The 101,250-nt window shown below is 34.9% G+C and overlaps 3 protein-coding genes across 3 annotated transcripts; 2 read left to right on the top strand and 1 right to left on the bottom strand.

Annotated features, from left to right (window-relative positions):
* Window positions 1–10,390: 10,390 nt before the first annotated feature.
* LOC128988876 (60S ribosomal protein L19-like) lies at window positions 10,391–26,499 on the top strand. The gene is made up of 6 exons (XM_054410616.1): window positions 10,391–10,481; window positions 13,575–13,681; window positions 17,016–17,179; window positions 19,813–19,921; window positions 24,639–24,720; window positions 26,304–26,499. Exons 1-6 carry the CDS (start codon window positions 10,477–10,479, stop codon window positions 26,434–26,436), a joined length of 600 nt encoding a protein of 199 aa, XP_054266591.1. The 5' UTR covers window positions 10,391–10,476; the 3' UTR covers window positions 26,437–26,499.
* An 8,365-nt stretch (window positions 26,500–34,864) lies between these two features.
* On the bottom strand, window positions 34,865–40,064 carry LOC128990389 (cytochrome c-2). Its single transcript, XM_054412738.1, has 4 exons — window positions 39,948–40,064; window positions 37,533–37,597; window positions 36,667–36,808; window positions 34,865–35,388 (listed from the first exon to the last, which is right to left on the bottom strand). The coding sequence occupies exons 2-4, from the start codon at window positions 37,569–37,571 to the stop codon at window positions 35,243–35,245; spliced, it is 327 nt and encodes a 108-aa protein (XP_054268713.1). The 5' UTR covers window positions 37,572–37,597; window positions 39,948–40,064; the 3' UTR covers window positions 34,865–35,242.
* Window positions 40,065–41,469: 1,405 nt separating this feature from the next.
* LOC128988372 (succinate dehydrogenase [ubiquinone] flavoprotein subunit, mitochondrial-like) lies at window positions 41,470–69,821 on the top strand. The gene is made up of 14 exons (XM_054409614.1): window positions 41,470–41,605; window positions 46,471–46,554; window positions 49,094–49,311; window positions 50,498–50,598; window positions 51,799–51,918; window positions 53,366–53,532; window positions 53,854–53,992; window positions 54,405–54,573; window positions 62,707–62,902; window positions 63,806–64,003; window positions 66,176–66,367; window positions 67,272–67,415; window positions 68,362–68,475; window positions 69,416–69,821. Exons 1-14 carry the CDS (start codon window positions 41,546–41,548, stop codon window positions 69,500–69,502), a joined length of 1,989 nt encoding a protein of 662 aa, XP_054265589.1. The 5' UTR covers window positions 41,470–41,545; the 3' UTR covers window positions 69,503–69,821.
* Window positions 69,822–101,250: the final 31,429 nt, after the last annotated feature.

Consider the following 101,250-nt stretch of genomic DNA (forward strand, 5'->3'; position numbering starts at 1 on the left):
AGCTGATGGTGCCACAGTTAAACATCTCCTAAGACATCATCATTATTTGAACTGTCTTGCAACTGGGCAAGATTACTATGAGAATGTGACAAGAATTAAATCTACAAATCATCATCTTCACACCTTAACCATGAACAAGAAAGTACTATCATTTGACGATGACAAGAGGTTTATTCTGGAAGATGGTATCAATACTCTTGCGTTTGGTCATTATAAAATTGATGTTCAAAATGTGTAGATATAAAATAAATACAAATGTTAAAAAACTCCAGTCTTTTATTTATTTACCCATACCATCCTCTTGATAGAATTGGTCAAACATAAATCTATATTTGCCATTATTCTTTGACCTTTCTTTGTCTATTACGAAAAAGCCATATTTAGTTTTATCCCAACATTGGTGGCAGAGATTTTTAAATTGGTCAAATGAAAAGTCATTACCAACATGATTGTGATATACATGTTTTAAATTTAAATCATCTTGTTTGAATAATATCAGCAAATTTACATTATCACGTAAATGTTTGTGTACTTTGCTGTAAGATTGACACAAGTAAAAACAGTTAATATTTTTATGTCGACCCATTGAGAAAAATTGTGTAATATTTGGACTATTTATGTCATCAAATACAACAACTGACTGTGATTTTACATCATTTGGTGTGATTTCACAGTCAGTAAACGTGTGTAATTTCACTTCATCACACAAACTAAATATTTCAATTATTTTTTTATATTTTTCTTGTTCTAAAGATTTAGATATTAAATATAAGTTTGTAAATTTTAATCCTTCCTTTCTTACAATTAAATTGTAAATTACAACCGTCTTCCCACTTCCACTTGGACCGCAAATAACACATCGAATATTGGTAGGAAATAGACCCAACTTCTTTGGTATATTTTCCTTAGTATGTACTATTTTAAATTTTTGTTTTTGTTGAATAAAAGACATTTTTTATATAATAAAAATGGTAAAAAATGTTAATAAGAAAACATGTAAAAAGGGCAAAGGTTTATTCCTAAAGCCTTACAGGGGTCGAGGGTTATTGAATACTCTTATAAATAACCTTCCATTCCCACTTCACATACCATCATATCGGTACTGTGGACCTGGAACGAATATACGTGAGAATCTAGCTAAAAATGTACCTCCAAAAAATAAACTAGACTCTTATTGTAAAGAGCATGACATATTCTACATGAATAATCCCGATACTGCTGCTCGGAACAAAGCAGACATGAGATTAGCAGACTTAGCTTGGACTAGAGTTACAGCCAAGGACGCAAGTCTTGCTGAAAGAGCTGCTGCTTATGCCGTGACAAATTTGATGAAGGCAAAAGCAAAGATGGGAATGGGATTAAAATTTAATAAAAAAGATGGACAACTACCAGCTGTTAGAGGCCGCAAAAGACGTGCCTCACTTCCGGGGAGTGTACCTAAAAAGCGAGCTAAAAAATCTAACACCAAGAGTAAAAGAGTGCGGAATAGTTAATTTAGATAGCTCATCTGGCACACATTGGACAGCATATCGTAAAAATAAAGATATTGTAATTTATTTTGACCCATTTGGAATCCAACCTCCAAAAGAAGTAATTAAATATTTTGAGGGATATAAAATCTACTATACAACCGATCAAATACAAGATTAAAATAGTTCTATTTGTGGAATTTTATGTTTATCATTCATAAAAAATATTTCTTTATAAAAATGGATTCATTTACTATAACATTTTCGGGTACAGAGCCAGAGCTAAAGTCAGTGTTCTTTCCTCCCATAGAATTAAATGATGATTATGTAATTGGATTAGTAGATTTTCAAAGTTATAATTCTATATTTAATGTTAAAAAACCTCTAAATACTTTAACATATTACAAAGTAGAGAAAAAAACATTACCAAAGGGAGAGATCTCAGTTGATGATTTAAACCAGTTATTAAATGGTAAACTTAAAGTTATAATAGATAAAAATGGAGAAGCATTAATTAATACTAAATCCAAACTTTTATTCAAAGGGCTTATTCCAAAATTAAATCAACTTAAAGGCAACAAATTAACCATTGGAGAAGGTGATGATGTTTTCTTTTATGATCACAATGCTCCAGTTACAATAGAAATTTCTGAAGGAACATATGAGGTGGTTGAGCTTGCAAAGGAAATTCAAAAGCAAGTCCCAGACTTTTTCCTTACAGCTAATAATAAAACTATGAAAGCTACACTACTTTCTAGCCATGTGTTTGATTTTACAAAACCATGTTTAGGGTCTGTTTTATTGGGATTTAAAGGCGTTTCTACTCCTGGTATACAGTTTGAATCTACAAATAAAATAAACATTAATAATGTAAATGTGATTAGAGTAAAATGTAATATTGCAAATGGGTCCTATTTAAACGGCAACAAATCACACACCATACATAGCTTTTATCCAGAAGCTCCTCCTGGCTACAAAATTATTGAAGTTCCAAGAAATATTATATATTTTCCTGTAAATAAGAGAAGTTTAGATGTTGTCAGTATTACATTTGCCGATCAGCACGACAAGGCAATTGACTTCAATGGAGAAGAAACTACAATTACTTGTCATATAAAAAAGATATGAGAATTTATAAGAATTTATCTATAAGTGTACAAAATGCTAGGTTCCTAAAGTCAATAGGACTAAAGTTAAAATTTTCTATTAATAAAAATGGAAGATTTTCTAGACGTTACAGGGAAATCCCAATTCGACGATAGTGTGGTTAAAATTACAAATCACTCCTATGTTCCCCACAACACTTTAGCAATAAATAATTCTGATGAAATTCGAATATGTATTAATAATCAAGATTTACTAACTCTCCCATGTAGAAGTTATCTGTATATTAAGGGAGAAATTGAAAATCATGAAAAAGGTCATTTTATAAATAATGCATTTGCGTTCTTATTTGATGAAATTAGATACGAAGTCGCAGGTAAAGAAATAGACATTGTAAGAAACCCAGGAATTTCTAGTCTTATGAAAATATTGAGCTCTTACAATAAAACAACTAAATTGTCAAATGTAGCATTTGATTCTGACACAAATTTAAAAGAGTTCCATAAAGGTGGCAAGTTTAGTACATGTTTGCCATTAGAGCTGTTAATGGGTGTATTTGAGGATTTTAATAAGGTATTAGTAAATGTCAAACAAGAATTGGTATTGAAAAGATCAAAAAATGATTTAAATTGTATATTAACAACCACTAGTGCTCCAGCCAGTGGCACTGCTGATATGATTCCCAAAATTACACTTAACTCAATTCAATGGGTGATGCCACATGTAATACCATCAGATGGGGAGAAGTTACAATTACAAAAGATGTTATTGCAAAATAAAAATTTGCAAATTGCATTTAGAAGTTTAGAGCTGCATGAACTTCCATCATATCCCAATACCACAAGACATACATGGTCAGTAAAGACATCTTCAAGTTTAGAGAAGCCTAGGTATATTATATTTGGTTTCCAAACAGCTAGGGATAATAGTGCACGAAAAAGAACTGATGAATTTGATCACTGTAAATTAAAAAATCTCAAAGTATTTCTAAACTCTGAATATTATCCTTATAGTGATTTAAATCTCGACTTTGAAAATGGAGATGTCTCTAAAGCTTATGAGATGTTTATGAGGTTTAGAGAGACTTACTATAATACTATCCCAGATCCTATGATTAGTAGGGCTGAGTTTATGAAGAAATATCCACTAATTGTAATAGACTGTTCTAGACAGAACGAAACAGTGAAGGAAGGAATTGTTGATATTAAATTAGAGATTGAAACTGCAGAAAATGTACCAGCAAATACATCTGCATATTGTTTGATAATACATGATAAAGTGTTTGAGTACAATCCTTTGTCAAATGAGATAAATAAAATGTAAATAAAAGATGAAAAACATTCAACAAGAATTGGTTGACTCTGCAAATCAAATACGAGAGAAATATAGAGCTTTAAAACATGGCAAGTTTCTAGAGGCTGAAGAGAGGTTCCAAACCTTCCAACCTTTAATAGAGCCATTACAAGAATTAAAAAAAATCACATCAGAGAGACCTCGAATGGAGATACTCCCAATGACTCCATCTAGAATATCAATGATACCAAGATTACAACCATTACAACCATCCACCCCACAGAAATTAGATTTTGGTCTTTTAGCATCAGACTATTTAGGAAATTACCTCAGTAAAAGTAGTATGACAGACACTACATATGGTATTAGACGAGAAGCAAATAAATTTTTTATTGGAAATAAGGAAGTTGATATTGCCAATGATGATGTTACAGTTGCAAATAAAACCTACAAGGGGACAAAAGGTTTGTGGCAGTTGTTAACTTTAAAAGAACCTGAGGATTATACTCAGGTTGATTTGCAAAATTATAAAGAAATTTTGGAAGCTACAAATGGGCATTTAAAGAGTTACAAAGATGGTGCACCAATTTCAAGTAATAGACATACTAAATATCTTAATATAATTAAACCTCTATTTAAATCTGTTGGTGAAGGTTTGAGACAAGTGACTGGTAATAAAATAGACTATATTTATTGGGATGATCCTAATGAGCTTGTAGATAGGTTAAGACTTCTTTGGCTAAGTCGCCAAGCCGGTAACTCAGGAGTGGATAATGAAATAGATTCCATTATTGAGGAATTGAGAGAAAGTGGTATTATTTATTAAATAAAAATATGTTTATAGATAAATTTTATCGTTTATATAATCCATATAATAAGCCTGCAGAACCCAGGGCTAGTAGTGAACCTACTTTGAATTTACAAGACGATAGTTGGAATTGTTTAAACCGTAAAATTGGTAATGTTAAAGATGGAGAGTTTGTAGATGATGTATCAACTTTGGGTCAGACATTAACTAGAAAAGGTGATGTCTTTTTACAAGGTAAAACTAAATATGAGTTTTTAGAATCTAAGAATAAAAATTGGAATGCTAAAAAACAGAAAATTACTAATGTGGAAAAGGGTGAAAGTTTAAATGATGTGCCCACTTTACAACAGACTTTAATACGAAAAGAAGATGGTAAATTTGTACAAGACAATAATAATTATGAATTTTTAGAATCAGAAAATGATGTTTGGAATGCTAAGAAACGGAAAATTACTAATGTGGAAAAGGGTGAAAGTTTAAATGATGTGCCCACTTTACAACAGACTTTAATACGAAAAGAAGATGGTAAATTTATACAAGATGATAATAATTATGAATTTTTAGAATCAGAGAATGGTGTTTGGAATGCTAAGAAACAGAAACTTAGCAATTTGATAGAAGGTACAGATAGTAAGGATGCTGTGAATGTTTCACAAGTTCCAAAAATGGAAGCAGGCTATTGGGATTTTAATAATAAAAGGTTAGTACGTGTAAAACCCGCCGTTGATGACACTGACTGTGTTACAAAAGAACAGACTATAACTTTTGATAAAAAAGAAAAATGTTGGGATGCCAAAAAACAATTTATAAGGAATCTGCCAAAGGGGGAATATTTAGATGATATTTGTTTAATGTCACAAGCTATGTATTATGATGGATCAAAATTTGTATATGCAGGAAGAAAATTTAATTTGATGGAATACAATCCTGATTTATTAGTTGCCGACCCTACATCTTTGAGTGGATTTAAGTATATAGATAATAGACCATATATACCAGAAAACTATGTATTTAAAAGAATGGAAGATAATCTATTGATTGGGGCTAATGGTAATATATTTACAGTACAAGGAAAGAGTGATGTTATAAAAAATGAATGAAATTGCATACGAACTTCATAAGCCTGCAAGAAAGAATTTCATTAGAAGGTCTTTTAAAGTATTAGGTATAAACGAAACTGTACAAATAGATTTAATTGATATGCAAAACTATGCTAGAGAGAATTCTGGCAATAAATATATTTTAACTTTAATAGATACATTTTCTAAAAAAGCTTATGCTGCTCCACTAAAGAATAAGACGGGTTTGGTGGTTACAGAAGCCATTAAAACCATTCTACCAAAGGGGGTTAAAAGCATTCAATCTGACAATGGAAAAGAATTTTTTAATCAATATTTTAGCAAACTAATGAAACAATTAAATATTAATCACTATCACACTTTTTCTACAACTAAGGCTGCAATTGTGGAGAGGTTTCAGAGAACTTTAAAGAATTGGTTATATAGGGAATTTAGTGCTCAGGGAAGTTATAAATGGTTGGATTTACTTCCAAAGTTAATTCGAAAATATAATAATAAGGTGCATAGATCTATAGGTATGAAGCCTAACCAAGTAAATATTAAGAATAGTAAATATGTGCATGAGAGGTTGACTTCTAAAGTAGTGCAAGTTAAAAAACCAAGATTTAAGGTAGGTGATAGTGTGAGGATTTCCAAGTATAAACATGTTTTTAGTAAAGGTTACACTCCGAATTGGACAGGGGAACTATTTACAATAGCAGAAGTTAAGAATACAAAGCCTGTGACTTATATCTTGAAAGATGAAAATGGCAATATAATCAGGGGAGGCTTCTATACAGAGGAGTTGTTAAAGACCAAATATAAAGACATGTATTTGATAGAAAAGGTAATTAGGAGGAAGGGTGATTTATTGTATGTCAAATGGCTTGGATTCCCAAGTAGCCAGAACTCATGGATTTCCACTAAGGATGTCCAAGGGAGCGCGCCGTGAGCCGTGAGCACGCCCGAGTTCACGTACAAACCTCGCTCGATTTTGAGAATATACATGTGAATGGGTGTTGGACATGGATTTGAAATTATACAATATAGATATGGAGTTGTACATTTATATAGGCTTGTATAGGCCCCAAGAGCAAGTTTAAGAGGTATATCACAAAATACAAAGAAATGAAAATATTAAACAACTCATACAACTAATATATATAGATAAGACAGAAATATAGACAACAATATATCAACATATCAACTAGAAAGGGGAATGGTAGATGTACTAGCAATTAGGCATGGGCGGAGAGTTGGCCCAAAAACCTCGCGCCCCAAAAAACGGCAGCGACAAACTATACTACTATACACCGCTGGAGATGAGAAGCATGGGCCGGGAGCGCGCTTGAGTTCTGCTGCAAATCTCACATGATTTGAAAATATATGTTGATTTGTAATGTTAATGAAGTTGTACAGTAGTATAGGGGATGTATAGGCAAAGATCAGGATTTTTGGTTTTGGTGGCCAAAAAATGATCCCCATGTTATTCTTATGGGGAAAAACGCCCCAAGTGCCTTAATATTCTTCTATTGCCACTACTAAATTAGTATACCATTGATTATATACTACTGATTATAAACTTTATTTACCCAAATGTTTATTTTAGTATTGAAAAATAACTCAACGGATAATTATGTTTTGGCACTCAGTCTTAAGTGGTTTCTATATTATTAACACGTTCAGCGTCGCATATATGTGACGCCACGGTCATTGCCACCATAGATAAAACATACTCCCTTAGTAGATTTCTCATCCTTATGGAACAGCTGAAGACAATTTTATTGTTAGTTCTGTACGGTTTTCTGTAGAGGTCGGAACCTAACCAACACAAGTAGACTTCTCATCCCATTGTAAATTTTGAAGCACGTTTTTCGTGTCTAGTTCATGTACGTGACACTGGGCGCTAGTGTTGACGAAACTTTGTTTCTATTATTTTAGGGTTAATTTCTTGATTTGTGCTTTACTGTTTGGTTATATAACTAGGGGACAAGTTATTGTTTATGATTAGATCGTATTATTTGGTTAAACGAGGTTTTAAATGGCTGTAATAACGGGAAACAAATTGTAAACAAAACACGACATCTGCAGAAAACCGTACAGAACTAACAATAAAATTGTCTTCAGCTGTTCCATAAGGATGAGAAATCTACTAAGGGAGTATGGTTTATCTATGTTGCCACACACCACGAATACTAGAGAAAAGAGAAATATTTCTAGTATTCGTGCCACAGACCGAGGTATACATTACATTTGAATCTTACACATAGACCGGCGGTCATTTGGTTAACAGTACCATAGATTGTCTTATACTCCTTTTATCTATGACAGTACACACAAGAACACGGGCGAAAACCTGTAAAACTTAAATCATTTACATTGTGGTAATACGCTGCAATCGTGTTTGTAAATGATTTATTCTTGTTTTTTGATAACCTTTTGTAATGTCGCATATTTGCGACGCCCGGTCTACAGCGAAGACAATAGTGAATATTATCATATAGTTTTCTTGAAATAGCCCAAACGCCTTATATATGCGACAGTTCATTTTTGTTTGTGTTTTGAGGTGAAAGTAAGTAAAAAACAGATTATTCAAGAACAGTTTATAACTGAACAAATATAAAAGCTACATAGGAATGCAGCATACACTGCTGAACTGCAAGCATACATACGATACATACTGTACATAAAGTGATGCAGAAAAGTAAAGACCAGTTTTTCCAACTATCATATGACGTCATCAATCATCATATCCACAGACCATAAGCGACGCAGTTGTGCGTCAGACATATCCGTAGACCACTGCAGGGAATTCAGTGTCTTCAAATAGACCGTTACAAAGATATATAAGCATTTTAATAACATTAGAACCCCGACGCAAATATGCGACGGCAGTCTATAGGTGGAAACAAGGCTCCACTATAAAAACTTTTTTCTAATGATTTTCCAGCGAGGCCTTGGTAGAAACCGGCCGTCGCATATGTGCGTCGCTGTTCCATGTGAAAGAAAAATGTCGTACTATTGCAGCAGCGAACGTGAATAGCATTAAATAAGTTATAAGGTTTACCAACAGGGTACAGCACTATTATCCAACAGCACAAGATCCAAAAAAGTTCAGAACAGGTCTAAATTCTATAGATTCTGACCTGTTAAGATTAAAAGGTAGAACGGTAGAACGTACTCTAGACAGAGCTAAAATGTGGTTTAGCTCAAACAGCCTTCTCTTGAACATTGATAAGACTCAGAATCTCCTCTGTACACTTAAAACTAGTCATCAAAACACAAAAATAACATTAAAATCCTTGGTATTGTAGTTGACAGTTCGCTATCATGGGAGGCTCACGTTGAATCTGTTTGTGTAAGATTGTCTAGAGTAATTTTCCTGCTTAAGTCCTTGATGAACATTGTACCTGATTCGTGTAAGAATAGCTTATTTCGCATTTTTCCAGTCTGTGATAAATTATGGCCTAATTCTCTGGGGAAATAGTTGTCATGTTAGTGAAGTCTTATTAATCCAAAAAAAGGCTCTCAGAATAATCAATAAGGCATATTTTACCGATCATTGTAAACCCTTGTTTAGTAATAGTAAAATTTTGACTGTGATAAATCTGTATATATTTGTTTGTTTAGTACATGTAAAAAAAGATTATAGCATAGGTTCTTTAGTTTTTAGATCAGACTTACATGAGCACTATACCAGAGGTTTACTTGAATTACCATACAGTAGGTTAAGTAAATGTCAAAGTAGCTTTAATATTGTTAGCCTTAAGTTGTTTAATAAGCTAGATGAAAGCAGCAAATCCCTGGACCAAAAAGTATTCAAAGTAAGGTTATATGACTAGCTGTGTAAAAACCCCTTTTATGGCCTTAGTGAGTTTTATGATGTTAAAACTGTTAAAATTTAAACATTGACTCTGATTGTATAGCCTAATTTTGTTATGTATCAAATTTTTGACTTTGTCTATTGCACGATTGTAATGCTGAAGGACAATAAAAACATTCTGATTCTGATTCTAAAGTCCATGTTGTTAGATAGATCATTTTACAGCGTCCGTGAATTTCTACTTTAGTGGTCATTCACAAAGTCATGTGCGCATGTTTAGTTATTTAGTTATAGAATTTTTTACAGTAAGGAATTTTGTTATTAAGATGTAATAAATTTATTTTTCTTGTACTGACTTGGCTAATGCAAGTATTGTCAATTTGGCCCAATAAATGACTTATTGACTTATATTATTTTTTTGCATTTATGACTACAGCCTTTGACTAATTAATAATAGTCAATGCTACAGCTAATTCTATGTTTTATCTATGTTCTAACCAACTAGCAACAAAGAGCTGTGGTACACAAGAGTAACCTAAATTTGTGTAAACATTTAAACGTTATACGGGAATGCTACGGAATGCTACTAAACATTTTAATAGTGTAGTTAAATTTGTCCTAGGTGTCAAAACATGTTTGTTACTATCATTGATTATAAATCTTCAAAGAGTCATGAGATTAATAATACATGTGATTGATTATACAAATAAATCCTTTTAATCATAGGAGTTCATCATCTATTGTATAAGATAGGAGATCACCTTAGTGGAAGGGGAGATCACATACAAAACAGTTCTTACATACATACACTATACGTGTACATACCAAAACGTGAAATACTGTTGCCACACCTGTATATTTCATGTTGAACGGTGAACAGCCTGTGTTCAATTTCCTTTATGCTCCCGAAGTAGTGTAGCCATGAGGTAAGACCACGTTGTTTTCTAATAAATTTACTTATTTTTATAAAATATGAATCTTATAATGAAACGTTAACATCGACGACAAAACATATTAACTCTTATGCTAAGCCTCAGCAAGTTACGAACATTTTGTACCCTCCAAAAGTGAAACTTCTCGTTAAATGTCCAGTCTCTCAACCAGGTGTCGACGTAGCCGTACGGCCTGCCAAATGTTTTCACTTTAAAAATTGGGAAACAGGCAGTCAATTTGCTAGAATATCGAGCTGAATTACTACATATTGTTAAAAACAATATTTTGAAAGAGTAAAGGGTTTCTTCAAGATTTAAGGGGGGGGGGGGTGCAGAGCCTAGCCTGAGAGAGAACAATTAACTGGGCTAGATTCATCCCGAACCTTTATTTTGTCCAGTATGAAGTAGGCCTATATTTATTGATCATAATGTACATTCCCACCCCATGTAACTGAGTCAAGTCTAGTAACTTAAGTTTGGGCCTTGGCTTCATCAACTTAGCCTTAAATGTCAGGTTTACTTATTGTCCCTACCAAACTATCCTAAGGCCTAGGCTATTTACAGATTCCAAATCACTGAACTTCGAAACACTCTTGAGAATTTTTATATGTTAGACCCAGACAGCATTAACCTTCCAGAGCTCGCATCACGCATCACGGAAGTAACCTCCAGGGATGTTTTATTTTTCGTGATTATGATTTTGGTAATTGTGTCAACCTCCAGTCAACGCTCTAAAAATTAATTTTTTTAAATCTGTTCGTTTATTAGTGCTGATTCCAAAAATGATATTAATTTTTTACGGAAACGTCCCGTTTTCCCGGAAAATGGGAAAAACGGGAAAAATTATTTCTTGCCCAAAACCCATGTTGTGGGTACTCAAATTGTGCGGAATTTCCTCCTGAACAAGAATATGAAATTTGTATTACGATCGGACCACTACTAAGTAAAATATCACCGGAAAAGCGGCCGCTGGCTACATATGTACTGCCGCATGGCGCTAGCATTGCGGGTGAACTCTTAAGCCATTGTAGAATGTGGGCTTTATTTTGGGTTAGGATTGGTTAGGTTAGGTTAGTAGTTAGTAACACCTAAACATAGATTTGAGTTGTCTAAACCTACCCCAGTGGCATTTATAACTTTATTGAGGTCCAAGTTTGTTCAAACGCTTTTTACTTGAAGGAAAGCGGTCCAAACCCATTTCAGTTTTGTTCATGTGCCGGGAATTTCAACCTGACCCCCCAGCACCGAAATCCAAAACGTTAATTAGGCTAACTAGGCTAGCAACACAAAGATTTTCTCTTTATGTAGGTGTCAGGCACTTTTATAGTGATATAGCCTAAGTTATAGTGTGATACTAACTTAGGGCTGCGCCCTGAGGTCCATAGTCCGCTTTTAAAATATTGTGTATCACAAGGTAGGCCTATAAGTTGAGCCTAGCTCGATTTTATAGCTACGGTATCAAATTTAGCGGTTTTATCGAATTTTCCTATTGGGAACAGGAAGTAGCTATTAGGTAAGTCACAGGCACGGGACCGATTTACTTTTTTAATTTTGATGTCCCCAGAGGCCCAATACCATTTGTTCAAATTTGTATAGGTACTTTTCTGTTAAAGGGAACATTCATTATTATCGATGATTTCTTTTTATATAGTGATATTAACAAATTGAAACTTATCAGCTGACAACTACGATAAATAAATATTGTTCTTAACAAATTAAACTTGCTGAAACAATTCAAAATTCTGTTTGATAGCCTATTCCCCATATGCACTTAACTTATTAATTTTAAATTCTGGTTATGTAAAGGTAGGTAGGCCTTGAATGTTCTTAAACTTAAGAATAGATTTTTAAAGAAATTGTGGATTGTTTTTATAAAATATTTTCATAGGTAACTTAACTTCTGATTGTTAGAAGTTAGGCGTAAAGTAGTCCTGGTTTGTTTTTAGCCTTTGTAAGTTAGTTGTAAGTTAGGTTACCTTTATAGTTAATGACTAGCTGGCCCGACAGACGTCGTCCTGTCATAATGTGGTTTTAAGTTTATGTCAAATGCTCGTTCATTTTCAAGATAAGCTCGTTCACATGTCTCAATCACGTCCTGGTTGAAGTTCTTTCGCTATGCTCACTCACCTTTAGGTTAGAGTTTGTTCGCTGCGCTCACTTGCCTTCAGGTTAGCTTTGCTACGCTAACTCGCCTCCAGGTAGAAGTTTGTTCTTTACGCTCACTCACCTTTTCGTTGCAAATTAGCTGTTGTAATAATAGTGCTGCACCCTGTTGGTAAATCTATTAACTTTTTAATGCTATTGAACATCACAGAATCAAATTGTTTAGTTGAACCAGCTGTTAAGATTCTTTAATTTAATTTAAATATGAGTAGCCTACTCATAACGTTAACATAAAAAAACTCCAGAGCCACTGGGGCGGGGCCCTTTTGACGGATCTGTACCAAACTTCTCACAAACCATCCTTGAATAATGCTTGATAATGCCTGACAGTTTCATTACAATCTGTCAAGCGGATTCAGAGTCCATAAAGGACAAACAAACAACTAACATACATACATTAGATTTTATATGGTATAGAAGATAACATCAATGACAAGAGTTTTAAAAAGCAACATTGTTTCTGAAATACACTGCTTGACCTTTTAAGCAAATTTCCCATATTAGCGAAAAAGCTATTAACTTACTGTACCATCTAGGTCTTCTACTTGCCATAGATTTTCTCAAGACCTGGACCCAGGTCCAATTTACTTTTTTGTTTCATGAGGTCCCTAGAGAAAACAACCTCCATTCAAATTCATAGTAGACTCCCTCTTATCGGGACCGAGGCCAGTCCGAATAGGTAACGGGTTTTCCAGTTAAACCGACGTAGAAACTAACAAAAACTCAGTAAAATTAATGTTACACAGTTAAGTTGAAAATAGGCCTACTTTCGGTGACGTGGGGCTCCTGCCTTTTCACCAAACTTACAAGTAACTTAATGCAGAAGACTCCTGGTTAATACACAAAGTGTCACATAACTCGCATGTCTCAAATTTATGTGCTATCCACATTTACTCACTACTGATCCTATTTTCTATGTTCCAGTACGTTAAAGCTGCAGAAGAGGCTCGCCGCCTCTGTTATGGGATGTGGGAAAAAAAAGGTGTGGCTTGATCCCAATGAAATCAACGAAATTGCCAACACAAACTCCCGTAAGTGCTTCTTCGTAATGACATAGTTTATAAAATCATTTGACTTATTTTGGGGTTAGGTTTGCAGGAATTTCACTGGGTCGAGGTTTGACCTTGTTAAAACACAATATTTAAGTTAATATAGGGGCAATATTTAAGTTAATATTGGCACAATATTTAAGTTGACGGTATATAGGTATTGTAGATGTTTTAAACAATCTTAGGTAGCCTACAGTACTCATTAAACCTAAATTTAAAAAATAGATGACATGGATGAAAATAAAATCAGGCAAATGGAAATTCGCTTCAGCAGGTTTGCTGCGGTGGGTGTATTTTTTGTTTAGTGTACATGTAAGTTATTGTTCAGTAGTAGGCTATTTATAAAACCACAACTTCTTGGTGCGTGCTTCCAGCTTTAAGTGATGATGACCACACGGTGTCTCTCATGTACATGGCTTGCTAATCTCCAACAGTTAGGCTCAGTCAGGAATCTTTTGAGAGAACAGTCAGGTTGGAGTTTTCCCTTCAGCTCATCTCTCCCATCTGACTTTCTGGGACAATGCAGGAGGATGTGTTCTAGAGTCTCTTCTTCCAATTGACAAACGAGACTCAGGAGTGACTCTGTTTGGTTAAATTGAAAGAAATAGGATTGTGTAACTGTCCTGTTCTTGCTCTTGAAGCAAACGATGCTACTGATCTGGGAAGGTTTTTGTGGATTTTGATGTTGTTGTGTTCCTTGAGAAGGCCATTTAACTTGAAATAAATAAGTTTGTTAGAGTGCTTCCCTCTTTGGTTTTAATAAAATCGCAACTATTATGCATACTGTAATGGTAAAGTAAATTACAGAAGTACAGCATCACCTTAAAATAAAAAGAAGTGTTCCAACAAACACTGTAATATTTTTGAATACCCTCAACTCCCAATTTTTAACCGTAGTCAAGACTTAATCTGGTAGTCCAATTTGTCAGCATTGTAAATATTTTGGTTCATATCCAGTCTAATTAGAGCCATGAAAAGCTTTTCTTTCCTCATGGAACAAACACCACTATCAACTTTTGAACTTTCACCACAATATTTTTGGGAGTATCGTAATGTAATTTTTCTTTTTGAGTTTCACAACCATCCGCTGCTAACTCGGAATTGTTCATGTCCCAGCTCAGTAGCTAATTGCTTGGACTTTTCTTGAAGAATTGGGCCGCTTATTGCAATACTTTTGTCTGGTTGTTGCTTTGGCCATCTAAGCACACACTCCTCTAGGCTGCATCCTTTAGCTCACACTTCAACCTTTTAATTTCTGAACACAGTAAACTTCAGTCGTAAAGCTTATCTTAACTTAGTTTGTAAAAATTATTAGTGCTAAGCTAAGTGATACGTGAAACTCTTTCTCAATTCGTTTTTTTTTTTCTTGATTGTTTTAACTCACTTAATTTTACACAAAGTATCCATGCCAAATGTTCATTGTTTCCTCTTATTTTTCTCATCCGTAATCTCTGAATCTCAACCATTGCACAATCCACTGCCACTGACTTGCACAATGAACTGAAATGAGACAAGAAAATAGAATCTGACTGAGCGTTAATATCTAGCGACGATTGGCATTTATTTTGTTTCTTTTCGTTCAAGGGAAAGATGCAAACAATTTGTTAAGTAGAGGTTAAATGTCAAAAATTCTTCCTAAATCAAGGTAGCTCATACAGTTTGTTCGAAATGTAGAGGTGAGATTTTTATTGTGTCTTAGGGCGAGTTCTAGTGGATTTAGTACAATTTGTTATATCATGGAATTAGAAGAATCCAGGTTTTTTTTTAAGACGGCCAAGGCTATAAGTAACAGGGTTATTTAAAACAAATGGTGCTAAACTAAATGGTTGGTATGTCTGTTTCCGTCATTTCAAACAGCTGATTGTTACACGAATAGAAAGGGTGTGTTTGTAAATTTTTTTTATCAATGTTATTTTATATCTTAGCTGCTTAGTTGAATAGGGCTACCACGATGCCTTCCAACAAATGGCTTCTACAAAACAAGAAAAAACATTTCATGTTCAATAATTTGCTCTTACTAAATGCTTTTGATAGAGTTCAGCGAAACCTTTGTGAAACTTTGGACCAAATTTAAAAAGGCAGCTCCTCGTTGAAAATGCACAGCTTGTTGGATGAGGCAATTCGACAACTGGATGCTTGTGTGTGCCAGGAAGAGTTTGAGCCGTCCTCCCGCCAGACGCTGTGAATAGTATCAAAGCTAGATTACGCACCTTGACAGTCAAAGCTTGTAGGGAACTAACTACCTGTTCACTTAACGCAGTCAATGAATTTACACAAGCGTTTGAGACAAAACCCTTACAAAGTGCAGTTATGACAAGCATTGAAGCTTACTAACAAGCCAAAACTCACCAATCTTTGCCATGATAGCTTCGATTCTTGTTGATATTCTTCGATTTCGTTAACAGGCTTCGTGGTACTCAGCTGAGACAAAACATAACCTCGTCTAGACAAACTTATAAACACACCCTTTCCATTGTTGTGACAATTGGCTGTTTGAAATCACGGAAACAGATGTACCAACCGTTTAGTTTTGTACCATTCTATTTTAATTACCCTATACAGGGTGAGTCTCCTAAGCTGTCCTTAAACAGCTTACAGACAAACGGCTTGACATGTACAAAGATGAAACAAAACTTTTCCCCACTAATTCATACCCAAGGAACAACATATAAATATTTTTACCATTTTTAAAATACAGGGTGTTCGAGAAACTGGGGGTCATTGGTTCGAATCTCAGAGTTTTCAAATGTATAAACATATTGCCATGTTATGCATCATTTTAAAGCTCTAGATTAGACGAACAATGTAGTGAAAACAGAACTCCTTCATCTTTGTCGGTTTCAAAATGGCGGGGGAAAATATTGAGTTTTACAAAATACCTTGTATCTTGGAAAGCACTTAACTTATTTTCATTCTGTTTGAAAATTCTTAATCCTCGCGAGTTCAGCTTTAATTTGATATACGACATGTCAATGATTTAAAAACTAAAAAAAAATCTAAAATCTAAAAAGTTTATTTTTGCAGTCAAAGGCGAGTATAAGTCGTCGGGTACCATTTTCCCGACTACTGGAATGGCAAACTACTCGCTGAAAAATGGGGGAAAAATTCGATCTCAAAGGGTTAACCAATTTTGTTATTGTAAGTTTCAAGGGTTCGGTGTTCTATGTCTGCCTAGTTACAGTCACTAAATGTCTATATACCTAAAGTATGGACAAAGAATTCATAAATTACATGCTAATCTTTCATAATAAATGCTATTGTTCCATTGGAATCACTGCAATTAACTCTAATACTAAATTTTATCTATGAATTCCAGGCCAAAACATTCGTAAATTAATCAAAGATGGGTTGATCATCAAGAAGCCAGTTGCAGTCCATTCCAGAGCCAGAGTCAGGAAAAACACTGAGGCCAGAAGAAAGGGTCGTCATTGTGGCTTTGGTAAGAGGAAGGGTACTGCCAACGCTCGTATGCCACAAAAGGTAAGGGAAGTTGTCTAATGACATAATAATGTTCTCATATTTAAGTGGAGTCTTATAAATTATTACACCAATCTTTAAAATCTTGTTCAGTTATATCCTTAAATATGATTAATATTCATAAGTTAACGTTTTTATTCCAAGGGTTTGTTAACATCTTAAATATTCCTACATGGCAGTTTTTTATTCCCAATTAAATTATTGGAGGGTTATTCATTGTCACTATGTCTGAGGTTGAAACATAATTCTCTACTTCTCGCTCATTTTAAAACTAGAGTTGTAAAATGGAATGGATCAATTGTTTTAATCCCGTGTAGTTTTACCTCATTACTACGGAATGTAATTTTTTAACCGGAGTGGCCTCTGGTACCCTAAGAGGTATTTGGCCTCGCTCACGCAAGCTGCCTCCAGGTGTCTCTCTCTTGCAAGCATCATTTTCACTCCTTCACAAACCCAGTCTACTTAATATCCCTCCATTTTAGCTTAGACCGTCCTCGCTAAGCTAAGCGCTAGGCTGGTGGTCTTCTGCCTTCGGGGTTTCTATCAAATCAGGGTGTAGTGGAGGAATGGGAAAGTTGGGAATTAGTATTGAATTTTAAAATGGTCTTGAAAAGTCAGGATTTAGTCTTTTTTTTGTTATCACAGTCAGAAGTTTTATGGACCATGTAAAATGTAATAAAATGCTCAAACTTTTACCGCAATTGTGTGACGATGGTGTTTTTGTGACCAAGTCAATCATGATGTCTACACTTTCTGAGATGATCAGAATTTTTCAGCGATCACGTATGACTACGATAAAACGTCCACACGACCGTGTTCATAAATTCTTCGCTAACACGGGATGATGCTGATATCTAGGCTACATGACCGTGAATGATAATGATAATGATGTCTACACGTTCGAGGGATATGATCAAAATTTTATCACGGTAGCGGAAGATGGTGATAATGTCCACATAACCGTGACAGATAGTCATGATTTTGACCACGATCGTGCAAGACCTCTATGAAATTTCCGTGACCGTGGGAGTCGATGATGTCTATACGACAGCGGGAGATAATAAGAATTTTGGCGCTAATGCAGGAAAGACGATGATAATGCCCACATGACCGTGGGAGATATCCGTAATTTTGCCATGATTGTGGGAGTTGTTGATAACATTTCCGTGACTGCTGGAGACGATGATGGTGATTTTTTTGATATTTATGATTTTGATGCCACCACGAAAGACAGTGATGATCTTTCCATGTCTGAGGAGGATATTCAGGATTTTTTCACTAATCTTAAAAGTCGACGATGATGTCCCTACAACCGCAGGAGATGATCAAGGTTTGAGGATGGCTCACCTCTAGTAGGCCTAATAATAAAATTGTCTTTATTGATTTTTTTTGTTAGATCTTCATTTACCTTTGATCTTAATGTGTTAGGTACTGTAAATGGTTAAAAATAGGGCCTAGGTTCTTGTACCTTCAAACCTAGTTGTCCAGTAGCCTAAGCCCAAGTCATGGGATTAGGCTATGTTAAGTTATGACAACAAGTTTTATTTTAGGCATACCTTTTTTAAAGTTTATGTTCTAAAACATAAACTTAGGGCTGACAGTAAGTTGTAGGCCTAAATCCCTACTTAGTAAAAGAAAACAATGTGCGTTTTTATGTGGTTATGATGATTATCACTACCCAATTGGTTGAATGTGTTTTACAAAATTTGTTATTGGTAGTACTTTATAATTTTGACTAATAAAACTTGGTTCAGGTTCGTACCTTTACTTATTATCTAAGTTCAGTTACCTATTGAATTAAACTAGGCCTAAATTAAATAAACAAAAGATGCATTTACAATCTACACTTATTCTGAAAAAAATATACCAACAGTTTTAGTAATTAAGTTATTGAGAGTTGACTTGACATTGATTTCAAGTTTTCATTATTTGAGGGTTAGTATTCGGTTAAAAAATTGTCACTATTCAAATACTGTTCGAGGGAAGGTATTCGATTCGGAAAAATTCGAATTCGATTCAAAATTCTCTCTATTCGATTCGTATTCGAAAGTAGTATTCGCACACCCCCAGTTTTAACCCAAATTGGCTAGAAGAAGAATTTTTCATTGCTGCATTAATGTTTTCTTTACTCTCAAAAACTCCCCACTATCTCAAATATACTTAATGATATAAAGATGGGGGTTGGTGTATTATAAACAATTCATTAAATTTGGTAAACTATAAAAAAATGGTATTCTTTAGGTATCGGTATTGAGAATCAATAAATTTTTGTATCGACAAATCACTAAATTGTTGAAAACACTAGTCTTGAAAAGTCTGGAATTGGTCTTGATTTTAAAAATGGAAATAAATTAGACACCCTGCAAGTCTGTTCTTCCTGGTGGGGTTTTGCTTTCTCCTCATGTGTCCAAACCATCTCAACCACCTACTTTTGACTTCCACTATGATGTCTGGATCTATGTAGCACTCTCTAATCTCAATATTATGCCATTTCCTCCATCCACGAGCGTCGGGCCTAAAAATCCTCCTAAGAATTTGTTTTCAAACCTCACGATTCTGCTAAACTTTGCTAAAGTTTCTTCTTTAAAAATTGTATTCTGAAACTTTAATTCCAATATTCATTTGCTGTGTTTTAGACCCTGTGGGTGAACCGAATGAGGGTATTAAGAAGGCTACTAAAGAAGTACAGGGAAGCCAAGAAGATAGACCGTCACCTCTATCACCAACTGTATATGAAAGCAAAAGGTTTGTTACTATTAAATAAATAAGTGATATTGCATTCAAATATGTTGCACTTATTTTGTTTAAGTAGTTTCTTTAACTGTAATCTATTAAACTCTGGAGAATCTATATATATAATTCCGTAAGTCAAATTTTTGTAAAGAAATTGTGAGTGACTGGATGGCCGTAGAAGGATGGGAGGGGTCTTATTTTAAAGGTCTTGACGTGAATTTTGAGGGAAAACTATTCATTTTTCTTATTTTTTTACCATAAATTCGCAACAGAATAAAACTTTTCCCATTAAAACAACATGGGGTTTAATTTGTTTACATCTTTTGAAATTAAAACAGAAGTCATTTACTGCTGATTTCTGTTTACTTCAATACAGCTGATCGTGCTATATCTTGAAAACAGTGATCAATACACGCATTTGGTTTACTTTTAGCCAGTCAACTATGAAATGTATACTATAATAAAACTGAAATCTTGAAGATTAATCGGAAAAACGTCTCCATTCTTTGTTTATATTTAAATCATATACTCAAGTTTCATTTTTTCATGCTTTTACGTTATTGTCGTGTTAAAGGAATAAACGACATAGAATAAATATTCTGTATAAATAATCAAAGAGTCGAAATTAAATCTAACTTCTGTTTTGTTTTTATTTTTAAATCATATGTTCAAGTTTATTTTAAATGATGTTGTTTTCTTTATATTTCTACACATTTTAAGGTTAAGGTTGTGTTAATAGGCTATATACAACTAAAATAACCTACAAATGTTATTGGTTCTAAAATGGTGTATTTGCATTCCTTCGTAAGTAAATATTTTTTTAGTGTAGTGAATATACAACGTAGAGTAATCATATTCGATCATACTTTTATAAAATCACCAGGGATTCAAGATGTTTTGGTATGTAGGCTGCTGGATATATATTATTTTCATTATAAGCACTGTAATTAATATGAACGCCAGGGGAAGGCACAAAGGCAAGCTGTTCATAGGAATGACAGTGCGCGTAGAAGAGCAAGAGTAGATAATGACGAACTTAATCAAGATATGTTACAACCCCTTTTTAGGAGACCCATGGTAAACGAGAGAAATGTAAATATCCATGATGCAGGATTACTGGACCAAGAGTGCATTCAATGTAGTGCTCTTCATTTTAGAGAAGAACTAACGAATAATCATTTTATGACATGTTGCCATAACGGACTTATTAACCTTCCTCAGCCAAAAACTAATGTAGAACTTAAAAATTTGTTTGAAGAGAGCCCACAACTGTATAAATTCATTCGACAATACAACAGTGCGATGGCTTTTGCTTATTTTTCAGCCAGTAAGAAAGATATTCCAGGAAAAGGACCATACTGTTTCAAAATTCAAGGACAGATTTATCGTTCAATCTCAGATTTGCTGCCTCAACATGATGAAGACCCCGTGTATGGCCAATTGTACATTATTGACACATCAACAGCAACAGAAATTCGTGAAAGGCGTCGAGAAAATAGTGACTTAAAACCTGAAATATTGTCAAAACTAGCTGAAATTCTATTAGAAAATCCATTTGCACAAATTTACAAAAGAGCTTAGGAAGAAATGGTTGTACAATGTGACAGTGAATTAGAACTTAGGTTTGTAGACAGGATAAATATGGATCGTCATAGGTATAATAAGCCTACTGCAGATGAAATTGCAGGCGTCTTCAATTCATCTGAAGGCGAACCTCCAATTAGTTTTTAAAATTCCAAACAGAGAAGCTTTTATTTATCCTCATTAACCACAAGACCAAAGCTACCTTAGCAAACCAGTATTTATTCACAAACAATGATATGTTTGCTGCCTTTTCATGTTAAACCACTGGAGTGATTCAAATTATTTATTGAAAATGACATCAACTAAAGCAAACAAAGAAGAACAACAAACTGGTTTTTACACAAAAGATATGGTGTAGGGATGCCTATTCTAACACATAGATAATGTTATTCTGAGTTTGTTAGTTTGTTTAAATACCGGAATTGCAATATGTTGTTTTACATTTCAGCTTTTTGGGGACTTATGTCCCTACAAGCCACTAGTGGTTTTTAGTTTTTATAATAGTCAAAACTTGATCAATCGGTACTAATAAACTATAGGCCTACCACTTAAAAAAAGAACCTGTGCAGAACCACGGCTGTCTCGCGCACATAGGGGTTATGGCAGGAAAGGGCCTGGAGCGGTGGTGGGGATAAGTTGTTGGAGAGGGGTGGTCTTTCCCCACCACTCTTACTCTCCTACCTGCGCGAACAGGTGCGTGGTTTTTTTCTAAGTGGAAGGACTATAGTCATCATTCTACAGGCTGTGCATTTATATATTTTTCAACGTTGTTTACCGAATTCAGTTACATAATTTTTTATTTCTCTTTCATATCTCTAGCACACAATCCTTTAAATGTTCTGGTCATAAAAGAAAGATTTAGCATTACCGTGAAATAATAAATTGTGGATATTGTGGGTATGCCCTGTGGATGTGATACTCCCTGGTGTGGATTAACGTCCGCACCAGTGAGTACTACGCCTATCCGCAGTACTATCCTGATAATTGGACAAATTCGTTAATACCCAGGCTAAAATGTGGTTTGGATTCCATTATAAACTGTAGGTCCCTTAGTTGCCATTAGCCATGGTGGAAGTAAATAAGGTGTGCTATTCAGCCGGACAAGTTTGAGACTAGTCGACGTGACGTCACCTTAGAGGGAAAACCGCCTTGCGCGCGTATATAGCTCAGTGTGACGCTGCTCGGATAACATCTCGAAAACATTTTGAACAGTTAGAATTGAGAAAAAAATATAAAATTTTCATTGAAATAAAAAAATTACAAGTGGACAATGCGTGTTGTGAAAAATTTGTTAATAATTATAACAAATATAACCGTGAAATTACTCTTTATACTTGGCCTTTCTTTAAACTAAACATGAAAAAGTTAGTCAGCTACCAAATCACATACTACTATTTGGTTAGACTAATTTTACCAGCGGGACAGTTTTAGATTATGATTGAAATTTAACTTAATTTAACTATATACCGTTAGAGGCATTATTTCCTGAGACATGCGTAGTTATATGAGCGCTGGTAGTAGTGATATTTTTATTCCTGTATTGCATTTTATGTGTGTAAATTGTAGTTCTGTTGACTTCAGTATGGGTTTTCCAGTTTAAATACAGATTATTTTGTAATAGTTCACAGAGAAGATATAATTTCTGTGTTAATTATATCTTATATCTTAATTACACTTAATTTTAACTGTATTGCAAACCATTATTGGTGAACTAAAATCAAAGTTTGCTTGAAATGGTTTGATAATAAATTCTTTTTAACGCAAAGTCAAGTATAACAAAGTATATAAAATTTATTCCGTTTAAAATAAGTGGGTGACATTGTAAACATTGTATTTATAATCAGCAAGCATTCAGTTATTAAAATATCAAATTGTTTCACTATTGTATTACTATAATAAATAAAAAAAACTGTCATGTCGCAACTTTGGCTCAGATGCGGGGGTGGTGAGCGAGAGACGGTCACGTGTGTTGTTTTCGTTTCGCTGTTTACTACGAGTTGCAGTAGATATCAGTTCTGCAAAGGTTAGGAACCTATATCAAAATAAAGCAAAGAAACAGAAAGCTATGAAAATGAAATCTTGCTAGTGGAGAAAAAAGAAAGAAGAAACTTAAAAAGTTTATAAAAATCCAGAGCTGATATATGTTTTACATAATTACTTCCAGGTTGAAAATTTATCTATAACTATAAGATTGTAGAATAGAATAAACTAAGTAAATAAATGATATTCATTTAGGTTCCTACAAATCTCTTGGTAAAAACTGTTATAAAAGAGTGTTAATTTGTAAAAAAAAATTAAATGTTGCAACGCATTTTAATGTAAAACTTTATCATATCTTTCACATGTTAATATTACATATTTGATTGAAAATGTAGAATACAAAGTGTCCTTTTAATATACAGCTACGGCGTGACCTTTTTATCCAATAAACGATAGCCTCGGCTGAGAGCACGCTCCGTTGCCGCTTGACATAAATAATTCTTCGTAGCTAAGAAAGTAGGCCTACTAATTATTTAAAATTACGATGTTATTAGAGCAGTGTTACTGCTCGATTATGGCTGCGAGGCTGTTTGCCCCCAAGGTGACGTCCCTATACCCCGCCCCGCACCACCATCACCCGTACACGATGCACAGTAGCACACCTTATTTACTTCCACCATGGCCATTAGCTGTATGGGTTATTAATTAACAGCTGTGTCTAAGGAATATGTTGGCATTAGCCACTAACAAGACTACAAAGATCGCGCCACTCATCCTACACTCTTCCTTCACTCATATTTGGGTTAAAATACGCACATAGTGGTGTCCCCATCTTAAATAATTGATCGATTCAAATTTCAACTGCCATTTTGCCATTTCTCCAATCTCCAGTGAAAATTTCTACTTTTACTTTTGTGATGTTTTGTGTGCCTCTATGGACTTATTCATTGTATGTTTAAATGTTTACAATGCTCCATGGACTCAACATCTCTATCATATGAGAATCAACTGAAATAAATAAAAATATGGTAAACAGTAGTTGAATTGTATGATAAGTTTATTACTATATTTGCTGCACAATTTTTGTGATCTTTCGCTCAGTTATGGTGCTAGACTGGCGATAAATATTTCTATACCAATTTATGATTTCAAAGGATTTTTTCAGGTAACGTCTTCAAGAACAAGCGTGTACTCATGGAGTTCATTCACAAGAAGAAGGCAGAGAAGGCTAGGACAAAGATGTTGAAGTAAGTAATGTTCAGCTATAACAATTGTTTTGTCTCATTTAATTGTCTCGTCAAGTTAAACTACTGGACACCTACTTTAATGAGGAATTTGTCTTCAAGTATTAAAACACCTTTAGAATTTTTAGATTCCAGTTCATTATTTCACCACTCAGAATAACCTCACAATTTAGAGTGTATCCAGAATTCAACACTTTTTTATCTGCCTCACCTTCAGAAAAGGTGTCCACTGACCTGGAAATCCGGAAATTATGCGTGATTTTCATATTTTACCGGGAATTTTCAATTTGCCTTGATTGCGTATGAAAATGACGCTTCCATGGCCGCGGGAGACGACTATGACGTTTCCATGGCCGCGGGAGATGATGATGTTTCCGTAACCGCGGGAGACGATGATGATGTCCAAACTCTTTACGGCCACGGGATGTTTTAGTGATTTTGTCGCGATCGCGCATGATGGCGATGATGTTTTCATGACTGCGGGAAACGACGAACCTGGGTTGGGGTTTCATGCCCAGGGTAAAAAATTAGTTTTCTCATTTTTGATCATCAAAACATAAAATTTAACAATTAATTTCTCTCGGGACCATTTTGAAGAGCTTAAAAAATATTTGGTTTATTGAAGTGTTCTTGTACGGTTATTGGTTACTGAGAAAAATTAAAAAATAATAAACATACAATAATAAACAGTTGTAGTTTGCCTGTTTATGGATATATTTTGAATTAAAGTGGTTTAAATACCTGTAATGTTGATAATCCAATCGGTTGTGAAACAACTAGTTTCAGCTCTCAATGGAGCCTTCTTTAGGGTTGTCACTTCTTCTGAAGGTCGTCAAAGTTCACAAATATTTACATAACATAAAAAACATTTAAAACACATAACACGCATGCCTAGGCCTAGCTTTAACGACGTGACCGGCGGGAGTTTACGTCTAGACTGCCGGGCACTATAAATATTTGTGAACGAAGTTGCGTAGGGTTAATACTCCTACGTGATGTATCTTGATAATCCGGAAGCTACCCTTTAAAAAAAAATGATATATTTGACCAAACGGTACAAATTTATTTCCAAGCTGTAGCAGCAAAACCTAGGTACTCGTTAAACCTAATCTTTTTAGATTTAAAAAACTAAATCAAATCAGGCAAAGGAAAACTTGTTTAGGAAGCCCGGTGGGAAGAGGGTATTTGTTAATACAATGCAAAATGAAAAATCACTTTCTAAATACTTGGTTCCACACAAAACAAAAAATTGGTTATAATCACTATGTCTGCGGTAACTTCTAATGACAACAAACTGGTACCAAAATCATCACTTTAACATTTTAAAATGAGGTTGTAAGAGTATTTTTATTCTTGAATATGAGTTAATTTTTGTTCTTTGAACAATTTATAATGCACAAGTACAACTTTTTTTAGATGTGAGTTTTGGCCTGAACACCTGGAATTGCCCTTAAATGTTATTTTCACGTTATTCATCCTGATAAGGCTCCCTTAAAATAGGCCAATGGTTCATTTAATGTTACAAGTTTTCAAGAGAATTTGTATGTTGTTAAGTAACACTCACTAATTGTTGTATCTGATTACAGTGACCAGGCAGAGGCTCGAAGACAGAAGGTGAAGGAAGCCAAGAAGCGACGTGCCGAGCGATTAACACAGAAGAAGCAAGAACTTTTGCAGTCCTACCAGAAGGAAGATGAGGCGGCAGCGGCGAAGAAGTAAATTTTAACTCATCTGATTTTTTAAGAATATTTTGTTGGGAAAATACAAAAATCCTTAAAAGAATCGTATAATTTTTGGCACCTGCTCTCTTACTATTACAAGCTGTACTACTGACTCTATTTAAGAGGACACTGACTCTCAAATTTGAAGTTAGTTATGAGATCCAATATTAATTAGTTATAGTTTTTCTTCAAGGTTGTGTTGCAGGGGGAAAATCCCGCTTTGAATATCAGGATATAAAATGTTATCTTGTTCTGAAGTTAAAGTTCAATACTGTTCATCCATAGAAATCACTCTCCTTTAACACTCCTACAGGGCTAGTAACATTTGACTACTTTTTCAGATCAGGGAGGCATGAATATTAATTTGTTGGCTTAACCCATTTGCATCGGATGACGTACCAGTACGTTATGTCCGGTATCACGGCTGACTTACTGGTACGCCAACTCAATGTTTTACTCTTATTTAAGGGAAGATTTTACAATTGTATGCACTCTTTATAGTTTACAAAATTTGTTGTGTATTCAGAAAAATTTCCATAATAATTTAAATTGAAATCCCACTGAAACTTAAATAATAAAAGCCAAAATAAGTTGTACATAAAACGCAAGTTTCTTTAAAAATCTTTTTACAATCGAAATCAACTTTTTTTTAAGAGATTGGCGGCCTCTTTTAACCTTGCCCGTCCACATAGACTAACTGCTCGTGTAACTTATCTAGCAAAGCAAGGGTTTAGCCGGTACAGTACGAAGGTGAACTCTACTGATAAAATGTCTGCGACAGTGACCATTATACAAACCCACAACATCGCTGCCTTGGGCCCGAAGTCCGTAACGCTAACGACTGAGCCCCTGACTTACCGAAATAAACTATACCGAGCCATGGCTCGGTCCCCCGGTACTACATATAAAATACATAATTGTATACAATATATTCATTTTATTATTATTTTCAGCTATAAAACATAAAAAAATAGTCTAATATATATTTTTTCCTTTTTAATGTTTAATTGATACTGGGATTTTTGGTAAATAAACAACATGACGCAAATGGGTTAAAATTGTAAGGACAAAACTGTTTTGGAGATTTCATTTTTACACAGTTGAGTCCAATTGCAAATTTCTCTTAATACAGGGAAAAATTTTATGAATAGTAAATTCCAACTCATTACTAAGAGAGAATGAATTTTTCATCTCATGAAATTTTCTATATAACGTGTTAATGTGTCAATCACTGAAATTTAGTTTGATCAACTGGTAGACACCTTGTAAGATCATTTCCTTTAGTTGCATAGATGGGTTTCCACTTTTGAACAAGTGGTCAAATTTTACATAAAATATCCTCAGTTCATCGATAAAAAAAATTTGTACAAGTAACAATACAGCTGCAACATGTTGTAAAGATAGTTCTGGAAAGTCCCGTTTTTTTAATACACTAGCCTGCTTGTTTAAGTGCCTCTAAAGTGTAGACGTATACCCTGATTTTGGGGGCTGGGGCAAAGTTGTAACTGTGATGAAAAAGTGCAATTTCTCATGCTGTAATACTGTTAATACTATTCGATGAAATGGCGACCATACATAGTAGGTATTTTAAGCCAAGTATGAATGGAGATGAGTGTAGGATGAGTGGCGCGATCTTGTAGTCTTGTTAGTGACTAAGGCCGACATTCCTTAGACACAGCTGGTTAATAGCCCATACAGCTAATGGCAACTAAGGGACCTACAGTTTATAGTGGAATCCGAACCACATTTTTTCCTTGGTATATACAAATTGGTCTAATTATCAGGATAGTACTGCGGAAAGTCGTAGTACTCACTCGTGCAGACGTTAATCCACACCAGGGAGTATCACATCCACAGTGCATGCCTATAAATATCCACAATTCGTGACCTCCTAGTAGCTGGATTACAGGACGACGCCACCCGTCCCACATGTGCCGAGTTTGGTTTTCGTACTGCAACGGGTTAAATAGTTAACGGGGGGGTTCCAGACTTTTGCCTAACCGTGTATGGATGCAGTATCATAGCAAACTCCTGATTGATTTATCACTTAACCCTTCCAGGGCTAAATTAAATGAAAGGCTGGAGCTTAATTATTTTTTGACAAAAATTAAAAACTAAAGTGGTTGTGTTTTGTATTTCACTTGAAATAATTCATGGATCATAAAAAGATTTTCCTTAGGGCTGAACTAATTTTTGTACAAAAGTTATGAAGAAAATAAAATTTGATTTGACGGATATATCCGTCTTTGGCCCACAAAAAACATAAGGTGGACGGAGCGATAATCACAAAATAAGAACACTGCCAATAATCTTGAATATTCTTGTGGGCGGCAGACGGATATATCCGTCAATCTTAGGCTATTCCTTCCCTTGCTTTATTTTTATCCATAAAAATGTATCTATAATTCTGAAGAAAATCTAAACCACACAGTTAATCCCATTCCCCGCCAAGACTTCTACTACGTAAAGACTTCAGGTTTATCATATCCATCACATTCCATACTATTATTTTCACTGCAAACTAAAAACCCCCCTCAGACATACTTTTTTATTAAGCATCTCAATAAGATCTTCCAATTTCATACAGTTTGCATTAGTAACTTTAGCTCAATAACATAAAAATAAAGTACAAAACACAAAATGTAAACATCACTCACTAACAACCCATGTGTGAAGTGACAGCAATATTTACTTACGCACACTCTATGGTGCAAAATAGCCGAAACAGCTGCGGCAATTATTATTGCCAACCACAAAACAAAAAAACCCATTTATAATGCAGTGTAATGTTTATTACCGTATTATAAGCATTGTATATCAATTCGTTTTTCGGACGGAGACATCCATCTTTGGCCCAGAAAAGAAATTTCTCGGGACGGATATATCCGTTTTCAGCCTGGAAAGTAAACAAAGATTGACGGATATATCCGTCCATAGCCATGGAAGGGTTAACACAGAATATTGTCATTAGTTGGTAGACCATCTCAAAAGATTGCACCACTTTTTTTTCAAATTTTTACATTACATGGGAAGTCTATTCTGTGTATAGTCATTGCTTCTATTGGGTTAAAAATTAACATGACGAACTCAAAGGATACAAGTTGCAAAGGGTTTTAATTAGTTTAATTTCAGGTTGTTATTGTGAAGTATAACAGAGAGTATAAAGTAAGCACTAGTGTCTCGGGGACCTGGTCAAAAACCGATGAGAACTTCTTTTGCGAAGGAGTGGGGGGCGTGATGTCACTCTCCTCTCTTGTAGCTGGGGGGCCGTTCGGTGAGGGTTAGATGATGGGGTAATGGGTGGTTAATGGTATGGAGGAGGGAATTCGGGTAATCAGGAGGGAATAAACAGGGTAAGGCTAATAGGTTAGGAATAGGTGTGTCTGGACCAAACTTAATTTAAGCCTGCTGAATCTGCTACCAATAAAATTAGGAAGATTGCTGGGGACCAGAGGGACGGAGACCTTTTACCCAGATCAGAACACCTGCCTAGCCAGCTTTGATTTGAACTATGGAACTAACTATTTACATATTAATCTATCCTTCCCACTAAGAACCGAACTTGGATAACTGGAAATAATTGCTAAGTTACATTCTGGGAACATGTGGTTTAATATTTCATGTTCGATAAGGATGGGTGCTGAAGGCAGCCATCTCAGCTAAAAGTTAATTGACCTCATTTCAATAGTCGGGTGAGCCAGAAGGGCTCCCCGCTTGTTTCCTGAACTAGCCAGACATTATTGCTATTAATTTTAGTCCTAAGCTAAGGTAAAAAACTTATCCGTAACATGAGAGTCCGGTTCGGCGAATTTTTGGCTTCCTTTCCGTCTGACGGTTGGTTGAGCAAGAAGGAGGAGAGGACAAGAGTCTAGGAGGGTGGGGATAGCGCGTTTATGCAGTCGCGGCAGGCAACGAGATAGTCATGCAGCCCGGCTTCGCGAACGGCACACACTATGTAAAATATAGCGTGTCGCTATGCGTCACACTCTTGGGGGAACACCATTACCGCAACGATACGAAGTACAGCCATCTGCGTGCGTGGTGTAGTGTTTAGAGTACTTGGTTGATGTCCAAGAGGTAACCAGATCGAATCCCAACAGTGACACTAACTTTTTGTCAACGATGCTTAAAATGTGATTACATCTTAAGTAGGCCTACATCTTTTGTTAGAATTTGAGGCATTTATAATTTTATTTTATGAACAGAATGAACTATTTTTTTTTGGATTAGTAAGCCTTCATTCGTTTTTTAATTTTATAACTTAAAAAATTATTTTACAGTTTTCCTTAAATTGACGTGAGGGCCTCTCCCACAATCCCCCCCTCCTTCACAGAAGAGGTTCTCATTGGTTTTTGACCAGTCCCCCCTGAATGAATCCTCAGTATCCGGTGTATCAGTGAACAGTGATGAGTCAAACCACCTGAAAACTATTAGAGGACTTACATGTTGAACTTTGACAGGCTGTTTAACTTTTAAGACCCCCAGAGTTTGTCGATTGCTTAAAATCGAACATATTGTATTATCTATGATCCCATTACTTGCAAAAGTTTTGCTAGAATATCAGATGATGAGGAAAAAACTGATACCCAAAAATAGAATAAAAAAAAATAGAATATTTTTTCTACTTGTTCTATGGCCTACCCACACTTTCAAGGTAAGCTAGCTGCTATCCTCCTTTTTCTACCATTTAAAATCCTGGCCTAGAGCCTTTCCTTAAACAAAACTGATACCCAAAAATAGTTATTTGTGCAACTAGCGAGCAAAGTGAGAAATTGACTCACTCGAGTGAGGCAATTGCACTTTGCACTCGAGTTCCACATTATATTTTTCCTACAGTTACCATAAAACAAATAAATTGGTAAAGAAACGTAACATATTTTTACACAGAAGTGAACTTTTAACATGACATTTAATGATACAGCAGTACAATAGCTGACCAGCTGATTGTAGACCAGCTGATTGACGTTGGCAGCACTGGCTGCCAACGTGTTTCGAGCGCATACGACTTTGTCTTCATGTTACGCGCTCCCTTTTTCGTGCCTTCACGTTGCAAATCTGGAGTGAGACAATGTTAACATTGTCTCACTGGTGAGCGAATTGGCCACTTTGCTTTCTCAAATCAGTGAGAGAACATGTACATTGTTAGGTAACTGTAGGAAAAATATTAAATAGTTTGTACCAATATTGTCTGTTGTCTAAGTGAACTGCCCCCACATTACACTATTACAAAAAAATCAGTGGTAGTGTTGATAAGAAATGTTAACATACTATCAAATTGATCGAGTACCGTAATGGAACGTTACATGTGAAATGTTTGTGTAACAGCATTAGAGGCTGTAAGGTTTTGACTTGTTCTTCAAGTAAGCCTAAGCAACGAACTCTGATACCCAAATTAAATTCAAATCTATTAGACTAAGTGCTGCCATTCTAAATTCAAAGAACTCAATGTTTGGTAATTTCAGCTTTAGCTATGGCACTAATACTCAAGGCCAGTTCATAGCTAAGGTATAATATTACCAGCTGGATATTACCTTTCCTGCATTTTTACATGGGCAACTCCATGTGGCTGCAAGTCCGGAAATTTCTTTGGAGAACTTTAACTACTTTTTAAAACACTAATGTATAAGATCAGCTCCCGAAAAGTTATAAAATACTTAAAATAGCCTAAATATTGTTTTAAAAGAGCTTTTGTTTGTAAGATGTCCAGAAGATAGGTAGGCCCTACTTAATATTAATACGTCGAATCTTATAAATTAACATAAAATAATTAATTTAGAGAGTTATTTATTTTCTATTCTATTACAACAGTTGGGCTACGTGTATAATGGTTTATCCTGCATATTTGGAAAGAAATTTTTAACTTGATTTGCTAACCAACTGTTATAAATTAAATTAAGGTTTCGCCTGAGTACACCCATAGAACGGGCAGATTGCTAGTTCAAAATAAGATTGCTCCGTCCATAATTTTTAGTTTTAGGCCGGACGCACACAGATCAAGCATTTCACCTGAAGCAAGTGTTGCAAGGCAAAATGTTTCGCTGGGTACGAGCGCCCCATGTATTTCAATGGGACGCCGCACACTGATCAAGCAAACGTTGCGAGGCGCCTCGCAACACCTTGAAACATTTGAGCAGTTGCTCGACGAATGGATCCCATACAGCACGATGTTTGATGTTTCAAGGAGCAAAATGTTCTGCGCATGCGCCAAATCCTTTCTAGCTAGTAAAGCTTAGTGGCTTTCAAAATTCAATCGACCTTTTGTTGTTTACAAAATTACTCTTGACAAATGCATTTTAAAGTTTCATTACAACTTAAAAATTATATTTTTTGAATTTCCCACATTGTTGTTTAATTTTTCTTGCTACCACTTTGACAACCATACAGTCACTAGATAATTAAGAAACAACCCATGTTATTTAGTTCATTATTTATAACCATCACGACATTATCAAATAATAATTTCTAACGATATCACTTACATTATTAAAAACCCTTCCAATAAAATAGTGTAGCAAGTATTCGACAATAATAATTGTACAATTTCTCTGGATCTGATTTAATTTCTGAGAGCATTAATGTCTATCATCTGATTGTTTGAGTGAACCCCATGTTTTCTTTCTTAGTCTAGCATTTGCAAAAACTGACATACAGCAATAGCTACGTTGACTTCCTCGTCACACATGTTAAAACAATACCGTAGAGTACCAGTACAAATAATATTTATTTTTGCTTGAAACCAAATGCTGCATCATGCTTGAACCTCTCGCACACTGGAGAAGCAAAGAAACAAAACGCTTAAAGCAAATCGTTGTGCAACATTTTGCTTCAGGTGAAATGCTGGATCAGTGTGCGTCCAGCCTTACGTAGTCCTAGAGTCAACAGACTGGTATGGACTGATCACATGACTGACACTGCAGCTTGGGCCCTTATTACACGAGGTAGCTGGGCAATGTCTCCAGCTACCGAACTGGCTACTCAGCTTGTCATGGGACATTAATTCTTATGGATGTTATTACATGAAGGTAGCCACACTTTGACTACTAAGCCCCATCACAATGGTCGCCACTGGCTATAAAACTAGACAAATTCTGGCTACTAGGTATGGTAGCAAGTGCGTTGCCAGCTACTGTCACTGGCGACATCGCCAGACTACCTCGTGTAATACAACATGTTTGTAAATAAATATCTTCACTACATATCATTTAGCTTTTACAGTACTTATATGTGGAAACTTGATTGTTGATTGGCTTAAACAAATATTCCTTACTGATAAGAAATTAGATACAAGTGAAAAATGAAGTTGGGTGTGTAGCAACATTTCAATCAATGTGTAAAATGCCAAGCTCAAGGACTTATAGGTCAAGGTATAACTAGTTGGCAAATATTTATCTCTATGAAATAAATATGTCTGTTAATTATTTTTGATAAGTTTTTTCAGGAAAATAAACAAAAGGATTAAATTAACACAACACACAAAACATGGCCCAATTGACTTAAAATAGGTTCCTGGTCTCGCTTTGAGTGACCCAGTTTGAGGAGTGCATTCCCAAAATAATTCAAACTGTTGGCCGCTTGCCTCACTGTGTTATGGTACTCAATTGTGAAGAGTAGATCATGTACAAACAAAATGTTGACACATACATTTTTAAATGTGGTAATTTAATTTTTTACCTTAGCCAGGATGTGTAAATAAATATTTTTCAACACAATACAAGTTTGGAATTCATTTAACATTTGATTTAGGCTACAAAACAGTTTCTGCAAAAATAAATTAATGGTTCTGAAAAGTTCAGTGTGCTGTTCCATTGAGATGAAAATATTTTTAATGGACTATTCAAATTACAGTCTTCATGTGACCCCAGACTCTATATAAGTAGATGAGTGTCAAAACCTGCTTCTGTATTAGTAGAGACAGAGACCAATAATGACAGACTATTACGATTATGCAACTTATTTCACTAACCTTGGCTTATGTAACTCAACAATCTCTTAATATTCCTATTGTTATAAATAGGGTATTTCCATTTTCTTACACAAAGACTTGTATAAGTTGCAACAATTTAATCAGCTTATTAGTTACCCAATAAAAGCAATTAAGTTGTAAACGATTTAGTAAAATGAAACAACAAACTTATCACAGTGTTCATTTAAAGAAGAAAATGTAAAAATGTTCGGCATTAATAAAAAACAGTTTGAAATGTATTTATTATTGGTAATTTAGCAAATATTGTCATAGCCTAATCATCACTGGCAAGTGTGTAAAAACTAGGCTATATTGTCATTAGATATGGGGTAAACACTGTAAACTTAAAACGATTGGGAATTCAAAATAAGATAGAATATTAGGGCTTCAATTCTAAAGTTTATATCTCATATTACAAAGAGGATCAGACTCAATTGAAAAGACAGGACTAAATGAGACTCAGTTTTGTTTGACAATAACAGAGTAACATTTTATTAACACATAATTTTCATAGAAAATCATAATGTCATAATGTGGCAGTTATTTAATAACAGAGAATTAATAGTTTCATTGCCTCTACTTCTATGTCAAAAACTTGTTTAAATTTTTACTTGGAACATTAATAGAATGTATGTAGGAATACTGCATTCCTATTTCTTTGGAATAGTTTTACATTTAAACACACCTTAGATAAAAGAATAATTTACTATACAGAAAATAAATATATATAATACAGCAAAATGATAAGATCCTAATACAGTTTCATCAATATTAGCCCTGCTGGTTGTGGTTGACACGAATGTCTGTAAACTTTTCCTACACATGTTCAATTATTATTCTTCTACTTTGTAGCCTGCTCTAAGTAGGCGATAAGATCAGCTCGCTCTTGTGGCTTCTTGATTCCAGCAAACACCATCTTGGTCCCGGGGATGTACTTCTTGGGGTTCTCCAAGTAAATGAATAATGTGTCCTTATTCCAGGTGATACCTGCACCGAACATCAAATTTATTGGTAACAAAGACAACAAACTCTTAAAAATACCCCCGCCGCAGCAAACCTGCAGACTAAGCGAATTTCCATTTGCTTGATTGGATTTACACAAAAATGTCTCCTTAAAAATATCACATTTATTCCCTATTTAAATAACATTAATTTAACAAGTACTTAGGTTTGCTGCAACAGGGAGGGTAAAATGTGTTTTTTTTTTTTTGTAAAATGTTAATAGTTTAGAATGAAATGAATGCATTTTCCAAATTTGATCAAAATATGTTCATAAACAAGCAAACTACAACAGTTTACTTATTCTCCATAAGAATAACATGGGAATAATAAATTTACAGTTTTTTGGAATTTTCTCCGTAACCATTCGGCGCATAATAACGCTTCAATATACTAAATTATTTGTTTTTTTAAGCTCTACAAAATGGTTAGGAAAGAAAATGTTAAATTTTAAGTTTTAGGGTTAAAAATGGGAAAAACCAATTTTTACCCTATAAAACCCCCCATAAACACCTGTTCCCATAGTCCGATCATGCTGGTTCGCAAACTCGTTCGAATAAACGTGGGTTTACATGTTTGTACCTAATTTCATCAAAATCGGGTGAGTTTTGCTCGAGTTATCGCGCTAACGGACACATATATAAATATATATATATATATGAATTTGAACGGATGGTGTTTTTGGCCTCTAGGGACCTCAAAACGAAAAAGTAAATCGGTCCTGGGTCCAGGTCTTACCATGAGTACTACGGTAATAGCTTATTCCCTATATGGGAAATTCGCTAAAACATTTTGTATTGCTGTAAAAGTGTTCAATTACTCAAATGTATTAATTTAATTTTTTAAATAGAATCTGAAGAATTATTTACCACTTCAAAATATTTTTTTAAATACCAAAGTGATTGTTATTTAAATATCTAGTATACTGTGGGATTAGCAATTTGCTTGGTAATTTTTAATTGTTTTATGAGTTAGAACGTCTAGGCTCCAAGGACTCTTAAAACTCTAACAGCACTGTATAGGCATGAGTCATCACAGTTAAAGATCTTCAAGAAGAACTGGTAATATTGGGTTGAATCAAATTTAAAATAAAAACATTAATATGCAATGAATTTTTAATTTCATGAGGCCTTTAAACAGCATCATCAGACACATCACAAAACTCTTGGTATTCATAAAATATTTGTGATGTTGTTATTTTTAACAGTTTAAGATATTTTATGGTAATTCTAAGATGATTATATGAGTAGCGGAGAATGATCAGACCTTTGCTGATGTTGGCGTCCGTGTAGGAGAACCCAGCGGCTTGACCTGTCTTTCTGCCGATGAGGCCATTCAGGTTAGGTCCAACCTTGTGCTTTCCTCCCTTCTCGACTGTGTGACATTGTGCACACTTTTGCACAAACACCTACACACCAGGACATCAAAACTAGCAGTAACAAACCAATATCATTCACAATGTCCCTTCACTAAAAATAACAATAAATAGAATGTACAAAAGTTGTATACTGTACACAAGCAATATTGTGTATTTTCATTTACTGTAGCCTAGATGCTTAGAGGCATAACAATAATTATTGTACAATAGTGAATTGTGCCAATGTTAAAAAGAATGATAACAATAATAGGTCAATAGCTATGAGAAACAGTCAATTGGCAGATAGGCCTAAATCATTTGATAAAAACAAATCGACTGCCATCTGCAATAAATTGATAACTTGGACCTTCACACAAGATTTCTATCATATACATGTCAATAAATAACATTACAAGGGCAAACGTCATTGTCAACCCATTTCAATAGGTTGATAAAAAAGAATAAAGGCGATGAAATAAAGATCATTAAGCAGTTAAATGCTTGTTCAATTGTGGATGGTAAAATGTTTTTTACTTTTAAATAATGCTAAGAATAATCCGTAAAATATCATCATTATTTTCTATTACACTTACTTAGGCAAGCTAATTTTCATTAGAGACCATTATTTTTTATAAAATTTTGACAAGATAAAATTTGCCATAGGCCTAACTTCTCGATGAAAAAATTTATTTTTGTTATCTCATTTAATTGAATTATAAATTGAATCTTTACTTAATTTAATAACTAGATTAGTTATTTTGAATTATTAAGTTACCTTCTTTCCCTTCTCAGCATCTCCAGCCGGTACACTCATTTTGTTTCAAGTGCGAGGAAACTTGGCTGTAAAATAATTTTACTTTAGTTTATAATCAGGGCTTGCTCACTGTACAACCATGAACATGAATCATTGTGAATCATTAATGCATGAACAGTGCAGAGCTTCATGAACTGTGATTAAAGATATGCGTTAGGAGTGGCTGGCAAATTCTGGTTTATAGTTCGACCGCTTAGAAAGCGGCCTCCTCCAGCATTGGTTTACCATTAGCGCGCAGGTCGTTTTCTATGCGGCCGAACTATAGTCAGTTAATAATCACAGTTAATGAAATAATCTGATGCTTTGATTAACGCAACTCATTTCATTCACCACTGGGTCAATCATGGTACTATAGGTGATATGGCAACGCTATCAAACCAGGGCTAGGAACAAATAAGTTTACGTTGATTTATAACAAAGCTAATCTCCATTTTAAACATGTGATTAGGGGGCCTACTAACTTAGTACAAACCAGTAAATAAAGTATTAACTTTGGTATGCAAGTAATTTTAACTAGGTAGGCCTATTAATATCTTAGTCTTCATGGGCCAAAATATTATAAGCTATGCTTAACTGTGATCTAACTTATTTTTTATACTCACGTTTATAATGCATATAGACTATTATTGAGTAAGCCTGCCTGTATTATTTATTAAGCAATGTAACTTATTTTAAACATCTTGAATGTAAACCTTTTATAGCTGTAAGTTAGCTTGATTATTGACATGATCTATTGCATGATTGTATGATGTTTAGGCCTAATGATCGAATAAATTTATCTTTCTAATGAATTTAGTGGAACAAGTATAATAGATGGTACCTAAGCAGGATTGGCAAGGCTTTTTAAGTTATATAAGCCCTAATCTTAAATAAGGCATAAGGCCTACAGTTACAAATAAAATAGGTATGCAAATACAATAGAATGAAATATTGGTTAGATATAAGCTACTTAAATATCGATAAAATTTTCATTGATATAAAAATTGAATTTATGTTATCGGTTTTTCACAAAAAGAGTTGTCTGCCACTCTTTAACAGAGCGCTGTGACGTTTACGTTTGGTTAAGTTAAATTTCATTCAGTTTAGGCCCAGTTTAACTTATGATAATCACAAACAAGGTACTAGAGTACTGTACCATTTAAAAAATAAAACTTTCAGCCTATCTAAAATCATAAAAAAGTAAACACAAAAAGAATTAAACTGACATCTTTAAGTTATAAATTTTTCTCTTTGAAATTATAAATGGTTTTTCTCGCTTGTTATTAACTTATGAACTAAGTTAATAAACCAGGCTAAATTCAAATAAACCAAAATAACGTAACCACCGTGAAGAGTCTTCTTGAAAAGACCCTGTTGAGTTAGAGGCTTATTCTTATGGCTGAAAATATACAAACATGACTGAATAACCAGTAAGTTATTCAATAGATACCGTTAAGTCTTTAATTAGCCTACATCTTATAAAAAGTATATGGGGTAGGTCTACACTTCCATATCTGATGGCACTGGCACAAACAACCGAATGGAAATATCGATCGATTATTCGATATATCGTTTGGTTAGTTAGTTAGGTAAGGTCAATACCTAACTACTAATTAACTGCAAGATGTATGGTATGTATTTTTTGTGTTTTTGTTTTTTGGCTCACTAACCTAACTAACCAAACAATATATCGAATTAAACAATCGAATAATCAATATTACTCATTCGGTTTTTAGATCCAACAGATATGAAAGTGTACCGGTACCCAGTATAATGCAATATGATAAGTTATTTATATCAAACTAATACTTCATCAGATAATATGTCGTAGTTTTTCTGCGAAACTGTACCCAAAAAAGTAAGTTCTTAAAGACTAAGTTAACCTTGAAATCCCTCTTAAAACAAGATAGGCCTGTTATTCTTAGTTTGCTCGTTGATTATGCAACTAAGTTACAATACAAGGTATTAGCCTGAGATCGCAATATCCAATAAATTAATAATTAATTAATTATTTATTATATTTTGGAGGTAAAATAGGGCAAAAATGTGTCAAGGTTAAACATGTGAACTTGTGACCCCAATTTCATCATTTGACCTTGGCAAATAATTAACTTTGCGTATAACTATTTTGCAGGTTTATCATAACGAAACAACAAAATATAAGACCATGAACTAATGTTAAACTTTACACCAAATTTGTTTAGTCTTTCTAAAAAAATCAATAGGGTTAAATTGCATGTAGGCCCACCTACCTACCTCAAGACATAGAAAATTACGTGGAAATGGATTGGATTGCGTAATAAAAATTCTATTAACTAAAATGTTAATGTTAACTCCTTTTATAGAATTATTATAAAGTGATTTTAACATAATCGATGGTAATGGGAGGCAACTTACCTTGTCAAAAAGATTGACCTTAGCGATTACGACCGAACCGCAAGCGAGCACAGCAGAAAGCTCAAAAGACCTCTTCCGGAACAAAAAACTATGATTTGCACGCGCAGACCAAATTACAGGCAAATCTGACGCAACTTTCAGTTTAGACAACTTAACAGAAAACAGTTGATTGTGGTGTATCGTCACCATATGAAATCCCCATAACCTCATCTTCTTTGCTGAGTTTAATATTCTAAAATCCAATGTATGTTTGTATGTTTGTATATTTGTATGTTTGTTATTTGTATGTTTGTCCTTTATGGACTCCAAAACCGCTCGACAGATTGTAATGAAACCTTTAAAATTACAAATAATGTCCAAAAACACAACGATGTGTGATTTTTGTCACATTTCCTTCTAATGTTGATAGACATTGAAAAGAAAACCTCAGAACTTCCCAATTCATACTACGGACTCAGCTTTGACAGTTTCAAGCTGTATTTGTAATTATGCACGATTACTAGAAAAATACCGGTATGGATCATACATAAACAAATGACGTTTATGCCCCCAAAATAAACATTATTTAACATTGCTTAAATGGAACTGCAAAAACATATGTTCAATGCTATTAGTATAGGATTCGGGCCAACAACGTCATTTGTTTATGTTTATGATCCAAACCAGTATTTTTCTAGGATTCGTGTAATTATGTATTACGAGCCATAAAATATACACTACTAGCTGGCCCGACAGACGTCGTCCTGTCCTAATGTGGTTTTATGTCAAAAGCTCATTCATTTTCAAAGATGAGCTCGTTCGCATGGCTCAATCACGTCCTGGTAGAAGTTCGATCGCTACGCTCACTCACCTTTAGGTTGGAGCTCGTTTGCTGCGCTCACTTGCCTTCAGCTTAGCTCGTTCGCTACGCTAACTCGCCTCCAGGTTGAAGTTCGTTCGCTACGCTCACTCACCTTTTAGTTGCAAATTAGTTGTTGTAGACCGTCAGCTGTGCTGCGGTTACCATAGGTTCTGGCGCACACCGCTTGGAGCATCACGGTAGTTACGGCGTACGCGCTACGTAAACTACAGCGGTGTCCACCGGAACCTATGGTAACCATGGCAACCGCAGCACGGCTGACAGTTCTTTTTGTCTATGGTTGAACCAGCTAATAAGATTCTTTGATTCCCTTTAAATATGAGTACTCATAAGGTTAACATGGGAAACTCCAGAGCCACTCCACTGGGGCGGAGCCCTTTTGACGGATCTGCACCAAACTTCACACAAACCATCCTTGAATAATGCTTAATAATGCCTGAAAGTTTCATTACAATCTGTCAAGCGGTTTTGGAGTCCATAAAGGACAAACAAACAAACAAACATACATTGGATTATATATATATAGAGTTGATTGTATTGTCAATTTGGTTGAATACATTTTATTTTGTTGGTATCCTGAAGCACGTGAAGCACAACAAAAACAATCTAAATGTCAATCAGCTGTTCCTGTCGGCTGTCGTCTTTCTAGTTCACTTTCCCTTCCCTACCAAACCAATTCGCCATCAGGAGGAGAGGAGCGATTAGGCGACTGACTGACCTTAGTGTTAGTACTCTTACCATGGCAGGAATTTTGAAATTGTGCAGTGTCCTGGGGAAGAATTCTGCTTTTGCTAGCGTGGTAAATATCTAAGCTATATATTCTAAGAAAAAATAATAATTATAGGTAGAAATTTGGTTTCTTGTTTTATAACTGTCCTTGTTATTTTATTTCACCGATTATGTAATGTCGGTTATTAAGGCACCTGGTCAGCTTAAGCTTTTCTGTTCCTTGAATTTCACAAGGTTATATAAGTTTTTTCTATAAATATTTAGATTGGTTTCAAGTATTTGTTTAGTGTATTTAATGTTTATAATGAGTCAATAACATTATTAGTCAATCAACTGCATTCTGTTATTTTATTTAGCCTAACCCGTAGGAATTCCTCTTGTAGGCCTATTATAAGCTAAATTCATCCATGATAGGAATTTATAAAAGTCTTTTAAAGTGATTGTGAAAACCCTTAATAGACCAGTTATCACGGATATCCATCTATGATTATGGAAATTCATTATTTGAAGTTAGCCTCTGAAGAGCCAATATATCTTACGTTACGTTTCACAAGACAACCTTCTCGTTTCTTCTGAATTCAATTAGGATGTTCTTGTATTTTAAGGCTACTTTAGCCTTAATAATAAACAACGATCATTTAAATTGTATTTTAATGTTCTATTAGGAATGTTGATCTGCACAGCAATAAGTTTAGGCCTATTTACACTTTAAAATTAAAGTTACCGGTAATAGCCTAAGTCACATTTATTGATTGATTGGCAATTATTTAGTGTGTCTGCATTGGGATGTGATATAATTTTTATATGTCTAACTTAATTTACTTAGCCTACAGTTTTTTTCACGCTGAATCCAAAAATGCAATCGGTTTTTGTTGGAGAGATTCCTAAGTTAAGTGGCTATAAAACGTAGGTTAAAATTACGAATCTAAGGTTCATTTAGCGGTACTGATGGTATTATGGCGTAGTCTGGTGACGGTTGGCTGGGCCCGTATGTGGGCTGAGGACTGAGTAAGGAGAGCCTCAACAGGTTCAGTACCGGCCGTCACACTCCTCTGTATGTAGAGTCACGAGACACCCAGGAGTGAGTGTGTTAATGCGGAATACAATCAATTAGTTTTTAAACTAAATAATAGGCTCTTATAGGCATGTGGGGAAGGTAGGTCGGTTTTTATGTGGATTCGTGACTGTATTTAGTGTTTTTAGTGAAGTTATTTTAGATTAGGAAAGTAGGTAAAGTTTAGGTTATATGAACCGACTCATTAATTTATGTGCTACCTCCAGACTGTTTTTGTACAATTGAAATTAGTTGGTGAAATGCAATGAAATAAACAATATCAAAATTGCTTGCAGTGCTATTTAAGTTATTTTGTTTCACCCACTTAAACAGACTGCACGTAACGTAAATTAATGAGTCGGTTCATTATAACCTAAACTTTAACTTACCTAATCTAACCTATCTTTAAAGAACTTAATACAGTCATGAACCCACATAAAGTCTAACCTATCTTCCTCACATGTCTTTTCTGTTATCAAATGCAATTTTGAAAATTAAGAGTGAGGTTGGGTTAAACTTAGGTTAGGTTCCTGGATTAGATTAGATTAGATTAGCTGAGCTTAATGTAATATAAAAGGGTTTCAATGATTACTACTTTACTGCAGTATTAGGGCTAAAGAAAATATTGTTAGTCTACAACCATGGAATCTCTCATTTTTAGGGTTTCCTTAATTGCACATATTATTTATTAGTTGCTTATAGTCTACATGAAATTATGCACTGTGGCACGCTTTCACTTTTATGCTCTGTGGGATTATGCAATGTCGGATTATGTACCTTGGCAACATTAACTTAATTAGTTAACAGACGTTGAGGGTTGAAATGAAGACAATCATGTTGTTATTGAAGTGGCAGTGGCATAGCCTCTATTACTTGTATTTTACGAGAATAAATTAAATTTTTTTTAATAGTTGTTTAGCCTCCGGATTAGGCCTACTGTAGGCCTATTATACTTACAAATACCTTCTCACATGTTTAAACAACACCTGCAATAGCAATCCTTTGTTGCTGATTTAGGCAACTAGTTTCGGTTCTTATTTTGAACCATCTTCAGGCCTCAAGGTGTCAAGTGATCACTTCATTCGAAGGTCGTTAACAAACAGAGTTCAATAAATAAAACATATACCTACAAAACACGAGACACGGAACGGGCACACATTACAAAAAACACGATAAACATGAAGGGACATTGACAATTGATCGTGACTGGGCTGAGGTAAAGTCTAGACCCCTGTCCCCCCACATGACGCAATGCAAATGAAGATTTTTTTTTGTTAAATGTGACAAGACTATAGTTTAGTGTACCACTACGCACCTGACGATGGAGTTATCTCCGAAACGGCCATAGTGGAATATCACCCCTGATTGCGTTGACGGTAAGAACCATATAAGTTAGGCCTATATTATTGTAATATTTTCACGCAATCTGCCATACTCAAGAATATCGTAGTTTAAGTATTCAGTTTTTGTATTTCTTTCCCTAAAAATATCAACATATTGTGAGTATAGTCCATCCATTGTGTATTTTCTTGGTATTATTTTTAACTTACTTTTTGTTTGTTTTTTTAAGGTCAGGACTAAACAATTTTTTCATTTGGTAGGCTAATTTAATCTTAAATCTTAAGATTTTTTTGATAACAATATAAGTAAAGTTAAATTAAATTTGGATGTCAGTAGGCCTACCACCGTTGAAAATACTATCCCGTATCTTGATACTGTTGAACTAAACTTAAACTTCAAAATATTTTGATTTGAAGAACTGACAATGAAACTCATAGAAGCACAGAAGTTATCGGATACCGGCAATGAAAACTTTTTTTTGATGTTTTTTTTCCCATAATGACTTTTTTCATGAAAATTAACCCACTTAGAGGTTATCTGTCTGTAGATTTGTTTAGTCTTGCATTGCAGGGTTATGTAATCAATGAACTTTGATTATGCTTCTGGGGTCAAACTTATATCATTGTAAGTGCATACCGTGTAAAGTTGTAATTTTAAGTTGTGTAATCAAACGGTACCGTACGGGTAGTTGATTTGTGAAAACACAAATTAAACTTCCACATTATTGATCAAAATTATGGTACCAATTATTTATACCAATTCATTTATAAAATTATACTCTAGTAACTGCAAAGTTTAACTTTAATTATTTCTTAATATTCAGGTTCCCAAATCCTATAATCTAAAATAAGCGCTTGTACGGACAAACTTTTATTTTTGTCCAAGGGTTTTTAATTTTTTGTTTATTATGAGGTAGTTGGCCACGAGAAATCGATTGGAATTGGTCATAAGGCTAGGGAAAATCCAGTTTCTGCCCTACAGCCCTTTAAAATACCCATGTTATCGTCAATGCCTTTTTGTAGCTTTAGTTAATAAAACAGCTGATAATGGTATCTTTTATAGCAATCTGTGTATTTAAAAGTGTATTTTAAAATGTTTTCTTTTTATCATCAAAATTTGTTCACCTTGATTAACGTGCATAACACATATTTTTAATTTAGCTAAATAGTATAGCCTACCTAATAAATTTAATGTTTAATACAATACTCCTGGTACTGTTCTGTAAAACTTGGAATTTCAGTCCTGGAAATCTGAAAAAGCCTGTGAACTTGGCTCTCTGTCCTTTCATTCTGGAATTTTATAATTTCTTTTGGAATTGTGATTTCATTTCTTTCTTACCTCACAGTGTTTTTGTGGTAAATGCTTAGGCCTTTATAAATTATTTCTTTGTCAAATTTAAGATGCAGAAGTTTATATAAAATCCATGCCTACAGTCTAGATAAATGATAGTTTTTTTTTGTTCCTCATATTCAATCCAAATCAGTTTTTGTAAGAATTTTAGACCTGTATGTTAATTGATCGCCGAGTGATCTAAGATGTTATCTGCCCAATTAGGAAATAGTATTATGGACCAAGGATTTGAATCTTGTCTAGGTAAGGTCTGGTGTGTAATTAATGAAGAGTTCCCCTGTCTGTGGTAAAACTTGGTTATAGAGGTCCTCCTTAAGCCCCCCATACAAGGGCAAACATGTTCGCGAGCATGTTCGTGACGGTGTTGGCGGCGAACATGCTCGCCCGTGTGTGGGGTCTGCGAGCCTTCATACTGGCGAGCATGTTTGGCTCGGCGCACGGCTCTTTGGACTGTCACAGCACGAGAGAAGTGAGTACTGTGCGGCAAGCAAGTTCGCGAGCATGCTCGACCATCTGTTGGAAACGCCGAACATGTTCACGAGCGTGTCCGCCAACATGTCCGCAAACATGGGGTCTTTAAATAAACTGTGGAGGGCCTGGAGGTTTTTAGGATAGGGGTGATTCTTTGTTTGTTGAACATTTGATCTAGCATTTCAGTACTTTTACCCTTTATGACGTTTTTTGATGAAAGTCTGTTTTATACAGGCTTGTTTTTTTACCCTCATTTACCATGTGAAAGTTAAATTACTTTTGCCTACCCCTCTTTCCTTCTCCCAATCAACTCTCGTAAATCTTTGCTAATAATTCAGTTAGAATTAAGGACAGGGTTTTCTCAAGGAACATGATTTCTGTTTTTTTTTTTCGTTAGTGATCTTAATAAGTTTGTGATAAGAAGTGAGTAACAGGCTCGCCAACTATTCTGATAGCTTGGTATTACATCGAATTAAAAGGCTATTACATACAGTAACCTATTTAAACTTAAATATCTATAAGTTTAATTTAATATCTATAAAATAACTTTCAAACATTATTATCACCAGCAAACTTAAGTTAATAGCCTACACTTTTTTCATTAGTTTTAATACTTAGACTGATGGAGTGTCCTTTAACATTGTGATTTCTCCTGATTTTTTCCCCTTTGAAAGCCCTGATTATTGTTAAGCTATTAAACCTGTATGGATGTGTTGCAGAGTGCAGTGGGAAGACCTGTGCTCACCACCAGGAAGATCCATTTCACTGTCGATGGCCAAAACTCTGCTAAACCTGGAGAGAATGTGAGTAACATCTAACATTACATAGTTTTATTGTTAACACATCAGTAAATTAATTGTCACAGTCACCATTACTCTCTGATTACCATGTTTTAGCCGAGAATGGTTGGTAAGTGCATGTGTTAATTTTCATGATTTCAAGTATTTCTGTATAAACAAGCTATGGGCATTTCAATATGCTACTCATACAATACAGAGCCTAGTTTGAAGTTGATTTATTTATTTATTTTTGGTTTAACAATACATTTTTGTCAAAGTCTAGATTGACTAAGTTGAAAAAAATGTTAATTAACTATTGGCTTTAGAAAGCATTTTATTACAAAGAAGAATTCCATTTCCTTGATTTGAAACAAAATAGTATCATAAACATTTTTCTATTGACTATATATACCACTGATATAGAAATTATAAATAGGCCCTACAAATGTTTTGATTTAAACATCTTCAAATTTAATATCTAGCATCTTGGCTGCTGTAACATTGACCTGTTATAAAGCATCATTAATCCATGGATAGTCTGCATTCCTATTGTGTTTAAACAAGCTTTGTCACATTAGGCATGCAAAACAGCTTTTGCTGCAGTTTCACTGTTGTCTTTCTTTATATTAGTAAAGCTTGATGTCAGTAGCACAACTCATCATTATCAGGTATTCTTTTGTATCAATTATCAATCAAAGTACTTTTACTTAATCTTGCTGAATTGCTGTTATTAAGACATGATATAGATAAGTGAGCAATTTGAAACAATAAGTCATGTACCTCAATTAATTCAAATAGTTTGTTTTTTATCAGCTTTATTATCTTGAAACGTTTGAAGTTTTAAGAAAGAAAATCTTAACAATTGAATAGTTTCAAGTCTGGTCGCCATTGACTTAACTATAGTCATATACTGAAAAAATAGATTTTTATGATAGGTTACAAACATTTCTCTGTTCAGTCTTATAGTAGTCTAGGGATTACTTGTTTCAGTTTTTAAGACCAATTCTCAAACAACATCAAATTATGGTCTGTGAAATCCAATAGACGTCTTTATAAATAAATAAACACTAACACATAAAGTTAACATTAAAAAAAAATACCCACGCCGCAGTAAACCTGCCGTCTAAGCGAATTTTCATTTGCCTGTATTGATTTTCAATTAGGCCTAACCTATTTAAACAACATTAGGTTTAACGAGTACCTAGGTTTGCTGCTCAAAGGAAACTAATAAAGTATGTTTTAAGTAAAATAATAATAGCTTAGTATAAAATCAATAAATTTGCCAAGTTTGATCAAAATATACCCTTAAACAAGCGAACTAAGACATTTTACAATATTCTCCAGAAGAATAACATGGGAATTTTAAATTTACAATTTTTCAAGTTTTCTCTGTATCAAAAACTGTACAAAAACACTTTGATATACTGAATTATTTGTTTTTTAAGCTCTTTAAGAATGTTTAGAGAGAAATTGGAAAATTTTATGTTTTGAGGGTCAAAAATGAGAAAAACCAATTTTTACCCCATAAAACTATGGTCCGATCATGCTGATTCGCGAACTCATTCAAGTTTTATCCCGCCTTACACTTTCAAACCAAATTTTATCAAAATAGGACAAAAATTAGTCAAGTTATCGTGTTCACAGACACACATACACACACATATATATACCATTTTTAATATGCCTCTGGGGACATCAAAATAAAAAAGTAAATTGGTCCCGGGACTAGGTCTTACCGCGCCATCTACGGTAATAGCTACTTCCCTATAGGGAAATTCGCTAAAAAAAATTTAAAAACCTTCCAAATAAATGCTAGGCAGACCAGCAGACCACACTTAATTACAGGATAATCTGACGCAAGCTGCATGGTGCGCACAACAAAGTAAATGTTTTAAACGTGAGCTTATTGATGAATACCTCTGTGAGATTTAATAGACTATAATTTGATGTTGGCTTTGAGAATGGGTCTTACGACAGGAAACTAGTAATCCCAAAAACTACTAGGCCTACAGTATTTTTGTAAGACTGACTGAAGTACACAACCTAACCTATAATATATTTGTACAATCAGTCTTGATTGCAAGAATGTTTACATTTAAGATGTGTTTCTCAAAGAGTTTTCAGTTTATGTGTGACCTAGAAACTAAAATGAACATTGTGGACTAAACAGTTGACATGTTTAAACTGCCCTCGAATCTCCCCTATTAATTTAAGACACTTTGTAATTAACAACGTGACAAAGAGGATTTTTTTATGCCTATTGTTTACTTTTAGTTCTGTTAATCACTTTCAAATTGATATGGATACACTTTTGCAAAAAAACTTTCTCAAACTTAATGGAAAGCAGGATTCTATTGATGTTTTTATTATACAAAATTCTATTTGGCTTACAAATTACTGCAATTTTAACAAGAAATTTGATGTCTATGTCAGGGTAGTGTATCTTTTTCAATGCTATTACAGAACAGACATAGCTAATGGCATTCAAAACACTTAACGTTTGAACTTTTCTTAATTCTTAAATTGTAAGGTTTTTTTGCATCTCACAATTGCTGTGTTATAGATCTCCCGGGACTACCCTGTGATCGACCACACGTATGATGCGGTGGTGGTTGGTGCCGGAGGTGCAGGGCTGCGTGCTGCGTTTGGTCTAGTAGCCGAGGGTTTCAAGACAGCTGTCATCACCAAGCTGTTCCCCACAAGGTCTCACACTGTCGCTGCTCAGGGAGGCATCAATGCAGCCCTGGGCAACATGGAGGAGGACAACTGGCAGTGGCACATGTTAGTAACTAGACAATACCTAGTCATTCCTTCACATCATAGGACGTCAAGGTTTAAACACATCAGACTAAACCGAGAGGGTTGCGGCATTATCAAGTAATTAGTGATTGGTGGGATTTGAACCCAGAACCTCAGGGACTGAAGCCCATTACACCAGCTTGCGACAATACTAGACGTTTGGCCGATGTAAAATTTCACATGCTTCACATGGTTAATGTTATTGAAATGCTACAATTTTTTACAGAAAGCTTATAGGCTAATAGAAAAAAATGCTAACAAGGCTTCTTTTGGTGAAGAGTTCATAATGTTTTTTTCAAATGATATAACAGCTTGTACAGGTTGGATTTTTATTTCATTTTATTACCTAAGATTATGGGTTTATGGCCTATTCTCAATCATTATAATTACTAGACATTTTCTATACGATCTTAGCTGTGATCTTGATTAAAATAATTTAACAAAGGAACCCAAAATTAAGGAATCAAGCCTTGAACCATCTATATCAAGTGGTCCAGAAATAAATTAATCGGTTGCTTCAAGTTAATTTTTGGATCATATTTTGATTCTTGAGAGTAGGATACTGCATACTCATATCACTACATCATTAGAAGTACAAAAATACAATTATTTTATTTTTCTACTGTATGGCGGCCATTTTTTGTTGCTTGAATGCCGGTTCTCAGCGATTTTAGAGCTCTGTGTACTATATCTGAGCCAAATTTTTATTATTTTTGTTAAGATTTTTAAACCCATATAGTCAAAAATTGCTTTATGTAAACAAAATATTCTTAAATATCAGTTTTTGTAACATGATTGCATCAAACTTTAAACAGGTATTTAGACCTATAAATATAATTTAATGCAGAGCTCTGAAAATAGTTGATAACGGGCATTCTAGCAACAAAAAATGATCGCCATACAGAAGAAAAATAAAATAAAAATAAAACAATTGTATTTTTTGTACTTCTGATGATATGTAGCCTAATTTCAAGGACAAAAATTTGAAACAAAATTAAAATCTTGAAACAACCACCTTTGGACTACCTACTTGAAATGGATTGTCTTAGTGTAGGTTACCCAATTTTATTTTCAAAACATACATAGTTTGTTATAGTTTTAATTTTTTATTATTGTACCATCTTTATGTTTAGTTATACCTCATACCTCATGAGTATGTGTGTTGCAGGTATGACACTATCAAGGGTTCTGATTGGCTGGGGGACCAGGACGCTATCCACTACATGACCAGGGAAGCCCCTAAAGCTGTCATCGAGCTTGAAAACTACGGTAAGTCTCTCTCGTGTAACAAAAGTGTCAAATAAATCAAATCAAAATCTGTTTTATTGTAAAATTGTACGAGGTAAGTTCGGGAAGTAAGTTTTATTTTGAAATAAAGGAATAATGAGTAGGCTACTGTTACTGTATACAGGAAAGACATTTATTTTAAAAATATCTACAACACTTGTGATTTTTGAGGCATTTGTCATAGCGCGGTAGAGGTTTGAGTATACCCTCCTCGTAGAATGTTGCCACCTGTGTAGTTATCCATGAGGTAACACGTTCTTTCAGCTCTTCACCGCAGATTAACTTCTGACAGCCAAGAAAAGACTTAAGATTGCAAAACAAATGAAAATCGCTTAGAGTGAGGTAAGTGATGTACGGAGGATGGCCAAATACATCCCAGCCAAAGCCCTGAAGAAGTGTCTTCATTACACATTTGGCGGATTTGTCCCTTTCAGAAAGGGTTTTAGGTACCCAACGTGCTCAAAGTTGACAAAAGTCAACTTTTCAGTAGCGTTCTCGTAAATTACTGTTCGTGAAACTTGTGGAAATTCACGTGTAAGAGCACTTATTGTAAACTTACAGTTTTCTTTAATCTTCTCACTGTCTGCACTAATCAGTTCATCGTTTACCACAGGTAGACGTGTACTTCGTTCCTCATGATGCACTGTATCTCGCCCTTCATTGAACTGACGAACTCATCTTCTAACCATTGAATCACTCATTACATTGTCCCCATAAACCTCACAGATTTGCCAGTGAATGTCAATTGCTTTAAAGTTTTTTGGATTAAGAAAACAAATCACCCATGGAATTTCACATTTGGTAGATTCTGAATTAATGCAGCCATTACGAACAAGCGCTACAAAGTGTACAACAACAATAGCGAGTTCAAAATGGCGTAATTTCCTTCCGGTTGACACAGAGTAACTACTGTGTATGCGCTAAACTGCGATCGCAGCGCTACCCCGGAGAGTAGGGGAAACGAAACTTACTTTCCAAACGTACCTCGTATATACATTATAAATACGAACAAATAGTCCCTCATAGGTCGCATATTTGAATAATGACAGGATTATACACAAAACATTGTTGATGTTAAATCTCAGTTCCTCCAGTGATTTCAATGCTTGTAATTACAAGCTGTAAAATTTGTAAATACATTGGCTATAAATGTTTTAGTGGAAATTATGTACATTTTTACAGGTATGCCGTTCTCACGAACAAACGATGGTAAGATCTACCAACGAGCTTTTGGAGGTCAGAGTCTTAAGTTTGGCAAGGGTGGCCAAGCCCATAGGTGCTGCTGTGTGGCAGATAGGACAGGTACGTGTCATGATTACATTGATGTATTTTTATTTATGATTTGTAAATCTCATATGTATCCCATTTATCTGGCTACATTGAGCGGGTCAAATTAATATTTGATTGGGTCTCAAGCAGCAAAATATTTTCAATTTGAAGCAACGATTTGATTCAAAAGATTTTCGATTTGAATCGATGCAACTCGATTCAAAGCAATACAGCATTTTTCTATTAATACTTGTCAATGGAGTGAAAAAACAATAGGCTAATTAAAATTTACCACATTTGTGTAACCCACATTTTTGTTGATGTGGTATGAGGCCTATTTATACATATGACATGTATGAATTTTAGGTGAAAAAAATATTTATTTTCAACCATATATTAGAAGAACCTGTATAGCTGGAAATGTCAGTGAGCTGCTTTACTTGCCTATTTCATAGTTTTTACTTGCATAATCATATTTTTAAGCATGTTACCTGTTTCATAATATTAATTTTACAAATAATGATATGTTTTGGTGTAAGCAAATAAAAACATTTTCAAGATTTATACTGAAACTTTCAGTTGGTTTACATTGATAAAATTAGAGGATAGAATCAGACCTACAAACTACAAGGTATACATTGAAGACCTACAAAAATACCAAATTTATCAGTCTAAAACATCAATCTTACTAATTTAGTATCACGTAACAATTTTTCAGACTTTATTTCAGTGTTATTTTTAGAATGATTTTGGAGTGACTTGTTTTGGCTATGTTTACAGTAGTAAAACATGTCTCACACTGCTTACACTTAACAAAACCTCTCATCATTTGGAATGTCAAAACAAAAATTATAAAAAAATTAAAGCAATATTTACAAGCAAAGAATTAATTAAATAAGAACGCCTTTGCAAAGGAAACGCAACAACGCGCCCCTGTATTGCGGTTATTGCATTGACTTTCTGCAGTGAGTTTTTTGTGTATGGATACTGACTCCCTCATGAATCGAATAGTTTTTTGATCCCCACTGAATCGAATCGCGATTTGATGCATAAATTTGAATCGGAATTTCAATGCATTTTCGATGCATCGAATACCCCTAAATTTGTATAAGAAGGCCTACTGTAAATAAGATAAGATGGTCAAAACATGGTCAAGTTGTTTATTTGATTTTTATTTTTATAACTAATAAAGAGTGTGTGACTGCTTTCTTCAGCAGATTAAAATAAACTTGGATTTTTTTTATTCTTGGGTTTTGCAACCTTATTCCAGTTATGACAAGTAAACTTAATTTAGCTCCAGTTATGACAAGTAAACTTAATTTAGCTATCGTGAACATTCATTTCAACACCTCAAAAGTTGTTAATTGTGTAAACATGTTATCTAACAACGCTTTTCCAAATTGATTACAAAGATGTCGCTCTACGCCCTACCGATGGTGGTTAGCTGTTTAGTTCATGACGGTGTTTGTTTGAACACTAGGCCACTCTCTGTTGCACACCCTATATGGCCAGTCACTTCGCTATGATTGCAACTACTTCATTGAGTACTTCGCTCTCGACTTGATCATGGAGGGAGGCGAGTGTCGGGGAGTCACTGCTCTCTGCCTTGAAGATGGATCCATCCATCGGTTCCGTGCTAAGAACACGGTATGAAAAGAGTTTGCTGTTATTTTAGGATTACTCGTACAGTTATTATTGATAGAACCACAGATTCTATCCCTCAGTTTTAGAATTAACACAGCTGAATTGAGCCGCTGACAGAGTGTGCTGGGGAACTACTGATTTCTGTTGAATACGCTAACTTTTTAACCAAGTCAAACTGATAAGATCAAAGGACAAGTACAGGTTCAGGAGCGGAATAAACGACAAGTTTAGACACATTTTATGCCTGGTAATTTCTTAAGCGTGGTCACTACTTAAGCTTTCTTGTGTCAGTTTGTAAACAATATAGGCCTATGTTTGTCTCAGGTGCTAGCTACTGGAGGCTATGGTAGAGCATATTTCTCCTGCACCTCCGCACACACTTGCACTGGTGACGGTACAGCTATGGTGTCTCGTGCTGGCCTCTACAACGAGGACTTGGAGTTTGTCCAGTTCCACCCTACTGGTTAGTACAGATAGCCTACTCGTTACTGTTTCCATCGTGTTAGCCAGTGGTAATATTTGCGTTTAATATGCTTTGCCAGCTTTGTTCAGGTAATCACAACTTAAATTAATTTATTGATGAGTTACATTTGGAAAGGATGAATTCAGCCGTTTTAGAATTAGTAATATGACTACATCTGGAATAATTTGGACAGTTAAAGGACTGGCCATCACTGTATTTGAATGAATCACATCCTAATTAATCTATGTAGTTTTGTGTTTATTTTCAGAAATTTAATCATTGTTGTTCCCTCTAAAAATAATAACTGATATTGAATTATGTATAATTTAAACAATATATAGTACACAAATCTAAATAGCCTAATTTGTTGCGAGACTATAAATGGTTTTACACGGACTATACTTGGTTGCAGGTATCTATGGTGCCGGATGTCTGATGACCGAGGGTTGCCGAGGAGAGGGAGGTTACCTCATCAACTCCCAGGGAGAGAGGTTCATGGAGCGTTACGCCCCTGTGGCCAAGGATCTCGCCTCACGAGACGTCGTATCCAGGTCAATGACCATTGAGATCAAGGAGGGCAGGTAACTCACATTCACAGTGTACATTTTATAAAAATATGGATATTGTTAAATATGGTATTAAGAGGTAAAATTGTGAGAAATACCTTTAGATCCTAAAACTGAAGATCCATTAGGGTTTTGGTAGAACAGGAACAAGATGAGCAGAGAAGCGATGGCTCTGGCCAGAGTGACGAGAATCGAAGGACCACAGATGAAAGATGATGTTGAGAAATGACTATTGTTGTGTAGTATGTAATTCTTCACTGATTTAAATTAAAACTCTTCTTCATTAATAAAAAGAAAGCAATTCACTACTCATGAATATTCTGGACTGTACACGAAAATTTACAACACATTTACTTTAAATAAAAATATCTTCTTGGATCCTAGCTTGACACTTGGTACTATAAATTTGGAATCCATATTTAAATGAGAAATGATGAAATAATGCACTTGGAGCGGTAAGAGAGAAAGAGAGATTAAAATATTTAATATGAACTAAACCAAAAGGTAAGCACTGTGTACTGTGAGAGAGGTGAGTCTAAACTGAACTGACTAGTACGAAGTGCTGTAGTGAACTTTGGACAGTGATGTCATCATATCAGCTGTTGTATCCTTTCAATAACTGAACTAAAAACTTGACTTGAATGTTAATACTACTTGATTAATTGTTTATATTTGACTGTATATAGTTCATATGTTATTAAATAAATATTTTATTAAATGTCCTTAGTTGAATTACTAAATATTTAACATACCGGCCCCCCCTGAACCCCTGGGTTCTGAAAACAACACAAAAAATGAGAAAATCAATAAAAAAGGGGGGTGGTAACTCCTCTTCACTATTCCATAGGAAGGACAGACACCTTTGTCACAGGACGAGAGAGGTGTCCACTTGCGGTCTTCAGGTGCACGACCCGTACTATTCCATCAGTACCAGGTGAAACGGAGAGAACTCGTCCAAGCTTCCAGGAGAGTGGAGGCAAGTTGTCTTCATGAATGACAACCAAGTCATTGACTTCAATATTCTTCTTGGGGTTGACCCATTTATTTCTCTCTTGAAGAGTGTACAGATACTCTTTCTGCCAGCGAGCCCAGATATGTTGACTGAACTGTTGGACTACCTGCCAGCGTTTTAATCGGTTGATAGGAATGCTACGCAAGTCAGGTTCAAGAGGTGTCATAAGAGGACCACCTACTAAAAAATGACCTGGCGTCAAAGCTTCTAGGTCCGAGGGATCAGAAGAAAGAGGAGTTATAGGCCTAGAGTTCATCATTCCTTCAATACGGGTGATTAAAGTCGAAAACTCTTCCAGTGACAGGGTCTGTTGTCCAATGACTCTTATTAGGTGAAATTTCACACTTTTGACGGCCCTCTCCCAAAGGCCTCCCTGATGAGGTGCATGTGGAGGTAAGAAGTGAAATCTAATATTGAAATTCTCAGCGTAGCATTGTACTGTGGAATCCTTGATTAAATTTTCAAAGTTGCGTCTGAGTTTTTCGGATGCACCTGTGAAATTTGTAGCATTGTCACAGTGAATATCTGAAACGATTCCTCGTCTGGAGACAAATCTGGTAAGAGCGGCTAAATAGGCATCCGCTGTTAGGTCGGTTACTACTTCTATGTGTACCGCCTTAGTAGAGAAGCAAATAAATATACAAATATAAACCTTGATAGGTTGAACTCGTCTTAGTAGATGTTGCTTCACAAAGAAGTGTCCTGCATAATCTACACCAGATATGGAAAATGGCCTTGAAGGTGTAACTCGATTCATAGGTAATTCCCCCATGAGTGGAGAAGAATGAGGAGGTTTACATCTGAAACATTTTATGCATTTAAAGATCCTAGATCTTATTAAGCTTCTAGCACTGAGAATCCAGTACTTGTTTGCCAGCATAGCCTGAGTTAGAGTTGGACCAGAGTGCAAATATAAGACATGATGGTGGTCAATCAAAATATCAACTAACCTATGACCTTTAGGTAGCAAGACGGGGTGTTTGTGATCTTCAGAGATATCAGCCTTGTTTATTCTTCCCCCTACTCGAATGAGGCCATCTTTATCCAGATAAGGAGCTAGGCGTCTAATGCGTACAGAGCAAGGTTTATTGGATTTCAAACATGAGATTTCTTCAGAAAAATATTCTCGTTGAACCAATTTACAAATCAGGTTATGAGCCTCTTTTATCTCCTGAGAAGTTAAATTCCCAATTTGTTTAACTTTATTTCTGGTGTTATGAATGAAGCGCAGCAGGTATGCGGAAACATGAAGTAGTGTTGTCCAAGATGAGAAGCGAGTGAGGAGAGAAAATGGTTCATCCGGAACAGCAGAGAGAGTGTTAACTGTGAGAATCTTAGTTTCAGGGATAGACTCTTCAGGTAAAGATTTACAGACAGACTTTGGCCAATTTTCTTCAGAGTTACACAACCAGACAGGTCCATTCCACCAAAGTGTGTGGTTAATCAAATCTTGTGGGGCGGTACCCCTTGACCCAACATCCGCTGGATTTTCTAGTGATGAAATATGTTGCCAAAATGAAGGTGGGATGTTTTCCTGTATTTCTGCAACTCGATTTGACACATAAACCTTGAGTCGATAAGAGGGCATGCCAATCCATGAAAGCACGATTGTGGAATCGCACCAAGCTGTGTATGAACTAATCTTGCAGTGAGGTGAGAGAAGTTGTATACAGTAATTTAGGAGCTTAGACATCAGGTGTGCTCCGCAGAGCTCCAAGCGAGGTATGGAAATACGCTTCAGAGGTGCGACTCTTGACTTCGCTATCAGAAGATAAGTCGATATAATTCCTTGTGAATTTACAACTCTCAGGTAAACACAACTACAATATCCTGCTTCACTTGCATCAGAAAAAGCATGTAGCTGAATATCTTTAGCTGAAGAAAGTCCCACGTAGCGAGGTATCTTGAGCATTTCAATATATGGAAGTTCATTGGCGAACTTGTTCCAAACTGATATAACGCTGTCGTCTAGGGGTTCATCCCAATCGAGACCAAGTGTCCATAAGTATTGCATGAAGGATTTGGACCAGAAGGTTACAGGAGTTAACCATCCTGACGGGTCATAGATCTGTGATATCACACTTAAAACAATTCTTTTTGTAGGAGTTTCCTTAATATTTTGAGTTCCTACAGAATAAGAAAAAACATCTTCATTAGGAATCCATTTAAGTCCTAAAACACTATGAACTGGTTGTTCGGGAGCTCGAAAACCAATAGGTTTTTCTTTGTGATCTTCAGGGATTGACTGTAAGAGTAATGGATTATTCGAAGACCATTTTCTTAACTCGAAACCTCCTTTTTTGAGTAACTGAACCACATCATTTTTCAACAAAAGAGCGTTTTCTACGCAATTACTACCCAATAGGGCGTCATCGACATAAATCTGATCCTTTAGAGCAGTTGCGGCTAGAGGATGATTTTTTCCTTCATCAATAATGAGTTGTTGAATGACACGATTTGCCAAGTAGGGCGATGATGTGAGCCCATAAGTGACAGTCGCTAGCTGATAGATTTGAAGAGGCATTTTATCATTCTCTCTCCAGAAAATAAGTTGAAATATCTGATCAGATTCCTTTACAAGGACTTGTCGAAACATCTGCTTGATGTCGCATGAAAAAACAACCGCATGTCGGCGAAAGTTGAGAATGATGTCACATATGTTGCTGTGGAGTTTTGGTCCTTGATGAAGAATACTGTTGAGAGACAGAGATGTTGATGTAGGTGCTGATGCGTTGAATACTACCCTTAATTTTCCATCTTTAAAAATTCCATGATGTGGAAGGTAGTAATGAGGATTATTTTTAAGACGTGGTGACTGACAGAGTGTCATATGTCCCGAAGACAAGTAATCTCTCATAAAATCAACATAAGTTTCCTTGAAATCAGGATTAGAATGAAATTTATTCTCCAGAGACCAGAATAGGGATTTTGCCATTTTGCTCGAGTTGCCTAATGTTGACGGATCGTCTGAGAAAGGCAAAGAGACAATATATCTTCCTTCAGGAGTGCGAGAGTGCGTAGATACAAAATGTTTTTCACATTTTTCTTCGGCTAAGAATTGCTTGCTTGTAAGAGGGGGTTCCTCTACAGCCCAAAACTGTTGGATAGAGGTGTGTAGATCCAAACTATTGGTGGTTAAGAGTGTGACTAATCCATGAAATGAATTTTTGCAAGTTGAGGCAACAGGGGTCGATCCTAAGAGCGCATATCCAAAAATGGTGTCAATTGCTACAGGCATATTCTCACCAAGTGACAAAAACTGGCCTTTCACAGAGGAGGCAAAAAGGTCAGCTCCAATTAGAACATCAATAGGAGCGGGTTTATCAAAAGTAGGATCGGCTAACATTAAATGTTGCATCTGTGAGCGAACTTCAGGAGTGATCTTAGCTCGAGGTAAATCTGGAGTGATATTATCCAAAATGAAGACAGGGTGAGAGCTTGCCAATACATATCCACTAAGGGACTGGAGAGTGACATGAGTTAACCCTTTTGTTTTCACCTGAGCAGACGAGATGCCATTAATAAGCGTTTTATTAGCATGAGAGCGCTTAATCCCTAAAGACTGAGCACATCTTTGAGTAATGAAGGTAGACTGAGCAGCAGAATCTAAAACTCCCCTACAAACTAGGGTCTTACCTTCGCTTGATTTTACCACAATTAAAGCAGTGGCAAGAAGAACTGTGTTCTCTGTATTTGTCAAACCAACAAAACCAGATTCATTTTTATTTGAGTCAGAACTTGGAGCTCGTTTGTCTGTGTTACCTTTAGACACATTAGGAGAGGGATTATTTTCAGAATCCATAAAATGCAAAAGAGAGTGATGTTTTCTTTTACACGTAGAACATGTACGCCATGAATTGCATTCCTTTACCTTATGCTTATCGCCAAGACAGTTGGTGCACAAATTTTTGCCTTTAACAAAATTATACATTTCTTGTGAAGTCAATTTAAGAAAACCTTTGCATTGATAGATTTTGTGATCTGCACCTGCGCAAAATGTACAAACAGTGCGAGGAGTTGCAATAAGCGCCGATTTATTTGAGCGCTGAGGGGGTTTTACTTGAGTGTGGTGGCCTAAGGTACCCTTAAGAGATGATCCCACATTAGTAAGATTAGCTGCTTCAAGATTTACACAGTGAGACTCAATGTACTTGGTTAACTCATCTAACTTAGGAGTTACAGAGTTATCACTTCGACTCTGTTCAAAATGATGGCGAAAATCAGAATCAAATTTTCTTAACAAGTGAGAGGTCAAAATTAAATTTTCCTGAGAAATTTCTTCATCTAGAGCTTTAAGTGCTTCAATGTTTTCATTTAAAACAGACAAAAACCTTCTAAGTTGCTTCACTGAGGGATTGTGAAGAACTGGTAAGTCTAACACATTGTTGACATGAAGAGATATTAGTAATCTTGTATTCTGATACCTTTTAAGTAGAGATTCCCATGCAATAAAATAATTAGCATTAGTCATAGGGATGTTTTTAACAACTGAAAGTGCCTCTCCCTCAAGACAGCTTAACAAATAACTCATTTTTTCAACACCAGAAATACTATCATTTTTATGAATAGTATTTTCAAACAAATTTTTGAACGCCATCCACTTTTCATGTTGACCTGAGAAGGTACCAAGTTGAAGTTTAGGAAGCTGTACACTAACCTTAGTTGTAGCTACTTGGCTGATAGCTGCATTGGAATCATCCAGGTTTGGCTGGCTCGACTGGTTAGAGCTTGGGGAAGGTATCAAGTTCACACACAAAGAGTGAATAGACACATAGAGATCACTTATTTCATCTTGTAATGTTGAAATTGTAGTGATATTTTCACTTTCATCTAATTCCTCAGGTAAAGGCACAGTGCCGAACAACTTATTCACTAATTTGTCAAAATCATTATTTTTGGCTGTAGCGGTGGAATCCAAAAGAGTGAGCTTTGTTATAAGTTGAGGAGTGATAGGTTCCTTTTCGATAGCAAGCACTTTTGCTTCAATTGACTTAAGCCTGGCTAGCACAAGCTCAGATTGCTTCACAAAAGTTGAGAACCTCATTTTGAATAAGTCTTAAATTCAATAAAATTCCAAAATAAAAATAAATGCAGATTAAAATAAGTTTATAATGAGCAAAACTTATTTAAAGACAGCCAGGATTCATTGTATTAAATATTAATATTAGTCAACTTGAAATCAGAGAGAAATATTCAGCCATAGTATAGGCCTATAAAAAGTTTAAGTCCCAGAAAATATCTACCTGCAATTATTTCCAGATAATAAATTTGAAATTCAATAAAACATGTTATTTCAAACACAAACTGTAATTAAATGTTCAATCCGTATTAATAAACATTCTTCTGTCACTTTAATTTAAAAGTGTAAGCAAACAATTGAGGTTATGAAAACATAAACAAAGTCTTGCATAATGACATTTAAGTTTTCATTTCTATCCATCAGCAGCGCTAGTGTTGATCAGCTGTGAAGTTGGTATGACTTCCATGATTTTCTGAATATTCAGCAACAAGAGAGAAACTTGTTTCACATTACAGGGGGGAGAGAGGGGGGCAGACAGGATGCAGCCCGATAATGCACAATAGAGAATAGACAAACTATGCATGAAAATACAGGAGTTGTAGACAGTACAGTCTGAGAACAAAATTTTCTGTCTGGGACAACAAAACTTTATGTGTTATTTCACAAATTACTGCAACAATTTAATAAATTGATAATAATGTGATCAAAAATATTTAATCCTCTTGTTAATGATACTTAATGTTGATGACAGATTTATTCAATTAATTTATTCAGTTCAAATAAATACAAAACTTAATAGTCACAGTAGATTATTTTCCATAGGCTGGGAAACTTCCGGCTCGAAGGACCATGTTAAATATGGTATTAAGAGGTAAAATTGTGAGAAATACCTTTAGATCCTAAAACTGAAGATCCATTAGGGTTTTGGTAGAACAGGAACAAGATGAGCAGAGAAGCGATGGCTCTGGCCAGAGTGACGAGAATCGAAGGACCACAGATGAAAGATGATGTTGAGAAATGACTATTGTTGTGTAGTATGTAATTCTTCACTGATTTAAATTAAAACTCTTCTTCATTAATAAAAAGAAAGCAATTCACTACTCATGAATATTCTGGACTGTACACGAAAATTTACAACACATTTACTTTAAATAAAAATATCTTCTTGGATCCTAGCTTGACACTTGGTACTATAAATTTGGAATCCATATTTAAATGAGAAATGATGAAATAATGCACTTGGAGCGGTAAGAGAGAAAGAGAGATTAAAATATTTAATATGAACTAAACCAAAAGGTAAGCACTGTGTACTGTGAGAGAGGTGAGTCTAAACTGAACTGACTAGTACGAAGTGCTGTAGTGAACTTTGGACAGTGATGTCATCATATCAGCTGTTGTATCCTTTCAATAACTGAACTAAAAACTTGACTTGAATGTTAATACTACTTGATTAATTGTTTATATTTGACTGTATATAGTTCATATGTTATTAAATAAATATTTTATTAAATGTCCTTAGTTGAATTACTAAATATTTAACAGATATGATAATCTAAACTATGCAATTGTGCCGGTACTAGTATGTTTAGTGAACTGTCACACCTTGTTAAGCTTTGTCTTTGTATTAGATTGGTAGATTGTTGTACATTTGGGTCATACAACATAATAATTATTTTTTTAACTGCAAAATAAAAAAAAAGATTATAGTAAAAAACTTTTCCATAAATTTGTTGCTAAAAAATATACATTGGTCGAAATAATTTCTATCCTTGTAATTAAGACTAAAAAAGTGTACAGTAGTTTTATTTTTATACTAATCAACTTGTGACTAAGAATATGAATTTTTTTCTTCAAATAAGTCTTTTTTGCTTCGGTCCCAATACAACTAACTTACACCACAGTCCCGCTGAATTAAAACCTTCAGAACATCCAGCTAATCAGAACCACCTTTTGATGAAAAGAACAGTATTGTCTTTAATGTAATAACATAGCTGTGTGTTCTGAAATACCAACCAGGATGTCCATCCAGGTATACTACCAAAATGTTTCAAACTGAATGCATAGCTATGTAGGTTTCCAAACCATGCACTATTACACTATAATTGCACTATTACAGAGGCTGTGGTCCAGAGAAGGACCATGTATACTTGCAACTGCACCATCTGCCTCCAGATCAGCTGGCCACCAGGCTGCCGGGTATCTCTGAGACTGCCATGATCTTCGCTGGAGTGGACGTCACCAGGGAGCCGATACCAGTGTTGCCAACCGTGCACTACAACATGGGTGGTGTGCCCACCAACTACAAGGGTCAGGTGTGTAACAGCCGCTTTACTCTATTATCCACCGTACGGTACCGTGTAAATTATTCACAAGCCTTGTGTAGCACTGAAGCAGTCTCAGTGACACTAGCTGTCCTAAATCAATAATCATCAGGACGTGCAATGCACTCCTTTTACTATGTTCTTACACTTTTTCCACTATTCTTATTTTGACCATATCGAAGTCTCAAACAAATTATTTCAGTCAAAATACCAATGTATGAAAACAGAAAGCTAAAAAAAATGAGTAGAATGTACTTTGGAGTAATTCACAAGAATTGTGAGGACAACTATACATAACATAGATAAGACTTCACAATGTTGTATCCTATATAGTTCAACCTTTTAGTTTAGTTTGGAGGTTAACTTTAAGAAAGGACCACGAGTTCCTAAGTTTGCCGCAATAAAGAAGTATTTTCATTTCATTTCATTTAAGGGATTGGACAGCAAGCTTCGGTCTCTAAGGTGCTGTGTTTGAATCCCGCTAATCATCATTGGTTTTTATGTGATAATGCCACAACTTCTAGGAATAGCTTGAAGTAATGTGTAAAACAGTTCCGGGCTAGAGCCTAGCGTCCTAGGACGTAAAGGCGAGACAAAAAGAAAAAAAAATATTCAAAAGGGAAAGTAAGTTTAGGCCTACACAAAATTAATAACTAGGTCTATAGGCTTTATTTCTTTTCAAATTGATGAAATTTGTTTACTAGGTGGCTTAGTGATGTTATTTGCTCGGGCTTCAATATATTTAAAGAAAATCCAGTTCCGGAAAAATCCAGAGATAAATATATCCTGCCAAATATTTTTCTAACCTGCTTTTCAAATTTGTTGGTCTTGACCAACTCTATAAGTTATTGTTCTGAGTATCTTTATTTATTTTTACAATGTTATCCTCTGTAGGTGCTCACCCTGAAGGATGGTGAGGACGCCATTGTACCAGGTCTGTACGCCTGTGGAGAGGCCGGATGCTCCTCTGTACATGGAGCCAACAGGCTGGGAGCCAACTCTCTGTTGGATCTGGTTGTGTTCGGACGTGCCTGTGCCAAGGCCATCGCTGAGGAGAACAAGCCCGGCGAGAAGATTGGAGATCTCAGTCCGGTCAGTTGACAAAAACAAAATCCTCAATAATTTGAATTCATGACAGGGAAGTAGGCCTTATAGTGTTACAAGTAATAAGTAAACATTTTAAATTCATACCAATCATAGAACTAATAGAATTAATAATAGAATTAATGAACTCTGGAAGTTTGGCTACTATTATCAAATGTTGTGGGTTCAGATGTAGTTTAATATTCCTATGTCCTATCCAGGTTTAGATGCTCTGTAAAGGTAACATCAGCTACTGTAACCACTGAGTGTGCAATATGGGAGCAGGGTTACCAGTGAATACATTACTATCTTTATGTACGCCTGATCATACTGTGTACTTTTTGTCGATAACAATCATAATTGTAAACAACATGGTTTTTAGGTGAAGTCAATAATTTTTCTAGATACCGGTAAATATTTGTGGGTGCCACTCGCCTTATTGAAATCAGGAGAACACAGTCCTTAAACATTATGTTTTTATTGTCATTGCCACAGTTAGGAGTTCTTTTTTTAGATACATATCTTCTTATCGTGTTTTTTGAGGCAAAGACCATCCTAATATTTTGCTTAGCATTCATACTCCTCCGTCCTTGTGTAAAGTTTGCTATGTAGGTCAAACATCAAAAACGGCTCTTATACGTGTTCATGAACACATAAAAAGGTTTATACACGTGTAACCTACGGTTCTAAAATATGTGAACACTTTTATGACACCCGGCATTGTATAAAGTGGGAAGAAAGCTGTATTTTATACAAGGAGCCTAATTTGATGAAAAGGAACATTATAGAGGCATTGTTTATTTCTTCAGATAAAGGCTCATTGGCCAACAAATCCATTGAGCCTGGTTTACAATACGTTAACAAAGAAAGCAATTAAAGGATACATAGAAAGGTCAAAACAAAGGAAGATTCAGTAGAACCCCTCATGTTCGACCTCAGCATAACCGACAACATAGTGTCCAACCGTCAACTTGCTTCCTGTCGAGCGGGATCGGTTGACCGATAGGCCGATCGGCGATCACGGATGTTGCCGTAAGCGCGGCAGATGATCACCACTGTCGTCGCTTACAGATTTTGCCGGCATCTCGGGAGACGATTATCGAAGTCGCGGAGACTGCAAGTTACCTTTACGGGTTTGTTATGGTTGACAATTACAAATGTCGCGGAAACTTCAGTTTATGCTCCTCCCGATATCCAAACTTTTGGCCGTATTTTTAGCGAATTTCCCTATAGATAGGGAAGTAGCTCTAGTAGCTATAGTAGTAGGGAAGTAGCACAGAGAGAACAAAATAAATATAGAGCGGCTTTCCCTATACTGAATGTATACGAGAAAGTGATGTTCGGACCATGGGAACAAGGTTTTATGGGGTAAAAATTTGTTTTTCTCATTTTTGACCCTCAAAACAAACATTTCCAATTTATATATAGACCATTTTATAGAACTTAAAAAACAAGATTTAGTATGTCAACGTTTTTTTGTACGCTTATTTGTTTCAGAGAAAATTCAAAAAAAGTAAATTTAAAACCCCCATGTTTTTACGAAGAGTATTTAAAAACACACTCTATTACCTTCCCTGTAGCAGCAAACTTAAGTACTCATTAAACCTAATGTTATTTAAACAGGCTATAATTAATTGAAAATAAAAACACGCAAATGGAAACTCGTTTAGTATGCAGGTTTGCTGCGGCGAGTGTATTAGAAATCTGTGTTTGTGTGTGCGATGAACTGTGGTGACAAGGACTGTGTTCTGATTTCAATAAGGCGAGTGACGCCCAAAAATAGTTATCTAACAGATGATAACAAGCATATCATTAGGATGCTGTTTAGGTAGGTTAGTGCAATAGAGACAGAAACTTCACCGCTCTTCTACTCTTCTCTGAATACCGTAACAAATGATGAAGTCTGCAGCAATTTGTTGAATAACTGTACAAAATAGCAAAAGCGATGGTTGTGCGGAAATTGTACTAATACACAATTGGAAATGTCTATTTTTTCCTGCCACTCGAAAGATTCAATTTATACTGACAGATATTTTCTTTCCTTGCTATACACTCTGGCCTGACTTACGGTGTGAGAATGAGTATCTAGCAATAAACAAAATATATACAGCAATATTTACTATTCAGAGTGTTCCTTTCTCTTTAGTAATTTTTTATTGTCTTATGTTGGTATTGTTACAGAATGCTGGAGAAGCTTCAGTCGCTAACCTGGACGGGGTGAGGTTTGCCGATGGAGCAGTTCCGACGGCCACTCTGCGTCTCAACATGCAGAAGACCATGCAGGCCCATGCTGCTGTGTTCAGAGAGGCTGAGAGTCTACAGGCCGGCTGCCGAAAGATGGAGGCTATCTACAAAGACCTTTCTGATGTCAAGGTAGGCTAATTAGAGTAATGTTGGGGTTTTTAAAGAATAAAAATCAGCGACAGTAGTGTCAAATATTGTGCTTCAGGCTAGTATGTGTTGTCGCTTTGTTTAAAGGTCAACATAAACAATACATTAAACACGCTCACACATAAGGTAAAAAGAATCATCGATGATGTTATCTCTAAATGAAATAGGCCTAGTACACCACTAGAAAGAGACTCTTTCACTGATAAAAGAATAGTTTACTTGAGGTACAACATAACAGAAAAACAAAACAAAACATTAAACAATATATCAAAAGCTGTTGCAAATCAATAAAGTATTGAAATGAGGAAGAGAATTAAACAGCTGGGGCAAAGTTGACGCCACAAGACAGTAAAAAATTTTGTTTTATCATTATTTGTGTTTATTTTTGTAACCTTGATGTGAGTATTAACTTGTAGCTCTTTTGAAACAATCTGGATTGCGTAAATGAAGGTATTTATACAAAAACTTAGTATTTAGATACAAACAGGAGAGTAAAATTCAATAAAACTTTGTTTGTGGAAAATTTACGTTAAATGCTACTAAGCACTCCACAGGCTAAGTTCCAAGCCTTAGGCATGTGTGTTGATGGTATCTATACAGTGTGTTAAAAAAGTCCCGGAACGGCTTAATATTTTTTTTAACCAACTTAGATACGGTGGTACAGTTTTGTATCTAGATATTTATCATAAAAACCTACCTTTTTAAGCAATTATCAATTTTCCTCTCCTCCAGGGGGCGGCCCACAAAGAGTAAGAAGAAAATCTTTAAAGTAAGCATAGGTTGCACATAAAATTAAAGGTCGTTAAGCAAACGATCAATCCACCAAGTTAGGAAGTAAATCTTAATTTTATTTGTATGATATATAGTGATGATATTCTCATGACAGGTTCATGACAGAAGCCTGGTGTGGAACACTGACCTGGTCGAGACTCTGGAACTGCAGAACTTGATGATCAACGCCATGCAGACTATATTCTCTGCTGAGAACCGCAAGGAGTCCCGAGGAGCCCATGCTAGAGATGACTTTAAGGTAAGAAAACACTTTAAATCTTGATAAAATACAAACATTCAACAGACCTGTTTTGTTGTGTGTTCTGTTTCTGATTGGTCAAAACTTGATACCTAGTTTTACCCATTTTGACTTTTTACAATAACACACAAAAGTCTTTCTAATCTCAATTCCCCTAATCCAAGCCAACTGTGAGAAATTGTACAATAATTTTGATGACCACCATGACCAGAAAAAGTTTGAGTGAATTGATTGGAAGCTTTTTATGGAATCGGAAAACTTGAAATAATGTCAATAGCCATTGGCTGAAGGTCCATTTATTAACGGCATTCCATTAATAATTCCCTTTTAAGGCCGATGTGTAAGGAGAAGAACATTATCACGGAAGATGATCACAATGTTGTCTTGAAATGATCACGTTGGTTACATGATCATTGAACGTGATATGCGTGTTGTCGTGACCATCACACAGTGTTGTCATGATTGCAAGGGTTGATGTCGTGACCAATAAATGACCATTTGAAGCCATAAGAATAAATAGTTTAATTTTTACACAATTTACTGCATTTATGACTAATAAAACCATTTGGTAATCCAATCCAAACAGTGCCTACTCCCAATTAGTTTGGATCAGACCTTGATGTACTGAAGCTTACTGAACACTCTCTTACAGACAACCTAGACAAATAGGTCTAGGTTTAGTATTTTTAAGAATACTCTGACGTATTATCATAAAAGCAAAGTGTATAGAGTGTGTTAATGCTAAGAAGTAAAATGTTAACACAATAACACTCATGTGAAAGTATTCTTGTTGCTAAATAATAAATGCTGACAATTTTCTGAAATATTGAACAAATGCTGAATTGTTTGTAGCTGACTATTAATTCTTAAAAGTAAAATTCAAATGTATATATTTGATCATAAACATGTTAATATAATCAGTGACTAATGTTGTGTTACTGTGCAGCTAAGGGTTGATGAATACGACTACAGCAAGCCTTTGGAGGGACAGACACCCAAACCTATGGAGCAGCACTGGAGGAAGCATACCCTCACCAAGATGGACATTTCAACTGGAAAGGTACATTAAACCACACACAACTACATGTATTACTCATCCTAGTGTTGCTCTGTAATGCAATCATTCTGAGTTTGTATCGAAGTTTTAAGGCCTGGGTGCGATTTTTTCCGCTGCAGAATTAAAACGACACTGGTTTAATGGAGTTCCCATGTGTGCGGTTCCACTGACTTGCGATTCCGCATCCCGAAATTTCCGTTCCGCATGGCGGAGAAATCATACTGGTCTGAGAGCAGTAGCAGTGCGGATTCCGCCAGCGGAGAAGAGCCATCAAATATTGTGACCGTGCAGATGTTAGGTATCAAGTGTTGAACGGATCTGATTGCGGTTGAAACCCCTTAAGTTTCGTTAAATAAATAGCAAAAATACTAAATATTGGTACATACCTTAGTGTTACCGCTAGTTTCATCTCGGCATTCAATGGTTGTTTGTCTCGATTAGTAGCGTTGGTGGGTAACTTAAGTCATCTTTGATGAGATCAACCATAAAGAAAAATTGGTCTTTTGACACACGGAAGTACCGCTTAAACTTAGTTTCGTTGTCAACTAAATGATTACGAACCAGAATGTTATACGCCCCTTCACTGTCCCGATTCTTAAATATTTCACTTCGGTCACTGTGACTTTACACTAACAAAGATAAAAGATCGACAACATCATCATCAATGCCATCATATAGCATCAAAGCCAAAAGGGCTTTCCTCTTTCTATCCATACTCGTCGCTAGTTTGGACAGAACTGAATCTCCGCAACGTTATTTTCGCAGTCTGTAGAACCACCCCTCTGATTTTTCGCTGGCGGAGATTCCGCATCCTGTGGAACCATAGCTTTACAAATAAATTGAAAATGGTTTCTTTTCTAAGTGTCTTTGTTCAATTGAAATTTAAGTAATAAATTAAATAAATACAGTTCAATTTAATCCAGACTTTTTTATATCTGTCCAGGTGATCTTCGAATACAGACCTGTGATTGACAAGACCTTAGATGAGAAGGAAGCAGCTACTGTACCTCCAGCTATTAGATCTTACTAAGTGTGATCCTTTCAACCTTTAGTATTACACTTCAGTACTTATCGATAAAAATCAGTATTGAACTTCTAATCAAAGCATGAACTGCTGATCGCTTTTATTTATTCAATGTCGCACACTCGAATCTCCAAAGATAAATGAATTGTGAGAGTATTTATTTTTTTAAGGAACGACCTTAGCCGGAATTTTGGAACGGGGGTTTTAGTGATCCGTTTTGTATTAAATTTGTAAATATTCCATTTCCACCATTACACTTTATATTGTGTTGGTTGATTGTATAGATAGTTAAGTGTTTGGTTATTAATAAAAGTGTAATAGCCCATATTTAGTTTTTTTCCCCAACCAATTGCTTTATAATAACTGTAGGAAAGAAATAAAGTGTAACACAGGTGCAAATTTCCTTTGCGGCACTCAAAAACTTTCCACACTCGCCTATGGCTCGTCACAGATAATATAACCCCTACTACAGATATCTTACTGATGGCGGAGCAGTGCTGCACTAGGACAGCGTAGTTGGCCCGCCAACATCCAGGAGCGCTGCTAGCACTGCACACCACGCGGGGTACGGGGGCAGAGGAGAGACAGGGTAGTTGAGGAGAGGAGAGGTGAGGGTAGCGCCTCTGCTTCTGTCTCCGTTCTCGCCGAAAAATCAAGAAGTGTGGTCGCATTTAACTGACCTACATGACACTACACCTACACCAAGCACGCGTGTTGTTGAATTTTAAGCCTTGTTGCCGGGTTTAAATATATCAGTACCGTAAAAGTTATTTTGTGATAACGTTATTTGACTGTGATATATATTCCATTAATTTGTGTGTTTTTGTAAATATTTAGTAAGTTATTATGTAAATATTTAGTAAGTATTTTTTATTTTAGTATTTTCATTCTTCTGTTCATTATGTCAAGAACAACGTGCTCGTACAGAAACTGTTTTAACAGTTCGGCAAAGTTAAAAGGTCTTAAAATGTTTTGTTTTCCTCAAGATAGTATGTTATCACAACTATGGATTAAAAATTCAGGTGAGTTAAGTGTATTTATTGCTGGAAAACCATTTGCAGTTATTAAAAGTGAACAACTGAAGTGAGGAAAGAGCTGTTAGTTTTGGTTTTGCAAACGTTTTTTTAATTCTATTTTCCAACGGAATTATGCTAATCTATTTATATATCTATATCTATCTATTATTATGTAATGCGTAAGCAGGTTTTGTGAATTGTGAACAGTCAATAAGTTTGCGAATTTCTTAACAGTTTGCTACAAATAATCTTTGAGTCCAATCTTTTTAAAGTCATCAGAAATTATGACTATTATTCGTTTAAAAATAACACATGTAATACTTCTTAGCAATTGCTCGAATTCGAGCAACAGGCACACTAGTACTTAGTACTTATTTAATACGCAAGCAGGGTTTTTCTGACAATCACACCTCCAAAACTACTAAACCGATTGACATGTTTTTGGTGTCATTGGAAAGAGCGTAACGTGAACTTGTGCAGGAAACTTTATTTTAAGGAGGGTTACACACCGGTATCTCCGACATGACGTCGCAGATATTTTTCGTGCCTGCGACATGCCCCTTGAAAACCAACATATGTTAACTTATGGAGCTTACACACCAGTGTCGCAGACACCTTGCCCGCGACTCGTGTGACAGACCCGTGTCTCGAGCGAACCAAACGGTCGGTGTTTGGGCAGACATGTCTCTTGTCTCTTGGGCCTGCGCATGCGCAGAATACGTTTCTAGTAGGTTTTTGGCGCTTTTTTACTTAATTAGTTGCCTTATGGTGTGAAATGTAGTATTGTGATACTTCAATTGACACCATTAGGAAATTAAAATGCTTAACCTCAAGTTCAAAATACTAAGGCCTAGACGTATGTGGTAAATAATTGAATACAGTTGTGCTAAAGCAATGTCTTTAGGCAGCTGAGATTTTTGGTTTCTATGGAAATAATTTGTATTGTAAATAATACTGAAAGAAATAAAGTTAACAATACCCCCGCCGCAGCAAACCTGCAGACTAAGCGAATTTCCATTTGACCGATTTGATTTACACTGAAATGTCTACTTAAAAATATAAATTTTATTCCCGATTTAAATATAATTAGTTTAACAAGTACTTAGGTTTGCTGCATCAGGGATGGTAAAACTGTTTTTTTTTGTAAAATGTTAATAGTTAGTAAGAAATAAAACCGTTTTCCAAATTTGATCGAAATATGTTCATAAACAAGCAAACTACAACAGTTTACTTATTCTCCATAAGAATAACATGTGAATTTTAAATTTACAATTTTTTTGAATGTATGTGTGTGTGTGGTGACTGGTGTGAAGGATGGGTGCGGAGGGGTAGGTGGTTGCCGGGAGAGGGGTGGAAGTGTTTTGACGCCGTGCCGGCGCCGTCCTAGTGACTCATCGACGACAGACAGACAACACAGTATGCTCATCCTAATACTCGCCCCGTACAAGTTTATACGGACCGTTAACATGATTCGTAAACAGTATAATAACAGTCAGATAGCATTCATCATTTCACTTTGTACTTTCTTAGATTTATATAAAAATTAAAAAATATAATGATTTTCTTTTGCAATACAAGACGGATTAAAAATATTTTCTTTTGCAATTTGGGAATTTTGTTTATTTTATACTAAGCTGTAATTTCAATAAAATAAACTCACCTCAATATCTTTCCCTTAGCAGCAAACCTAAACAGTACTCACTAAAATTAATGTTATTTCAATAGAAAATAGATTTGAAAATATTTAGGGAATATTTGAATTGAAATCAAGCCGAGTAAATGGAAATTCGCTTAATCTGCAAGTTTGCTGCGGCGGGGTATTTTTTCTTACACACACTCGAATATTTAAAAAATTACCAATATGTAACTAAACTAGGCCTACTGTATTTTTCTAGGAAATACTGATCTCATTGGACAGTCTCCAATGAAACTTAATAAAATTAAAAGACTATGCGAACATCACTTTAATGGAGAAGACATACTTCCTAATGGCAGGCTAGTTTTCAATGCTGTTCCCAAATGTTACAATCCTTCTACTGACTTCACATCAGAACCAGCATGTGTTTCCCCGCTAGTTGTCGCCAGTACAAGCTCTGGATCTCGTTACTCAATAGAGACGAACCCTCCCGGGAGCTCGAGCCCGACAACCCCTTTGAAACGTCCACATCCTGCTGCTACGTCTACCGAAGCTGGACCAACTCCTTCAAAAAGACTTCAATTAGAACCACCTTCTCCATCTCCTGTGGTATTACGTCAAGCCACTACTCCTAGAAAATACCAACCATCAACTTCGTGCAATTTATTAATTTCACCACCGCCATTTGAATCTTTCAGTAACCTCCAGTCCCCTACAGTAACTACACCATCGTCTAGGTTTTGGATATCAAATGCATCACCGCAAGTTGACAACTCTTCTTCCCCAAAACGCCAGCCACAGACCTCCAAGAAATCTATCAACCGAAATTTATTTTCAAAATTACCGTCCCCTTCTAAAAAAATTTCAGCTTTGAAAAAAAAACTTGCCGTGAAGAGAGCAGCTATATCAAGATTGAAGCAATCACTGTTAAAAACAAAAAAAGTATTGAAGACATCATCTGCATTGCATAGTGTACCTGTTAAAAGTGTGGAGGGATCCATCCTTATTAATATGCAATTTCACAAGAAAAGACAGCCGTGGAAAAAAGAAGAAAAACGCGTTGCCACATCCCTTTATCTGAGGTCTCCGTCTTGCTACAGATTTTTATCGCAATCCATAATACTGCCTGGAATTTCAACAATAAAATCGTGGATTGCATCAAAAGAGTGCTTTACGCCAGGTTTCAATACACGACTTTTGAAACAAATAAAGTTAAAAGTTACCAGCATGAACATTATGGAAAAGGCATGCGTTGTAATGTTCGACGAAATGTCCATTAAACAGGCCCTGGAGTATAACACAAATTTTGACATGATTGAAGGATATGAAGACACTGGACCTCTTGGACGACAGCCAAAAATAGGTAAGCAGGCATGTGTGTTTATGGTTCGTGGGCTGTATTACCAGTGGAAGATGCCTGTTGGTTACTTCATAACAAGAAATGGATTAACTGGCAATCAGACTAAAACATTAATACTAGATTGTATCAAAACCTTGACAAAAAGTGGTCTGGAAGTCAAAGCATTGGTATGTGACCAAAATAGCACAAACCGAACAGCATACAATGCTCTTGGTGTCTCGTTAAGCCAACCTTGGTTTGAGGTTGAAGCCAAAAAAATCCATGCTTTTTTTGATGTGCCTCATTTAATAAAATCAGTGAGAAACAACCTACTGAGCCATGATTTTGACCTGAATGGTAAAGTAATTTCGTTTGGCGACATCAGGTCACTTTTTCAAATAGATTCAGCTAGCAACTCAACTAGAGCTGCCCCAAAATTAACTCCTGCTCACATCAATCCTAATAACTTCCAAAAGATGAATGTCGCCCTTGCAACCCAGTTGATGAGCCATACCACAGCTTCAGCACTGAGGACAGTTGTCGGAACGGGCCAACTACGTACCATCACAGCGCTAAACACTGCTGAATTCTTAGAATTTATGAATTCGCTGTTTGATGTTCTGAACAGCCGAGTTAAGAAATCAAAAAATCCGGACAGTGATGCTTTAAGTAACAACAACCCCCATGGGATTGAACTACTACAAAAGGCCCTTGACATATTTATGCACCTTCGAAAAATTGGTTGCAAGAAACCGAAGCCCCCCTGTTTTAACGGTGTTCTCTTAACTATTAATGCCCTGTTATCTCTTTTGAATCATGAAAACTGCAGTTATCTTCTTACATCCCGATTGAACCAAGACCCAATAGAAAATTTGTTTTCGAGCATCAGACAGCGGGGTGGTTGGAGTAAAAATCCAACAGTCCGTGTGTTCCGGAGTTCTCTAAGACTTTTCTGTCTGCAGTACCTGATAGAGCCACCGAAGACCACATCATATGAACCTGACCACGACCAAGTTTTAGAAATTGAAGCTACAAACACAGCAGCAACAGATGCATCAATTCCAGTCCAAGATACACCTACTCAAGATGATAGCAACGTTTACACCAGTGATGACGAACAAGATGAAGAAGAGGATATATATTCCCTAGACGAAAACATTGACACAGAACCGGTAACATTAGAAACGTGTTCACAACAGTATTATGCTGGTTATTTAGCAATGATGTGTTTCAACAAATTCCGTTGTAAAAAGTGCCTCCTTCGCCACTGCAACGTCAATTCAACTCTTAATAGTGCCTCTGAACTCCTGATTCTTCACAAAACATTCCCCAACATCAAACTGGATTCTTTTTCAGGATTAAAAGCTCCTTCCTCTACATTAATGGCTACTGTGTCGAAATCTCTTTACGTTTACAAACAGTATTTTAACAAGATAGCCCACAAAACGAGAATTGTTGCTAGATTGTTAAAAATTACGAGAAGATTATTAAGTGAAACAACGCTAACAAACATTGGTTGTGAAGAACACGAGTCCTATTTACTCTTCACATTATTTAGAGTACTTTTATATAAGCAATGCAAGTGGACCACGGCATCTCTCAAGACCGCATCGATTGACAAAATGCGTATCCTCCATCACGTTTAGTGTCTAAGAGAATTTAAATAGCCAGTGCTACTTTGACAAAGGAAAAGGTTTCTCAGGACGCCTCTTAACTATTGGTGAAAATTGTTTAAGTTGATTAAATATGTTTTTATTTATTTCTTTTGATTGTAGTTCCTTCGTTGAGTTGAGAAGGAAATTAAACAATAACAAATATTTGTCCCTACGTACATATTTATGTTCTTGACACTTGTAACAAGGATTGTAATGGTGTATATAAGGTTATTATTTTGTACTGATAAATCATTTCAACTATCTGTGCCTATTCACTGTATATGTTTATGTTTGTTATTTATAGTTTACCAGTTACAGTTCAAGGAATCTTTATCGTAACCTTTGGCCTGATTTTTCGAAAAAAATTACAATTGCAATCTTTAAACGTGTATGCAATTTCACAATATGAAATCCTATTTAATGTAGGCCTTCTGTAAAGTGCAATTTTTTCATTCTTTGTTTGTAGTTTCTATTTTAAAAACATGTTTTGACAGTTCTGCCTTTATTACATTGCATAATCTTCATAGTTTTGCGGAAAGCACTACAAAAAGCTATTTGTTTAAATTATAAAGTTATTCTATTAAAGAAATATTTGAGTAAAAAATCTTAATACTTCTTTGTGAATAACGTACATGTTATCACGTTTAGTAATTTAAGCTAATGCTATTGTTTTAGCATTAGCCTACTGTATAACATCAGTGATAGTGTTTTTCCATTGTAATTGGGTTTAATACGACTTTGTTAAAAAAAAGTTCAACATTTTTGCTTGAATAGTTTGTGAGAGTTTGTATTGTTAAGGAACTGAGACTTACGGCATAAATTTATATTTCAAAGTTCACTTAAAATCTATACGGTGTGTATACTTTAATTGTTTGATAAAAAAATGATTGCTTAACTATACGTGTCCAGTATCACCATTGTATTACACAATTTCGTTTAGAGCTTCTGTTGCTAGATTAAAGAAATGTTATGTGTTGAACAAAAATAAACGGGTTTCTTGCAACATTTTCTAAGCAGCAGTCCATACTTTATTCATCTTTAAAACTCTACTTCTATAACCTTTAAAAACAATTTTACAATTTCTTGCCAAAGTATGTATGCATGTATGTACCCAATGGACTCTGAAATCGCTTGTAAGCTTGTAATGATACTTTCTGGCATTATTAAGCATTATCTAAGGATGGTATGTGTGAAGATTGGTGCAGATACGTCAAAAGGGCTACGCCCCAGAGGGTTTTTAAAGTGTCCAAGGTCAGACTTTTGGAACTACAATGTTTACAAATAAATATCATTAAAAGCAGATGTTTACTTTCACCAACTGTTTTGTAGGTTTGATAAATCACAATATTCTGTAATGGTCATAATTTAAAATAGTGTCACACTGTTCCCACAGAAAGGAGCACAGAAAACTATTTTTATCTTGGATAAGTCCAAATATATAAAACCCCGATCGCAGCACACCTGTGCACTCAACAACGTTTAAATTCTCCACTATTAAATATGTAAACATAAAAAGTAAAAACCATTAAATTATTATAAACAGATAGTAAACCTATTGCTCGAATTCGAGCAATTGTAAAGTATAACCGGCATTTTCTTAAAATGAATGACGGTCAGTCTACTCAAAGATAATGTAATCAATCACATAAATTATTAAGTGAATAACGATCAAGTCTGCTATCTCAGGTATTCAAATACCTTCCAATTTTTCATTTGCACACCACATTACTGTCATTACAAGAAAGAACCTTCAATAACAATACAAAATAATAATAATAATAATAATAAAGCGAAACCTAAATCCACGCAAGTTGTGCAATGGAACAAAATTAAGACAATCAATTACAAAAATAAAAATAACACCAAACTTGATTGAAGCAACACTCATCGGTGGTAAGTTTAAAGGAGAATATACTGTACGTATATTTGCGTCTTGCTTTTATAAAAAACGTCTTGCTTTTTTATACACGGATATCTGTATTTTGCATGCTCACGTGGTGGTTATTTACTTCTAAAAACCTGTATATTTCTCCACCTACATATATTCCTCCACGCCGGGTAACTGATAGTAGCTTTAAAAATTATTACTTTATGTAGGTTATATGAAAATAAAAACATGAAAACTTAAAATAAATAATGAACTCAAAAGGTTCGCGTACAACAACTATGTTATATTTCGAATAAAGATTGAACAAGTTGCATATCAATATTCGACACTTAGGACATAATAAAGTGTCATGTAGAGAGATTTGTGAACACAATATCTCTATTCAGTTATCGTCTTGTTATCAGCAAGGGCAAGCTAGATGTTTGTACCGATATTCTCCAGCACCGACGTGGTAGTAGAACACGTGAACACATCTGATAACGTAAGCTACAGCGACCGGCGACGGCAACGGCACCGGCACATCGCTGCACCGCACCGAGGACGCTCACGACACCTTGCGAGTAAAAATGTAACTATTTCCTCCCTCCCCGCACGTCCCTCAGCCGCAGCGGCCTAGCGGCCTCAGTAAGATATCTGTAGTAGGGGTTATATTATCTGTGGGCTCGTGCATAAACATTTCTCTCGTGTGCAGCAAAGTGCCACTTTGCCCACTAGTTACAAAAATAATTATTTCCTACAGTTACCTGACAAAGCGGGTATTCTTTTACTGATTATAGGACGCAAAGTATCTAATTGCTGCATTTACTTACTTTTTCCGCACTTATTTTACTTTGTCACACTCCAGTATTCCAACCAAACAAAACAAAACAGTCTACTTTTATTTGGCGCACGTGTACGCTTGAAAATAAGTTGGCAACACGCAAAGATACTATGACTACGATCAGCTGTTGCAGCATTTCTCAACCTTTGGCTATTGATACTAGGACTTGACCTGTTGTTTTGTATTAACACTTAACATTCTATTTTCGTTCAACACATGGATTTAACCTAACCTAAAACTTAAAACTTGTTGTTTAGTGTTTGAAAGATTATTATTTATATGCTTTATATAGTAACTGTAGAAAAATATAATGTGTAACACGAGCGCAAAGTGTCTTTGTCTTTGCTGCATTCTAGAAACTTTCCGTAAACAATCTCTCATGTGCAGCAAGTGCCACTTTGTGCACTAGTTACACAAATCTTACTAATATTATAAATCTGAAAGTTTGTGAGTTTGTGTGTGTGTTGCTCAATCACGCATAAACTACTCGACGGATTGGGCTGAAATTTGGCATCATAATAGCTCACATTCCCGATTAACATTAAGGCATATTTTTATCTCAAAAATCCTTTTGGGCTCCGCCCCAGTGGCTATGTAGTTCCCCATGTTAACCTTATAAGTATTCATATTTAAAGGGAATTAAAGAATTTAGTCAGCTGTTTCAACTTTACAAGTTGGTTCTATAATATGCAATAGCATTAAAAAGTTATAAGGTTTCCCAACAGGGTGCAGCACTATTATTATTTTGTTTTTGCTTATATGACAACAGCTAATTTGAACTATGCAGTAACAAAAAGCTGTGATACACAATGAGAACTGTCAAAGTAAGATTGTTTACAGTTAGGTTTGAGTTTTTAATTTAATGAATAATTTGTGATATTGTGCAAATGTTTGATAATTTATTTATTTTTTCTATTGTTTAGGTGCAGTGGTAGAACATTATGGCAATGGTAGATGTGTTGTACTATATCAAACCGTAAATTTATGAACCAAATTTTATCAAACTGTGTCCTCCCCCCATTGCAAAAGCAAAGCTTGAGTATAACTGCAATAAGCATTTTATACTTATATGCCAACCCCGTACGAAGGACGGGTGCTCTGCTAGTAACTAATATAAATAATGCCCTTAATAAGAATTTGATTGTGAAAAGCTAAAACTTACTTTAATCTTTTCACTTTTAAAAATCAGATCCATCATAGTTTTCTATGAAGTCTATACAATGTACATGAGGTCTGTTCTAAAGTAGAAAAGATTTATGTCTAAGTCTCAGCCTGAGGATTGTTCTTTATTGTGTAGTGTTTTGGTCCCACAACGACAAAGACCCAATAAATGTAGCCCAGAACATAATTTGTAAATTCCAATCTAGAATCTTTCACTTTGTGATCATGTTGCAGTAAGAGGCTAAAATATTTATTTTCGGCATCTATTAATCTACATTTGTAAGTAATAATGCACAGGATAAAAAAAAATCAACGATATACAATACATGCCTGTGGAGACATTCTCCTAAAATATCCTAAAAACTACCTATTTAAAATATTCCCTAAAGATATGTATACAGGGTAGAATAAAAATCCTGGGACTATTAAATATTTCAAAAAGTAATACAAATAGAGTTTTAAAACATAGTATACAGTTACTGGGTATTAATATTATATTTCATTTCATACCTTGGGTCAAAAATGAGGTTTTGCTGGCTTGAAATAGTTTTTACTTAAAAAAGGAACTTAAAACGATTGAGAGCTGCAAAACCATTTCGGTCCGTGGTACGAACGCAATTTTTCACCACACTATACCCTATTACCACTATTCACCACAATAATAATGCACACTAACAGTCAACTTTAAGGTTATGTGAAGAAATAATTTGAGGAATATGCAAAAATAATAATAAATAGTTGCTAGGCAGCGGTGACAATAAAACAAGTCCATTTCAATGCTATGGATACTGATTGAGTATTTAAATGCATTAATGTCAAAATAAAATAAGCAAACAGCTGATTTTCGGCCCTAGGGATGTAAAAACCTGTTCGGCCCCCAAATGGCGAAGACAGCTGGCAACAATACGTAGCTTTCGGCCCCCAATAAACATTTGTAAAGCGGCTAAAAACATCGTAGTGTGGTGAAAAATAATTTTAACACATAATCCAGTGATGATCTACCTCCTCAGGGGAACGGCCCACAAGGAGTCAGAAGAAAATCTTAAATGTAACGTAAGCATATCAAATTAAAGGTCTTAATTATTAGCAGAATACAATGAAACAAATTTTGATTGCAAGGCAAAAAGAAAAATATGATATTCATTTACCTAAGTTCAAAGATTTTGCTCTAATCAGACAAATAAAACTACTACTGGTAATCAACAATCCTTATATATAATACGTGAAGGTGATTTTTACGAAACACTACTCCTCCGTTAATAATGGACGGATTTTTACAAACGACGTGTCAAAATAAAGTATTTTTTGTGTAGACGCCCCCTTTCACCAATTCCTGTAATAAAAATCCTCGGGCTTTGCCCCACAGGCCATCAAAGTTGGAGTTTCTCCCATAAGATTAACATGGGGGAATCTAAATATTTAATTTGAAACTTTGTCCCCACTAATTTAAGAGAACGGCTTGGCGTATAAACATGTTTCAAATATTAATGTGGGACAAGAATTGAGTGAGGTACAGGCCATTAAGAATTTATTGTAAATACGACACAACATGGCGTTTTCCCCAATCTGGAAGAGTTAGAATAATTAACGTTGATACCAAAATATAAGGTTGTTTAATCATTAAAATGTATCTTGCAGTACTTTTAACTTGGTTTTGCGATAAAAAAACACCCTGTATAAAATGGAATTTGCTCAATAAAATCTTACATTAGTATCTTAGCAAATAACAATAATTTTATTGGTTTTAGTCTGTGACAACATGTGTACATAGAGTTGAGACCCAAAAAGACCTCAGAAATAGACCCAATAATCTAGTTGTTTGATTTAAAAAGGTTTTAGGTGTGATAGCAAAATAAAGAATTTTTCCAGGGTTTATTTGTCAGTGTTTAAACCTTGGGTCGAAATTATTGAACATATAGTATTCAACTGGTTTTGATAAGTTGTTATGTTTCGTAAACGAATGCCCAAATTAAACACGACAGCCAGAAACTCCCACGTTATCATGCTGCACTTTACATATACAAATACTCTGACTGTTTGAGAAGCTCTTCACTGCAGGGATGAGGCTGATATTAAACTCCCACTGCTATTCCTAAATACATGTTCAACATGTATCACACGTGTTTTCTGGGAATTAGAACACAACAATTTAGTATTTGGATATTGTTATTTACATTTTAACAGTAAAAAATATTTGTTACTATTTTTAAAAGGTTAACAGATTATGATTTGAGTACCATCTTATATTTGTGCCCAAGCAATTGTTTCATGTTAACTGCAACATAGGAAGCATTGTCATAAAATATAATGATATTTGAATATATCTTCTATATAATTAATACGCCAACACAAAATTTGTCCTTTGAACTCCTTTGCCATTTATTACCCGATTTTGACCATCATGTCTCATTGGAAAGAGCGTGTCGCGTAGATTTGCAAACTGACCTTACTCTTTTGAAAATGTTCCTTGGGCTATGTCCCAGTGGCTTTTGAAGTCTTCATGTTATCCTTATGAAGAATATTTTGTTTACAATATGATCAGCTGAATAATTTAATTGCTGTTAATATTTATTTTTGAAATTAAAGGAAAAGTAAACCAAAAGAATGCCAATTGAAAAAGAAATGTGACAGACAGGTTATGCAGGAAATTAGGTATAGTTCGGCCGCTTAGAAAACGACCTGCGCTCTAATGCTAAACCAATGCTGGAGGAGGTCGCTTTCTAAGCGGCCGAACTATAGTTCCTCTAGACATTCCATCCCCATGTTAAAGTTGTAGCCAGGTTTTTAATAAAATTTGTCTCAGTTGATGTGAGCCACCTACAGATTGCGCTGATCTAAATTACTGATTTCTGCCGGTTACATGATGGTTTTTACCAAGTCAAACTGATGGGATGACTTATTATGAGCTATAGCAACTGTTGTGACCCAGCAACTATGTCAGTAGGTAACGAAAAATAAGGTACAAAATAGAGTTTTAGACACTAGCGCAATCTGTGACTGGCTCACACAACTACATTCTTTTTTAGTAAAAAAATTGGAGACAGCTGATCCATATGGGATGTCTTCTTCTGTATCCAATAGTCGTAGTTCCTAAGTAATGTGAACAAATTTTATTGCTATTTAAAAAAATGACTGAAATGTTTAAAAACATACTGACGACAATGGTGGTACAACAGCTACACTATCAACTAGGTGTACAATGCACTTGTCTGCTTGCAATGTTGAGCGAAGCTAGCATATTAATCCGATACTTTTCTAAATCAAAGCTACATCTGTTTCTCGTAAACAAGATATATACTTGCAGTATCCAATGTCAATGATATATATTTAGCGAATTTCCCTATGGGGAAGTAGCTATTACCGTAGGTGGCACGGTAAGACCTAGGCCCGGGACCCCTTTACTTTAGATTTTTTATTATATATAGAGAGAGAGAGTTATATATGTGTCTGTGAATGTGATAACTTGAACAATTTTTGTCCTATTTTAATGAAGTTTGGCTCTATAAAATTGGCAAACACGAATTTTGTTGTTAGAACTCCTCTGTGGATTCTCAACCGATTTTGCTAATGTAACTTATGGCTCATTTGAAAGATCTCGTTGAGGAGAACAAACAAAGGTAGGGGTTTAAGCCGAGTATGAAAATAGATGAGTGTATGATTATTGGTGATTACAAGGATAAACTTGAATGAGTTCGCGAACCAGCATGATCGGACCATGGGAACGGGGTTTTACGGGGGGTTTTATGGGGTAAAAGTTTGTATTTTTAATTTTTGACCCTCTAAATACAAAATTTCGAAATTTCTCTCCAAACCTTTTTAAAGAGCTTTAAAAACAAAATAATTTAGTATATCAAAGTGTTTTTGTACAATTATTGGTTACGGAGAAAATTCAAAAGATTGTTATTTAAAATTCCCACGTTATTCTTATGGAGAATATTGTAAAATGTTGTAGTTTGCTTGTTTATGGATATATTTTGATCAAACTTAGCAAATTTATTTATTTTATACTAAGCTACTAAAAATACACTTTATTAGTTTCCTTGTAGCAGCAAACCTAGGTTAAACCTAATGTTATTTAAATATATTTAATTGAAAACCAATTTAGACAAATGGAAATTCGCTTAGTCAGCAGGTTTGCTGCCGCGGGGGTATCTCCTTTTATTCCATATGATCGTTTGAAAAAAAGGATTTAGTAAAAAGTTACCGAAATCAGGATAAACAGTATGATTTACAAATTAAATTTGATAGCACATATTGCATTGTGTACATAAACGTTTATGTTTTAGAATAATATGTGAGAAATGGTTTGTTAGTTATATGAACTAGTTTTTCAATTCTAAATAGTCAAGATTGTCCAAGATTTCCTGGATTCCTTTATAGCAAAGAACTGTTTTTACCAAGCTTCCGATTGTGAGGTGATGTTAAATGAGTTACAATTGTTACACAAGTATTCCCAGCAATCCGAGTGAATAGCTGCAATCACCGAGTGTGAAGTTTGGCACAAAAAGTTGGATTTGGGTCAAGATTGTGCTTACTGTGCCTCTAGGGATGAAACGTTTCACAGAACCTTAAACTGTGTAACATCACGACAAACTGATAATTCAATGCTTTCAAATAATTGCTATTATACACTATATAAGTTAAACATTTTAAAATTGCTTTTATGCTGCTGATACTACAGGGTTATTCTAAATGATGGACCCATTTTTAATGCTTTATAATTTTTATACTATTAAACTTACCGCTATAAAATACACATCAAACGAAAAAGCAACTCAAAGAGTTTACGCCTTCCAAAGACACATCATTTAACAATATCGATCCAACAGAACTGTAGATTTAATTGTACAAAGTTAAAAAGTAATCTCCAACTTTTTTACCACTAGAAATTTAGAGGTTACTTGACGTTTTTGCAAATAACTTTTAAATGGTGAGGAAATCGACCAAAGTGGAAGGTAATATTCCGAAAGAGAATAAAATTTCCTACAATCTACTATTACGCATATCTTGAAAATACTCAATAAATGTAGCCTAAATTTGGCTTGAAATAAAAAAGTGTGAAATTTAATGTTTGTTATGTTTATTGTCTACAATTGAAGATGGGGATTTTCAATTTTTTTCATTTTGAGACAATTTTTGGTACCTTTCTTGAGTATTTTCAAAAAATGCATAATAGTAGATTGTAGGAAATTTTATTCTCTTTCGGAATAATACCTTCCACTTTGGTCGATTTCCTCACCATTTAAAAGTTATTTGCAAAAACGTCAAGTAACCTCTAAATTTCTAGTGGTAAAAAAGTTGGAGATTACTTTTTTACTTTGTACAATTAAATCTACAGTACTGTTGGATCGATATTGTTAAATGATGTGTCTTTGGAAGGCGTAAACTCTTTGAGTTGCTTTTTCGTTTGATGTGTATTTTATAGCCGTAAGTTTAATAGTATAAAATTAAAAATGGGTCCATCATTTAGAATAACCCTGTATATTAAAGTACAGTTTTGAACTGAATTGAAAACCGATTGAAAGAAGTTTTGCCACATGAAACTATCGTTAATGGTACCTAATTGAAACATCAGGTCTCTAAAGGTACCTAATCTTCTCTATATTTTAAACACTTAACACTATTATTATTTTATCTTGAAAATATCGACGACCTTCTGTTTCTTTCGTCTAACTTTCAGAAAAGAGTATAAAACCAGACAGGTTGATATATCCAAGTCTATTAGCTGATGTTGCAAAAGAAGTTTATTTGTACAATAAACTCATCATACTGTTTTTACAGTGCGAAACAGTAAATCAATAGGAAGGGATTGTCAATAAGTATATCGATCGGTGTTGTAAAGAAGTGTATCACATTCAGAGTGACTTTTACAAGTTCTCAATCAAACTTTGAATCATAACAAAGAAACGTGAGTTTGACAATACAGCGTTGGTTGATGCTTTCAAAGAAGTTGATTGCAGACTGAGAGAAGTTTTAGATTTATCAATAATTTGTGTTGTAAAACAGTACAGGTATTGTCAACACAGTGTAATTGTACATGCTGGAAAGAAGTTCATTGCATACAGAATGACTTTTTACCAGTTATCTTACATTGAGGGGTAAAATAATATGGTGGGATTATCAATACATACTGATCGATACTGGTCGATTATAGATTAAACTATTACATACAGAATGACGTTTTAGTTTAGATTTTAGATTTTAGTTTAGACGTTGTTGCATTCACGTTATGTTTGCAAACTATCGGAAAACTCTATTAAACATATATATTTAAAATCTACGATTTAAATTTAATAGGCCCATAATAATTTCACATTCAACGTACCTTAGCATTTAGGGCCTACATAGTTTATTTACCGTACTTTTCGTATCATCCGTGCAGGATGAAACTTCTGGTATGGACCTAATCAAAAATTGAATATTTTTAAAAATCAAACTGTTGCAGTGTGAAATTTATAATACCCATAAATTAATTATTTTAAATTATCTGTACATTTGACGCAATGATGGGTTTCTCACTAACGTCCCTTTTTGAGCTGTCATACTTAACAAAGCTTATGATCTACCTGCACCTGTGAATGGTATTTAAAAAGGTAATTTAATATAGGGCTTTGTCCCTTTGTGTTCCAACTTATTCTAGAGACCACTTACACAGATCCAGTTTTGCTGATTAACTTTCTTTATTACAGTCATTGACTATACACAGCGTAGACTTTCCATCCAATGCAAAATTTTGAAGCCAAGAAAATATGAAGTTCAAGACCATCTCAACAGATTGAACCACTTTTTCTGCTTCAAATTTTTACATCGGACGGGAAGTCTATTCTCCTGTGTATAGTCAACGGTTAAACGTTTAATCACCTGGCTGAGGTAGGTAAAATCACTCTTTATGATGTAGATCTAAAATAACAAATTTAATTTATTGTAAATTATTAGTTTTATTCAATCAATGACTTAATCAAACAAATATAATTGAGAAGTGAAAAGGTATTGCATTATTTGTTTTGCCTCGGATTCAAACCCTATATAAATGCACAATTCACATAATATGGTCCCCTCATATTTATTTAAAACTAAACCAGAGATGTGGATGAAGACATGTTGGAGTATTGCAATTTACAAGCTGCCTCGGACTCTAGTGATAAATGCAATGTTTGCTTCTACATATTAATAACGTGAGGGTGCGGAACCAATTTCGTCTGACCAATATTCTAATTGATTGTGGTGAGGATTCTTGTTGTACTTGTTGGTCTCTGCTTCAATAATGTTGACTACTTTAGAAAAATTGTTGCGAATGCTTTAAGTGGTTACATGAAAATTTAACACATAACATTGCAATGATAACTAATTATGGAATTTAAAAATGTTAATAAATTTGTCAATTCGAACTTTCCTCAATTTTGTTCTGCCTCATAGCTGATTGAACTAACCCAATGAAAACGTTATTAAACTATTTGAAACGTCTTAGTTTACATAATTAATGGCGTAATTTGTAAAAGAGGTGAAGCAGTTTTGAGTTTAATTCTATATTCAATGATGAGTGTATTGTTGTTTTACCGCTGATGGTGTCAGGTTAATATTCTCTTTAGTATCACTGTCCCGTTGCTTAAAACAGCAAGCAACTAGTTGCATTTTACAGCCAAAGAGTAAAGTTAAAAACAATAACCTAACAATAAATTACATTATGTTCGGCATTAGAACCAAACATTGATTATTGGACAAAAATACTGATCTAATTCAAATGAAATACTATGTCAGCCAAATACAATATGTCCTGATAATTTTTTATGTAAATAAAAAAAAAACCTGCGATATAGGCCTAATCTTTTAATTATTTTAAAACCAAATAGAATCCTAAATGGTCATAAAGTAAACAAGGGAAGAATTAAAATGCAAAACAGGCGAGCTTTGGTAATGTAATACGTGCCTCGGATGTTCTGCTTCTTGTGGTTTGGGGAAAAATACTTGGTTTACAAATAATTCAATACAGTTGTTTTTCTTCTCCTGAATTTGTTTATTTTCTAATAATATTCCTTTCACCACAGTAACAATAGTGCGTTTACAATTTTATTTACCAAATGAAGCAACACATAAGGCAACAAAAATGTTTGCTGAGATGATATACAACTATCAATCCTTTCCTATGATATGTATTAAATATCGGTACGTTTTAAAATAAAACTTGTCTATTGATAAAATATTAAGGAATTGTAATTTACAATAAATAAATGTAGGCCAAAAATAAATATGCTGCTAAGCCGCTGCTAAAATTGACATTTTAAAGCCTTCAATGATATGTAAACGCAACAAGATGGCAGTAGCTACATTGCTAACTCACAGTTTGCAGGCGTTACACCAAGCAATTGTGAAGTTGTGCCAAGCATAATCCGCCGAGCCCACAATGAGAGTCTTCATAAGTAAGAGCAATGTTAACTTTGTAATAGAATTTCTAAAAAACCAACCTGTTGTGATAAAATAATGATTGATGTGTTAAAATGAAGGTTTAGTGGTTCTCTAGGGAATCAAGATTTTCGTTTTGCCATTTTCCCTCCACTTAATTAGTTAATGATCATTAATTAAGCCTTTAATTAAATAATTTATTAATAAAAGACAAAAACAAATATAAGAAATATAATTTCCTTATTCCCTAGTACTCTGTTATAAACCTAATTATACATTTTCAAAACTATATCTTTATAAACAACACCTGCTTCAAATGATGTTCTGTCAAATTTAGCATTGCTCTTATGGGACTAAAATCCAATATGACTACCACTGATGAATACTCGTAATGGTGAATGTAAAAAAGGAAACATCTTAACAATGACTGTGAAATTCATCACACTAAGGAATTATAACAACTAGCAGATTACAAAAGGTCTGCAAACATCGATTATACAAGATAAACACTTCAATATTGTATGTCAAAAAGAATCTTAATAGATCGAAATAAATAAAATACTTAACACATACATAGTCAAAGACACGCATACATTGTTTTGCCTTAGATTATACAACGCTTAAACAACGATTAAACAACGCATGCTACAAAGGTTAGATCCGAGATAAAGGAAGAAACAGAGTTCAAACGTCATATGTAAGTTGACGTCAATATTTTGTTAATGAATACAACCAATTTACAATGAAGATTATCAAATAAAACAGTTCAAACCGAGATTCAAGAGTAAGCCTGAGTCAGCAGCGTAGACATGCATATGCAGGAACTTCGGTTCTCACCAGACATTGGTACGCCGCAATCTCCTAATTGATGCGGGCGGATCTGGTATCGATTTGGAAATCTTCGGCGTAACCATTTTACCAACAAGAATTTCCACGTGTTTTTGTCCAAGTGAAACATCATTGTTTCAGAATCAGATTAAACACATATTCCTTAAAGTTCAAGATCCTAAAACTCTCATCTTATAAACATCGGTGTAAAAGTAAGTTATAGAAAGTTATAATGAGAGTAGATTTAACGTAAATTTTAGCTTTTAAGTAGTATTGAAATTGTCAGTATGAACAATGAATGATAATAGGCTCTAAATGCAGAGAAAGATATTGTCTTATGCGAAACAGCAACATATAGGACGTATAAAGTTTCGTAATCATGTTTATGTTTAAAACAATTTTTAGTGTTAACATGTTTTACAAATAAAACACATTCCCTCTGACAGATTTGTTAATAATGACGTGATCAAATGTTTTTTCTGGGTAATTATTGTATTTTCCAGTAAATTATGTTATTAAATTTATAATATTAGTTAGATGCATACATTGGAAACAACGTTATTCGTATCCATAGCAAATATCCAGTATATCCCTTCGAGACCGATGTGTTTCCTGGTTGGTGCTAAACGAATGTTTGAAAATTGTCAGCTGCTTGGACAAATTGCTGACTAAATGTTTACTGGCTAAGATTTCTTGACCAGTTTGACCATTCTTTTTAAAATACGATTTTTTACCCAACAACCATCGTTCGAGTAAGAGTTTTTAGATTGAGGTTAGGTGATGTCTGCTCGGATAACTGGATTCTTTGTTTTGTATAGTATTACAATAATGATGACTAGTGTATATTAATGTGTGTTGTTTGCTGTGTTGTGTACAGTGCTGGTCCACCCTAGCTAAGGGTTGTATATTTTACAACCCAGTTAGCATGAGTCATTGGCGTGACCGTGCTTGTACTAACTTAGAAAAAAATGGTCACGCAACCCCAGTCCCTACACCAGGACTTACACATGACTCACGTTCTTCATGTCAATATAGATTTAGATTGTTTGGTTCCAATTCAAGTTTATCTTACATATTACAATCGATTAACATAAACATATCTATAGTTAATGTTTTATTATTTTTTGTTGTTGTGATGTTTACACAACGGTTACTCAAGCTCTAAATAACGATTAGGAAAATAATAACGTTTCCAGGAACTTTGTTTTACAACGATTGATTTTAATTGTCGGTGTTACTAACCCTTGTTACTGTAGTGGGAGAAAGCCATTGGTTTAAAAAAAATATTAGGTATATAAAAACCTTAAAAGCATAGATAATATCCTCATTTTTTAACCTTAAGCAAATATATATGATCTCCAACACATCAACAAGCATAACTTGGCAGATTAACATCGTCCAATCAGGGATCGCCAATTAGTATCTGATAACATGACCACCATGCATATGCAACACTGGCCGGTGACTTATGGGATATGTCAGGACATACAATCACAGTTATGTCAGGTGGTAATTGCCCAACTAGTTTGTCTTGGTGAGAATTGTACGATCAGGGATACATCTGCAACTGTGGTTAAAGTGCAAGACTTTGGTCGTGAATACCCGGGTCCAAGTCCTGCAAATAATCTGGCTATTTTCATTGTTACCTTAAGCTGTAGGTTCACTTGGAGAAAGTTCAAGTGAGAACTGTCTCTGTATTAGAGATCTTCATACGCGAAAACCATACAATTACAATAATAACGAATGGAACAACAAATAATAAACAGAAGAGATTTAAACGTGGTGTTGATTGAATACTGAATAATTTAAGATGAAAATATTTCGCCAAGTTACATCAAATGCTTTCGCTTAATTCAAGATAACCCACAGTTTTCATTTGAACTATTTGTTTTAGATTCACTTAAAGAATAAATCCACCCATCCCTCCAACTTCTACTCGAGCCATTCACGTTTATTTTACGGGAGACTCGCCCACCAAGTTCAGCCACAAGTCCAGACTTGTCCGAGTCAGAGTTCTTAAACCTGAAATCAAGATTCTGTCTCTGGCTATACAAACAGTGCCTTACATATCTTCAGACATTGACCAGACTTAAACTGTATATTGCACTTACAACACCAAGCCAAGTATAGTACTGTAGTTGTAAACTTGAGTCTCAGGCTGCACATGTTAGGCTTAGCTGTTTTTGTTGGGAGATAATCCAGGGCATAGATAGTTGCATCAAATCAAATCAATCAATCTTTATTCCGAGACAACAATGTACAAAAATCATACAATGCTGTATAGGCTGCGTCAATATGTAAATTAATAAAACATTTCAATGGTCAAAACAATTGTCAAAATATTCATCTAAGTCATAAAAACAGTATTTCAATAACAAATTCTTAACAGCTATTTTAAATTTATCTAATGGTAACTCTTGAATATAATATGGTAGATGATTGAATAACTTAATCGAGGAATATTTAAAGCTTTTTTGAGTAATACTATAAGTACAGTAATAATTTCTTAGTTTAGCACAGTTTCTGGTCTTATAACTATGGACATCACAGTGGGAAGACAAAGTGTTTAAGTTCTTTTTACAATACATAAGACAGTGAAAAATATATATACAATTAAGAGGCATGACAGATAAACAACTAAAAATGGGCTTACAATGAGTTTTCGGTGGAACACCAGCAATTAATCTAATAGCTCTCTTCTGCAACACAAATAAAGATTTTACATAACCACAATTAGCCCAAAGAATGGTACCATAGGTAAGATGACAGTGCATGTAGCTATAGTAAACAGTAAGCAGAACTTCCATTGAAACAACATTTTTTAATTTTCTTAATATAAACATACCTTTGGATATTTTAACAGCTACAAATTCTATATGTGATTCCCACTTCAAGTTGCTCTGAATTAAGATACCTAAAAATTTAACAGGTTGTTGATGAGAATCTGTGTTAGCATAAGAAATTTTCAGGTCTTGTGTTTTATTTAAATTTAAAGACAGTTTGTTAGCATTACACCAGTCTACCATTGTATTAACAGAGCCAACGGTGATTCCATTCTGCAAGTCCTTATGAGTTTTAAAATTTAGACACACATCATCAGCATACATATAACAAGAAACACAATCATTCTGTAAATTATAAGGCAAATCATTGACATAAATAATAAATAACAAAGGTCCTAAGATCGACCCTTGCGGAACGCCATGATGAGTCTCCACCAAATCCGACAGAACACCGTCAAAGAACACTGCCTGACTTCTACCACATAGATATGATTCCATCAATGCAACTGCGCTATCACTAAAACCTAAAAATCTTAGTTTTCTAAACAACAATTGATGTGACACAGTGTCAAAAGCCCTTGAGAGATCAAAGAACTTGGAGCAAACACTCTTTTTCAACTCCATCGCATCCAAAGTATCTTGAATATACATTAACACTGCATCTGTGGTTGACCGGCCTTTTCGAAAGCCAAACTGAACACCAGAAAAAAGACTGTTAGATTCTAAAAAATGGATGATTTGCCATGAAAGTAATCTCTCAAGGACCTTTGACACTGTGGGAACCAATGCTACTGGTCTGTAATTCCCAGGAATGCTTCTGTTCCCCTTCTTAAAGATTGGAACAACCTTTGACACTTTAAACTTATCTGGAAAAGTATTACTGGAAATGCATGAATTAAAGATATGAGCCAAAACTTCACACATATAAGCACTACTTATTTTAAGCATCTGAGAAGAAACACCAAATATGTCTAGGCTGGTACTGTTACTTAAATTATTAATAGCATCAAAAACTTTTTCAACTGACACCTGAGAGAAATCAAATCTTACATCAACAACAGGAACATTTTCTAAAAATACATCAATACTATTTACATTATTAGGAATATTATCAACTAAGTTACTAATGCTATCAACAAAGAAGGAACTAAAGGCTTCTGCGTCAAGATTGTTGTTGTTAGCCTTCATAACTGGTAACTCGTTAATAGATAAACTATTTTTTATAATTTTCCACATCTCTTTGGGTTTATTACAGGCTCTAAGAATGCGATTGTTATTATAAACTAACTTTGCTTCTTTTACTTTATTGTTGTACACACTCATGTGGCTTCTGTAATGATTTTTATGAACCTCCAAACCAGTTGTTTTGCTTAGATGAAATAGATCTAGACATTTTTCTTTCAATAGCCTAAGCTCGTGAGTGTACCAATGACCAGCAGAACTATTAGTATGTAGTGAACTTTTAACCATTTTAAATGGAAAACAGCAATTTATATACATTAAAAATACATTAATAAAAAGACAAATTTTAACATTAACATCAGATACAGAGTAAATATCGAACCAGTCAGAGGTCCTAATGTAGCTATTAAATAAACTTGAATTGTTGCTATTTACATGTCTCCGGTAAAGTCTCCTAGTAGGCCCCTTATGACGCTGATTAGATGCTGCAGCAACAGCCAAGTCCAGCGAAGAAGACACCATGTAGTGATCCGACGCAGTAGTTGGTATAACCGCAGCAGACCAGCGAGAAGGATGCAGATTTGTCAAGTAGTTGTCAATGCAGGAGCCCTCTAGTAGGTTGACAGAGCTAGGCCGAGTAATTTCTCCAGTTAACATGAGGTTGAGTCCAAAACTGGTAATCAAATTGCTGAAGTCCGTTTTAAATGGGCAGTAACTGTCTCTCAAATCGATGTTATAGTCACCGGCAATTAGGATATCACAATTCATTGAGCTAACAATTTGTAACATTTCACTCAATTTATGTAAAAACGTTTTAAAGTTTGTTTTATCAGGAATACGGTAAATGCAAACTAGTAAGATGTTAGGATTGTCCAGCAAACAAGCACTAACTTCAAAAACATTCATAATGGCCAAATTAGTTAAACGAGGCACAGCCTTCCAGGTTAAGTCTAGATTAGGCTTACTTCTGATAAATATAGCCGATCCACCTCTGTGCATTCCAGGCCTGCTGTAACAAGAGCCCAAAACAAAGTTTTCTATTTTAAAAACAGTAATTTCAGACTCAAGGAGCCAGTGTTCTGTAATAAATATAACATCGCTCCTCAAGTCATCAGCGGACAGTTCAACAAAATTAACCTTATCACAAAGGCTACGACTATTCCATAACAGAGTTTTCAGAGAGTGGCTGGTCCTAGGCCTACACCCTGACACCTCATTCTTACTTACGAGGGTTGGAGGGTATGGTTGTCCTGTGAGTTTAAAGAACATTTGTTTTTTTATCACAAATCTATTTACAAAAACGCCTTTTGGCCAGAAATCAGGCTTAAAGATTACCTTACCTTTTCGACCCGAGATGGAAGGACAACTTTGAAGGAAGAATACTCATCTGGATACTTTGCTGACAGCTTTTCAACCTTAAATACTTCATCGCTCACTTTAGACTTTAAAAAAGCATCGAGGTCCTCTGGCTTGGTGTCTGGTCCCAGTCTTGACACAAATAAGAACGATTTCCTCTCTGCAGTTTTTAGGTTATCACCGTAGTTTGACAAGGATCCGGTTATAAACATCGGTTTATTTGGTTTTTGCTGATTCTGCTTAACCTTGATGTCAGCCTTGCTACCAGAACCAGAGCCAACTTGATCAGATGCAGTCCATCTTCGACGACGCTGTTTTTCCCGTTTAGAAGTTACGGTTTGAAATGAGTCCGAATCGGAGTCAGAAACTGGAACGGATTGTTCCCGAAAACAGTTTTCAGGGTCCCCACCTCGAGTAACAGTAACCTCTGTGGAGTTGCTGGACTGTTGCTTACTCTTTGCCGGGTGAATTCGAGAAGTTGGGTTTAGATGATATGAGTCACCTTTCTCTGTTTGCCTATGCACAGCTTCACTGAACTGCAAAACCGAACATGACTTTATCCTGTTGCGGGCACTAGCAGACGAAACATTTTGTTTACTAGTATGATCAAAACCATGTTCAGTCATCGCTGATGATTGAGAAAAATTACTATCAGCACTTTTGTATGAAAAATCAGTTGTTAATGGGCCTAATAAATGTCCTTTTAATTTACTAGCATATGAGTCTTTGTCAGATCTATTTAAAACAATGTCACCAATTACTTCAGCTTGGTTCGTCAATGCTTCCCTTAACTTTATGTTTTCTTCCAATAAGAATTTGATTTTCTCACTTAGGTCAGTATGATTAGTAATTAAATTAGAAACCTGATCAGAAAGTGATTTTGCTGTCGTATCGTCCAGAGTTGAGTTCTTACAAACATCGTCACTTTTAAGATCAATCTTACCCGTTGCCTGTTGAGACGTAACAGAAGTCAGCAACCGACAGCTTTCACACATGAAATGAGCTTTATCACCAAGTTCCTTGAATAGATTAAATTCCTCATTTGATACACTGGCACAATTAATGTGAAACCACATCATACAATTTCCAAAACACTTAATCTTTTTACTGTTTGGCGAAATATTTCGCACACATTCTTGCAGACCACATTTGTTTGGCGCCATCTTGGAGCAAAAAAGCATGTACGATATACTATTGTATCCGATACATTTCATAGCGATTTCACTTGCTTACTAATAACATCAACTATTGGATACTGAAGTAGACATCCCATTTATATGGAAAAGCTGTAGAAAATTTTTGTATAAGTGATTTACTAAAATTAGTGATTTAGATCAGCGCAATTTGTCGGTGGCTCACATCAACTACGACGATTGTGATTAAAAACTGGCGACAACTTTAACATTGGAATTGAATGTCTATTTGTATTCTTAGTCAAAGCTAATACAATATAAATTATTTAGTTTACGTTAATGGGCCTATGATGTATGAAAGCAGATGATCAGGATTTCATGCGGCCGAATTTAAAGGATTGTACCAAAACCATTAAAATAACACGATTACGCCCAACCCTTTACCTTTAACGATTCAAGTTATTTTGAAGAGTGATTCGTCAACTTCAGGCTTTTAAACCGGCGATTACACACGCATCATACATCTTGTGAAGCTCAAGACAGTAGAGGGGCTGCGGCCGAATCCCCAGTTACCTCAGCGTTATCAGCGTCCACAGTCCAGGACCAACGCACTGGAAATGATTTATCTTATTGATATCATAAGCCATCGACATTGTCAAGCCATCTGGTCAAGCCCGATAGGAAATTCAACTAAGTGAGAACCGTACGTAATATCTTTGAGAATCGATAGAAATAGACACTATTCCCAATTTGAAAATTGTAGCCAATTTAGTTGTTATCGATGTAAACGAGGGAGAAATATACATTTTAGATTGCTGAACCCTCTATGAATGACTTATTCAAATGTTCATTATTAAAACATATGTAGCTGGTCCACATAGACTTCAGTATTTATACATTTAAAGGGGTGAAATATAGCGACCATATGTCATTAAACCAACCTTTAAATACTTAAACGTTTTAAAATAGCTGATAGTAGTAAAATATTTTTTTACAAATTATTTACGAAACTTAGTAAACTAAATAGAATTAGTGTTAGTCATAATTAAGGCTGTAATAGTAGTTTACGCAACGATTGCGTAAAGATAGTGTTAACGACACGAGTAGAAAATTTAAGGTACGAGCCTTGGCGAGTGCCTTAAAAACTTCTACGAGTGTCGTCAACATTATTTACGCGAGTTGCGTACACTACTTTACCTACGACATTGTTTTAATTACTAAAAATCACTACTCATAACTTCTAAAGGAGGTTGTTTTCGTTTACAACCTCTCATTGCCAGTGACAACGAAACATTTTATCAAACACTAATTGCTCCAATCAACAATTAAATTGTCCTGAACAGCTGATTAGTTGAATTTCGAATCATTACAATTTTACTTCTCGTCTCTCAATCCTTGAACCTCATTGGTCTGTTACCCGTGTTGTTATGAGTTGAGTAAAACTATGCTGTTATGAAAGTAAACAATGCTGTTATGAGATACTTTTCAATTCTAATAACCGTACTGAAACGGCTACTTTAATAAATTGTCGTAGGTAAATATTTTAAAAACAAATTACTGAATAAAGAAAATAATTATTAAGTCTATTTTTAAGTTTCAACTTTAATAAAAAAAAATCACAGTGAATACATAGATTTGAATTTCATCACAAATGAATTATCTTTTTCACGTCAATATGGAGGCTGCTGGTTTTGGCGGGTTAGGGTGCAAAGTTGGAGGGAATCAGTAGAATTCTCGTCACGTACTTACCTCCCCTACATCACATACGTATTGCCGCGTAATCTGTACAAATCGGCGGGAGTTCGCTCACTGCCAGCTGAAAATGGGCTTTGTATATCGCCCGATCGTGAGATATGAGAAGAAACGATAAATATTGGCAAACTAGATGGTAGAGTGTGTTGGATATTGGTATTTTACCAATAGTTTTACGTATTGGACAAACATTTTCGACTGAGAATAGAAATATACATTCCATTACCATGTTAAAGTAGTGAATTTCAGTATCTAATAGTAAATGGCAGTTTAGATAAAGGCCAATAGTACGCGGTTCAGAAAACAAAAAAGTATGTTAATCAATAATCGACAGAGTGCGCTGATTGATTTTAATGGAAAACGCCAACTAAACATGGAACTGAAATGACATCATAATAAAAAACGTAGCTTATTATATGTCAGATTATGCCTGAATGTGAGAGGAACATAAATTGGGAAAATACTATTTAAGACCTTCAGCACCCCGTGTAAGTGGCTCAATCAACCATATTCATTGTTGATAAAAAATGGTTACATCTGGTCCATACAGATGGGATGGATGTCTTCTGGATGTCTCTCCAGTATCGAAACATTAGTGCTAAACCATAGTTGATATTAGTCATCAAACCCTGCGTATCATTCAACACAACACATGGCAATATTAATATTTAACAATCATAACCACAATGAAGTCGTTATGTCATGATCCTTAAAGTAAAACTTTAAATACATGTTTAACAGTAACATTTATAAAAACTGCTCATCTTTGTGTTGTACTGAAACACCTCATTGATATTACTGGAGAGTCTCAAGACGATTACTAGAAAACTCTTTTTTATCCCCAAACCTCTAATGGAACGTTGTTTTAAAATATTAGACAAATTTCCTGTAAGGGAATATTAGTAACCCGCTATTATTATTGTGGTCACAACTTAGCAACTTAGTCTCATGCCTTCAGTCTCATGTACTTGATAGGACTGAAGAGAGATATGTTACGTTAACCTTATTTATATTCCAATTTTCAAGTCTTGGTGAAAAGTATGTTGATGTACAACTTATGTTTGGGAAATCTATTTGTAGTGAATTACCCTATAGAGAAGTAGTTATTGCCGTAGTCCTCATGGTAAGACCTGGGACTACTTTTTGTAAAAATGTTCCTACCTGGGAAGAACGTATGCCCATGGTAAACATAGAAGAACTTGATCTAGGACCGAGGTTTTTTATAAAACAGCTTTGTGACGTTTCTTCATTACAAAATCATATTTCTATATTTGAAATTGGCCTAAAAGAAAAACAGTTGAGTATGTTACATTTGATTTATTTGTACTCTGTAACGAATGTATTAAAAGTACCAAACGTGGTTGTATTGTATTTTGATCTAAAGCAAATTGCTGACACGGAATCCAACAATTTATTTTTTTTTACGAAAAATGTGTGCCAAATTTGTTTAACCCCCAGATATTCACATAGCTGGATATTATTCCTATTGTTAATTTTTGTACAGATAAAGTTAGATTTAGGACGAGACCACTAAAACTGAAGCGGTTCAGTTAAACAAACATTCATCGAGTGAAAAATCAATATAGCTTTCCGGAAATCCACTAGGTATATAGTACTTTTGGATAATTTCTGTTTGCATTTCCTATTCACCCAGATACAAAGCTTTGACATTATTGGTAGAAACTCTAAAACACCCTGCGTTTTTTACCTGGTCTTATGTTAAAGTAGTATTGCTTGTCTCGAGTACTGAACAAGACCGTCATGTCAAGTATCAAGCAAAGCCCTGGTGGAAGACATAATATGTACAGAGCGTGACTAGCATATTGATATGATGCGGTACAAAATACCGTTATGGCATTGAATCCTATGTATCATATAGATAGCTGACTATTAATAAAACCAGACATTCTATTCCATATGTAAGCTGCAGTTAGTTTTACAATGCAAATATAAGTACAATTGGGTTGAGTCACCAACAGAGTGCGTTGATGTAAAATAGTGATTTATAATATTATAATGCTAAGGAAGCTAGACTTTAAAATAAAAACTTACTGAAAACTATTGTACCTTATATGTCACATAAATTAGTAAAGTCCTGAAAACAATTAACAAAATATACTTTTGGCAATACAGACTCTGAGAGTCTCATTAAAATGTGTTGTACAGTACTACAAGTTGTACTTGAATCTACTTAAGTCGGTATCTACAAGTAAATGGTGATTCGTAGCATGAAATAGACACTATTAATGCATTCAGAGCCTACAAACTAACGAGTTGGGTTTAATTTTTAATTAATTTTGAAAGTAACAGTTGTATTTGTAGAAATAAATAGCACGAGTAAAATGGGTATTATATGGGTTGCAAAGTACAACCCATATAACTTTTGGTTTAATTTTTTTATACCCTAGGTCCTTCTGTAAAATAAAAATCTATTTCCAAGTGTACATGCGAATTGCATGAGTATGTGGGCCTAAAGATAGGCTTGAAAACGGTTAATGTACTTTGATGAAATCCCATGTACTTTGAAAGGGGATCCCAAAATTCACTTTGTAAGCCTACTAAGGCACATTAGATTAATTTTGTTTTTAAACGTGACACAATTCATCACCTGATTAAATAAAGTTGTAGTGATGATTCAGCCTAATTAGCGAGAAATTAAGTCAAAAACCATTTAAATATGTTTAAATCAAATCTTAAGGTCTTATTTAAAATGTACCTACATAGTACCTTGCATTAGCTATCATTAGGATTTGTTTTAGATAAATGTTACTTGTGACACATACGTCAAGATGTACCGAGCACAAGACAGACAATCACGGTTCATCACAGTCTTTGTTGCTAAGATCAAGTCTTCGGGTCTTTTTAATCTACCTTTTATACGTTTACAGAAGGGCTTAAAACGACACAATATAACACTCATAGCTTGACAAACAGTTATTAAAGTATGTATCACGATGAATAGTATAGTTAAACACAATGAGTACGTACTACTTACAAATATCTAACTAATAAACCATAAAACTATGTTTGTATAGTATCTTAAATCTGGGGGGGCTAAGTAGGATTCGATAATGTCAAACTATCCCGATCGCTTATTCAATTACAAACATTCGATCAGCTTGTGTGTTAAAGTATCGAAACTTTGCTATTACTCTCGGACTGAGCCATTTAGGTCAGAATATAATGGCATCAGAGTATTCTAACAGATCTAGTGGTTTCAGAACTAATGGCCCTTTAGGCTCTATGACCTCCTCTCCTTTGATTAAGGGAACCAACCACGATTGAATTGACATTACATTTTTCTATTTTGATAATAGTGGTAAATAGTGTAAGCATAATAAATACGTCTCATCTATTCGCTGTAACTGTTGTTCACATTGGAAGTTTCCGAGTAAAAAACACATCAAGACAAATATAACGTGTAGGTACAAATGTCAAGTTTTGAAACTAATATCAAGTTTTAGTTAAATGTTTACATTTTTTAGGAAATTCCTGTTATAAATGTCTTAATATAACATTTACACCTGCATTTGACTTGTTCTCATGTCAATACTTAATTAATAATCATTTTCCTATATTTGGCTTAAAATAGGGTTTACACATAAGAATTGTCAAAGCCGTACAAGAACACTTCCTAAAAAAAAGAAATATAAGAAAGGAGAAAAACATATGGCAGAGCCTACAAGATTCAACAAACCAGATCTCTTTGAATATTCAAATGTATTTTTTCTACGAAAATAAAGGTAGGTAAATTTGAAAACAGGAAGTTCACTGCTAACTTGCAAAGGGGCCTGCTTTGTATTTCATAGACATAACTAATCTATTTGCTCAACATTTTTCAAACAAAGATCTTACTGTTCTTGTGGATGTGCTCAACAGATCCATCTGATGGGCTTTCTATCGCCATCAAAAACACTTCTTCCCTTTACAACCGCACTTAACATCATCAACAACAGCTGCAGTACAACACTACAGAGCCAGTGTGCAGGAAATGTTCTGTTGATGTGGTAAATCTTCTCATCTAGAATACCACTACTAGGATCTTCTAAGAATTTCTCTTGTTTTGAGAACGCCCTTTATTTATCCTATCCTATAATCCAAAATAATCTAAAACAAGCGCTTGTACCGACAAACTTTTATTTTAGTCCGTGGATTTTTCATTTTTCGTCGTTTATCATGGGGTATTTGGCCACGAGAAATCGATTGGAGTTGCTTACAAGGCTGGGAAAAATTTAGTTTCTGCCCTACAGCCCTTTCAAGTGCCCATGTTATCGCCAATACATTTTTGTAGCTGTAGTTAATCAAACAGCTGATACAGGTAATTTTTATAGCAATCTATGTATTTATAAAGGTGTATTAAAATTTATTTTTAATTTACATTGATTTATTTTTATTATTTTTATTGTATCATCTAAAATTTGGTCACATTGATTACCGTACATCATAAAAATCCTTAATTTAGCTAAACATCTTATCTAATAAATTTAATGTTTAATTCAATCCGAGAAAAACTCGGTCTCCTGGTACTGAACATAAAACAGCCAAAAATTTCTAACTGAAATACTGCAATTTTTAAAATGTCTTACATTAAATATTACATTTGAAATCTAGTTGCACATTGCAATTGACGTAGCTTTCCCGCACGATTCCAAAGAGTACTAAAACACTAAAATCTAAAATGTTAAGTTTTAATAATCATCAGATGCAAAAGTTAACTTCGAACTTTCATAGACACATGTGTTTACCATTTGATTGTTGAATGTTATGTCCATGAGCATTTTCATCGTTAGAATGGCTTAAAAATA

This window comes from Macrosteles quadrilineatus, unplaced genomic scaffold, assembly GCF_028750875.1.
Source record: "Macrosteles quadrilineatus isolate MER2022 unplaced genomic scaffold, UCM_ALF_1.0 Scaffold_3__2_contigs__length_128488019, whole genome shotgun sequence".
Lineage (NCBI taxonomy): Eukaryota > Metazoa > Arthropoda > Insecta > Hemiptera > Cicadellidae > Macrosteles > Macrosteles quadrilineatus.

Excerpts from the sequence above, each read along its gene's own strand:
- LOC128988876 (XM_054410616.1), top strand. Across the intron at positions 13,682-17,015 it reads AATTGCCAACACAAACTCCC|GCCAAAACATTCGTAAATTA; the intron begins GTAAGTGCTTCT and ends TATGAATTCCAG. Across the intron at positions 24,721-26,303 it reads GCTAGGACAAAGATGTTGAA|TGACCAGGCAGAGGCTCGAA; the intron begins GTAAGTAATGTT and ends ATCTGATTACAG.
- LOC128990389 (XM_054412738.1), bottom strand. The coding sequence starts at position 37,571 with ATGAGTGTACCGGCTGGAGATGCTGAGAAGGGAAAGAAG. Across the intron at positions 36,809-37,532 it reads ATGCTGAGAAGGGAAAGAAG|GTGTTTGTGCAAAAGTGTGC; the intron begins GTAACTTAATAA and ends CCTGGTGTGTAG. Across the intron at positions 35,389-36,666 it reads GGACGCCAACATCAGCAAAG|GTATCACCTGGAATAAGGAC; the intron begins GTCTGATCATTC and ends TGTTCGGTGCAG.
- LOC128988372 (XM_054409614.1), top strand. The coding sequence starts at position 41,546 with ATGGCAGGAATTTTGAAATTGTGCAGTGTCCTGGGGAAGAATTCTGCT. Across the intron at positions 62,903-63,805 it reads CCACCAACTACAAGGGTCAG|GTGCTCACCCTGAAGGATGG; the intron begins GTGTGTAACAGC and ends TATCCTCTGTAG. Across the intron at positions 66,368-67,271 it reads AAGACCTTTCTGATGTCAAG|GTTCATGACAGAAGCCTGGT; the intron begins GTAGGCTAATTA and ends TTCTCATGACAG.